The sequence below is a fragment of the Lissotriton helveticus genome, chromosome 12, assembly GCF_964261635.1.
Source record: "Lissotriton helveticus chromosome 12, aLisHel1.1, whole genome shotgun sequence".
In the NCBI taxonomy this organism is placed as follows: domain Eukaryota; kingdom Metazoa; phylum Chordata; class Amphibia; order Caudata; family Salamandridae; genus Lissotriton; species Lissotriton helveticus.
The window spans coordinates 435,582,971-435,727,149 of record NC_136073.1 but is presented as its reverse complement, the minus strand read 5'-3'; positions in this window follow the sequence as shown (position 1 = coordinate 435,727,149).

Genomic DNA, 144,179 nt, shown 5'->3' with positions numbered 1-144,179 from the left:
AAGCATGATATGGTTTCTAAGCCATAAGTCGCCTAAAACATATAAAATATATACAGTGATAAAATGATGACTAAAAGTACTCAACTGGTGCTTCTAAAATACGCCTATCCCGGTGTACCTAACCTAGGTCTAGTACAAGGGAAGAAGTAAGTGAGGAGTAGCTTAGGTTTAGTATTTCTCTGCCAAGTATCTATCCAAGAATTCTCTAAGGGTCTAATCAGCTCCGTACCTTGGTTTAGAATGAAGGAGGTCTTGTATCTCTCTCTCAAGACTCGATTTCCCAGCAACCCGCAAGGGTAGCCTGGAAACACTGGAGCTAGATTTCTCGGCAGGAGAAAATCCAGCGTCTCTCAGTGCATCAGCTGGAGGGTCGGCTTCCTTCGGCAGTTGCTGCTGCAGGGCATCAGGCAAGTAGTTAGTCGATCTGCTCTAAACCACCATGTGATTGTCTGGGCAAATCTAGGCATATTTATACTTTGAAAGTGCTGAGCTTGACGTGTGATTGGACTTAATAACGTCATCAAAGACTCAGTTCTTTGAAAAGTCCTTGATTTCCTAGATAAATTAGTATTCAGGCAAGGGGAAGTCCCTAGCTGCTGAAGGCGTGTTTCTCTAAGAAATCGTTGTTGATTCTTGAAATTTAGTGGAAGTAGCCATGCCGTATCTGGGCTGCATAGGCTCAGTCTAAATATGGTAATGATTTCTATGCCTATATAAGGATCAAACAATCTATACCTATATAAGGGCATGAATCGGGAAAAATTACACTAGAGTCCTAGATTCATTTACTACACCCACTCCACGATTTTAAGTTCAATAAAACTAAACGTAGAAGCACTGAACATATCTAAAGCTAGTGATAACAATCCCACCCAAAATACAACATACAAATTGCATTTAAAAAGGCTTGTTTAAATGTAACAAGTATATAACAAACAGTTCTCTATAGACATGAAGCATAGCATACATTCTATCATTTGTAAAATACAAAATTACATTCATGAAACGTCTCTGAAGTTTACAGAAAGGAAAAAAATAACAATATTTTCGAGACCATCCCAAAGCATAATATCTAAACCGTTTTTGTTCTGATAATTGGCCAAATATTGTTATTTAGGAGGTATAAAAAAAGAAATCTTGTTCTCTAAGAATAGTTCTACTTTAAGCAGATTGCTCTGTGCCAAAAGTTCCATTTTGGAAAAAGTTCAAATTGGTAGATGGTTTGTTTTGAAAAATGAAGGCAGAATTTCAGAGTTCAGGGAACACTGTGTGCATGAATCAAAAGTTATTCTCGGAGTCAGGAGAAAACATCAGATCGTCTAGGCTGGCAAAGAAACTGTCTACCGTAGTAGGTGAAAGTGGAACCACTTCAGTCAGCAGATCAAAAGTGCAGAAGTGTGGATCATCGCCATCAGCGTTTGATGCATTAGCAATGTCCGCAGTAGGTGGTACCTGTATGCCTGTAGTCTCTCGTATCTCACCCTCATTTAGACTTGCCGGTGAGACCTCAATGAATGCCGTCATCAGAATAGGCAGCGTCGGGGGCAACACGATGCATGAGTCGTTACTGGACCTAGCAAAGCGTCAACATCCGACCGCAGTACTGATGGAAGTGTAAGACAAATGTCCAACACCCATTCCTTTCCGCAAAGCAGGCATCGTAGAACAGGTAAGATGCAATCTTGCCAGATTGGTCTGAACGATAGAAACCAACTTGTGTTCAGATCGCTTAAACGAGCCAAGCCAAGAATCTGTGAAATTCTCTCACGATACCTCATGGCAAGGAGGCATTGTTCAATGGTAGTCTGGGTGTCGCTGGTGACCGGACTTGCCATATCGGAGCAGAAGAATAAAAACAGAATTCCTGCTACGAGTCCCAAGATGAGAGGCAGGCTGCCGAACACAGAGTGCTCGAAATTTGGAAAAATGCAGAGGACTGCTGTAAATAGTGTTAACAGTCCCGAAAAAATTGTCTTAAATACATGTTCGATGCCACTGGTATCAGACATATTTAAGATTTGACTTAACATTTCTGCGAAATGTACTTGGCAGTTTGTTGATAATAATGCATGTATCTCTGCAGAAGTCCTTGCAACTAGCAGATCAAACGTTTCTCTAGACGAGGTCAGTGGCACAGTTTTTTGTAAAAGAATGACTTTCATTCTGCTTAAAGTATCAATTCGTATAGAAGAGACATTCAGTGAAGGCCATAATGCCGTCCCCCAGTCTGTCTTGTGCATTAGATACAATACTTGCATACAGCAAGTGACCATGGACGAGACACTGACTAGATACGCTTTTCCTGGCAACATGCCACAACAGCTGTGGTCCTCGAGCATAACGTAACTGCCATTGGATAGCTGCCTGAAAGTTGGTTCTATCACTGCGGAGGGTTTACCGTGCAGGTGGCAAGAGAGGTTATTTGCAGAACCTTCGCAGGCTCCATGTGAATTAATACCTTGGCACAAAAGTGTACCACTTAGTGAGTTCTTACAATTTTTACCACTAAGGAATACCTCCTTTCCCCCATTCCAACATTTGTGTGTGTATGGTAAAGTCCAGGTCGACTTAATGTATTCTTTACCCAGCCTTTCATACAGGCCCGCTGGTATATGCTGTAGACAATACTGAAATTGGAAAATCGTCACTGGTATCGTGATGGTGCCATATTTTATCCATTCAATGACAGGCTTCTCAGAAACTTTCAATGGTAATCTTTCCACTTTTTCACTGCTCAGCACCGTATTGTCTGCTCCTTTTTGTGCCAAAGAGATTTGTTTATCTGTAAGGATAAATACAGAAAATAATGACGTGGTATTGATTAGACGCCATGGCACGTAGCCTGAACGGAGATTTTGTAACGTCCAGCCTAGCTGCATTAGAGAACGTAATTGAGACTGGCCATGTTGTAACATTAGCAAGTCCTGCTCTTTTATGTCAATTGCGGAGGATACAATGCTGTCCAAAGAATATATTCTGGAGGACAGAGTCGTTAACCCATAGTCCACTACAGAGAGTGCTTTCTCTAAATTAATACGATCAGTTTCTCGTATTCTTTCTGCAGTTTCTATTTGCGTTATTTTCCAAGATTCGTTGTACGCAGCATATATACCGGCGTATATAAAACGTTTTTGAGGTGGTTTGCGAGGCCCCATTAAGAAATCTCGCAAATCATTGCCTTCTTTGAGTAAAGATAAGTGTTTTTGATTTCTGGAAGTGTAGATTTCTGTAGCCACTCAAGGCATAGCTTTCCTACACTGTAAGTAGTTACTATCCCTGGATGTTGTCTCTGGGAATATCTTGGATCTGGCCTATTCACTGTGAACCCTTGTGTTTTGTTCAGGAATCTATCTTGACAGTTATGTGTGTCTGTGGGCCAGATTAACCATTTTTTCCAATCAGGATTAGTTTTGTTTTGAATTAAAATATAGGGTACGTCTACCTCCTTTTCTGTAGTATCATCACTGTCAGATGTGGACTTAGGTATAGACAGGTTGTTTAAATCTTTTATCTTACCAAGGCCAATACAAGAAGTTTGTTGAACAGTGTCATTTAAAAACATTAATTGTTCTGATATAATGCAAGCTCTGAACAGGGCTTCTAAACCTTGCACCTGCCATGCTTTTGTGCCCCAGACAGTTTGTTGTTGTCTATCAAAAAGTCAAAACCTAATGTAGACAGCTGAGCATAAAAGTCTGCAGAATAAATTTGTTTAGTATTGGTCAACATTGTTTTCATTACTGTCTTATTTATATTTTTGAAATAAAACGTTTCTGGATTGGCAACATTAAACCCTGTGAAGTACGGAAACTTTTCATAAAATGTTTTAGAGCTGCCTTTTGGCGGCGTTGGACAATGTTCCCATTGATTGTAAGTAAAAACATTCCTAGGGCTTGCAGATTTATGCAAATAATGGTGACCATAATGATTAAAACTATACATTTGTTCATAATCTGATGAAACTTCTAAGTATTCATGTTCTGTAAATTTAGCTGACATTTCTAAATCTGTCATCATGTTATTAATAGTTTCAAAATCCCAATCATCAGAAAATGTGCTGGGTGAGACAAAGTCACTCAAAGAAACCTTGAACTGGTGTGGGATTTTCAGTAGCTCCACCGGGCCATAGATGTCATAATCAGTTCTGTCCCATGCTATACCACCAGTTATAGGAATGTTGAAAAAAGGGTCAGGCAGATCAGGTCGATTACCCCTTTTCAAGGTTTGCCCGGCGCTAGCCGCCTCTTGCCCAACTCACGGTTACCAAATAAAGAGGCAGGCGCTGGAGACTGGAAGACAGGAAACAGGAGTTTATTCCGACGGAGCAGAACACATCAAATCAGACAACAGGGTATCTTCTTGAGGTGCTCCTCACGCATCCTTGAGGCCTGGCCTCTTATACACAGGTTTATTGCTTTATTACATGAAACACATTCTTGTCAATACTTTGATGTACGGAAAGGCATCCTCGGAGTCTCCGCTTCAAACCCGTTCCCACACACATTTACAGTAGGAATCCCCACCCCGATCTCAGTAGGTGATGACTATCGCGCAGCTGGGTATTCCGCTGATTCCCGGAATGTGTGTGGCTGATCGGATCTCATGGGGTGGGGGCTTTGATCAGTCATAGATTCTTTGAAGAGGGACAGCTTCCTACTGTAAGGGGCAATAAACTGCATCCGCAGGGCTAGGTGATGGCCTGGGATCGGGCCGGACAATCGGGCACAGAGGAAGGGGGTTCGTCAAAGGATGTGTGATCATCAAAGGGATGGAGGGAGGTGTTAGCCGGGTACGGGATGTGGCTCCGAGGCAGGGCCGCGCTGAAGGGGTGGTTTATGGCCCAAGCATGTGAGAGCGTGGGTTGTCAGCACGCGGGGGATGCTTGCGGGGTCAGAGAGAGAGAGAGAGAGAGAGGCGCTGGCTATCGGCAGTGGGCAGAGAGGCCATGGCATTCAAAATGGCTGCTACTTATGCGCACATATGAGCCTAAAAAGGGACAAGATGGCGCCGATAATGTTTACGTTGCAATCTAGATTTTAACAGGAATGGCTATGATGTTCACTGATGGCAGGTCTCTTTTTTCACGATGAGATGATTTGTGAGGTTTTAGGACCAAGTTGATTTTCTTACTTGCTGTGTCCATTGTACTGTATTTTATATATATCATTATTCCCAAACTTAACATCAGTATGAGCCAGTGCAGGAGGAAAAGTACACATAACACAATCCAAAATTCAACCCATTGTGAAACCAGATATGTTTTTTCAAGTTGATGAAAGAGTTCTGTTATTTGTTCTTTGAAAGTTTTATTTGTTGGCTTATCTTCAGGTTCACTGGGATCCTCAGAAAATGTATCAAAGTTGATGAAATAGCCAGAGGCAGTTCTGTCAATTGTTGGAATTGCATCAGGATTGTTATTAGTCTTTGGAGTTGCTTCTTCCTTTGTCATATTTGTATAGTTAGAGGCTACATCATTGTAGACAGGAGTTTCTTGATGAACTGTTATTTGGGTATCCAGAGGCACAAGTTCCATGGCTTTGTTGCATAGTCCTTCTTTTCTTAATGCAGGTTTATCAAAGGTGATAATTCTTTCAGTTTGAACCTCTTGGATTGTAGCAAGATTTGGTTGTCTGCTACTTCATGGGAGTCCACTGGGCCTACTTCTTATTATCGGCCACATGATGTGGTTTGACCAGGTCGATGGACACAACTCTATTCTCCCTTTTTCTAGCAAGGGGCGGTAGTACTACTGATCTTGTTCCTTGGATTTCCAAGACAGGTACTGCTTTTCTGTAAGAAGGCCCAAATTCCTTCTTTACCGCGATCTTTTCCCTGACTAGATCCCCGATCTTTGGAATCCAGACAGGTCTTGCTGGGACAGGTGGTTTTTCTTCAGTGGTCGTTGGCTTCTGTATCGTGTTACTCAGACTTCTTCTTGTTTCATTTAAGTCCTGTAAAACAGCCAAACGGTCTTTGACATCCAAGGGTTTTTGTTCCACTACTGAAGTTTGACAAGCGAGGCCTTCAATTATCATTCTAGTACCAAATAGTCATTCATATGGAGTGATTCCACCCAGAGAATTTCTTGGCAGATTGTTAAGACTACGTTGGACACTTATTAGATGTTTGACCCACCCATCACCCGAACCTAATACCTTAGCTGTTATGGATTGCTTTATGTCACAGTTTTTTTTCTTTCCACTACCGCATTACCCTCAGGATGGAAGGGACTAGAATACCGCAATGCAATGCCCAAGCTTGCCATGGCCTCTTTGTAAGCTCCAGAGCTAAACGCAGGACCCTGGTCAGAGTGTAGCGTGCCGATTGCGTATGTGCCGATAAAGACTCGCAAATCCTTTATAACAGTTCTGGCGTCAGCCGAACACTGGGGCCACATCCAAATAAATCTTGTGCAGGAATCCACTGCGACCATGATATATTTATAGTTACTATCCCTTTGTAAGGAACCACAGTGGTCCAGGTAAATACACGCTAGTGGTTTATCTGAAAGCAGAAGGGGCGTCTGTGCAGGTCGTTTCACTGTTGAAACTTTTATTTTTTTGGCAGATTTCACAATCTAGAACATAATTTCTAGTTTGTTTCCTCATGCGCGGCCACCAATATCTTTGTTTTAATAATGATACTCTGGATGAAATTCCTGAGTGTGCAGATGCAAGTCCTGAATGTGCTGCTAAGATCAGTCCTAACCTATGTTCCATGTTTGGAATTGCCCTATCCCCACTCCAGGGAATCGAGCAAAAGGAACAATATTTGCATCAGTTATATACGAGTACTTTACCGGATAGCCTTTCGGGAGTGTCTTACCACTGTCCTTTACTGAAGCAGTGACAGCTTGCATTATCTCGCTGTCTATTTTTGTTTTTGACCGAGTGATTGCAGCTACGGAAGCCGTTTGCACAGCTGCCTTCGCGGCTTCATCAGCCAATGAATTCCCTGCAACGTGAACGCCATCACGCTGATGACTCAGTGTATGAATCATGTGAGTCTTTTGTAGTTCTTTCTGTAAAAGAACTACTTATTCCCAAAGCGTTTTATGCTTAATTGTGCCACCTTTTGCATCTTTGAACCCGTTTTGAACCCAGTTCTGAAGATATTCTCTGTAAGACTGGACGCAGTAATACGAATCGCACACATCTAGTGTGGGGAATTCGCGATCGGTATTTTCAAGTGCCATCTTGAAAGCCTGTAGTTCAGCTCGCTGAGCTGTACAGTCTCCGAGTGATTGAGTTTTAGTGACTATAGTTCTAAATTTACCTTTGCGCCTGAGACCTTTAACAATCGCGCACGCAGCACTATAGGCTTGTTTACCCCCAATTGCGGGCTGTGCTGATCCGTCTGTATAGGTTATACATCCGTAATGTTCTAGAGGCAGAATCTCGGTCGGCAGAGGACATTCGTATTCGTATTGTAGGAATTTCTATTGTCTTCAAGCAGGGGCCAAAAACGTATTCAACGTCTGCTGCAGCAAGAGAATTAACCAATTGTATCCATCTCAGATGTAAAGCCTTAGCACTGGGAATGCTTGCTTTTGTCACTGCCTCCAAGGCAGGTACAGGTGTAACGATCATTATGCGTTTACCCAGTGCGAGGGCTCTCTCTTTTGCTACTGCATTTTGAGCCGCTGTCAGAATTTTTTCTGTAGAAGTGAATCTTATTTCCGCTTGTGTGCACAAGTGCGATTTGTATGCTATTGGTACCTTTTCACCTTCATTAAAGGTCAGGTATGTGAATCCGCATCTCCCTGGGATGATTCGGATCACAAGATTGCGCATATTATCGCGTGTTTCTAATTGTGTTTTTGCTAACATGACTGTTTGCACTGAACGCAAAATTTCTGTGTGTGTTGGAGTCCAATTTGTTGGTTTAAAATCCGGTTTGATTAGTTCGTAGAGAGGTTGAACCCTTTCTGCGGAGTTTAGAACATAAGTTCTTCCAAAATTCAGGAAACCTAGAATTGATTGTAAGTTTTTCAGTGTTTTTGGAGGTTGGAGTAGCGCACATTTCTCTAGGAAGTTGGCTGCCAGGCTTTTGCCTTCACTTGATAATTCGTATTCTAAGAATAGGACGTTGAGGTGGGCAATTCGTGATTTCTTAAAATTGAATTTGTACCCTTCAGATGCGAACCCGAGTATTATGGTGTTCACTCTTTGCAAGTGCACGTCCAAATCATCGTCTGTAAGATAGATGTCATCGACATAAGATAATGCCTCATCATCGTACATTTGTAGTAACTCTGTTACTCTGGCTGAAAATAACCCTGGACTATTCTTGAATCCTTGGGGGGACGGCAAAATTGTCACTGTGTCCCCATTATTGAGAAAGCGGTCAAATGCCTGCTTTCAGGTGCAATATTTTGACAGAAAAACCCATTAGAAATATCTAATGTGGTTTTATATTTTTTCCGCACAATGTTATTCATCAGTACTGCACTATGTGCATTTTGTATTGCAAATGTTTTGCAACAGGAGTTTAGATGTCTGTAATCCAAAACTAGACGAAATGAATTGTCTGGTTTGGAGACAGGAAGCAAAGGATTGTTCATTGACGAGGTGCATGTTTTAATCACCCCTTGGTAATCAAATTGATTTAAAATCTCCCTGACTTGTTTTTTAGCTTCTTGCTTAACTGGATACTGCCTTTGTGCAGTAGGATGCTTTTCTAACTGGATTTTATGGTGAGGAGAGTCCTCACCCCATCCCACATGATTTTTATATAATGCTGGAGCCTGAGCTACTGCTCATTTTCTGGCATATGTATATTTTTTATGAATTGGAATGTGATTTGAGAAGGCTGGCATAATTATCTCTTCACCATGTGGGCACTCACTGACAAATTCAGGTGGCCAGTCTCGTTCAACTAGAAAAATGTCATAACCTTTAGAAAGCTTCTCCCAAAAGAGTGCTTTTATTTTTCTAGGTATCTCCCCCTCCATCCAGAGTGTTACTTCATATAACTTGTTGGGTACACTAACCCTGGTGTCGGCAGTTTCAACTTGAATGCATTCATTCAAGTCCACCGTCTCCAAATGATCCATCAGGATCTTACGAGCTATGGCCACTTCTGCTGCACTGTCTAGCATTGTCTGGGCCCACTCCCCGTTCTTGAGTTGTGTCCTCAAGATCCTCGGCATGTCTGATCTTTACGCTTGCTACCTTCTTTTTGGTGAATTGAGTTTTCTTATTTTTTGGAACGTGCTGTTCTTCTTTGGACTTCACGCGTTCCTCTTTTTGTTCTGATCCTCCTCTCCTCTCGGATTTCTGCGAGGAAGTCTGAAAGGTACGAGAGGAACGTGTATCAGTATCTTGATATCTATCAGGTTTTCTTAAAGTATCCCTATTTCTAAGGTTATACCTTTTTTCAGAGGGGTCCCATTGGGGAGACCTTCCGCTGGACTGCGTATGCTTCTCTTTAGGAAGTGTTTACTTAGTGTTTTCCCACTTCTTTTTAGGAGTAGTGAGATTATTTTTAATAAAAACATTTTCAGGATTTTCAGTTAGTTGTGGTTTTAATGGTTTCCCACCCAAACTATCTCTACCTAGTTCTTCATATGATTTTTTCAATAATTCTTGCAAGTTCATATGGTTGGTCTGTTATATCTGTTTCTTTTAACTTCTGGCGGATTGCCACAGATGCTGCTTCACCTTTGATGTTGACTAGTAGTATAGCCTAGACCTGTTTGAAATCTTTCAGTAATTTCATACCTAGATTCAAGGCCGGTTCTGGACCGTATTCATTTTGAATCTGTCTAAAAACGTCTGGTATTACCGCCATAGACGGAACGCCATGTGTTTTTGTGTATATTGAAGCAAAGACTGTACCCCAAGTGTCACAGTCCTCCACATGTGGTGCTATCCCCATTGGTGAACAGATTGTCAGAATTCTGTGTTTCTCATGAGGTGTACTATCAGGGAATACTGCCTCAATTTGAGTAATTTTTTGTGCTAACCATTACGGAATTTGTTCCCTTTTGGCAGGCATTTTACCAATGACTGATTGCATAGTCTGTGGTGTGATTTCGTTTGTGTTCCCCTGGTGAGGGGTGTGCTGTTGCATCCTTACAGTAGGTTGGACTGTTAAGGTCCGCATGACATATTGAACCAATTATCTATGTATTTCTCGACCCGTCATGTTGTCTATGTCAGGATGTGGTGTATAGCTGGCTAGTACCGGCCATGTAGCTCCTGGTCTACCTAGTGTACTGAGCCTGGTAATATGATTTTGATGTTGTAGGGCGCCTTTAAACCAGAGCTGATGCTCTTGGTAAGTTAATGGAATTTCAACGTCCTCGTAAGGAGCGTATTCCGTTGGAGGTTCTTCTACTTTGTAGTAGTGAAACTCGTGTGTTTCTCCATCTGCTGGAGGAAAGTGAATCCATGATAGAATACCTCTGTCTGCTGGTATTCATGTGCCTCTATAACAAAGATTACTTTACCACCTCTCGATGATACTCCATTATTTATCAGTTTGTAAGTTATAGTTTTCCTTACATTTACCGGGATGATTATAGCATCCGGGTCATTCTCTAGGAGATTTCTGTCATCTAAGGCTGCTTGAGCTGCTGCTGCAGCTCTTTCTAATTCTTCGTCAGTGACCATTATTTTTACTGATTGAAGAGTTTGCAGAACAAGTTTCAAGGAAACAAAGATTAGGTGCAACAATATTTTGGAACACTGTATCCTTCAACGTTGAACAAACCAAAAACTAATACATAGGATTTTCCGTCCTACTCAGTTTTGGCGGATATTAGCCTTTCAACCACTCCAGACGTCTATTGGAGTTTTTACGGGAGAAAGGGGTCTGTGTGAAAAGAACAACTGAGTTACTCTAGTATCTAGCGTTAAATTATCGCCTTACCAAACGTTGTGCGCCTTGTAGTGTAGTTCCTATATTCCCAATAGGCTCTGCGCATTGAAATAACATATACTATAGTTTAGACGTAGGACTGAGGTCGACTAGGTCTCTATCATATATATTAGACTTAATTGTGAGTGCCAGCTAGCTCAGAGGTCACTAGAAACTTTCTCGAATTCACAAGAAGGGATTCGTTTCTGACAACCACATAAACATGACAACTTTGTTTCCCAAGAATAAGAAATCAATCTCTAGAGTCACGGAAATAATAGATAGCTATTTTACTCATTCAATCGTGCATGCTTCGTTTCACCAGAGTTGCTGAGAAAATAGAGAGACGGGCGTTTTCAATAAAAAGTATTTATTGAACAGTCTTCTTTCTCAAGCATAAGAAGTGTACTGCTACAATTGTAATGCTGGTTATAAAGTACAGGGCATTTAATATGAAAAGTATTATAAAGTAGTACTGTAAAAGCATGATATGGTTTCTAAGCCATAAGTCGCCTAAAACATATAAAATATATACAGTGATAAAATGATGACTAAAAGTACTCAACTGGTGCTTCTAAAATACGCCTATCCCGGTGTACCTAACCTAGGTCTAGTACAAGGGAAGAAGTAAGTGAGGAGTAGCTTAGGTTTAGTATTTCTCTGCCAAGAAACTATCCAAGAATTCTCTGAGGGTCTAATCAGCTCCGTACCTTGGTTTAGAATGAAGGAGGTCTTGTATCTCTCTCTCAGGACTCGATTTCCCAGCAACCCACAAGGGTAGCCTGGAAACACTGGAGCTGGATTTCTCGGCAGGATAAAATACATCGTCTCTCAGTGCGTCAGCTGGAGGGTTGGCTTCCTTCGGCACTTGCTGCTGCGGGGCGTCAGGCAAGTAGTTAGCCGATCTGCTCCAAACCACTGCGTGTTTGTCTGGGCAAATCTAGGCATATTCATACTTTGAAGGTGCCAAGTTTGACGTGTGATTGGACTTAATAATGTCATCAAATACTCAGCTCTTCGAAAAGTCCATGATTTCCTAGATAAATTAGTATTCAGGCAAGGGGAAGTCCCTAGCTGCTGAAGGCGGGTTTCTCTAAGAAATCGTTGTTGATTCTTGGAATTTAGTGGAAGTAGCCATGCCGTATTTGGCTGCAAAGGATCAGGCTAAATATGGTAATGATTTCTATGCCTATATAAGGATCGAACAATCTATACCTATATAAGGGCATGAATAGTGAAAAATTACACTATAGTCCTAGATTCATTTACAACAACCCCTGTCCACCTAGGTTCTATAAACTTCTTGCTACCTGGTTGAACTCACTCCTTAATTCTATCTGGAACACCTCTCTGAAAGAAGGTATCTATCCTATAAGGTGGAAAACAGCTTTTGTGCAACCAATCCTGAAGAAAGAAGATGCAGACCCAGCAGATCTAAAGAATTTTAGACCTATCTCACTCCTCTCGGTACCGGCGAAGATACTCAAGAAAGAAGTGCAAAAACAATTGGCCGAATTCTTAGAGTCTCACAATCTTCTGCATGACTCTCAGTCAGGCTTCAGGTCAGGCTACAGCACCGAGATGGCCTTACTGGAAGTCACGGAAACCATAAGAGAAACGGTAGATCAGGGTAGCTGTGCAATGTTGGTGCTGCTGGACTTGTCCGCTGCATTCAATACTGTGGCACACCAGATTCTCCTACAAAGATTGGGGCACATGGGAGTGTCGGGGACTACCTTGAGCTGGTTTCGTTCCTTTCTGGAGACACGATCCTAAAAAGTATTTCTATGACCACATGTGTCCTCTTCCAGCCCCTTAGTGTGTGGAGATCCGCAGGGCTCAGCATTGAGCCCTACACTCTTTAATGTCTATCTGGCTCCGCTAGCCTCAATCATTGAACAACTAGGGGTGAAGGTCATCTCATATGCTGATGACAACCAGCTGGTGTTCTCTTTTAGGGAACACTCAGAGGTGGCATTCACAAACTTTAAGAAATGTCTGCTGACAGTGGCGACTTGGATGACTGACAGCTGCATTAAGCTGAATGCAGATAAGACAGAGGTCCTCTTTTTTAATCAAACTTCTCCTCTCAAGCCTGACCTCTGGTGACCCTCAGAGCTAAATCCACCACCCTTCCTGGTCACATCGGTTAGGAATCTTGGGTTTAGGTTTGACTCTGAGCTAACTGGCAAATCGCAAAAAGCCAGGTATCCTCCACATGTTTCTGGAAGTTAAAAGCCTTGAGAAAATTCCTACATCTTCTGACGATGGAATGTAGAAAGTCAGTGATCCATGCATTAGTCATTTCACAGCTAGACTATGCAAATAGTTTGTATTTGGGCATGCCAGATTGTTTAATTAGGAAACTGAAGACTATACAAAACGTGGCAGCAAGACTACTTAGGAATGTGCCATTCCGCCACCATATATCACCACATCTCAGAAGCCTACATTGGCTGCCGGTCAAAAGATGAATTGAGTTTAAGGCACTGACTGTGGCATACTGAGCAATCAGAGGCTCTGGTCCACAATACCTTAAGCAAAGACTTACCATTTATTTGTTGTGTTCTGTGTTGAAGGTAGGAGGTGAACCATTTAAGGACCATTCCATTTAAGCCACAGCACGCTTTCAGCAATTCCAGTTAGGAAGAATGATTGACTGTATCGATTGCTGCAGAGAGGTCAAGGAGGATGAGAAGGCAGGCCTCTCCATTGTCTAGGGAACAGTGAATGTCATCAACAATGTTCATCATGGTGGTTTCAGTGCTACAGCCTTTCCTGAAGCAAGATTGGAAGGAATCGTGTAAGCTGAATTTGCCTATGTGGTTTTCCAATTGGAGTAAAGCACATTTCTCCAAGGTTTTAGCTAGAAGAGGGAGGTTGGAGATGGGATGGAGGTTGTTAAGATCGTTAGGGTCCACATGAAGGTTTTTAAGAATGGGAGTCATTTGCCCGAGTTGGACTAAGTCTAGGACATATCCAGTGGCAAAGGAAGTGTTCATGATTTTTGTCCAACATGGGGCAATGATGTGGTTACAGGTATGTACTAGGTTAGAAGGGCTTGGGTCTTTGGTGTGCGAGGTCGGCTTTAATTTCGCAATGATATTAAAGACTTCGAGCTCAGTCAAAGGATAGAAATTAGACCAGGAGGCATTATTTTCCGTTGTAAGGTGGAGAGCATGTCACCAGAGATAGTTGGAATGGGTAGGTGGGTGGGAGGATTAGGCGGGATATTGGATATTACTTCTTTGCAAGAAATGTGCAAAACGTTCTCTCATTCCATGATTTTTATTTTATGAAGGACTGGAGACAGCGGGATTGTTCTGGTCCTCTTCCTATTGTGGGAGGAGATTATGGCAAATACTTGTGCAAAATTCTTCCTGTTCTTAACTGAGTTTCTTTGTAATTATGAGCTTGATAAATTATAGTCCTAAGAGACTAAGGCCACATGCACAATTGTCGTTTAAGGTTGCAAGTTCTCTGCTTCAGTACAAACTGAGTTTGGGACCACAAAAACTCTTTTACATATGTAAAAACTTCATTTTGAAATTCAGAAAATACATCAAATGATTGTTTCAAATTCATAAGCATACTTTGACAATTAGACTCTGCTCATCATTAAGGGATGAGTTACTATCTTATACTGGAAATGTTTTATGCTTTGTGCTTCTTGGCAAGTTATGAAGTAAAATACATTATGATAACTTTATATTGACTGTGCAAATAAAATAATACTTAGGGGGGCGTGGCCAGCAGCCAACGATGGCGGCGGTGTAAAAGGCGAGCTCCGTAGCTGAAGCGGCCTCCTTCACTATCCGACCACTTATCCGCCAAACAATTGACATTCCCGGGAAGGTGCCGACACCCAGGACCGGGCGGCGCAAGCGGAGCCAGCTACTTCCAAATCCGACGGTGTGGCAGTCGGTTCAAGGTGCGACCAGGTTGGGCCGCTGGTGCCTGTTGAAGCCGGGGAGTCGTCCGCGGTGCAGCGCGGACCGGAAGTCCACCGCAGGAAGGGAAATGCCGCCGGAAGTGCCCGCTTGGTGACGGGAACACGGACTTGAAGGAGACCGGGAGGCGGCTGCAGCGCCGGTGTGGTCTCCTCAGGAGTAGCGGACGTGTAGCTACGGGACCCGGCGCTGGATGATCCTGTGCCGCGGGTAGCTCCCCTGATTGCGTAGTCCCGGCGCTTGCGCCCGAGAGAGCGAGGGGGCCGGAGACGCTCCCCTGGGTGCCCGCCCCGCTGTGGCCAAGACTTGTAGACTCATCGGGCGGAGCGGGCCGCTGTGATCCTCCGCCGGCCACTGAAGCGAGTAGCCACAGCCGGCGAGACAGACGTCCCTGTGGGGGAGGGGTGTGCTGCCGGACGACGAGGCCTTCTACGCCGCCATATTCACCGGCGCCTGGCACGCCGCAATCACCACGTACTGTCCCCTGGGGGCATACTCAGGTCCGGGAGGCCCCGTGTCCAGTTGGGTGCGGAGGGGCACGGTGGTGGAGCGGGTCGCACGGCGCAACGCAATAACATGTTAATGGCCGGGCAGGGACAGCTCCGTTAGGGCTGGGCAACACACATAGCTCGTGCCTCTGATAGCGCCTGCCACCGAGACATTGAGAGGTCGATATCGGCTTTGACTACCTATACCGGGAGACCCGAGGCTGGGGTGGAACAAAGGGCCCCGGGACGAGCGCACTCGGCTGCCCGCGACCTACCCCCGTAATACTAGTAGGCGATCAAGGGGACTACAAATAACACTGCAGGCCCAGCTGGTACAGTATAGCAGCGCGGACACGACACGTCCCCAGGGGCTAACGTGGGAGTGACATATCACTGGATCCCACACTGCCGGAGGCCCTGCACGGGAAGAAGATCGGCACACCCGTTGACACTGAGTCAGAGTCACAATCCGAATGGCTGGTAAGGGCACCAAGGGCGGAGCAGCGCAAGCCAGGCTGGAAAAATACGCCTACGACCGGGCCCCCTCCTCATCACAGGAGCCCAAGACACCACCGGGCAAGATGGTGGAGACGGCGGGCACCAGGAAGGCGACCATTGATGATGTCATGAAGGCCCTTGCCCAAGTTCAGATGACGGTGGGTTCAATATCGTCCGAAATCACACTCATAAGGGCGGACTTCCATAAGATGTCGGAGAAAGTGCAGTCAATGGAGGTGGTGACCAAATCGCTAGTGGAGGATGTCGCGGAACTACAAACAAGCATGGAGAGGGTCACGAGGGAGAACAAGGCCCTACGCGACAAGCTGGATGATCAAGAAGGGCGCTCAAGACGGAACAACATTCGCATCGTCGGGGTTCCGGAGTCGGAGGGTACGAGAGCTATGGATTTGTATGTGGAGGAACTCATCCAAAAACACCTGCGACCGAAAGGACTCTCGACCTTTTTCACGGTAGAAAGAGCGCACCGGGTTCCCGGAGGCCGACCCAAACAGGGAGCTACCCCAAGACCGATAATAGCTCGCCTCTTCAACTTCAGAGACAGGGATGCGATCCTGCAGGCGGCCAGGAATTCCCCACCGGTCCGAATCCATAACACTACGGTTGCATTCTTCCCGGATTATACTGCGGAGGTCGCACGAAGACGTAGGACCTTTTTTGAGGTAAAGAAAGAACTCAGAGCCTGAGAAATTCCCTATTCAATGCTTTTTCCTGCTAAACTCAGGATTGTGGCGAATAATAAGACATGGTTCTTGGACTCACCCGAAACTGCGCTGGAATGGCTAGAGGGATGGAGGCCGGTGACCCGCCCGCGACGATCCAACAGGACGGCCATGCACAGCGACGACGATTCCCATCTGAATTCCCAGGCGTCTGGGGGAGAAACTGAACGCCGTTCACCTCTGCACGATATTCCGGAAACAGACAACACGGAAGAATAAAAATGCCACACGAACGCTTTTTACAGTTCAACTGCTTTGCTGGCCGGGCGTGCCTCCATGGACACTGGACGAGGGACCTCCGGAACTGAAAAAGGGGGTCGCTGACTACGGAGGGTCCTTCACCCCAGCGTGCAAGTACTATGTTTGGGGAAGGGTCCAAGCACTCTGCTGAGTTGGGGGGGCGGGCAGTTTTGAGTCCGTTGAGCAGGGGGGCAGGGTGGGGGGAGTTGGGGGGGGGAGGTTTTTCGTTTTCAGATTGGTCACACGTATAAAGATTGGAACTACATGGCATATGTGTGTCGCTTAGCAGGTTTTCGGCAACACGATCGGGCTCCATAAGAGCATAGCGATTGTGAATACAGGACCGTACTCTATGGCGGAACTGTCTCAGGTTGATACTGGGAGGGGGGACACGGAAGTGAGGCGGGTGCCACAATTGGGTGTCATGTCATGGAACGTACGGGGTTTGGGGGACAAAGTCAAGAGGGGGCTAGTACTGCAATGTATACGACGCTTTAATCCAGCCTTGGTCCTACTGCAGGAGACACATCTATCGGGCACAGCCACGAGGGCCCTAGACAGGAAGGGTTACAGGATGGTTGCCCATGCAGAGTTCACTAGGGGTTCCCGGGGTGCGGGTATCCTCATGCACCGCTCCTTGGGATTCATCGTTCAATCCACGAAAACGGACTCGCAGGGCCGGTTTGCGGCTGTGCATGGTCAGTGGGAGGGGAGGCCATTGAATGCAGTCTCAGTCTATATTCCGCCGGCACTGCACGCGATTGCCCTCCTCGATTTAGGTAAATTTCTGCTAGAACTGCCTGAGGGTGATCTGATCTTGGGAGGGGACTTTAATGCTGTGGCACATAACACACGTGATAGATTTCCGGTGCGTGCACAGGACCCTGGGCCTTCCCGCCTGCATGGCTTCCTGGAAGCAGTAGGTTTGGTGGACCTCTGGAGGCACTTTCATCCGGAGGCTCAACAATATACATTTCACTCGGCGGTCCATGACAGTCTGTCGCGGATTGACTATCTCCTAACACTGGGACACAGCCTCCTCACTATTACTGATGTACATATTAGACCCAGGGGAGTTTCAGACCACTCACCATTGACTCTAATCGTCTCCAACCCCGAGCGGACCAGAACACGCATATTCCCGATATACCCTGGGTACCTTAAAGTGCCTCTGATAACCAAAAAACTGAGGGAGGGTACTACATCGTACTTTACCGAGAACGAGGGATCAGTGGAATCTCCCACCACCCTATGGGAGGCCTATAAAACGGTCCTCAGGGGACAGGCCATTTCCATTATAGCTAGTCATAAACGTACACAAAAGCAGGAACTTGTAGTCCTAGAGAACGACCTGGACAGAGCTAACACCAACCATGCAACTAATCCGACCACTGACACGCGACATGCACTACACTTGTGTCAACAGCGTCACACTGATTATCTACGTAGTAAGGTGTTAGACAACTTAGCGGCCACAAAACAGAGAATATACGAAGTGGGCGACAAGGCCGGCAGGCTCCTTGCCTGGCTGGACAGGAAGAGAGACGGACAAAAGACCATATTGCATCTGAAAGATCGCGAGGGTCTGTTGCAAACACACCCTTCTGTAATAGTTGAACTAATGGCTGACCATTTCCAGACGGTCTACACACCTGAGGTGGAGGTTACCCCGGAGATGGCAGAGACATCTCTCGTGGGGATACCTACCCGCACTCTGTCACAGGCCGACGTGGATGAACTGGAGATGGACTTGACCTCTGGTGAGCTCCAAGCGGCTATAACGTCCCTGCATTCGGGGAAGGCTGTGGGTCCCAATGGGATACCAATAGAGTGGTACAAGATAATGTCAGACACGCTCTCTACGCCCCTCCTCAATATGTTTCAGGACAGTTTGGAACGAGGTCAACTACCGCCCGACCAGCGAGCGGCGACCATAGTAACAATTCCAAAACCTGACAAGCCGCCTGAGAATTGCGGCTCATACCGCCCGATTTCTCTCTTGAACGCCGAGACTAAAATATTGGCAAAATTACTGGCCAATCGGCTGCTGCCGCATCTCGAGCATTTGATCCATCCTGACCAATCAGGATTCATGCCACATAGAAGCACGGCGATGAACTTGAGGCGACTGCATGGGGTAATGGCGCGGGTGCCGATGTTGACAGAACCGGCGGCGATCCTCTCGCTCGACGCCAAGATGGCATTTGATCTGGTAGAATGGAGTTACCTGTTTGCGGTCTTAGGACATATGGGATTTGGCCCGAAATTTATAGCGTGGATCAAATTACTATACCGGGACCCAGTAGCGCGAGTATTGGCTAATGGCCGTCTCTCCAGAGAAATATCGCTGAAGAGGGGTACGAGGCAGGGCTGCCCGCTCTCACCGCTACTTTTTGCCTTGGTCCTGGAACCTCTGGCCACGGTCATTAGGACAACCCGACTGCTGAGAGGCGTGCAATGGGGGGATGGTTGGGAAGACAGGGTGTCATTGTATGCGGATGACATGCTGGTCTATGTGATGGACTTGCCGGTAAGTATACCGGCACTACTGGCGCTGTGCGAAAAACATGGGAAGGCTTCGGGTTATACAATAAACTGGACGAAATCGATACTCTACATGCTCCATGGCGCGGCGCCTGACATGGGTGACAGCTGTCCATTGTTACTGGCGGATGTATCCTTCCGCTATCTGGGGATCCATGTTACGCGGGACCATGATACTTTCCGAAACCTGAACCTTCGACCGCTGCTCGAACGATTGAAATCAGATGTGCGCCATTGGAGCACCCTCCCCTTGACGCTCTTAGGAAGAGCAGCGCTGTTCAAGATGATGGCGCTGCCCCGTTTCCTTTATGTCCTAGAGAATACACCAGCGATAGTCCCGGTGCAGTTCTTCAGGCAGGTCTCTAATCAAATATCGAGCCTACTGTGGGGGACCAAACCAGCAAGAGTGGCACAATTGAAGTTGATCAGGGATTGGTACAGTGGGGGGATAGCACTCCCAAGCTTGGAGCTCTACTACTGGGCGGCTCATCTTAAGGTAATTAACCGGTGGTTACATAGCCCGCAGGATGACCCGGCACTTTTAGCGGATAGGAAACAACTTGGAGCTGCCACCCTGCTGGCCCCGCTCTATGATAAAGGGCTGCTTAGGAAACTGGTAGGACCCACTAGACACACGGTGACACTGTGGCATAAAGCCCAAGCACGACTGAAATGGGATGGGGTGCTCACACGCATGACGCCGTTGTGGGACTCCAAAGCCCTGGGTAGCCTACGACACAGCAAGGGATTCGACCAATGGGACACCATCGGGATCTCAGCGGTTGGAGACCTGTGGGTGGGAGGGGAAGTGGTACCATTCGCGACGCTCAGGGAACAGTATGACATGGGGGCAACTGAGACTTACCGTTACATACAAATCCGGCACGCATTGCTGGCAGCACTAGAACCCGGTGTCACGATCCCGGAGTCGGCTCCCTTAGAGGACCGACTGTTGACAGATTACATGGAAAACAAGGCTACTTCACTCACCTATCGTAAATTACTGAACAACCTACCAGACCCATTACAGAAATTAAAGGAGGCATGGGAGGAGGAAATTGGGGAATTAGATGAGAATAGTTGGAATGCCGCACTGGCATCCCCCAGGGAGGCCGGAATATCAGCAAGGTTTAGGCTAGTGCAATTTAAGATACTACATCGAGTCTACTACACACGCACCCTGCTTCACAAAATACACAGAGCCGACCATCCGCACTGCCTGCGCAAATGCGGAGCACTAGGGACCCTTTTCCACACACTTTGGGAATGCCCTCCTATAATGACATACTGGAGGAGAATCACACGCACTATGGCTCAAACTCTACAGATAACCATTGCACCTGAACCCAGGCTCTGTTTACTTAATGTGTGGGGCCCTACTGATTTGTCGACACACGGGAGGCAGTGGGTAGGGACGGGTATGATGTTGGCAAAACGCGATATAGCGCAAAAGTGGGGGGCAGAGGCAACACCCACCCTGGCCCAATGGTGTAAAAGTATGGACATGACCATGGTGACGGAGAGGGCGGTGTATAAACAAAGATCTAACCCACGCAAGTGGAATAAATTATGGCTGCCCTGGAATACCTATAGAGGGGATATATGCGAGCCTCTGCCAGAGGAAGACGACATGGATAGCTCGGGGGAGGATGACGAGGAAAGTTAGAGCTGAAAGGAGATGTTGGGCACAGGTAGTGGGTGGGCTATGACATTTGTGTGCATGCCTGTTGGAGATACCTTTCTTAATGATCATATGACGTACAGCTTGTACTACTGCTTAGCTATTACACATTGTGATGTTGACTGTCAGAAATGTTGCCAGATATTTCATAGGTGACCTTTTTCTTAGTTCTTAGTTATTGAAACAGAAAATGTAAAGTGCATTCACGGTTAATTACGGCTGAATGTTGAAGCCACACTGATAACTGTCGATACATCTCTTCATGGATACTGCACTACAACAATAAAAATATTTAAAAAAAATAAATAAAATAATACTTCTCTAAGTACAATAATACAAATGGAAGTTGCCTTGGCAGGAAGACAAACTCAATTCAACAGGGCTTCAACCTATGCTATTGAGTTCTACCCTGGGGCAAAAATGCATCATCCACAATATACATTGATCTACCATCCACAACATAAGATGCAGCATGTGAGAGCTTGCAGAGGTGTTCAAGCCCCTTCTGTAATCTGAAGTAAATTTGTGCAGGGAGAAAGCACAATCAAAAAGTGTGCAGTCATAATATCGAGTTGTTTATTTCGACTGGACAGAATATCGAGTAAAAAATATAGAATGGACATAATATCGACTAGACATAATATAGACAACAAAAATATCGACTAAAATGGACATAATATCGAATCAAAAATATAGAATGGACATAATATCGACTAGACATAATATAGACAACAGAAATATCGAATTTAAGGTAAGTTAATAATATTTTTAATTTTTTGTGTAATATTATTCTGTAGCGGGTTGTGGGTTTATAGGGGAATAGGGTGGGAAGTAATTTAAATATAATTAATTAAATCTGTAATATAATAGTAATTGTTAATTAATTATTAATTGTTAATTAATTAAAATATAATTGGTAATTAATAATAATTGATTAATTGATCAATAATTATATTTTCGTAAAATATTTTCTGTAGCGGGTTGTGGGTTTATAGGGAATAGGGTGGGAAGTAATTTAAATATAATTAATTAAATCTGTAATATAATAGTAATTGTTAATTATTTATTAATTGTTAATTAATTAAAATATAATTGGTAATTAATAATAATTGATTAATTGATCAATAATTATATGTTCGTAAAATATTTTCTGTAGCGGGTTGTGGGTTTATAGGGGAATAGGGTGGGAAGTAATTTAAATTTAATTAATTAAATATGTAAATTAATAATAATTGTTAATTAATTATTATTTGGTAAATAATTAAAATATAATTGGTAAATATTAATATTTTAAGAATAAATAAATAATAATTAGTAGATTAATTTCTGTAGTGGGTTGTGAGTTTATAGGGGGATAGGGTGGGGAGTAATTTAATAATAACTAATTAAATATGTTAATTAATTAAATTTGTTAATTAATTAATAATTGACCATTAAATAAAATTTACTTCGTAAATAAAAGTAATTGGTTTTGGAAATTAAATTTCAGTTTGGGGTTTTTGGGTAAAGGGGTATTTTTAGGGTTCAGGGTCAGTTTTGGGTTTTTGGGTAAAGGGGTATTTTTAGGGTTCAGGGTCAGTTTGGGGTTTTTGGGTAAAGGGGTATTTTTAGGGTTCAGCGTCAGTTTTTAGTTTTTGGGTAAAGGGGTATTTTTAGTGTTCAGGGTCAGTTTTTAATTTTTGGGTAAAGGGGTATTTTTAGGGTTAGGGTCAGTTTTTAGTTTTTGGGTAAAGGGGTATTTTTAGGGTTCAGGGTCAGTTTTTAGTTTTTAGGTAAAGGGGTATTTTTAGGGTTCAGGGTCAGTTTTCAGTTTTTGGGTAAAGGGGTATTTCTAGGGTTCAGGGTCAGTTTTTAGTTTTTGGGTAAAGGGGTATTTTTAGGTTTCAGGGTCAGTTTTTAGTTTTTGGGTAAAGGGGTATTTTTAGGGTTCAGGGTCACTTTTTAGTTTTTGGGTAAAGGGGTATTTTTAGGGTTCAGGGTCAGTTTTCAGTTTATGGGTAAAGGGGTATTTTTAAGGGTTCAGGGTCAGTTTTTAGTTTTTGGGTAAAGGGGTATTTTTAGGGTTCAGGGTCAGTTTTTAGTTTTTGGATAAAGGGGTATTTTTAGGGTTCAGGGTCAGTTTTTAGTTTTTGGGTAAAGGGGCATTTTTAGGGTTCAGGGTCAGTTTTGGGTTTTTGGGGTACAGGGGTACAGTGTAAAAATAAAGTAAAATTAAATTTAAATTAAATTAATTTAATGAAATTAAATTAAATTAAATTATATTATATTAATATGTTTATTTAATAATATGTTTTTATATATATATATATATATATATATATATGCAGTATTTTTGGTGATATAATTTTTTAATTTATATTAATTATTTATTAATATTACATTTATTTAATAATTATTTCTAAGTTTATATTAAATATATTTATATATATATTATTTTTAACTTAATTTTAAGACATTGAAAAAAATCGATATTTTGACAGTCTATATTTTTGTAAGTCGATATTTTGGAGTCGATATTTTAGTACTTACCTGTTTGAAGATAGGCAGTCGATATTTTGTCCCTCGATATTTTATCCTCGATATTTTGGTATCTCGATATTTTTGACGTCGATATTATGTCAGTGATCCAAAAAATATATTTTACTTAACTAATGGATACATTTTCATTTTCAAAACCAGAAATAAGAATAAATATAATGTATTGTAAAATGCTTTCTGAAGGACTCTTTTACCTTAAAGTTATGTGGGTGCTGGAAAACTACTAATAAAAAGCAAGGTATGAGCCTGCCCTAGCCTAAACATGACACAGCCTAGTTTCTGGTTTCAAACTTGCAAATGCGCAGACAGCCCTGACAGAGAATGCCCAACCACAGATTCTTTACCAAACAAATTGGGACACTGCCAGAAGGGTTCTTTTTTGCAGTTTTATATAGCACAAATATGACCCGAAGGTATTGGAGTGCTTTACGTGGTCACAAGTTCACATTGCACAAGGACACATTAATTTCTTGTTGGCATGGGGGGATTTAGAGCCTGATTACAAGTTTGGTGGTCTTGGATTGGGCCACCACTTCAGTGCCCCTCTCCAAGACCACAAAACATGTAGTCAGACCGACAGCCGGATTACGAGTTGTAATCTTGGCAGACAGTCCTGCTGCAGTGGGCCCCTTTCTAAGGCTCATAGGAGAGCCTTATTAAGGCACCACCATAGGAGCACCGCAGCCCTTCCTGCACGGACAGAAATGCACATGAACAAGGGGTTCAAAAATACATAGGGGCACATTCACCCATGTGCACAAAGACAACAGGGAGCCCCATTAGTATCTTCACCACCACCCTTTTCATGGCAGGATCCCCCATGAAAAAGGTCGCAGTGAGGAAGCTTGTAATATGCTTGGCACCACCAGCATATTACATATTCACACCGCTGTGCCACTGGTGCAGGATCAGGGATCCCCAGTGGTTGCAGCAGTCTGTGGCGGTCCCACCACTGTAGTTGTAAGACAACGGGTGGACCGCCAGTCTGGCAGCCTAGGGACCACCACCATGGGTACCGCAGAACTCATATTTAGGCCCTTAGTGGTTTGCCCAAAATCATAGGATGTTGAGACGTGGCTGATACCCAAACGTGGGTCCCCAGCTCCAAAGTCCACAGCTCTGGCCTTTACACAACATCCTTTACCCTTTGGACAGGTAGTTGGCAGAAGATTACCTAAACCGATGCGTGGGATAATATTTCGTGAAATTCTGCTGCAAGTAAGGAGGACCATATTGGTAAAAGGCCTGAAATACGTGACAGAGTGATTTAAGCATAATTTCCTTTGACACTGCCTGCCAGTGCAGGGCATCCAGAGCTACTGTAGCTGAAGTTTTATGTGACTTTTGAAGGAAAAGCGTTGCTGCCACGTTCTGAATATGTTGCAGATGAGACATTTGTCTGGCACCTGAGCCTGAGAAAAGAGAGATTAAGATTAGGGCCTGTACAACCAAGGGAGTAGGAACTGTTAGAAAAATAATTTTTCACAAAACATTTATCTGGTAAAAACTCACCGCTGACAGGTGGTTCACTTGACTATTTAGGAAAAGATCTTTATTGAAATAAAACCAAAAATTACAAACCTTGGCCATGGGAGCAGGAGAAGTGTGAGGTTTGTGGTGCCAAAAGTTGATAAGGAGCATATCTATATCCTGCTGAGCTATCACATTGTTTTGTAAATTACTACAGGAGTATGACCCATAAACCACGTTGGATCAGGGAAGGTAATCAGAATAAACAGACAATATCCCAACTGATATTACTGTAGAGACAATTAGACATGTATGCGAAAAGCATTACGTGAACAGAAACAAGGAGACTCGATACATTTTGGAACGTGCTCATGGCATCGTATAATTAGAGAAAGAATAATAAGAAACACAGTTGTAGCAGCACTGTACATACATGAATAACAAAACAACCCGAATTGGTGGTTTATGGGTCATACTCCTGTAGTAATTTACAAGATTGTGAGCAACTGCTGAGCTGCGAGAGTTGGTACCCTCCCTGTACTTACTTTCTGACCTACTCAGAGGTGTTATTCCCTACGTATCACTCTAAGGTCACTTAGGATGTCTCAGGAGACTCTGTCTTACTCTGAAGAATACATTCAAAACTTAATGGGCGGCCCCTCTCTCCTCTCTGGGCCCTCCATTATTCCCACCTCTATCCCTATCCCCAACACTTCTCGCGTACTGTTGGATAGACTCGAGAAATTCAAAAAGAAGCAGATAAGAACTGAACTTCACGCACGCATGCTCACGGATTACTTGAAATCTGGCGTTATCCCTGTGGGCCTTCAAATCCACAATACTCCCGCCATCTTCACACAGGACCCGAAATTTCGAACTGGCTTTAGTCACCTAGCTATAACCTGCTCCCGTCATTGGACGGTCCTCGGTATCCACACAGCAAGCGAACACAGCCGCAAGGAACTTGAAGAAATAGCTGAGCTGGAAAAAATTGATTCTGACTGACCCTTCTATCACAGATGCAAAAAACCTCCTGGATAAGATCAATACAACAATCTCAACCTTCAATACTTTTGAATTGAATAAAAAGATCACTAAAATCCAAAAAGACATTACATTTTACAAAGTTGAACAAACTTACCCATATCTCTGCGACCAATTTTATAATACCGCAACAATCAAAGAATTACCTTTTCAGACTCTTCCAATACCTCAATTGAGGACACTGACCTAGGGGAGGCTCCAAGTACATCAGGAGGCATGAACAGAACACAACCATTACTACCACCTGTTTTTTTAGGTCGAGGCTGCGGACACGGCCAACCACAAACAAGACCAGCAAGAAATCGACAATACCAACCTCAGTTTGCAGGCGAACGACAAACCCGCAACCGATTTTACCAATGGGGCCCACAACAATAAACACCGTGGACAACCTAGCAGCCTCCCCCATACTCCAACCAATACCTCCCTTGGAGGACCAATCTATAACAATATTCAACCTCTATGATCACACTTTCACCCACAATGAGACCATACTTCTCTCCCACGGATTGAGCTTCGTTCCTACTGGACGCACACACTTCCTTGAACTCCAATCCAGTCTCCTCAGGTTCTTTAGATGGATACCACACAAACAATTCTTCTCTGACAAACCAGAGTCCGCCCAACCCTCAGGACCTCGATTCAATCCGGCCTCCACCTTAAACCCCCCCTCTTGCACCATGCCACCTGAAATCTTGGCCTTTGAACGTCTGGTCATGCAGGACGTTGCAGACCTCAAATCCAAGTTCCAATACATTCCCTACAACCTACCTCTTGTGGAAAAACAAGCATTACCTACAATGAAGAATAATCCTGAAATTATAATCAAACCCGCAGACAAAGGCGGAGGAATAGTAGTCATGGGAATCAAGAAATACGACCAAGAGATTAAACAACAACTTGCCAATCCCATTCACTACCGCCCTCTCTCCAAAGACCCACTTCTGGACATCAGAACTAAAATACAGCAAGTCACTGGACAAGCCAGAGCCTCGAACATCATTTCCCAAAAAGAGTATGACTTACTTAACAACCATTACCCACGGACACCCGTACTATATATACTACCTAAGATCCACAAAGACAACACCAACCCACCAGGCCACCCAATCGTTTCTGGATGCGGTTCTATTCTAGAACCTCTATGCAAATATATAGATGCCATTATCAAAGAGTTCGTCCCCATCACTGACACGTTCATCCGTGATACCATGGATCTGATGAACACCATCGAAGATAGACCATTCAACACCGACACACCGGATGGTAGGCTTGAACATAGAATCATTATACACTAACATTCCATACGGCGAAGGTCTTGCAGTCATGAAATAACTCTTAGAAATAAGAACCCAACCTGCTCTGATCCCGGCTGAATTCATAATGGACCTCCTACGAATTGCACTTGAGAACGGCTATTTTCTGTACCGGGACACCTTCTATTTACAAGTTAAGGGAGTCTCCATGGGTGCCTGTTTCGCCCCAAATTTCGCTATTCTCTTTGTCCACCACATGAAAAAAACACACATCCTTACCATAAACAATCCCTTTCTTGACAATATTAATCTTTGGCGTCGCTACATCGACGACTTTCTACTCCTCTGGAATGGGACAACAGAAACTGTGAATCCTTTTATAGACTGGCTCAATCACTCACAGAACCACCTCAAATTCACAAGCGACTGTAAAAACAATGATCTACTATTCTTGGATATTACCATACATGCCGAAGTGGGGAAACTTGGCCCATGCCTATATCGCAAGCCAACAGAAAGAAACACTTTGCTACAATACTCCAGCCACCATCCACGAGGATTGAGAGATGGAATTCCCTACGGTCAGTTCTTACGCATTAGAAGGAATTGTAAATGGCGTAAAGACTATTTTCGTGAATCTAACATTCTCACCAATATACTAATCAGCAGAGGATATCCTAAGTGCCTCGTGACAAGAGCACGGAAGAGGGCATGGTATTGCCACCGGGGTCATCTCCTCACACCCAAGCCTAAAAAGTCCATGACAAGAATACCTTTTGTCTCCAAATTCAACCCATACAGCAACCAAATCTCAAAGATTATAAAAAAAAGAACTGGACACTGCTGCGCCCCTTCAAACCCTTCCAAGAGCCACCCCTCTTCTCCTACCAACGTGGCGATAATCTAGCATCGCATCTAGTGCATGCAATCACATGGCCAGACAAACCAGCGGACAGACATACCATCACCGCAACATGGGGATTTGCACCCATCATAGGACATTACAAATGCCAGAACTGCAGTGTGTGCGACCTAACTGTAAACACCAAGGACTTCAAATGTAACGACAGAACGTACAAACTGAAAAACCACACTAACTGCAGGTCACAGAACGTGATCTATGCTATCCGCTGCCCATGTGACTTGATCTATGTGGGACAGACCTCGCAGATGGTCAAGCAACGAATAATTCAACATAAAAGCTGTATCAACTGCAAAGTCCTCACTGCTCCATTGATTACTCACTACCTAGAAAAGAATCACTGCGACACTGACATCCTCTGGCAGGTGATAGACAAACCCACTCTACCAATCAGGGGAGGAGACATCAAAACCCTCCTCAACAGGTGCGAATGTAACACAATTGATGAATGGAACAGTAACAGCTCTGTCTAAACCGTTCTTCTTAATGTTCCACAGTTACTGACTACTGACTATCAATTGTGCCACCGCTACCCCTCCTCTGCGATCCGCTACCCCTTAACCCCCCCTTCCTTTACTGCTCCAGCCCCCTCTAGGGCGATCATCGTGTCTACCTCCACACTATTTTAAAACTGTACTTATCTACACCTATGTACTACATGCTTGATACTCCCTCTAAATATATACATGCCTGACACTCTCTCTATTTCAGGATGTCCAGTCGTTCTAAAATGTATTGTCTATTACTCTTAAATGTAACTATGCCATACCAATAGAGTTGTCTCCCAGTTGACATACCCCTTTCATGTCCCCCCGGTTAAATTGCACCTGTCTATTGTTATACTCCCCACTCGAAGTGCATTCCGGACTGTTTATGTAATTGGATGCCATTCTCTATCTCACGATAGCTTTAATGTTTCTCAGTTCTTCACCATGGACTGTGTTCACCATTCTCTGCCTTCAATTTATTGTCCCATTCGTGTATTTCTAGTGAATTCAAAAGATTTATTGTTTCACAAACCTTCCCCTCCTACGCCTTTGTCTCCTTCCCTTTCCTCGCCTCCCTCTCCTCCCCCCTTGCCTATGCCTGCGCTTTCCTTGGCTCAGGGCTTGACACGCCCCCTGGCCAGCATCACACCCCCTTCCCGATCAGACTACGGGTTCAACTGACCACGTAGCTACCAACCACCGGCACTCTGCACACGATCGTGGCGAGGCAACGCCGTTACCCGCTGCTCAACTCAGCTCTAGGTAAGCCTCTCATCCTCCGGGCTCCCTTGATTGCCCCTTCTTAACTTCCCCTTCTTACGTCTGCCTTCGCCCTTCAGTTTTGGTCTAACCCAGGCACAGTACTCCGACCACCTCCGGGACACGCAGCCTCCCAGCAACTCTTGACGCACCCCCCGAGGTGGAGTCACTTCCTCATCAGGTAATTGGCCCTCGCCCCCCATCCTCCGACTGCGCCGGATGGTATTAGAACTCCTTTTCACTCGCTTCCTCCTTGCCACAGGTCGCCACCGGACATTGACCGCCGGACCCGCTCTTTGGGCAACTTCCTTCCCCCTGCTGCCCCAAGTATTTTCCTGCATGCCATGCCCCTCACGCACCCCCGCCCAGCTTCCCTCCGTGATCACTCTGATCCCGGCTTCCTGTCTGCCTCCTGCAGCACCTCCGTGTATCGCGATCCCTCTGATCCCGGCACCCAGCCCACCACCCGCAGCACCCCCTTGAATCACTTGTTCACGGCCCCCTCCCAGCCCACCCCTCGAGCACACCCCTCTCGGGTTCACACTCCGTCCCTGTTAGTTTCCATAGCAGGATACTTTTCAGCTCTTCACTACCTTCTCTAGCCTATGACCCTTGCACCCCTTCCCTACGGCATCATCCCACTTATGTAACACCACGGTCTCGTCCCCTCTGCACTGCCAATTATCGTTTCTTGCAACAAGTGAGCGTTTGACTATACTTTACAGCTCACTGCTTATGTACCAGCACCTGACCGCCACTCTGTCACCTTCCACTGCCCCCACTAGTCCCTATTATTGTATCGGCCTACCTGTCCCTCACTTATAATTCATTTCACCCCGGCATTTCTCTCTCTCTTGCCATCCACCACGTGATTCTTTCTCCTTAGCTCTGCCTCCCCTCCCCGCCCTCTAGATCTTATCACCCTTATCCTTTAATTAATTCCTTCTTCACACTCCGCCCTCTGTACACCTCCTAGCATCACTGCTCTTTACTTGTCTCACACACCATTTCACCCACAACCACCCTTTCCTGCCCTTCCCTACGCCCTCCCATGCGCCCCGGAACGCCACTGCGCCCTTCACTTCCAGACTGCTCCAGCCAGTCCCCCTCCCTCTTCATAAGCGCTTGCCTTTACCCCGCCCTTCCTCCCTTGCCCCGCCTTCCCAGCCTTACCTTCTTCCATCCTTCCCTGTACAGCACAGTTTTCTAAAGCCAACTTGCTCCTGAAGATTATCCTGACTAACGAGGATTGAAACGTCATCGACCCCTCAGCTCATTAAATGGCGCATCCCCCAGTGTGGCTCATCGGAATCATACTTTCAAACCAGACAAACTTTCGCATTGTAAATTAACTTGAGCCACATTGACCTTTAGTTTCACTGTATATATTCAAACACTTTCACACCATGCGCCGTCCATGCTGATCACAATTGTCACTTGCATCGCCACCCTTTTGTCACTTGCACATACCTAGCACCAAGTCCAATTCGGGTTGTTTTGTTATTCATTTATGTACAGTGCTGCTACAACTGTGTTTCTTATTATTTTTTCTCTAATAATACGATGCCATGAGCACGTTCCAAATTGTATAGAGTCTCCTTGTTTCTGTTCACGTAATGCTTTTTGCATACATGTCTAATTGTCTCTACAGTAATACCAGTTGGGATATTGTCTGTTTCTTCTGAGCTGTCACATAGAGCACCTCAGTGTTGTCCAAGTTAAATTTCAAAAAGTTGAAGTAAAACCCTTATTGGGGTTACGGATCATATAGAAATGGCATTGGATGCTAATAAAGCAGTGATACTGGTCTTATTGGACTTGACAGCAGCCTTTAACAGGATCTCTCATTAGAAACTGATTTTTCAACTGAGAGAGGCTGGGCTGCAGGGACAGGCTCTCAACTGGCTCATCAGTTTCCTCGACCAGCACACTCAGACCATCAACTTGGGTCCATTCCATTCCCAAACCTTGAAACTTACTAAGGGGGTGCCCCAGGGCTCTTGTCTATGCCCCTTTGCCAAGGTTATCAGGGAGCACAGTCTTACCCCTTTCTCTTACGTCGACGATACCCAGCTGCTGCTGGCCTTTGATAAGAACTCTGAGGATATTGAGCAGCGTTTTGCTAAGGGTATGTTAGCTATATCTGAATGGATGACGGACCATTGTCTTCAGTTAAATGTGTCTAATACGGAAATTCTTTTCTTTGGCACAGCTCAGACCGTCTGGTCGCTTAGGTGGTGACCAGCTACATTCGGTCCAGCCCCCTCCCCAACCTCTGTGACAAAAAATGTGGGAGTCCGCATAGATGTTCTGCTATCCATGAAGGACCAAGTTATGAATATGACAGGGACCTGTTACCACACCTTAAGCCTCACCTGTTTCACTGGTTGCCATTCTCTGTGGGAAGAATCTTGATTCAGGCAATGATTAATGCTCTCCTGGCATCTGCTAACGAGTCCATTCTCAGCAGACTGCAGATTGTTCAAAATGTGGCCACTCGCCTGGCACTAAAAAAAGCTCCTCGTACTTCTGTAGGACCTTTATCAAAACAGCTGTGCCGGCTCCCTATCTGCCAGAGAATTAATTTTAAGCTTGGGTGTCTTTCCCATAAAGCTCTATATGGCACGAGCCCCAGCTACCTGGCGGATCAATTCAGAGTCTACTGTCTGATTTGCCATCTTAAATCGGAAGGGGAAAGGCTGTTAGTAATTCCTGGTTTAAGAAACTTAGGACAGGCGGCAAAACTGTTGTCCATCTGGCCTCAAAAATTTGGAACACCCTACCTGTGGACCTGCGTAATTGCTCCAATCTTGAAAATGGCACTATTCAGAGTATAATTTCTATCTGCACTTGTTCGTCTGACTTTCCCATTAAGATAGCGTGGAGATACCTCTTCGGGGGTGATTTCTGTGCTTTATAAATCCTATACACACTTACATACATACAAGCCACATACAACTGCTGTCATGCATCCATGTTTGCGGTGCAGGATGATCAAATGAAAATGTGTGTATCATTAGCATAATTTTTAAAGTTGAACCCAAAAGAATGGCTTCAAAAAACACCGGATGAACTTTAAGAATAAAAAGTGTCAGGATTAAAGATCAGCTCTGGGGGACATCCCACTCCAATGATTTGAAATTAGAACAGAAGGTTGTCAAATACTGCATGATTCCACTTTTGCAAGTATGAAGTAACCCAGCCCAGATCCTGGCCTACAGAACCTTCTTCAGTCAGCCCTAGAATTAATTTATAAATAAATAATAAATAATAATGAATGAGTTGTACAACAGAAAAACAACCACTAAAATGTTGGGATACAAAAATGTTAAATATTTATAGAGGTCCAAAATATAAAGTTTACACATGTAAAATATAAAGTAACAGAATATCAACTTCAAACACATTGGTGACCAAAATATCAATATTGGGTAGGAACGTGTACATATTTAAATGTAATCAACAATATTGTATCTTAAAAACTGATAAACAATTGTTTTTAAACCATGAAACTCTCAAAAATGTAAACATTAATAAATAACCTTTTTTATATTTTACTCAGATAGATGTACATTTGAAACAACTTCATCAAATTATATTTAAAAATCTAATATTAAGTTAGGTATTAAAATACAATACTGAAATAAAAATACAATATTATTTATTGAAAAGAAATAAAACACTATCAAAGAAATTTTTTAAAACTATAATAGTAAACCTAATATTTACCAAACTCTGAAACACCTAATAAAACTAACAAAGACAATAAAAAGTTAAAAGAAGTTTACTAATTTGAAAATTATATAATTTAGTATAAAATATCCTCAAATTATTTTATGGCAAATACTAAATTAAACAGAAAATAATCACGGGCTCCAATATAAAAACACTAAAACTATATGAAGCTGTTTAAATGCACAATCACACAACAGTCCTCCATACTTTAGGAAAAATACATTCAGTATGGGGGAGGGAAACAGTTACTATTCATCGTCAAGTCTAACAAACATTGGGTAAAGTGTGAATAATGGGAGAAGGGCAATCTCCAATCTTACAAAGGCTGATGAAAGGCCATACACTGGGTAAGGGTAAGATTTACTATTCTAACTCTAGTCCAACAATCATTGGAAAAAGTGTAATAATGTGGTGGTGGGGGACTAAATTTACTATTCTAACTCCAATAGAAGTTAGGGAAAGTATACACTATAGAGGCCTGATTTACCATAACAATTCTAGTCTAACAAACTCTGAGAAAAGTGCAGTGCGGGTGGGAGGGATTTGGTGCACCCAATTTAATAATCTAACTATAGTTCAACAAACATTGAGGAAAATGCACACCCATACATTGGGGAAGAATTATTATTCTAGCTCCAGACTTACAAATACTGGGGAAAGTGCATGCTAGGTAAGGTGAATTTTGCAATTCAATTTCTAACTTACTTCTAATTTACTAACTTCACTCCAAAAAACATTGAGGCAAATGCATACTTTAATGGAGTAAAATGTACTATTCCAATACCAATCAAAAATACACAGAGGAAAGTGTATACATTTGTTGGGGGGGCACATTCACCACACCCACATAAAGTCATTACCCATCAAGTTTGCCAAAATATTGCAAAAAGATCATAAAAAGAAAAAGATGTTGTAATAATGTTGTTTCCAACTGAAAAGTTGTTTTAAAAAACAATTGAAAAAATATGTATAATAAACACCTTGCAATGCTAACTGAAACTAGATTAAACAACTCATCTGCACCTATCATTGACATACTAGTGACTCCTAACTATGACATCATTAGGTTAGATAGATTTAGTGGACAAGGTGGAAGCATCACCTCTATACATTGTGCCCGTCTATCAGTCAAACAATAGCAATCTTCTGTCTTGTCATCATGTACATTGAGGTTGCTTATAGCAACAGGCATTTATGCAAAATGCATGCACTCTACCACCCTCCACAAGACAACCTTCCCTTCCTAGAACACATCATGGAAATCATCCCAACTAACGCAGAACTTCACTGCACTCAAATCTTCCTCGGAGATTTCAGCCTCAACTGGAATGGCATGAATAAATTAGCAGTCAATAGCCTTACATCCTTCTTTGTAGACCGTAATGTAATCCAAATATGCAACAGTCCTGCTCACATTGTAGGAGCTACCTTAGATCTAGTCATCGGCAAGGTCAACTCCATTCATCCTGAATTTATCATCCAGTGCATCACCTTCCTCATCTCAGATTCTGTGAGAGTTAATAAAGTCCAGCAAAATAAACCCAGACACTGGAAAAGATACCTGTGATACATCAACTTGTGTGATCTGTTTGCCCTTAGTGATAAAAATCCCTCCTGTGGATATGTTGGATACCATAACCTTACATATCATTGTAACCCCTCCAGGACAAGCAATCTAGACTTGATGGCACCTCTACAACTAAAAAGATTGTCCTCCAAAATCTCCAGACCTTGGTACAATGGTAGTCTAAATACAGAAAGATAAAATCTGAGACTAGCAGAAAGATTGTGGAGATCCTCTCCCTCCCTCGAACATCTCTACCAGCTGAGATCATTAAGAAATATTTACAACAAACGCTCTAAAGCTAGCTATTTCAGAAACCAACTAAAGCAAGCAAAAAAACAACCAAAACATTGTTTGAACTCATCAAGCTTCAGTCAAACAGACAACCTAACTTTTCCTCAGTGGGTCTCTGTACGCAGCCTGCACAGAATTCGCTGACTTCTTCCTTGAAAAGATAACTAGGATCGAACCTGAACTACGGTCAGCCTTGGAGCACCTACCAATCACATCTCCTATCACACTCCTTCCTCGGTCTGGTGTGACCTGCCCATTCGGGTTCCCCCCCCAAAACAAAACAATGCTTCCTGGAGAATATTCAAAACTTTGGATGAAAGCACTATATCCAGAAATCCTGCTACTCTGAAACCATCTAACCACTGATACTACAGCACATGTTTTCCCTTCGCTGGCAACACTGAATTCAGGCTGAACTGATAACGACAGCTCTTGCTGGCAACAAGGTATGCAGTGCATTGCTTCTCCATAAGAAACTCTAGACTGCAAGTTGTTGTACTCTCCCTGCTCTTCCAGCGTAGTGCATAGAAGTAGGTTTTAGGGTCATAGGGTTTATATGACATTTTAACCATGATAGAAATGTTCCTTTTATTTTCATTGTTCATGAATCTTCTTGCTGCTTTTATGATATCCTGTGTAGTTATTTTAGATGTGCTGAGAAACATGTCTACCCTGTTGTAACAAATGCTTTTAGTTGAAGGTATCTATTCTTTTAGTGCAATGTGTGTGTGATACTGTCAATAATGAAATATGGTTGGTTCTGTTGCCACAGTACCCCTGATCCTGTTGCAGGGATTGTTAATAACCCAAATGTAATAACTCTACCTCAGCTATGTATTGGGTGGGGCTCTGTAGGGCTACAATAACTTATCCTCCATATTCAGTGCTGGTGCATTGAACCAAATTCAAGTTTGTCTCCTGTGAAATGGAAAGCAAACGTTGTAGAACCATACCAACGTTGTAGTTTAGGTAACAGCTGGCAGCCAATGTGGGCTTGTATCTTACAGTTATGCCTTTTGTAGCTCTTTCCCTATCTTCTACATGAACCATTATTACATAATTACGGAGATGTCTGTTGTAATCATGGTTGCCTCCTAATGGGGACGAGGGAGCACCAATTTCAGTGTGTTGGTAAAGCTTGACTTTTAAAAGGTTGTTCCCTATTCTGTGGGTTTTCTAATTCTTTGATTCCAATTTCAGTTGAATCCATTCACCTTGGTGGTAAAGTGATAGAGACCAATTACAGGGAAGCAGTCACTCAGCATCTCAAAGCTCAAGTTGACCCAGATAAAGGGTGGAGGCAGCTACTTTTATAACAGCTGTACATACTGTATATGCCTTTGATGCATTTTACTCATGGGTGGAGATCGAGCCTATCGATGCTGCCTCAGGGCAGTTTTGTGCCTATATAGCGGTAGACCCACCAGCACACTATAGGGCTCACCAAAATTTTAAAATCCCTTTGACCTACCAGGAACACCCAAACTGGTTTGCTGGTCAATTGCCATATACGCGCAGACATGTTCATTTGGGCCCCTTGAGCAATGAAGGTGCTATGTGGCCAGTCTTGGCTGGCTACCTGCCTGTTCTTCACCTTGACAACCTAGCACCCTCTGAGGTGAATCAGGTTTTACACTATACAGTCACCTTATGCAGGAGACTGATATAATTTGTACAGTGTACTTTAAGCTCCAGACCTGCTCTCACAGACAGTGGGACCACTCCTACACAAGTATAGACCATAAGTCCACAGGCTATCAATGCTATCATGGGAAAAGTGCCCATAAACCATGACAAAATGGCCTTCTGTATTGCTCGCAAAGCCAACCAGTTAGAAGCAGTGTATCCTCTCACTATACCTCAAGACAAACATAGAATACTGATTGCGTGTCTTGCTTTTAGGATGGTGCCACCTATAGAGGATTGTGATACCTGGGTAAGCATATTTGCATGCATTTACACCAGCGTGCATGGCACAGCTTCATTGGCAATTCTCCGTGATGCACTTTAGCACATACAGAATGAGTATGGAACTGCACCAGCTCTGGACTTATGAATTAAGTTAATGGGAATCTTTTCTACAGTTTCCTCTATCATCCTAAGCAACATTAAGGGAGAGGCTTTGGTTCTGGCTATCTATCAGAGACTGGAAGTGGTTCCAGTTCAAGATCATGAATTGGAACTACCAAAAATAATTGTGGCAGTTCATACCTCTGTGGGTCCGGATATCTTGGGTACATGACACAGTAAGGCACAGTTAAAACCTAAACACGGTACTCTGGGGTTCCGTTAAAGAGAAATCTGCAATGGAAGGGAAGAAGTAACAGAGGGACAAAAAGAAAAGATGGACCAGATCACACAGATTCCGGAAATCTAGTAAGGGTTGTTACAACTTAATGGTATCAATATTTTGATAGCTGTTCTTTCTGTTCTTTTTAGGTCACTGACATTAAATCAAAAAGAAAGGTATTCAATCCGGGTATGGAAGAAAGGAGGAGTACAGTAGGAAAAGTAAAGTAGGACATGAGACTGACTTCAGTGGAAAGAGGGAGGAGAAAGGATTATACTCTAAAATGCCATTGAAGGAGCAGAAAGTAGCAGGACTTCCAACGAAACATGCCGTTACAACTATGAGCCACCCTGCTCAACAGGAAATGGGTAAGAGCACTTCTTGACAGTGCAGAGAAAATCACAATAGTGCATCCAATGCTTCGGAGTTTTCTGGATAAAAATCAAACTCATGACTTTATACAAATTCAGACTCCACATAAACATTTAAATCCTGCTTGAGGGGATATACCAAGTACAAGTAAATCAGTCTCTGGTCACAATTATCCAATGATTATGATATCATCCTGGCTGAAGAGAACTGGTCTTCTTGTTAATAACCCAAATGTAATAACTCTACCTCAGCTATGTATTGGGTGGGGCTCTGTAGGGCTACAATAACTTATCTTCCATATTCAGTGCTGGTGCATTGAACCAAATTCAAGTTTGTCTCCTGTGAAATGGAAAGCAAACGTTGTAGAACCATACCAACGTTGTAGTTTAGATAACAGTTGGCAGCCAATGTGGGCCTGTATCTTACAGTTATGCCTTTTGTAGCTCTTTCACTATCTTCCACATGAACCATTATTACATAATTACGGAGATGTCTGTTGTAATCATGGTTGCCTCCTAATGGGGACGAGGGAGCACCAATTTCAGTGTGTTGGTAAAGCTTGACTTTTAAAAGGTTGTTCCCTATTCTGTGGGTTTATTAGTGATGCACCCCAGGAGGAGGAAATTATAAGGGTAGCTTTTTTTCCCACATCAGGGAAATTTACACCAGTGAAAGGGCTGTAAGAGAAGTTTCTGGTATTTTACAGAAACCAATTGTGGTGGGATAAACAGTCTATTCCCCAAGTCATACCCTTACGCAGTGAACCTCAAGCACAAGCACACTGTTCTTTAAAGCTAGAAGCAAAACATGATATAAAAGCAAATTTACATCAGTTGCAAAAACAGGGAATAATAGCGCCTTGTTTGTCATCAATGAACACACCCCTTTTTTTTACATCTCCAAACCAGATGGCTCCTATAGGATAGTTTTGGACTATAGGAATCCAAACTCGCATACGTGAACCTACTCGGTGCATAACATAGGTTTAACAAACAATAGGGTGTAAAAAAAAGCAAAATGCCCCTGGACATCGCCAATGGGGTTTTCAGTCAAAATATAGCACCTAAAAATCAGTGTCTAACCACCTTTAGTTATGATGGGGTTCAGTTCTCATTTCAATGCTTATCTATGGGCTATAAGAACTGTCCTGGCTTATTCTCAAAACGTATCATGGAGAGTCATTGTCATACATCGATGACTACATCTTACTGATAATGATTGAGATCTACACATAACGAGCGTGGACCGAGCCATGGCCAAATTAACATCACATGGTTACAAAATTCATTTAAAGAAATCGAAGATTGCCTACCTGACAGTGGCCTTCGTTAACCAGCCAGGGCAAGTGTCTAGCTTTTGACTTCCTTCAGAAGTGTACTACCTTGCAGCCTCCCAATACACTGAAAAATGTGCAATCCCTGTTGGTATTTCTTACATTTAAATGTACTTACCTCCCTCATTATGCTGAGCAAGTGAAGCCCTGGTATGACATGTGTTCTCCATTATTTTCTAACCAATTAGTGGACGCATGCACACACTGATATCTTGTGTGGTCTATAAGCAGACATGTTTGAGATTAAATATCTACAGACTAAGGGCAATAAGAACAATTGAGTTATCTCCATACCCAGTCATTATGGTTATACCCATGGCACCAACAATGAAGGACATACCATTCCTAGTGCCTGCAAGTCTTACTTGTATTCCTTAGCCGAAGCACGCTTTGCTTCCGTTGAAAAAATCCCTGCTGCTGTGCAAGCAGCTATCATGAAGCAGTGCCCTATGGTGCAGGGAAACCATATCATTGTTGTTTCCCCCGTAACTGCACTAGACGCAGCCACCAAGGCACACATTCCCAATGCTCGTTCCATACACCTGAGATGGGTGTAGTGGGCCTCTTCTATAAGTGCAGTGGATGTGAAGTTTCACTATGACCCCACTGTTCATTCACAATGTGAACAACATATTGCCACAGTAACAACCACTTTGCCCATTGAGTCTTCCTAGAGCATATTCTATATGGATGGATCTGCCCAACCAGTGGTAGGAGCAAAATACAAGTACTTCACAGCCTGCATGGCAGTGCAAGGTGTAGTGAAGTATTGTAAATTCCATCCTCAGCAAACCCACACTAAAATCTTAGTTGACTTGCAGCATTGAGCTTTGAATGGATTCAAGTATTCAAAGGGAAAACCTATGAAGACTAAATAACTTTGAAGACAGGTAGTTGTCTTCCAAGATACGCTTTAACTGGTATACTTTGGGCCATCGGCTTGATGTTGTTCACACTAAAGGGAACTGTGTGACTGACTTAGCTGCTACAGCTGCAATTCAGACTGTTAGAGTAGCAGTTCTAACCAGATCTCAAACCAAGATCAACACAGATATCTTAACAGCCATATATACAACCAAGCAAGGTGGGAAATATCCTGCAGGCTTTCCTCCCAATCACTCCTACAGCCATAAATTAGACAACACTCCGGTAGTCACACTACCAGGAGACAGGTAATACCTCATAATCTGTCCAGATCAAGTTTAATCAAAGAAACCCATGAGGGGCTGATATTTGCTTATGCAGGGTTCAATGCAACCGTAACAATTCTACAGCAGTGCTACTGGTGGCCTGGTTTATGTAAACAGACTAGGTTTTGTGTTAGGCAGTGTGACATTTGTCATCAGATACAACACTCCACTGTCAAAACACCCTTGCCAACTTCCCTCACAGTCTCTAATATCATCTTCTGGTTAATTTATTTGGATCACATCGGACCACTTCAATAAGTAAACTGATAAAATTACATAGTTGTGGCAATCAATTCATGTTCCTAACTCCTATGGGTTTGGCCACAGAGAAATGCAAGTGCTTCAGCAGTGGTAAATGTTTTATGTGTCTGATAGCAATTGGGGAATTTCATTAATACCATTCAGATAACGGTCTTTCGGGTGCCTCAAAGGCTTTTAGGGATTGAATGGCTGCGCTGGGAGTTTGTAATTCAGCAACTCATTTAAAGCTGGTATTGTTGAACAAGCTAACAGCATGACTAAACAAGCCTTGACTGATCGGGTACTAAGTCAGGTCTTAGTTGGTGCCATAATCTGTATGGAGTCCAGAGAGCAATAAGTAACTTCCCAAGATGAGTATTGTGAGGACACACTCCATTCAAAGTTCTTAGCAGTGTTCCTACATATGTGCCACACTTAGAAAATGCTAGGAAGATGGTGATGAATTAATATTTACCTCGGAGAAACATTTGAATGTTTTGCAGAGTATCCAAGAAGTCAGAGACAAGCTGTCTAACATCAACCACTCTGATGCAGCCACCTGGGAAGAGAAGGTTATCACTGCTTCTGATGGGTGAGTTCCTACAGTTTGGGACATAAGCAAGCTTTAGAACCATCCTACAGACCACCCATCATTGTTCTTGGGGTAAAAGGCAACAGAACGTCCATTCTGCCTACTTTGCCTGGCTCAAGGAGAATCAGACAGGTGTCCAACAACCACATTAAGAAGCACTATGAATTCTGAGCACCAACTAACTTGGACAGTGAATCTGGATACTGTTCAGAGGACTTTTCAACACAATCTGCTGTCACTCACCATCAGAGGTTGCTTGGAGCTTATCAATGGTTTCATAACAAGGACCAAATTCCACTCAGGTCCTATGCTTGAATAGCTTTGGAAATTTCCTTTTCATCCCCTGGCAATCAACAATACTTGTCGTTCTACTGATAGCAGGAATGGACATTTCATCCCTGCAAGAACAATCGCATCACCTGCGGTTCGTGAACTACAGAGTCACTCTTCATCCTACAGAGCCTGGAGAGGTCTCTATGCTGCAAACATCACACCTTATCCTGTGCCTGAGGGCATAATATGGGAGAACGTTCCATACCAGATTATTGGACCTACTGAGATATTGCAATTACCATATGAAAGAAAAGTTTCAATGAATAATATTGTCATACCTAGTTCTAATTCAGATGGCTGGGACAAATAGACTGTTAAAAGCATGATGTGTGATTTACAGGCATAAGATGCCTTGAATAATGAAGATCCTTATTTGAATTCAGCTAATTACAAATAAATGTATTAGGGAAATTTACATTTGCATATAGCTCCACCCCCTGATAGTCATCCTAATTTCTTGAAAAAAAATTCTCTTATTTTTAGAGTACTGACAGATCACATCCTTCAGTTTTTTATTTTGTACAGCAGGCACAACAGTTTCTAAAGAATCTAGTCACTGCCAACAAACAGATTTCCTCTACTTAGTTTAGTAAAAAATCTAGCTATCCAGGGTCATGAGAATTGGAAATAAAGTTTTGATGAGGAAAGTCTTAGTGTAACCAAACCTTGGCAGATTCAAGGCAAAGAAGCCATAAATCAGGTATGTATAATACTGAAAGGATTTTTTTATCAAAGATATTTTTATTACATTTTTACAGCAATTAATCTGAACAACACCAACACAACCTCCCTCGCAGGGGAGCTGCATATTTTGGCAGAAAAAACAGATGATTTGACAGGGTGCATTGCCCAGGCTGAGTCCAACTCCTTTATCAGGCAGCGGCTTAACTGGAGGGTACAGCTTCTGATAATAATGGAGCTAGAAGCTCAGCCTTTCGAGCATAGAGTCCGTACAACAACTCTGAATGAGTCCATCTTCTTCCTGCCATATCGTCTTTCCTAAGCCTCCCAGTTGGAAGGCGCAGCATTTAGTGAACATATAGTCATAACCTAACCTTCCCCCCCTCAAGAGTGAACATAATAGGAAACTAAAAAGAAACATGCATGCAATTGAATTAAGATTTTTTTAAAACAAATCTATCCAACAGTCTACATTCTCGGATTTGGAAAAATGAAGGACCTAAAGAAACCTTCTATACCAAAAGTCAATTTAAATCTGTTCAGTAATTGACAATTCCAAATAAATATGTCAGGACCAGACATAAATTATATAATACAAAATGGAACCAATAATTCAACTTAATTCTCTGCAGAAGGTTTTGCCTTATGTCATATTATTCTGGCACCTGTATGCATCATTTTCTTTCTAACTCTCCTGGACTTAAAGCTAATAGTCCTGAACAACGTTATAACACACAGACATCTATAGTAGTTACCAAATATATTGCTGGTAAGCTATGCCAACCATGGCTGGAACATTCTAATAGTTCAGCCATAAACGAACATTTTTCTTAAGTAATGAAAACATGGACTTTTCTGACTTTCTTCTTGGATCACGTCCTGAAAGAAATAAAAGATTCCTGGCCACAGGAATATATGCCATTTCTAATACATTGAACAAATATTCGGAGAAAAAAGCTGCAGAAAGAATTTAGGCAAATAGAGCAAGGAAACCTGCAAGCAGATTTTAAATGTATTGGCAATGGAATGCAAACTCTTTCTTAGCACCAATCTGGGGCAAAATCATACACAGCTCCCTAAAAAGAGGAACGGTCCCCGATTGTCTAAAAATGGGGCAAGTCACCCATCTGCTGAAAAAACCCAGTCTTGACTCAACTGACTTGAACAATTTCAGACCGATATCTAACCTCCCTTTGCTCTCTAAAACACTTAAACGCTGCGTACTCCTGCAATTGACACAACATTTGGACAACTCTAATCTCCTGGACCCCCTCCAATCTGGCTTTAGACAAGGCCGCAGCACAGAAACCGCGATGCTTAACATCATTGATGATATTCATGGATCTCTCGAGGCAGACAAATGCTGCCTCCTCATTCTCCTCGATCTCTCCGCAGCTTTCGACACGGTGGATCATAAGCTCCTCATCAGGGCTCTTCAAGAAAGAGCTGGCCTCGATGAGGTAGTTCTCAAGTGGTTTTCCTCCTTTCTACACAACCGCACGCAAATAATAAAAATCAAGAACTTCACCTCCGAAACCCAGCCAGTCAACAAGGGTGTCCCCCAAGGCTCAGTACTGTCTCCGCAGCTCTTTAACATCTATATGGAACCGCTCGCCAAGCTACTCAGGAAAGCCAACATATGCTTCCACTTCTACGCGGATGACACGCAGATTTATCTGGAAACCTCCTCTCTTAATGACATCCACAGACTAAATGACGTCCTTAATGATGTCCAAGAATGGCTGACAAATAACCACTTGAAACTCAATCCCGACAAGACCGAGACACTCCTAATCTCGAACAAAGAAGATAACCCTCAAATCACCGAGTGGCTAAAGTCAATCGATGCGCTTAAAGGGACTCTCACGCTAGCTTACTCCGTAAAATCTCTCGGCTTCACCCTAGACCCCAAACTTACCCTGACAAATCACATAAAGAACTCAGCAAAAAGTGCATTCTTTAACCTCAGACTTTTGAACAAAATCAAACCCTACATTCCCAACAAGGACCTCAAATTAGCCACGCAATCTCTAGTACTATCAAGATTGGATTATGGGAACTCAATCCTAACAGGCATCCCTAAAGCGCACCTGGCACCACTAAAAACAACACTACATGCGGCAGCAAGAATGATCACCGGCTTCAAAAAATCTGATCACATCTCCCCGGCATTCAAAGAACTCAAGTGGCTCCCAATTGAAATGCGTAGCACCTTCAGAACGGCTTGCCTAGCCCACAAAGCCCTCCACACCGGCAAACCGGAATACCTGGCAAACAAGCTCAAAAAAGCAGGTCAAGTCAGAAATCTGAGAAGCTCTAACTCCCTGCTGCTCATCCTACCCAAAACCAGAAAGAAGAAAACTGCGGTCTGCTCTTTCACAGGAAACGCCCCCAAAATATGGAACTCCATCCCCCCGCACATCAGAACCACACCGTCCTATGTGGAATTCAAGAACCAACTCAAATCCTTGTTCCTTATCCGTTCCCTTGGCTGCGGTTAATTCGGATGAGCAAGCATCCCCAGAACTATGTGGCAACACTGAATCCTGTTACCAACTCCTTCTATATTGTCACTCGCTGACTGCTATTACTTTTTATATGTCATGTTGTTCACTTGTCAGTCTCTAACTGTAAAGCGCTCTGTTACCTTCGGGTCTTGCTAGCGCTATAGAAAACTTCTAAATAAAAATAATAAAAAATAAAAAATGAAAGAGTGAACTCATTAAATCACATTCTGTTCTCAGTCTTAGACCTCATAAAAGGAGACCATAGTTCGTTACAACACAGCATACTCAATTACAAACACTCAGTTCAGGTTTTGTGCCTTGGCAATTTCTTAATGAAATAGCCATGTTCGAACCATATCATTTGACTCTTACCCAGAAAACAATGGCAAAGAAAGATTACACACATACACTATTGAGTATAGAATAAATGGAAGATGCATCATTTACAGTTAGTGACATTCCAGCTATTACCTGGTAAATACAGGGTGCTAAAATAGGGTTCCTGGTTGATTGAGGTGTGGACCCTGGTCAAGGAGCAACAAAAATCCTAGTCAGGGTAAAGCAAAAGCAAACACTGAATTAACCTGTGCTCAACCCCTTAGTAGCTTGGCATAGCACATTCAGGCTTAACTTGGAGGCAATGTGTAAAATACTTGTGCAACACTTTAAACAAGAAAACAGTCAAAACACCCCACAAAAAGATCCCACAGCAGGTTAGAAAAATGTAGCTTGATTTAATGAAGAACATGAGACCAAAATGACAAAAAACCCATTAGTAGAACCATAATTATGAATTTTTAAAGAATACACTGCAATATAGCTTCTAAAACATAAAGCCCCAACTGGGGATATCTTGGCCCGCTGGACAGTTCAAAGTCAGGCTGACCACAATGGATCACGGGCTGGATACGGTCCCAGATTAGTCCCCATGAAGTTTTACGTTCAGAGTTTTTAGGCCATGAGTCCCATTCGCATGAAAAAGGACTGCCAAGAGCATCATAGGAAGTGGCTGGCATGGTGCGAAGAGCAGGCCAGGCATCTCTGATGGGTGGGCTGGAGATTTACGGTGGTTGTCCTCCGTGGCCCAGGAGCTAGCTGTGGAGGAGACAGGCTGGTGGCAGTTCATGCTGAATTTTGGCATGAGGGGCACAGTTCTGGTAGGAACTGCCACATTTGCGGTTGTGAAGTAACCCAAAAGCTTGAATTTAGAACCCGCTGATACCATGGGTCCAGGACATAAGTGGCATCACTTGGGGATCAGGAACTTATTGAAGATGGGTCCTGGAGCTGTTGAGGAGCCTTTTATGTCCCTGAGGCTCAGATCAGCAGACTGGCCGTTTAAATCACTCTGTGGTCCTGGGCCAGATGGTTTGCAGGTCCAATTATTTCTCCCCAGGCAAGAGGGCAGCAGGCAGCAGGTCAGTAGCTTCTTTGTAGTAGCAGCTCAGCAGAGTGGCAGTCCTTATAGCAGCACAGTAGTCCTTCTTCCTGGTAGAGTATCTACAGGTCCTGAAGTCTACTGAAATGGTGATGTCTGAGGTCCTTCTTTTATAAACAGATGTGCCTTTGAAGTGAGCAGAAGCTCCCGGAGGCATGCCATTGAACGTGCCCTAATGACCTGCTTTCCCTGTCCTGGTCCCAGACTAACTACAGGGGGTATGCAGCCATTTGTGCGGAGACAGGACATAGCGTATTCAGGTGTAAGTGTGGTTGGGCCCAGCTCCTCCCTCCTATCTAGTGAGACCTAAGCTCCCTTGTGTGTGGTTGTCTAGGAGAAATACAAAAAGCACAACTGCCAACTACACCCAGTCATGTGATCAGAGACAGATTGCAGGCACCAAATGACCAAGGCAAGGAAATTACAACTTTTTAAGAGTGGCATTTTCAGTATTATAATTTAAAATCCGACTTCACCGTCAGTTAGGAATCAAAATTACAATTCCAGAAACACCAAACATAAACTGGTAATCTCTTTCAATACTTATAAAATGTAATAAGGCAACTCCAATGTTATCCTATAGGAGAGGTAGGCCTTGTAGTAGTGATTAAAGAATTTAGGAGTTTTTCACTACCAAGACACGTAAAACCTAAAAACACATGTCCTAATTTTAAATACACTGCACCCTGCCCTTCCGGCTGTCCAGGGTCTATCCTAGCAGTGACTTACATGTATTAAACAGCAAGGTTTGAGTCTGGCAAAAGCTTCATTTTGCCAGGTCGAAATGGCAGTATAAACTGTACACACAAGCTCTGCAATGGCAATCCTGAGATGTGCTTAAAGGGCTACTTAATTGGGTTCGCACAATCAGTGCTGCAAGCCCACTAGTAGCATTTAATTTGCAGCACTTGGATTCATTTAGTACCACTTTACTAGGACTTATAAGTAAATGAAATATGCCAATTGGGTATAAGCCAATTCTACCATGTTTTAATCAGAGAACACAGGTACTTTAGCACTGGTTAGCAGTGGTAAAGTGTGCAGAGTCCTACAGTCATCAAAAACAAATTCAGTAAAAATAGGAGAAAGACAAAAGGTTTGGTGGTGACCCTGTAATAAGGGTCAGGGGCAGCACAACCCTCCTCCAGCCTAAAGCCCGGGGAGACTTATCAATACCTTAATGGACTTCCCTGCTTAGGCAATGGAACGTGGACAATGGCCCTCTACTGCAGGGGCACTTGTCAGTTCGACGCATCTCTGCACTCAGTTGGATTCCTCTGTCTAGTCTCAAGCCACTGACCTGACCCTTGGGAACCCTTATCCTCATCTTTGGACTATATGTGTACAGCACCTACCCTTAACTTGCTCACAGATGCATCCCAGTAGGCAGCTAGTACCACCACAGCTAATAAAGTGATGCGGCCCACTCCACCCCTTGGATCAGACTTCTGTCTCCCAACCCAAGGAAAACTCTATCCAGCAACAAACAGAGGCCACTGATAGCTGTCAGTGTCAAGACCCAATGCCCCAGGCCACCCAACCTTCTCTGCCGTCTGAGGTTTCTCAGAGTGAGGGGCAGTAGCCTTGGGTGCTTCACAACCCACTTCCACTCTCCTTCCCACCAGCTACGGGGTAGTATCCTGAGACTGGTCATCCAGACTAGTTTCTGTACCCTGAGGCTCCCTTCCCCCTAGGCTCCTGTACCCTCTGCTTGGGAGTGGAGACCACAGAAAGCGGAACTGTCAGGGCACCTGAGGCAGCCGACCCTTCCAGTTCTCCAGACACTGGGGGCACCTCTTTCCCCAGAATTCAGTCTATGGGCATCAGGGGATTACCTATGGCCCTCCTCTGGATCACCACCCCCCTAATTTCAGAGATGCCAGGGCCATAGGGTGAAGAATGTCCTGCTCATATGCCTGGAACACCCTACACACCTGGCCGGCATACTGCTCTATAACACTAGCCTTTCCACTATCATGGTCTGGCTAGACCCAGTGTCCCTCAGAGCAGTGACTGAGACACCATTCACTTTCACCTTGTGGAACTCCCTCACTCAGGGATCACCAACTCACCCTCTGAGTCTACCTCCCAGCTAATGGAGATCATGGTATGGTCTATGACCAGTCCCTGGGGCCTACTTACCCCTAAGGCCACATTGGCCACCCCTGTGAAGGTCCCACCAGTGTATGATATCCTAGGGCAGACAGTTTCCCCCTGCTTGTGTCCTAGCTAGGAACAATTAAAGCAATGGGGTTGTAAATAGGGTGCCCTGGGCCACCACCCACCAGAACCTCCTCCCTGTTTCTCAGAAGAGGCAGGGGAACCCTTTCCTCCTTCCCCCCCTTACTCTGCGACCTGTCTGTGTCTCCCTTGACCTCCCTTCACTCTGCTAGGGGGGAACCTCAACCACCCTCTTGGGGTCCCTCCCAGGTACATGCTTTAGGACCCTGATGCTGAGCCAGTGGTCCACTTTCTTGGCAAGTTCCCTGGGGCCAGTGAGGTTACTATCAATCAAGTGTTGGTGCAGCATGAAAAACAATTACTGAACATGTGCTCTCTTGCAAACAGATCATACAGTCATTTGTAATCTTTTACCTAACTGTTGTTCACCCAACCTTGCCTTTCAAAAGGAATCCACGAAATCCACCCAGGACTGTTGAGGCAGCTTCTGGCTGTCCCTGAACTTTTGCCTGTACTTCTCTGGGGTAGGGCCATATTTCCTTGGCTTCCTTCATGAGTGGATACCTCATTCTGTCCTCTTGTTCTAGAGCCAGGTTGGTATCCCTCCCCTCGCTAGGCTGTACCTCAGCAGACTAGCCCCCCAAGCTCCATCAGGGATATTGTGGTTCTGAAAAGAAATCTCATTAGCCTCAAATCACTTGCAATATCACCACCGGTATATGGTCAAAATATCGATTCCAAAATATAGACTAACACAAATATCGATTCCAAAATAAAGAATTGACAAAATATCGAATGGACAGAATATAGACATCAAAAATATCGTTTTTAAGGTAAGTAATGTAATATCAATTTTAAAAATATAGAAAGTCAAAATATCGAAGTACATAATATAGGTTATTAAAAATATCGAATTTTTAATAATATCGATTTTTTTAAGTGTTTTGTATGTTAGCATATGTGTGAATAGTGTATATTTTTTGTAATTTATTTGAAGTAATTAATTTTATGTTATTTAATTTTTTCGTAACTTAATTCTGTAGCGGGTTGTGGGTTTATAGGGAAATAGGGTGGGAAGTAATTTAATTATAATTAATTAAATGTGTAAATGTATTTATTGGTATTTATTTTGAATAAATTGTTAATTAATTTTTAATTGGTAATTAATTAATTCTTAATTGATAATTAATTTTTATGAATTGATTAATTGATAATTATGTGAATAATATTAATTTATTTTCTGTAGAGTGGGAATAGTAAAATGTACCCCTATGCTATCCAACGCTTTCCTTACTGTTGCACTCACTGGAGTGGGAATAGTAATTTTTACCCCTACGCTATCCAACGCTTTCCCTACTGTTGCACTCTCTGGAGTGGGAATAGTAATTTTTACCCCTACGCTATCCAACGTTTTCTCTACTGTTGCACTCTCTGGAGTGGGAATAGTAATTTTTACCCCTACGCTATCCAACGCTTTCCCTACTGTTGCACTCTCTGGAGTGGGAATAGTAATTTTTACCCCTACGCTATCCAATGCTTTCCCTACTGTTGCACTCTCTGGAGTGGGAATAGTAATTTTTACCCCTATGCTATCCAACGCTTTCTTTACAGTTGCACTCACTGGAGTGGGAATAGTAATTTTTACCCTTACGCTATCCAACGCTTTCCCTACCGTTTCACTCTCTGGAGTGGGAATAGTAATTTTTACCCCTACGCTATCCAACGCATTCCATACTGTCACACTCTCATGGAGTGGGAATAGTAATTTTTACCCCTACGCTATCCAACACTTTCCCTACTGTTGCACTCTCTGGAATGGGAATAGTAATTTTTACCCCTATGCTATCCAACGTTTTCCCTACTCTTGCACTCTCTGGATTTTGAATAAATTGTTAATTAATGTTTAATTGGTGATTAATTCATTCTTAATTGGTAATTAATGTTTATTAATTGATTAATTGATAATTATGTGAATTATATTAATTTATTTTCAGTAGAGTGGGAATAGTAAAATGTACCCCTATGCTATCCAACGCTTTCCTTACTGTTGCACTCACTGGAGTGGGATTAGTAATTTTTACCCCTACGCTATCCAACGCTTTCCCTACTGTTGCACTCTCTGGAGTGGGAATAGTAAATTTTACCCCTACGCTATCCAACGTTTTCTCTACTGTTGCACTCTCAGAAGTGGGAATAGTAATTTTTACCTCTACGCTATCCAACGCTTTCCCTACTGTTGCACTCTCTGGAGTGGGAATAGTAATTTTTACCCCTACGCTATCCAATGCTTTCCCTACTGTTGCACTCTCTGGAGTGGGAATAGTAATTTTTACCCCTACGCTATCCAACGCTTTCCTTACAGTTGCACTCACTGGAGTGGGAATAGTAATTTTTACCCTTACGCTATCCAACGCTTTCCCTACCGTTTCACTCTCTGGAGTGGGAATAGTAATTGTTACCCCTACGCTATCCAACGCATTCCATACTGTTACACTCTCATGGAGTGGGAATAGTAATTTTTACCCCTACACTATCCAACGCTTTCCCTACTGTTGCACTCTCTGGAGTGGGAATAGTAATTTTTACCCCTACGCTATCCAATGTTTTCCCTACTCTTGCACTCTCTGGAGTGGGATTAGTAATTTTTACCCCTACGCTATCCAACGCTTTCCCTACTGTTGCACTCTTTGGAGTGGGAATAGTAATTTTTACCCCTACGCTATCCAACGCTTTCCTTACTGTTGCACTTCCAGGAGTAGGAATAGTAATTTTTATTCTCCCGCTATCCTACGGTAATAATATTGTGTATTTTTTATTAATATTATGTTAATATATATATATGTTTTAACATATATGATTGTATGTTTGTTATGTTAAATTAATTATTTAATAATTTTAAGGTAATTTAAGTATATTTTAATTATTTATTTTTAATATTTTTTTAATTTTACATTATTTTTAAGAAATTAGATATTTTTACAAAGTATATATTTTTAAACTATATTTTGGGTTCGATATTTTGGTTCTTACCTGTTTGTAGATAGGAATTCGATATTTTGTCTGTCGATATTTTGGACTCTATATTTTGGGTAGTCTATATTTTGTCCCTCGATATTTAGTCAGTGATCCATCACCACCCACAACAAAGTCAGGCACCAGACCTTTAGTAATATAGACCCTCTAAGACGCTAAAGGGCCCTGAAGAAATGTTGCCACCATCACTGCTAGACTCTGCCTGTCTGTCCTCGATGTCTAGCTTCCTTAATACTTATGTCATTAGCCAAGCACTCAAAGGTAATTATCTCCTCGATGGCCAGTTTCGTTGTTCTGCCTTCATGGCTTGTTTCTTTTGGTCTGCTTCTATGGTCAGTCTCTTTTCCCCCATGGTCAGTTCCTTTGTTCTGTTTCCATTACCAGTCTCTTTTCCTCCATCTTGAGCCTACTCATCTCCAGTCTGTACTCCCTCTCTGCCTTCCTTTCCACCAGCTCCTCTGGGGACAGGAGGCAAGAGGACCCATTGCTCCCTGAATGTGAAGGGATCTCCAGGCCTGGGAGTAGGTGACCCCTAAACTCAACAGGTCGCAGTCAAAGACCCTCCTGTAGGTCCTGCTCTGACCATCCTCATCCTTCCATTCCTCCTGGTCATCTGTGGTGACTGGCAATTAGGCCTCTGCCCATGCCCTCAAAGCCTTTTCGTTGTCCACCTTCTTGATGCTTTTTTTTACGGGTAGCCCCCTATCCTTGTAGAACTTCTTGAGTTCATCCACAGTGTAGCTCTCCAGGCTAGTAAGCTCAAACCCCATCCTTGCGGGTTGGGGCCACAGACACAAACAGGCAGGTACTATAGGAATGAATTTAGGACAACAGAAGGCTAATCAGGCTGAATTTAGAACTTGAATGGGTCTTGGTATATGGGACTGTAATTTACACCAAGTCACTGTAAGGAACTGCACGAAAGCAAGTCCAATCCTCACCACCAATTTTAGAAATTAGGTTAAAGGTTGACTGTATGTGATATTTTACATGTATCATATTTTTGGTTTAAAATGTCTTGGAATATTGGGAGCATGGTTTTCTCTACACGTTAGCCAAATTTTACAGGTTAAATCACATTAAATTGCATTAGTGATAGGTTGTACTCCCTCCTTGCAATTTTGACTTAGCTGGAATTTTTCCCCTTTACCGCTGACATTAGAACTTGCCTCTTCTCCCTGCAAGACTTAGTGTACCATGTATTGGAGCTTTTAGTTTGTCTCCTAGTGTGGCCGCTGCGTCGTCTGTCAAGGAAGTGGGCACCAATCTGAGCAATTGTCTCATGATGTATTCTGGGGATCGTCTCCCACCCCTGCACATTGTGTGAGGCTGCCTCAAGTTCAGCTGTCCTTGACACTAGTATTGAGGAAATATTCATTAATGTATGATCCTCCCCTACAACCTTGGACCATCTTAGACGCCTACCACAATTGGAGGGGTTAACTCCTTTGTGGAAACGAGGGGATTCCCAGTAGTATTCATATTTTTGTTGGGAAGGACCCATTGATTCTTTAATTTTAGCAGTAGGGGGTTATGATCACTATTGATAGTTTGGCTCACTTTAATATCGATGACATCTACCCAAAGGCATAAGTCCACCAATATATAGTCAATGCGGGAGGGGCATGCAAGCTTGTTGTAAGTATTTTGCCCCCTGATGTCAGAGGGGGTTCTGCCATTTTTAGCTCTGAGGTCGTATTCAAGTGTTATAGCATTGACTTGGGTTACAATCTCAGACCATCTTTTTACTGGTGGCAAGGCTAGGGGGGGCACTGCCCATTTACTATCCTCTTCAACTGTACCTAGGAGATCCTCACTGCTTAGTGGCTCGAAAGTGCAGTTGAAGTCGCCAGCCACAATAATTTTGGCAGAGCGGGGGCACTTGTTTAGTTGGATTTATAGCTGTGTTAAGATGGTCGAGGACTTGCCATTTACTGTCCCTATTATGTAAACATTGAAAAGCGGGGCACTAGATCAAATGCGGTTTTAAAATCAATAAACGCAAGGTAAAGACTACCCTTGCCAATTATAACTACTTTCCAATAGAGAAGCAGTAGTCTAAACACTTGGTCTATTGTGCTGGTAGCTTTTCTAAAACCTGCTTGGTAGATGGAAAGAACATCTTCCTTATCCATCCAATTTTGGATTCTATTTCGAATGACTCTGCCAACCACTTTCTGCATGGTATCTATTAGGCTAATAGGCCTATAGTTGGCAGGGTCCTGGCAATCTCCCTTTTTGTATATTGGTATGACCTCTGCTCCTTTCCAGCATTAAGGGACTTCTGCTCCTTTCATTATATTGGTAATTAAAAACAAGATATATTGGGCCCACTTGTGTGGTTCTAATAAGAGCAAATCACCCGGGATACCATCAGGGCCTGCCGCCTTTGCAGGGGTAATACATTTAATTGCGTTCTCAATCTCTTCCATTTGGAAGAGATAGGTATCTACAAGTGTAAATGGAGCCTGAATTCTCTGCAGCTGAGAGGTGGGTAGGACCTCAGGTTCCTCCATGTATAGTTGGGCAAAGTGGTCCCACCAAGCCTGATTACCAATATGGTTCGGGATTGGGATGTTATCCCTCCTATCTCTCATCTTGATTAGACCCCAAAAAGTGGCGGAATCCCTCTTGTTACAAGAATTTTTCAAGTCCTCCCAATGTGCCTCTTCCCAATCACATTAAATTGCATTAGTGATAGTTTGTACTCCCTCCTTGCAATTTTGACTTAGCTGGAATTTTTCCCCTTTACCGCTGACATTAGAACTTGCCTCTTCTCCCTGCAAGACTTAGTGTACCATGTATTGGAGCTTTTCGTTTGTCTCCTAGTGTGGCCGCTGCGTCATCTGTCAAGGAAGTGGGCACCAATCTGAGCAATTGTCTCATGATGTATTCTGGGGATCGTCTCCCACCCCTGCACATTGTGTGAGGCTGCCTCAAGTTCAGCTGTCCTTGACACTAGTATTGAGGAAATATTCATTAATGTATGATCCTCCCCTACAACCTTGGACCATCTTAGACGCCTACCACAATTGGAGAGGGTTAACTCCTTTGTGGAAACGAGGGGATTCCCAGTAGTATTCATATTTTTGTTGGGAAGGGCCCATTGATTCTTTAATTTTAGCAGTAGGGGGTTATGATCACTATTGATAGTTTGGCTCACTTCCATATCGATGACATCTACCCAAAGGCGTAAGTCCACCAATATATAGTCAATGCGGGAGGGGCATGCAAGCTTGTTGTAAGTATTTTGCCCCCTGATGTCAGAGGGGGTTCTGCCATTTTTAGCTCTGAGGTCGTATTCAAGTGTTATAGCATTGACTTGGGTTACAATCTCAGACCATCTTTTTACTGGTGGCAAGGCTAGGGGGGGCACTGCCCATTTACTATCCTCTTCAACTGTACCTAGGAGATCCTCACTGCTTAGTGGCTCGAAAGTGCAGTTGAAGTCGCCAGCCACAATAATTTTGGCAGAGCGGGGGCACTTGTTTAGTTGGATTTATAGCTGTGTTAAGATGGTCGAGGACTTGCCATTTACTGTCCCTATTATGTAAACATTGAAAAGCTCAAGTAGAACTCCTCCCTTCTGGCCCTTTATGGTTAGCCACATGTTATCAGGACTCCCTGTGTCGGGCTTGTGAATTTACTGAAGACCTCTGTATTAATGTCATGTATGGTAAACTGAATTTAGTGCTAGCAGTCAGCACCTGACTTTATTTGGGTGTTTGTCAGTCACCAAGATTTTAACCTGCACCCAGATTCCAGGTTGCTAGGAGCCATTTGTGGTTATAGGGTCCTAAGCATTGGCTACCACATAACCTCAATCAAGTTGGGTTTAGAGCTATAAATGTATGTCTACTTTGCCTGTGTTGCTATAATGAGTATACATTATTTGAAAGAGCTTTTTCAATGAGTTGATAGAATTTAGGTGGTTCGATTGTGCTACCACTACGGGATTCGAAGTTATGCAAAGATCAGGCCCTTTGTGTGAATAGCTCTTATGTTATGTTTTTCCATTTTCTGATAATATTGTTTTGCTGAGGTGTGATTGATTGTACTGTAGAGCAATCAGGCAGTGCCTGATGGGCTAGTCTGACAGATCACTGGGTGGGCTGTTTTTTAGCAGTTTGTTGGCTTGTTTGATGATCAGGTGAGCCGGTTGTTACTGTTGATTTCCTGACATTACTACAAACATTGCCTGCAGAAAATACGCATGCATTCAGTCTCCCATACCTTGAATAATACCCATGCAGCATCTTCAAAAGTTGACAACTGGCCTGTTTTGCAAATGTATGTCGCGTTTTTGCTATCTGGTTCTCTAACGGGGCAATTTATATTTTGATGCACACGCCTATTTTTTTTATCCAGTCCAATCACGTTTGCGACTACGGTATTTTGGTGGAGACAACATTTAGATTCTTCATTTAGTTTCACCCATTCTCACGCAGGCCTTCCGCATATTTAAGTTTCTACACTATTTAATTATTTTCACACTTCTCATTCACTTACCTTCTGCAATAAAATGTTCTCTTTCGCTCTTCACCTCCCATAAGTTTGACCAACACCTCAGCTTTTAGACTTCGGATCACCTCCAGACCTCTAAGATTATTCTCGTCAATAGTTTTGCAAATTCAGGTCAATTAAAGATTGCTACCACTAGCTACATTTTTCTAATGATGTTTGGTTCTCTTACTTTAATTGATATTCGAATATATGAATGAAACATTTTCTTTAAATCATTGTTGGTGTGTTTCTTATTAATGCTGTAATGGAGAGCCCTTTTGCAGGTCAGTGAAAAATGTCCCCCACAATAGAAGCTTTTACGTTATTAACTGAAAAACATCTGGCACTTTGAAATGAAGTTCTGCAAATGTACAAATATTAGCTAAAATGATCATTAACATTGACAACCTATTTGAATTATAGTACCACTACACATAGATCCGTTTTGTTATCCATTTATTTCAGAAGTTTTAATTCCATTTGCATTCCCTTTTGGGAGCAGGCTGTCACCTGAGAATCCTGTATGGAGGCATTGATTGGCTTGGCACTGCATTTTCCAGAGCACCACGTTTCCTCCAAATAAACAAGGCCGTACTGTAGCCTGGAGGCTCCATGTTCACTGATTACTTCCCTTCACAAGAAAGGGATGACGAGGCTACTGCATGTCAACTCAGCACCACTTTTGCTGGGGATAAAAAAGGCAGAGAACGCACACGGCTGTTGCTTCCTGAATTGCAGGCGAAAATGTTACAGTAGAAGCAAAACATTGTACATAAATGTAGATAAAATAGGAACCAACATAAACATGCACACACACAAAGATGTATTACATAAAAACAAAGGTCTTCAAACTGTGAAACTTTCAAACCCTCCCAGTCAACGTTTTTAGACGAGAGAACTTGGTACTCCTCATCTGCATGCCCCCCTCCTGGGTTGGCTACCTTTGGGAGGTTGGACACAAGGCCATTAGCCATATGCTGCAGGGGGTTGTCTGCAGTGGGGGGGGGGGGGGTTGTCTGCATGCTGGGGGCTGGCCGAAGGCCCTGACAGCAGGCCAGGTTAAGAGGCCAACCCCCACCACCAAGCACAGCTGAAGGTCGTCCACTGCAGGGGTTTGATTAACATATGGTAATTAAATATTATTATATTTGGGAAATAGAATTAAAAATACCGTAGACAGTCACCCAATCCCCTGGGGCCCGGCCACAAATCCCCGAGCCAATATCAACCCTGGGGACCCAGAGGCCCAGCCATATCTTCCTGGGTGGCTTTGTCTCACTAAGGGCACCCAGTGTGCATGTTGGGGATCATGGGGAGCCTCATGGCTCGCGTGGTCCCAGCTGGCACTCCACCTCCAGGGGGGAGCCGCCATTGCTCTCGCACACAGGTAGCTGCTGGAAATGCAGCTCCCTGTGTGCAAGAGCAATACTTTAATCTATATCTGTGCCTGTATGTCTGTGGGCAGGGAAAGAGATGAAAACTCCACTTCCAGCAAGCAGGAGAGGTTTAACACCTGTGCTGCCCCCTCCTCAGTAGAAAATGCACACCCCTGTGGGATGGGGTCCCCAAGCCCCCCCCTTTGTTAGATATATATACAGCCCTGGGGGATGGGATCCACAGGACCTATAGAGGCTCAAGGACAGGGACTACGTTGCCCCACTTTATTATAAGAAATGGCCGTGGGGGATCGGGTCCGCAGGGCCTGACAGGGCACTCTCCCCTTTACATAAAAAACAAACGTCCCAGTAGGATGGGGTCCCCATCTCTTTTAACATGTATGTACGGCCCTGGGGGATGGGATCCTCAGGGCCTAAAGAGGCTCATGGAGGGTAGCAGCACAGCCCCCCCTCACCCGTTTTAACTTTCATGTACATCCCTGGATAATGAAGTACCCATGGTCTAAAGTGGCCCCTTTCACCTTTAAAAAAAAATTGCCCTGGGTGATGTAGTCACCAGGACCTATGGCGAACCACCCACCACTCATGGCCAAAGGTCATGTAAGCGTGTGGAGATGGCTGCCTTTGGGTGGGTTGGATGGCATTTTATCAATTGTACTTGTAGTGGTAAAAGGCTTTGTCGTCATTTTACAGCTCAGTGTGGATGGCACTGTGCTACTTCTATGCTTAAAGACTTTACTGTAGAAAAGGCAAAATACTTAGTCACTTTTTATCTTGGCATGGATGGCATTGTGCTAATCCTATGCTTAAAAATGTTGCTTATAACATTTGAGGTGAGGAGATTCAGATTTCTCTGGTGTTGTAGGGTGCTCTATGCAGGAGCTGCTGTCCACCTAAACGTGGGAACTACCCAGAGCTCCCAGCTTCATATATTGTTGCGGCAATGACAGTCGGACGCTTCTCTGACAGCCATTGTAATCAGGCCCTTGGTATGAAATTAAGAATTGTTAATCCGCATCAGACCAAAATCATAGTGATGTTGTACAATCTTCAAAGCTCTTGTGTTATGTTTAAAAGAGGTTTGGAGATTGTATGTCATCAGTATTCCCAAACTATAACAGAATAGATGATACATTGCTTCCTAATCGTAATTTGGAGAAAGACATTCTTCATTATGATTATAGTCTCAGGCAGAATGACTGCCACCTTCTAATGGAATACTAAAATAATAATATATACTATGATGTGTTAGTCAACTATAATTTGAACATTGAAATCAAGTACAACATATAGGATTAATATATCTACCCTCAATATTCTATGGTACAATATTTTTACACAGGTGTTCAAACAATATTCTGGAGTTGATAATCAGGTACCACACTTGTTGAATATTCCGAGTCACATGTGAAAGAATCTCAGAATCTCAGAATCCGTTTTCCAAATCTCGATGGCACCATGATTATCATATAAATCAAGCCCTCTAATTCCTGTTCAAAGTCAAATATCTGGTAGGTCTTGGCACACCATTTATTATGGTCTCTCTTGTAGCTTTTGTCCCATAGACCCTGAAGTCATCATACCTCTTGTACAGTTTACATATAGAATGTTTCAAAGTTCCAGGATTGGAGCCAATTGAGATCCTGTGATCCCATGGATTATTCAAAGTTGGGCTGACAGTTTGGAGTTGTTCTCTGGCTTTTGTGGCATGCACTGAAGTGTTCCTTCTACTTTATCCTGCTAATATCCCACCCACTTGCTGCCATAGCCAACAACCTGAGGCCATGACCCTCTTTGTCAGTAAGACACTGACACAAACTAGGTGGTCAATCCTCCAGTAGGTGCACCAAATGAACCAGTGCATAAAAAAGGTCACACACTTATTCCTATTCACACAAGTTATTATTGGTAGAGTACATCTATGACTTTGCGTCATGGTCTCTTTGAACCATTTTATATGGTCCACTTTCACCCTCTCATGTTTCTATATCTCAGCCACATCCAACTTAATCATCACTGCTGAACTCTAAAAGTATCCTGTTGCTCCATATACCTGAGCTGTAGAATCAGCTTACATGGGACTAATGATGAAGGAGGGTACAGAACATATGTTTGCCAATGGGTTGCTATCAATAATGTCAGTGGTCTGAAACGTTATGCCCTGGGGTTCAAAGTGGCATGATATATTTCTCAATCTTTGCTGTTGTCTGTTTTTATCAAATACATCGCATAGAACCCCAGGGTGAAAACCAACTTTACTATAAAAAGATAGCCATCAATAATTGTATCAGTTCAAAAATTATCTAAATATTCAATTAAAGCCAATAAAGCAAGTAAATAGGAGAAGAAAGTAAGCAAAATAGGCTACAAAATAAAAAAAAACAGTCCCGTGATAAAGAGTGGTAAAAAAAAGCCTCAAAAGAACAATATGAATTTGGTCATGAAATGTTGCAAATACTGAAGTAAAAACATGAGAATATTTTCAGAAATGAAGCACATAAAACACACGGATAAGCAAAAACGTTCTAAAAGCTACCCTTCTACCCCAAAGAAAAATAAACCAAAGAGGATTTTGGCACGCAAAATGTGCACATATGTTTGCAAAACAGCCTGTTTGCCGGTAATGGGGATTTTACAATGGGTTTAAGAAGACCTTAAGACTATATACCAAGGTCTGCTTCATTGACTAAAATGTCTTTAATGGCCTCTAGTGGTCAGCCAGGGACCCCAATGCGCCTCATCATTGCTTGAGTCTAGAGGATAGGTTTACAATTTTAGCAGGTTTACCATTTGGTGCACGTTTGTTTAGGATTTATTTCACATTGACTGCTTAGCGTTTAACATTGACCACACAGCTTTAAAGCAGTGTTCAATTATAGGCAAGAACAGGGTGAAAAACATTCATTCCTTTAATGCATTTTAAGTAGTTACAGTGATGCAAAACCACCAGCTCACAACTGCCTCCAACTTTACTCAATTGAATACTAAAATATGAAATGAATGTGTAAATAGTATGCAATTGTCTAGACAGTTTAGGTCAACGGCAAAGAGAGGGGGCCAGAAAAAAATTGTCCATCAGCCAGACAACCATAACTGATTCTGATGCTAAAGAATGGTTTATATATTCAGTATTCTGTATATGCGAAAGGCTTCAGTGAGCAGTGGATCTAAGCAAGCAGACCAGCTATCTACTTATGCATTTCTTTATGGAGTCTTAGAAAAATGTGCACACCATTTAAACACAAAATGAATGCCAGAAGAATATCTGTCTCGCAAGGGACTGAAACCAACCTGTGTAATTGGCTTTCGGTATAGCAAAACCAACAATTTCTCTGGTCCCCAGGAAAGCAAACCAATGTCAGAGTATTGAGTGGCTACTGAAAATACCTTAGCTCTTAAAACGTAATTCTGGTCAAGAAAAACTTCCACAATGAAAATTTAAAAACAAGGAAAATGGGTGTGAATAAACGGAGTCTTAGGAAAGTAACAAAGAAGAATACATGTGAAATCCCACAGCTTATATTCCTATGAGCAGCATAAGTGCTGCCAGAAATAAAGAATTACAGTAAAAAGGAGAGGAAAGCAGAGCTCTAAATATTTATTTCACATGTTGACATTTTTTGAAAATAGCATAAAAATATCATGTGCACCGAGATATATTTACTTTTTTCTCCTGAAATATCTTTAATATTTATTTGAATGTAATCATTAACACACCTAGTGTACCAATCTAAACGTGACATTGATATACACATGTCCTTGTAAAGTAATGTCTAAATGATAAGAAGCCTGTATGCAAACTTTAAAAGAGAAATAATTCCTAATCGAAAAGGTGTGCCTGTGCACTGCATTATTTTCCCTAACACTGTTAAATTAGAGCTTTTGAGAACCAAGATTAAGTTTCATGTAAAATTGTTTCTTACTTGTGATTAAGTGTTTGATCAGAACAGGGTCAAGCTCAACAAGCGCGAGAGTCCGTTTTCTATAAATGACTGAGTCTTTTTAACTTAATTACGACCTTTTCTCTTTTTTCCACCGCTGTATCCATCCTATTACTCCGAGTTGATAATGCGTGAAACCTAAGTATATATACTCAAGCAAGAAATTATTTCATTTTCTGCAATTGATGAAAGCAATTACTGACCACTGTCCGTATCTGGGGAAAAGAAGCGTATTTTCAGTGTCAAAGAGTGCTCATAGGTTTTTCACCTTACCAGTATACTGAAAAACTTTACTAAAATGTATCGCGAAAATTACAGGGCAAGGGTTGAAATTTTCTCCCAAAATTGATTGATCAGGGGTTTGTGGGTCGCGCTTGTTGCCTAGCAGGAGACTCACAGCATACAATAAGGCAGTAGTAAATCCATTCACTACATCCAGGTATCCTTTTGTGCATACGTGACAGGACAATTGCATACATCAAGCCATTTTCGGCTATCAAAATAGGTTTGTCGCAAAAAATACCCATATGATTCAGACCTATATACTCCCTGTAGGTAATGCACACATGGGAGACTGCAGCCTACCTCAATGGTGGTCTGAATTATCATAAGAGGTGACAGCATTAATTTTGGTCGGCTATCTAGAACATATGCATGATTTATGAATTGTTTAAGTGCTATCTACGAGAGCCATAGTTGTAATCTAGTAATTGTATGCCATGACTGCGTACGATTACAGGGTGGGAGTGGGCAGATCAATGCTTGGTTTGCTTTGAGAGCCGTTGAGTGCACACACATTGTATTTAAAAACCCGTTTGACTTAAAATCTTATTTGCATTCAAGTTCTTAGGTTGCATCAGTTGAATGGTACAGCAGTCCAATGGACTTGTGTGCTGGCTTATATCATCTGAATTTATCTACAGTTCTAGGCTTTCAATAGTGGTAGATATTTTCAAATTACGAATTACAAAATGTTATTGTTTGATTCATGTTATTTTGAAAGTTTAAAATACAATGTGTCAATCATATCCTTTACACCTTATGACTCAATTCGCCCATTAAACTTTATTCGATCTATATAAAGTAGACCTTAAACGTGCAATAAAAAGATACATAAAAATACAATTGAGATCTCACAAACATGAACAATACATTTTGAAATAATTTCGTATAGATAATCATTAGACCCTGATATCCTTCATTCATAACATCCATACATTGTTTTTCCATGGTTGCTTTAACACAGAGGTAAGGTAGGGAGGAACAAATGCAAAAACCTCCACTAAGGGTCCGCTATGCATTACTGCCTAACTGTTTTCAGATAATGCTCTTTTCTGGTTCATAAATTCATAATATTTATTCGGCTATATATTTAAAATCATAAAAGACAGGTCATTTAAAAACAACATACACAATTTTAGTACCACAATCATCCATGTTTTAAGACAAATAGAAGGGGAATTTAGCAACTGTAATAAAAGAAAGGCTGGTCTAACTTGATTAAAATTCAGCTGTAATAAAATGGGGCGTATGAACTTGAATCGCAGGTTACTGTATGTTGGACAAAGCATAACCACATGTAATGTATCATTAGTCGATATGTTATCACAATTGCAACAAGCATTTACAATGCAATGGTTTCGCCTTTGGAAAAGTTGGAGCTGTTGGCATTGCTCATGACATTTCTTTTTTTTTTTTTACTTATAAATAAATGGCATTGTTATTTACATTGCCAACAGCTCTGAGAGAGAAACATTGAACATAGGGGGGTGGAAATGTTGTGGGGATCACACTGGGGACAGAAGAAAAGAGCTGATAAACCTATGCACTCTCACGGAGTACAATCCGAGACAAAAAAAGTCATCGAATAAGAAGCAAATAAATGAGATTGACAATAAACACAACCAATGGTAAGCAATGGACAGGTTGTAGGCACACAGTAGGCTGTTTGCAATCAGACAAGTTAAACTACGTGGGCTGGACCACAAAAAGTAATGTGTTCACACTGCGTCAAAATGTCAGGAAGTTAAGAAACAAGCATGGCCAGTACAAATAAGTATGACCTTAATGGGCTGCACTATCAAAGACACACTCATCACTCTGAACTCACACTAGCACTGTTCATCCCCTGCACTTGTAATTGTGGTTTGGCTGTATGTATGTAGTAGTGTATGGATGGATGGATGGATGGAGTTTATGGGATGGATAGATAGTATGGATGTCTGGATGTAGTGTTACATGTTTGGAATGTAATGTATGGATGGAGTGGCTAAAGGATGTATGCTTTGGGATGTATTGTTGGATGTAGTGGGATAGATGGATGGATGTATGGTGTGGTGTTATGAATGAATGTAGTGTGGTGATGGATATATGGATGGATTAGGGGATGGCTGGCAGAATGGAGTGGATGTTTTGTATGGATGGAATGGAGGGAGGCTATGGATGGATGGAGTGGTGGATGTAAATAGGGATTTAGTGGGATGGATTGTGATGGATGGAGTGTGATGGTTGGATGCAGTGGGGGGATGTATGGATGGAGTGGTGGGATGGATGGATGGAGTGGGATGGATGGATGTCTGTTGTGGGGGTATGAATGAATGTAGTGGACTTTGAAGCTGCGTATCCAGGTTCGAGTCTGGTTAGAGGCTCAACATCAGTGTGATTCTGGGCAAACCACTTATTCTACCCGTGCCTAAAAAACACATGAATGTGTCCCTCCATAATGCAACTGGCGCTCATGTAAAGCGCTCCGATATCTTGGGGTCGAGTTCAAGCAGTATAAAAACTGCAACAACAAAAAAAGATAATAAGTGGCTGAGGTGGGATTCGAACCCATGCAGCTAGAGTAAAAGGCTCATACAGGTCACTGGCGTGCAAAAATACAAGGGCTGAATATACGGTGCTCAACTACTAGGAGTGGCCCGGCTATGCCTCAAGAGGGTGTGGCTTAACGGCCAGATCGGCCGACTTTGAAGCTGCGGATCCAGGTTCGAGTCTGGCTAGAGGCTCAACATCAGTGTGATTCTGGGCAAACCACTTAATCTACCCGTGCCTAAAAAACACATGAATGTGTCTTTCCATAATGCAACTGGCGCTCATGTAAAGCGCTCCGATATCTTGGGGTCGAGTTCAAGCAGTATAAAAACTGCAACAACAAAAAAGATAATAAGTGGCTGAGGTGGGATTCGAACCCATGCAGCTAAAGTAAAAAGGTCACTGGCGTGCAAAAATACAAGGGCTGAATATACGGTGCTCAACTACTAGGAGTGGCCCGGCTATGCCTCAAGAGGGTGTGGCTTAACGGCCAGATCGGCCGACTTTGAAGCTGCGGATCCAGGTTCGAGTCTGGCTAGAGGCTCAACATCAGTGTGATTCTGGGCAAACCATTTAATCTACCCGTGCCTAAAAAACACATGAATGTGTCTTTTCATAATGAAACTGGCGCTCATGTACAGCGCTCCGATATCTTGGGGTCGAGTTCAAGCAGTATAAAAACTGCAACAACAAAAAAAGATAATAGGTGGCTGAGGTGGGATTCGAACCCATGCAGCTAGAGTAAAAAGGTCACTGGCGTGCAAAAATACAAGGGCTGAATATACGGTGCTCAACTACTAGGAGTGGCCCAGCTATGCCTCAAGAGGGTGTGGCTTATTGGCCAGATCGTCCGACTTTGAAGCTGCGGATCCAGGTTCGAGTCTGGCTAGAGGCTCAACATCAGTGTGATTCTGGGCAAACCACTTATTCTACCCGTGCCTAAAAAACACATGAATGTGTCCCTCCATAATGCAACTGGCGCTCATGTTAAGCGCTCCGATATCTTGGGGTCGAGTTCAAGCAGTATAAAAACTGCAACAACAGAACAAGTCAGGTCCCGGGCCGGCAGCCAAGCACAGCGCAGCCCGGGGAATGACGTCACAGGGGTGTCCCGGCCGGCAGATTCGGGGGCGTGTTTTTCGCGCTCTCCCCTTCCCATTGGCTGGAAGGTAAAATTCCAGTCAATGGGAAGAGGAGAGGGCGGGACTTAAAAAAAGACACAGAAACGCCCCCGAATCGCGTTTTCACGGGGAAAGCGTGATTGACAGCCAATCTCTTCCAATGGCTAGCCTCCATTTATGGAGCTAGCCAATGGAAGACAGAGGCGGGACGAAGCCCCATAGTGTAGGATCATAAGATTTCGCCCTGGGCAGAGCACCTGCTTCGCAGGTGCTACGGCCAGGTCGAAACCTAAAAAGGCAACTCTGAGTTCTTAAAAGAGCCATGATTAAAAAGAACAAATCGGGGACATAAATCTAATCTAAAGTAAGTCAGCAGTTGGAGTTGGTGGCAAGACATGTTCCAAGTCAGCTATGGCTCGATATTACCGACTGTTTTCACCAATATTGCATGTTGCATGCAGTGTTTTGCTAAGGCGACATCCTCATGCTCTGACATCAACTTATCCCTAAGAGTGGCTTCAACCCATTATCCATCAGCTCAAGTTATGTTTAAGGTGTTGCTAATCATATCCGGCCGCCCGATGGCCTGCAAACTACGGGCCACATACACCAGCCAAGGAATCTGTAAGGACCTTTCAAGTTGTAAACAATCTTGCAAAACCAATCTACTAAAACTCAGTTCCTCCTTTGTGCAAATTGAGTTCCAGGGTTTTAGTGGATTAAGACGAAGTAGACCAATAAAAAAATCCATACCTAATTCTTCATGGACAATTTCATGAGTTGTACTTTTGCAAATTCCCAGGAGACTCCTTAAAAACTTGTTTTCAGTGAGTTGGAGTCATGCAACCTGGGCGTATGCCCTAATTCCACTACCATAACACACTAAGGGGATACATTTGGCTCTGTAGATCTTCAAGATCGATTGGATATGAGTGCGCCCCAATCGGCAGGAAAAATCCCTGATGCCAAATATCACCCTGCTAAAAAAACAGACATTCTGGTTTATGAGTGAATGCCAATTATACTTGAGATCCAGTTGCAACCCCAGGTATTTTAACTTATCCACCATTCTCATATGTGGGCCATCTATCACATCTTTCATGGTTTGCAAATTTGATGGGCCAAACGTTATGATGTGTGTCTTTAAAACGTTTGTAGAGAAGTTGAGGCTATTCATAAAACTAATAAAAAGAATAAGAAGCTTATTCAGACTTTTGGCGGTGTGTCTGCATATAACACGGAAGGAATAGGACGGACTCCTACTCTGGGGGCGTCGACACTCACGACTGTCAAGGCCTGCTCTATGTTGTTATTATAAAAGATAGATAAAGAAAGAGCTAAAATACAGCCCTGCTGCATCTCACGCTGAAGCTCAAAGTGCTCAGTGCATGCCCCATTGGGACCAAACCTAACGCTAGCGGAAAGACCATTATGCAAATCATGCAAGAGGTTAATTAAGACTACATCCACACCCATTTGTTCCATCGTGGACCAAAGCTTAGAACGATTAACTCTATCAAAAACCAAGCTAAGGTCCATGAAGGCCAGATGGATTGTCCCCTTCTAGGCCTTAATAAATTTACAAGTTAAATGATAGAGGTTCGCGGTCTGCTCTACAGTTCCCCGACCTGGGTGAAACCTGTGGGGAAGTTCAGACAAGAAGCCTCGCTCCTCTGCCCACTCTGTGAGGCGATTTGAAAAAATCCTTCCAATAATTCTCACCTCCGAGTCGATGCGGGAAATGGGTCTAAAACAGGTCGGGTCAGATCTATTTCCCTTTTTTTAAAACAGGGACTATTATAGACCAAGTCGGGGGAAAGTGATCCAATACAGCAGAGTTTAAATGCAATGTCAATATTGGGGCACACAAGTCTATGCAGGCCTTGTATAGGTCCCCCGGTACCCCATCAGGCCCTGGTGCCTTCTTGAAAGGCAGCTGTAAAATAGCGGCTCTAACCTCAGACATACTAAAAATTAAGTTGCACTCCGACCAGAGAACTTTTGTAGGCTTCGACTCCCCTTCATGGCTTTAGATGGCCTCGAAATGGTCCACCCAGGCCCGGAATGAAATGGTACAGTCCTAATTGGGAAGATGCTATTTATGAAAGAGAGACGAATTGATAACAGTCTAAAAAGCAGGGCTGTTATGTTGCAGAATAGCCATTTCTAGCTCATCCCAGGCCTCTTCTTTGATTTGAACCTTATGTTCCTTACAGGCCTTTTTGAACGCTGCCCTGGCATTTTTGACTTTTTCTTGGCAGCAGGGTTTCGCATGCAAAAGGGTTCTGGAGCATTGCCTATCAAACCATCTTTCCACACAGGTGATCGATAAGGCTGCCGTTATGAGGAGTGCAGACTTAATAAACCTACAGATATTGGTAAATGACGTAAAAAGTTTCTGTGGTGGTTCTACTTCTGACAGACAGGTATGGAAATCAACATAACATGAAATAATCAGATTTTGGGAGAAAGCCAATGGAGCAATACTGGCCCACTTTACCCTTCAGCCCTGATCAGTCAATGTAAAGGGTTCCTTGTAGAGTGGGTTTTGACTTGGTGCTTTATTATCCTAGTGAAATGATGCAGTAAACAGGTTGTGATCGCTCATGTTGTGTCTTAAAACCACAAAATCTATGAGTGTGGCCAGGAGGCAACCTGAAACAAAAATATAATCAATCCCGCTACAATGCCCCCCCCTTTTGGCGATTGTTTTTAAAGTGTGCCCCGATTTTCAAATGGCCCCTCAAAATCTGGATCCTTATTGTTAATGCAGGAGCAACATGGATTCACGTTAAAATCTCACACCAATATTATCAAAGTAAAAGGGGGTACTGACAGAAAAAAAAGTCATCCATAAATATATTAAGATTGGCAATAGCATCTGTCTTGTTATTCGATCGGACTGCATTATAAACATTAATAAGGAGCAGTCTACATTTACTAGGAAATGTTAAAAGGGTGCCCAGTATTGTTTTAATTTGGAATGTATAACCTCAACTTTACAGTTACACTTAAGATTGATTAAGGTTGTGAGATTGCCACTAGCCCGACCACTTAACTTAATTCACAAATGCATTTAAGAGTATTTGAAGTACTACTACAATTCACAAACATATGGATGTGTATCTTCACCTATGATTGTCCTTTCTCTTATATACAGAGTTCTCCCGTAATAGTACATGGAAGTTTTAGGTGAAATATGGGAGTGGCAAAGGAGATTAACTAAACATTGTGTAATATCTCCTACAAAGTGGGAGGAAAAAGGGAGTTTTAAGGAGGGGTAGAGGGAGGGCTATGCAAATACAAAACATACCTGCAAAATGGTAAGTCAGTTGCAATTCACTCAAGTCACACCTACATCTAATTCAATTTTACTCCAACCTAAACAGGCACAAATCAACTCCAACAAGTGACTAAGAAAGTCACACCCCACACATGGACACTCACATGTACTGTAAGGAAATCATATAAAAATCAATGTAGGCAGGTAAACAAATACCAGCACAAAGCTTAACACCTAAAAAAATAAAAACAAGAAACAAATGGGCAAATAACTTTAGACATTTCATGTATCAATATATATTTCATATTGTACAAATGTTAGAAACTATTTTAAAAACCCAAGTTATAAAATAAAATGAATAAGTTAGTGTTCTTAACGCAACAAGACATGAAGCTTTTCCCAGTGAGGAGTTTACAACCTAATAGAAACCTGTAGCGCGTCCTGGTTTCCAGTATTTAAAACTGTTGTGAACCTTTGGAATACTTTACTACACAACCTATTTTCTAAATTGTCATATACAAGCCAGGTGCTACAATCATGAATAGGGTCACTTGTTAACCGTATCCATAAAAAGGGGACCAAGAATGATCCTAAAAAGTGCCATCTCACATTGCTCTTTGTAGCTGAGGGTAAACTAATTGCAAATGTATTTTTACAGAAACTAACTACAAGAGTGATGGACCAACACCTCCTACCAATGAAAGGGCAGATGGACAGTGACATTGTGATCCCAATGTCAGAGCCAAGGCTGTCTCCATCGTCATTATGTGATTACTATTATGCCCCCTCCCCGACTGGCTCACAGAGCCTTTCGGAAGCGGAGCGAAATCCCCCTGCGGGGTTTCCTCCGACCACCAGTTTACAATAATGTTCATACTGAGAGTTGCATATTTGTTCTAAATTAATAGGGTTATACTAATATTAAATGTCTTTGTAGTGAAGAACTTTCCATGTTGTTGCTTATATTGGGGTGGGAATAGTAAATGTAACCCCTCTGAAGTCCAATGCTTTCAGGACTGCTGTACAGACTGGATAGGGAATAGTAAATTGTACTCCTTCGAAGTCCCATGCTTCCCCTACAATTGAACTGCCCAGAGTGGGAACAGTACATTTTACTTCTCCGAAGTGCAACGCTTTCCCTACTGTTGCACAGTCTGGAGTGAGAATAGTATATCTTACTTCACTGATGTCCAACGCATTCCCTACTGTTGTACAGAAAACAGTATGAATAGTAAATCTTAGCCCTCAGAAGTCCAATGCTTTACCTACTGTAGCACAGACTGGAGCGGGAATAGTAAATGTAATCCCTCCGAAGTCCAACGTTTTCCTAACTGTTGCATTGAAAACAGTTGGTAATTGTAAATCTTATCCCTCTGAAGTCAAACACTTTCCCTATTGTTATATAGACTGGAGTGGGAACATTAAATCTTACCTTTGTGAGGTTTAAGGCTTTCCCTACTGTTATACAGACTGGAGTGGGAATAATACATCTTACCCCTCTGAAGTCCAAGGCTTTCCCTAATGTTGTACAGACTGGGGTCGGAATAGAAAAGCTTACCCCTCAGAACGGAAGACCAAACCTTTCCTACTGTGGCATAGACAGGGGTGGGAATATTACATGTAACATCTCAATAGTCCAGTGCTTTACCTACTGTTGCACTGACTTGAGTGAGAATAGAGAATCTTACCACTAAGAATATCAAGGCTGTCCCTTGTGTTGTACATGCCGGAGTCAGAATAGAAAATCTTACTCCTGTGAAGCCTAACGCTTTCCCTACTGTTGTATAGACTGGAGTGGGAATTTTAAATGTAACTTCTCTGAAGCACAATGGTTTTATTTATTATTTATAGGTTTTATATCGTGCTAGCTAGACCCAAAGGTATCAGAGCGCTTTACATATCGATCCGTGTTGTTACATAAAAGAACATACCAAATAGAATGATCAACAACAGAAAGGTAATCATCAAAATAAACATGTCATGGAAATAGATTATGCAATCAAGTACTTTACAGGACATAAAAACACGATTAAGGTGAAGGACAAAGCAAAATCTAAAAAAACATAAGAATCATACGCCTGCCTACAAGGACTGAAAGGAATGTGTGACTTAATTGGGAGCAAAGTTTAGTTAGAATGAGTATTAAAGTATTTGTTGCGTAGGAGTTTAGGTCCTGTTTGAAGCATGGGAAGGATTGGTTACAGCGGAGGCCATTGGTGAGTGTATTCCGGAAACTAGGAGCATTACCAGAGAATGAACGAGTCTGTGAAGATTTCTTTTTCAGTTTGGGAGGGATGAGAAGAAGTGAGGTGGAGCTTCTCAGCACCCTGGCTCTACCTGCTTTGGAGAGTTTGGAATCAAGGTAGTTTGGGTTGTGGGTGTGTGGGTTTTGTAGGTGAGATAAGCAGTCTTGAAGATGCATCTCCCTTCGATGGGAAGCTAGTTGAGGTTAATTAAAGCCGGAGTAACGTACTCAAATCATTTAACACCTGTTAGTAGCCGCACAGCCATGCTGAGAACTGTTGTTAGGGGTGCAAGGTGGGTTTTTGGAGTTCCTGTGAGATTGGGGTTGCCATAATCCAGTTTTGAAAGGACAAGAGACTGCACTACAATCTTAAAATATTTTTAAGTGTGCACAGCGCTCCTTTGGCTGAGTTGTTGATATGGTCTTTCATTGCCAGATTTTTTGTCTAGAGTGATGCCCAGGGACTTTACAGAGTTGGATAGTGTAAGAGAGCAGTTGAGGGCGTCCAGGTTAGTGAGCTAATTTTGGATTGAAAGAGGGTTGTTTTTCGAGGGAGAAAAGTATTATTTCCTTTTTGTTGAGGTTCAAATTTAAGTGGTTGGTGTTAAGCCAAGATTGAACCTTGATTAATGTATCATTCAGATGAATGACGTCACACAGTGAATTAATGCTGTAGTAAAGTTGGGTGTCATTGGCATATAGGTGATATTTTACACCTGCTTGGTTCAGGATAAGAGTAAGGGGTTCCAGGAAGAGATTTAAAAAAGAAGGGGAGAGAATTGAGCCTTGAGGGACAACATGGGGAATTTGTGTTGGTTTCGAGAAACAGTTGTTGATTTTTATTTGTTGTGAGCGATGTTGCAGGTATGAAGTGAACCTGTTAAGGACTGTGCCATTGATACCGTTACAGTTCTTGAGGGTCTCAATTAATGCAGGGTGGTTAACAGTATCAAAAGCTGTGGATAAGTCAAGTAGGATAAAGAGGCACGTGCAGCTTTATGCAAGGATCTGCAAATGTCATCCCCAATATTTATCATAGCAGTTTCTGTGCTGCATCCTTTCCTGAATCCTGAATGGAAGGTGATAAGGGAATGCAATTGCTCAATATGGTGGTTGAGTTGTAGAGGATGCATTTCTCCATTGTTTTTGCTAGGAACTGGTGCTTACTGACAGGTTTGAGGTAATTGAAGTCATTGGGGTCAGCCCCATGGTTTTTTCAGTATGGATGAGATGTGGCCAAGTTGGAGGGAGTTAGAAACAAGACCTGAGGAGAAAGAGGAGTTGATGATTTTAGTCCAGAATGGGGTGAAGATATGGTTGAGGTTTTGTACCAATGTGGATGGGAGGGGATGATTAGAGTGGGAAGTGGGCTTCAAATTTGCAATTATATTGTAGAATTCACTCTCTGTTATGGGTTTGAAGTCAGACCAATACGCATTATTTTTCAATTGACGGAGGTCAGAGTTGACAATAGTTTTTCTAGGTTCCATTGGTTAAGTATTAAAGTCTAGGGTGGGAGCGACTATTGGGGAAAGAGAGTCAAAGGGGTGGGTTTGTACAGGAGACAGATTTTCAACTAGATTAATGCATTGCAATATTTTTGCTACTTTGTCAGTAAAGAAGTTGGCAATTTCTTCACAACGTTTGGAAGTAGCTGTTTTTTTTGGGGGGGAGGTAAGAGTAGTTTGTCGTTTGATCATGTTGAAGAGCTCCCTGGGTCTGTTCTTGGCTTGGTCAAGTTGGATATGAAAAAAGGATGCTTTTTCTCTACAGATGTGTTTCTTTTAAGAAAGTCCTGCAGATCTTAAGAGTGCGATGTGAGTTGTAGAGGGGTACTGTCTCCAGATTCTTTCTAATAGTCTTAGCTGTCTCCTTTCATTGTTGAAGTCAATGTTTAACCAGGATTTCGATCATAATTTTCCAGATTGTTTTAGTTGAAGCAGTGTCATTTGGTACAGGACATCACTCATCGCTGTATTGTAGGGGCTGGTGAGGTCCTCCGCGGTGGATTGAGCGGTTGATGCTGTAGTTGTGTCCGGACCCTGGCTTCCAATTCAGTTATAGAGATTTTTTTGATATTAATAGCCCATTGCATAGGTTTGATGGAAGGGGATGTGTGAGATCTAATGTGGGTCTTGATCTTAAACAGTATGAGGTGGTGGTCTGACTAATCGATATGTGTGATGGATTGAAGTGAGATCTGCTCCTTTTTGCTAATTATAGCATCAAGGGTGGCGCCTTTGCAAAGTGTTGGTTCATTGCAGAATTGTTTGAGGTCATTAGTTTCAAGAAGGTTCGTAAGGGAGTTGAGTGTGGTGTCTTCTGGGTTGTTCCATTGAGTATTGAAGTTGCCCAAGAAAACGTTGTTCTAGTCAGTAATGGAGAACTGAGTTAAAAGATCAGATAAGAGAGTGCGATCACCAGGAGGGTGGTAGATGTTATGAAGTTTGATGGGGAGGGTGCCTTTAGCTGCAAGTTTGGCTCCAAGGTATTCAAAACCAGAGTATTTTTCGGTCGTTAAGGTAGTGAGAGAGATATCTTCTTTGTTGATGATTGCCAGCCCACCACCTATTCGATGTGGTATGTCTTGTCTCAAAATGGAGTAGCCGTAGGAATGAGCAGATCAAGCATGGGAGTTGAGGGTTCATTTAGCCATGTTTTGGGGGAGGACTGCAATATCTATTTCATTGTCCAAAATGGTTTCAATGATATCAATGGTGTGTTTTACTGCTGAGATTCAGTTTAGGAGCATGCAAGTTAGCTGGTAAGGACTATTGTTTGTGATATGGAGTGTCTGAATAGTTGTGTATTGTGCAGGTGGTCTGGGTAAGGTGAGGATTCAAGGGTTTCTATTATACTACTGTTGTACTGACTAAAGTGGGAATAGTAAATTTTATTCCACTGAAGTCCAATGCTTTTCTTACTGTTGCTTGGACTGGATGGGGAATAGTAAATCTTAACCCTCTGAAGTCCAACACTTTCCTCACTGTTGTACAGACTGGCTTGGGAATAGTAAATCTTACCCCTCCAAGCATCAACGCTTTCCCTATTGTTGCACAGACTGGAGTGGGAATAGTAAATACCACACATCTAAAGTCCAACCCTTTACCTTCCCTACTGTTGCACAGAGTGGAGTGTGAACCAAAATTTCACCACTCTGAAGTGCAATGCTTTCACTACTGTTGCAGAGACTGTGGTAGGGTTAGTAAATTTAACCACTTAGATACCCAACACATTCTCTACTGTTGCACAAAGTGGAGTAGGAATTGTAAATGTAATCCCTATGAAGTCCAACACTTTCCCTACTATTGCACAGACTGGAGTAAGAATAGTAAACTTTACCCTGCCAAAGTCCAATGCTTTCCCTACTGTTAGACAGACTGGAGCGGGAATAGTAAATCTCACCCCTCTAAATATCAAGTCTTTCCCTACTGTTGTACGGACTGGAGTGGGAATAGAAATCTGACCCATCTGAGGTTCAAGGCGAGAGGAGTTGGCCTAACGGCTAGGGCGCTCGACCTCGGACCTGGGGATCTGGGTTCGAGTCTCGGTAACGACGCCAAAACTTCCTGTGATTCTGAGCAAATCACTTAATCTCCCCGTGCCTAAAATGAATGTGTGTCCATCCTCATGTAACGTAACTGGTGCTATGTAAAGCGCTCTGATACCTGATTCGGTACGGGTCTAGTTCGCACCATATAAAACTCTGCAAAAAAAAAAAAGGCTTTCCCTACTGTTGTATAGACTGGCGTGGGAATATTAAATATAACGTCTTCGAAGCCCAATTCTTTTACTACTGTTGTACTGACTGAAGTGGGAATCGTAAATTGAATTCGACTGAAGTCCAATGTTTTCCTTACTATTCCCTTGACTGGACTGGGAATAGTACATTTTACCTCTCTGAAGTCCAACACTTTCCCTACTGTGGTACAAACTGGACTGGGAATAGTAAATCTTACCCCTCAAATGTTCAATGTTTTCCCTATTGTTTCACAGACTGGAGTGTCAATAGCATATTTCACACCTTCGAAGTCCAATGTTTTGAATGCTCTTGCACAGACTGGAGTAGAAATAGTAAATGTAATTCCTCCTAAGTTCAATGCTTTCCTTTCTGTTACCGACCTGGAGTGGGAACACTAAATCTTACCCCTCCGAAGTCCAACGCTTTCCCTACTGTTGCACAGACGGAGTGGAAACAGTAAATATTAACCATCTGAAGTCCAATGCTTTCCCTACTGTTGCACCGATTGGAGTGGGAACTGCAAATCCTACCCCTCCAAAGTTCAACTCTTTCCCTACTGCTGCTTAGACTGTAGTGTGGGTAGTATATTTAACTCCTTCCAAGTCTGAAGCTTTTTCTACTGTTGCCCAGACTGGAGTAGGAATTGTCAATTTAATCCCTCAGAAGTCCAACATTGTCCCTACTATTGCACAGACTGGAGTGAGAATAGTAAATATTACCCCTCCTAAGTCCAATGCTTTCCCTACTGTTTGACAAACTAGAGTGCGAATAGAAAATCTTACCCATCGGACTTTCAAGGCTTTCCCTACTGCTGTATAGACTGGAGTGGGAACAGTAAATCTTACCCCTACAAAGTTCAATGCTTTCCCTACTGCTGCACAGACTGGAGTGGGAATATTAAATGTAATTCCTCAGAAGTCCAATGCTTTTCCTACTCTTGCACAGATTGATGTAAGAATAGTAAATCTTACCTCTCTGAAGTCCAACACTTTCCTTACTGTTGTACAGACTGGAGTGGGAATAGTAAAACTTACCCCTTCGAAGTCCATGTCTTACCCTACTGTTGTAAATTTTGCAGTGGGAATAGTAAACCTTGCGCCTCTGAAGTCCAGCATTTTCCCTACTGTTGCATAGAGTGGAGAGTGAATAATAAATGTAATCCCTTGAAAGTCCAACATTTTCCCAAATGTTGCATAGACTGGAGTGGGAAAACTAAATCTTACCCCTTTGAAGTCCAACACTTTCCATACTGTTGTACAGCTTGGAGTGGGAACTCTAAATCTTACCCATCCAAAGTTCAACGCTTTCCCTACTGTTGCATGGACTGTGGTGGGGATAGTAAATTTACCTCCTTCCAAGTCTAACGCTTTCTCTACTGTTGCAAGACTGGAGCAAGAATTATACATTTAATCCCTCCGAAGTCCAACACTTTCCCTATTATTGCGCAGGTTGTAGTAGAATAGTAAATATTACCCCTCCGAAGTCCAATGCTTTCCCTACTGTTGTGCAGACTGGAGTGGGAATAGTAAATCTTACCTCTCTGAAGTACGAGACTTTCCCTATTGTTATACAGACTGGAGTGAGAATATTAAATGTAACGCCTCCGAAGCCCAAAGCTTTCACTACTGTTATACAGACTAACTTGGGAATAGTAAATGTAATTCCTCCAAAGTCCAATGTTTTCCCTACTGTTGACTGCACTCAACTGGCAGTAGTTAATCTTACTCCTCCAAAGTTGAATACTTTCCCTACTGTTGCACAGACTGGACTGGGATTAGTAAATCTTACCCCTAAAATGTTCAATGCTTTCCCTACTATTTCACAGACTGGAGTGTCAATAGCATATTTCACACTTTCGAAGTCCAATGTTTTGACTACACTTACGCAGACTGAAGTAGAAATAGTAAATGTAATCCCTCCTAAATCCAACGCTTTCCCGACCCTTACACAGCCTGGAGTGAGAATACTTAATCTTACCCCTCCGACATCCAACGCTTTCCCTACTGTTGCACAGACTGGAGTGGAAATAGTCAATATTACCCATCTGAAGTCCAATGCTTTCCCTACTGTTGCACAGATTAGAGTGGGAACCGTAAATCCTACCCCTCCAAAGTTCAACTCTTTCCCTACTGCTGCAGAGACTGTGGTAGGGGTAGTACATTTAAGTCCTTCTAATTCCAAAGCTTTCTCTACTGTTGCACAGACTGTAGTAGGAATTGTAAATGTAATCCTTCAGAAGGTCAACACCGTCCCTACTATTGCACAGAGTGGAGTGGGAATAGTAAATATTACCCCTCCGAAGTCCAATGCTTTCCCAACTGTTCGACAGACTGGAGTGGGAATAGTAAATCTTACCCATCGGACTTTCAAGGTTTTCCCTACTGCTGTATAGACCGGAGTGGGAACAGTAAATCTTACCCCTACAAAGTTTAATGATTTCTCTACTGTTGCACAGACTGGAGTGGGAATATTAAATGTAATTCCACAAATGTCCAACGCTTTACCTACGCTTGCACAGAGTGATGTAAGAATAGTTAATCCTACCTCTCTGAAGTCCAACACTTTCCCTACTGTTTCACAGTCGGGAGTGTCAATATGATATTTCACACTTTCGAAGTCCAATATTTTGACTACTCTTACACAGACTGGAGTAGAAATAGTAAATGTAATCCCTCCTAAATCCAGCGCTTTCCCTACCCTTACACAGCCTGGAGTGGGAATACTAAATCTTACCCTCTGAAGTCCAACGCTTTCCCTACTGTTGCACAGACTGGAGTGGAAATAGTAAATATTACCCATCTGAAGTCCAATGCTTTCCCTACTGTTGCACAGATTAGAGTGGGAACAATACATCCTACTCCTCCAAAGTTCAACTCTTTCCCTACTGCTGCATAGACTGTGGTGGGGGTAGTCAATTTAACTCCTTCCAAGTCCAAAGCTTTCTCTACTGTTGCACAGACTGGAGTATGAATTGTAAATGTAATCCTTCAGAAGTCCAAGACTGTCCCTACTATTACACAGAGTGGAGGGGAATAGTAAATATTACCCCTCCGAAGTCCAATGCTTTCCCTACTGTTCGTCAGACTGGAGTGGGAATACTAAATCTTACCCATCGGACTTTCAAGGCTTTCCCTACTGCTGTATAGACGGGAGTGGGAACAGTAAATCTTACTCCTGCAAAGTTCAATGATTTCACTACTGTTGCACAGACTGGAGACGGAATATTAAATGTAATCCCTCAGAAGCCCATCGCTTTCCCTACTCTTGCACAGAGTGATGTAAGGATAGTAAATCGTACCTCTCTGAAGTCCAACACTTTTTTTTACTGTTGTACAGACTGGAGTGGGAATAGTAAAACTCACCCCTTTGAAGTCCAAGTCTTTCCCTACTGTTGTAAATTTTGCAGTGGGAATAGTAAACCTTATGCCTCTGAAGTCCAGCATTATCCCTACTGTTGTATAGAGTGGAGAGTGAATAGTAAATGTAATCCCTTGAAAGACCTAGATTTTCCCAACTGTTGCATAGACTGGAGTGGGAATACTAAATCTTACCCCTTTGAAGTGCAACACTTTTCATATTGTTGTACAGACTGGAGTGGGAATAGTAAATATTGCCCATCTGAAGTCAAACGCTTTCACTACTGTTCCACAGATTGGAGTGGGAACTGTAAATCTGACCCATCCAAAGTTCAACCCTTTCCCTACTGTTGCATGGACTGTGGTGGTGATACTAAATGTATCTCCTTCCAAGTCCAACGCTTTCTCTACTGTTGCAAGCCTGGAGTAGGAATCTTACATTTAATCCCTCCGAAGGCCAACGCTTTCCCTATTATTGCACAGGCTGTAGTGAGAATAGTAAATATTACCACTTAGAAGTCCAATGCTTTCCCTACTATTGTGCAGACTGGAGTGGGAATAGTAAATCTTACCCCTCTGAAGAACAAGACTTTCCCTATTGTTTTACAGACTGGAGTGGGAATGTTAAATGTAACGCCTACGAAGCCTAATGCTTTCACTACTGTTATACAGACTAGTGTGGGAATAGTAAACGTAATTCCTCCAATGTCCAATGCTTTCCCTACTGTTGCCTGGACTCAACTGGCAGTAGTTAATCTTACTCCTCCAAAGGTCCACACTTTCCCTACTGTTGCACAGACAGGAGCAGCAATAGTAAAGGTAAACCCTTCGAAATCTATTATTCCCAGACTCCAATGCTCTTCCAAATATTGCTCAAATACATCTACTTTTATATATATATTTTCAAAAAATGTTATAATCTTTTTTTTAGTAAATGTATTTTTGTTTTTTTTATGTTTTGTATCATTTGTGCAATTTATTTAATGTTATGCAGTTGGTTTGTTAATATATATATACATATACAGCCAAAACAAACTGGAGCCCATTTGCAGTGAGGCCACACGAGTTTAGTAAAGCTCACTTTTCTTTATTGAATGCCATTCAGCAGGCACCCTTTCAGGAAACAAGACACCATAAAATCTTCCGCCAGCCGCGTTTATGGGATAACCTTTCTTCAGTGGCGTGATCACGATGTAAGCGCTGCCGTGCACAGTCAATTTACACACCTGCCACAGTGTGCTTGGTCCAATGGCCTTCAGGGTGTTGTAGTGCGCAGAGTATTCCCCAAGTAGGTGCGTGTCAACGTTTAATAAAATAATTTTACTGGCCAAAATCTACTCACTTTTTGTAAAGGACCTTGGGTGGGGTATTGTTAGCATTTTTAAATTTCCTTTTTTTAGAGGCTCTTTTCACTAGTAATAGTGGGGTTTTAGTGTCTTTTCCACCAGCTTAGATAATTGATTCTATAGAAGACCGGCTGGCGCGCTACGAATGCCACTTGGAATTTACCTACCATCAGTTAGTGCTGCCACTAGGCAGACTACTGGATAACAGTGGAACACTAGAAGCGCTTTCTAGTTTTCGGGCATTTGCCTTCCTAATGTATAGAAAGTCTTCCCTGCCTCCTCCTGCTGTTGTTTACGGCAGTTTGGAAGCAGCCACAGTGCTTTTGAAATCCCTTAAACGCAGAAGCAGCATGTGTTTGAGATTGCAGCAGGTAACGGCGCTAGTACTTACTTGAGTGTGCTTGGGTTGATAGCACAATGCCGGCTCTCACCTTGGTTGCTGTGTTTTTTAAACAAATCCCCGCATATAACAATAAGCTTTAATATTGTTGTCTCACATTTTATTTTATTTTGTAGTACATTTATTGTATCATTATATTGCACCTTTAAGATAATTGTAATGTGCTTATGATATGTTGAAAATGTGAGGAGAGTCTGTTTTCACACATATTCAGACTCCAACATGCTTGTTTGTTTTCTATGTCTACACATTGACATTGAATGCACTTAAATACAGCCACTTCCGGGTCACGGAGTGACGTTGACAAAGACCGTGAGGTTGAAACGTGTCAGTCAAATAAATCTTTATTTTTCTTGAAAGCCTGAGTGTGACTCTACCTTATACATGGAAGACGTGAGGAAATAGCATATATATATATACATAATATTATATATATAAATAAATATATATATATATATATATATGCTTTTTATAGTAGTACATTTTAAAAAGTAACCCCAAAAATGTATCATAATGTTAAATATATATTTTCAATAATAGTGATAAATTATATATGTATATATAATACATACAGACACATATGTTTGTTTATGTAACTAAATATTTAAATCTAGCATTAAATGTTTCAATTTATTTAATTTACATTACATTAATGTTATATTTTAGTATATTTAAGATTTACTATTTTAAACTGTATAGAGTAGGCAATTCGCCGAAATGCGCCAGTCCGATCTTGTAGACGGAATTGACCTGGAAAGCACGGAAGTCGCAGTTTGTTAACCTGGTGCCGCCGGATTCGGTGTTCGGGTGGAGGACGCCAAAGTGGGACACACACACACACACGCATATATATATTTATATATGTATATACACATATATATATATATATATATATATATATATATATATATATATATATATATATATATATATATATATATATATATATATATATTGATAGATAGATAGATAGATAGATAGATAGATAGATAGATAGATAGATAGATAGATATAGATATATAAATTAATTATATTATTGCATTTTTTTGTGATATTGGTGTGAAACTATGTTTTTGTTTGCTATTCTTGTACATACCAATATAGGGATAGGGACACCGTATTTTTGTAAACAATATATTTTACACAATATTTTTGTAAACAATATTTTTGTTTTTGATATTGTGTCAGTGATCCTATAGCGATACATCGCTGCAAGAGCTATCAACTAAGATTAACTTATTAGCAAGGATCTCCACCTACACAGGAGTAAAACATAGATATGTTTTAGTACCAATGCTGTGCTCACTATATATATCTCAGATTTATCTTGTTACCTTCACTCCCGCAAGTTTTGGCTCCTAAACGCAGGGCCTGTATACAATGTTAGTGGTCTCACTGCGGTCCCATTGTAGCGGCGGGACCGAGTATTCCGCTAAGCAGGCATCCTACACACCTGTCGCATTACGACCTTCCCACGGGGCTGGCAGTTTCAGTGCGGCAGAGTGATGATGGTGGTACGTGTCACCATGAGCCAGAATGCAATGCTGTCCAGACGGCTGACTGCTAAACACCCACAAAGTGATTCCAGAGGGTCGTCCTTATGTGTACATTGTTGCAGGAGCTCTGGAATGCATGGCAACCATATGCAAAAGGTATTGGAGCATTTGCCATGTACCTGAGCCAGTGCACATGGGCACGTTCACCCTCAGCACAATTTCTGGGCGCATTTACTGCATTTCTGCTGACTCATGCATGGCAATATTCCTGCCAGGGAAGTAAGTCCGCGGAAAGGCAGTGCGTAATATGGCCGGTGGTAAAGTGCCCGGCACCACCTCCATGGGCTGCCTCTTCATCTTCCGCTGCCAAGGCAGTAGCAGAAATGTCCGCGGCATTCTTGAGATGGTCTCCCCATTGTGTTCCTAATTGGTCAGTCGGTCTACTAGGGAAGCAGGTTGTCGGACCGCCGAAAAGCACCGCAAAGGGAATGTGAAAGGCAATATCTGCACAACATGGACTGTTGCAGTCTATGCTATGCAGGTACTGGTGTGCATGAACACAGGGGGGACATATTGTGCCCCCTTTTGTGCATCCACATTGTGTGAGGCATGTTTCCTCACTGCCACACTTTTCATGGAAAACGACCCGACATGAAAAGTGTGGCAGTAAGGAAACTCATCATATGGTTGGCAGGAACGCAACGGTCCCACTAAGCATATTGCGCCCTCAGGACCGTGGCACAACTGCCAGGGAATAGTGGCTCCCTTGCGGTTGCAATGGTTGCATCTTAATAGGGAGGTCGGAAGACTGCCACCATGAGTCTGGCAGTCCACTGGGTCCGCCAGACTTATAATAAGGGCCTATGTCTCATGTTACTACTCTTATGCATGAAATACTCAGCGATACTTTTAAAGACTGTCAGGTCTACAAAATGGGCAACCAAAATCTGCTTTATATTACAATCTGTTTTTGTCATATTGAAGTTTATTACAGTTTTGGACCTGACATACAACTTGTTGAAAAAACACATGCACAAACTTTTTCTTTGGGTATCTTAATCACTGTGTTCTCATTCGTAACTGCATTATTTATTGTAATTGATTTATTTCTATACAATATAATGTATTTTTTTCAGTAAAATTAATGTGAAATATAGGCAAAACTGTATACATTGCAAACGCCTAAATAATCACACTATATACAGGGAAACATAACAGAGGCACATATATAAAACATCACAAGTATGTTACTTGTTAATGAAATAAAAAGACAGCAGTCATCTCACATCTAAAACAATACTCTACTTTAACTTGTGTTTGGCTTCCTAACATATCAAGGTGCAAAGTAAGAGATCGGAGCCTATATTGTTTTGCCTTTACTTATTTATATGCCCTCAGTAGTAATGCTTGACAGGTGTGTATTATTTATCTCATGTGATGTCTGGTCTCCTATACCTTTCGACTTCTAGTTCTAAATAGCAGAGATTTCCACCTATGCTTTGTGGCTTTATGCCTTTCAAACCTTTGCATTTTAGAATGTACATGTCCCACATACCAATGTAAGGGAGTTAAGACATCTACTCCTATGTTCTTCTACTATTCAGCATCAGCCTCCTTCCGGAGTTGGTTAATTACATTTAGGAAGAAATCTGTGTTTAAGTGTGAGTATAGATCTTCATGTGCAGCAATGTCTGTCCACATATTTACCTGTTTAAATTAGACCCTCAATTATTTAATATTCTGTTAAAAACAAGAACTGTTCAACCCTTTTGCTCTGCATCATTGCAGCCCCAGCAGCACGGAATAAAAGGCAGAAGAGATTAATACATTATGGTCGCCAGGTGGGGTCCCAAAAATTCTTTATTACCTCCCTCTCTGGCTTCCTCTTGCTTGACATTAAACCTCACCAAACATTATTGTATGTGTAACAGCAGATCATGTCTACAGGTAAAGAGGGCTCCACTCTCCTCTTTAGTATTGAACATGTGTTAGCACAATCATAGTTACATTAACTTAAACATAATAGCTAGATCAAATGCTATGCACCTATATTCAGTGCAGCAAGTCATCCAATGAATTTTCAGTGGGGCTTGGTACTCATCCATTCAATGCCGTATTAGAAGTTGCGATAGAGAAGAGAATGAGCCTCCAACCTCACCCAGCTTCTGGTGGGACAGACATTCATTGACCTGGCCAAGGCAAGTGCAACTTACAGTTTAGACAACTTCTGTTTGTTATTTATTCACAACCGAGCAATGCAGCAGCAGGACACTGACTGAGACAGGCTTGCACCATGTGTTGGATGTGCTGCTTTAAGCAGTGTATTAGCATTCGACCAAGACACTTTTGTCATGCTATAGATGTGCTTTTTATGGCCCTATGCGCCTCTCCAAAAGTCTTATGTGTACAAAGAATAAACCATATTGATACATTCACACCCAGTCCGTTGTAGGAAGCTATGGGTTGCCAATAGGGCAATTTTAAACCTGTACTCTTTTCCAAATAAGCTGATATAGCGTCTCCTCAAGTGGGGTTTGGGTTCAAATGAGTCTTAAATTTGGCACACCACAGCATACAACATCTTAAAATACCAGACCGTATAACACATCACTACAATGCTTCACAGCATTACTTTTAGAGTTGAAACAGACTAGAAATGTTAGAGATGTTTTGGTTTGATTTAATTTTTAGTCATGAGAAAGTTCTCAGTGTAACTCACCACTGGCAAGACAATTGTTGGCTATACATGGCATTTATGTATGAGAAAGGGAAAAACAATGCACAGATGAAACGTAAAGGATTATCACTTATATGCAAAATAGGATGATTTATTTCATAACAATATCATATCATCATACTTATATGGGAAATGGACTGCAGATGCAGCCTTACAACATAAGTAACTTATTTACTGTATATGCAGGTTTATCCAGGAAGGGCAGCACAAGCATTGTGTGTATTAAAACACCAATATTTTGGGCATTGAGAAACTCTAATGTCAATCGATTACCTGCAACTAGCAGACAGACTTAAAATGTGAGTCAGTAACTTGTTTGCATTATGAAATCCACGAGTCAGCTGTTCACTTTTTGTAACCTCAGTTGGAGTAAATCATGAGGAGTGTAATGGAACAATGAGTGCAGTGGTTTCACTAGATGGTGAATGTTCAGATATGTGAATGCTAAAATGTGTCCATGGTCTCTTGGTCCTACTCATGGATTATTGAAACTCACTGTTTTAATGAGTATAGTTCTATATTTGGCACTGGGATGCATGATAACATATCTAATTGAAACTAGTGGTGAATAAAATAGTTAGGAGCCTTGTCCTCTGTACTTCAATGGTTGTGTCACATTTGTTCCTCCAACCGGATAAGGACGTGCAAGCAGTGCTATGCACCATTATAGGGCATTGATTAAGTATAATTTTGTCAAATGAGTGTGTTGTTGAGTATGCGCCCTAAGAGATGTGGCCCCAACTGGTGACTTTAATAATTAGTAGTCACATTTGAGGTGGTTTCTAAAGGGTTTACCTCTTAAAGCTTGTCAGCATTGTGAGGGTACTCAGTTCCAGTAGAAGAACAGGGATACATTGTTAATTCTATGGAATTATATTTAATATATCTTTTTGTAATCTAGGTATTGCACGGCAAACAGGCTTGTTGTGGTGTTGGATGTGGCAATATTGGTATTTCGGCCATCGATCTCATTGTATTGGTTGGTCTATCTGGTTGCATTGTTTGTAATATGAACTCCCAAACTGAAGTCCTAGGTGACTGGGGATATATGATGGTTCAACCACGTCTTGATGCTTGTTTGTTCCTAAGAAATGGTCTGCATTGATTGATTCTCTTATCGTGGGAAAGGGAAATATCATTGTCATCTTTATGCTTGATGGGTCATTCGCCTATTTAAATTATTGGAGCTAGGTGGCTACATCATGATCCATTTTGGAGAATTCAATTAGGTGACCATTAAATGATGTGGAAAGAAAGTGAGTAGAATGGGGGCAGGTATCTAGGATTGTCTGATTGGCTTTTGCTGAATCAAACAGGGAATTCAGCTCATGTATTGTCCTTGATAAATCAGTCCTAGTGTCATAACTGTTTGTGATTTAGGGCCTGATTTATGGTGTGTTGGTTGACCGTCCTCTGACAGGTTGATGTTTTATTATCAATCTTGTATACTCCATGAAGTATAGCATGAGAAAAATTGCGCAGTCAGATTTTAGGTGCCTATTTTATCCTTAAAGTCACGAGATTTGAAAAGTGTGTGCCTGAGCCAACAAAAGTCAATTAATGTGGTATTCACATGTGTGAGATGGAGATAACCATCCTGTTAATTATTCTATCTGATTAGCAGCTAGCACAGAGCTTTAGGGGGATCACACACAACACATATGGGTGGATGGAGGTCACATGAGCATGTTGTCCTCTGGCCGCATCTTGAACATGCTCTGCACCTGCAAATATGCATAGAAGGGAACTAAAGACCCATTTATTTTAAGAATATCAGGCTATTTACAGTGCAATTAGTAACTTGGTAACATTGCAAGTTAGAAGGAGTTGAAGACAGCATCTATTAAAACCCAGAGAGGCAACTACAGCTCAACTTTTCAGAGCTGGGTTGTCTGCAGCTTATGTTCTATCTTACAGGGTTAGTGGATCACTGACATAATATCCAGGGACAAAATATAGAGTACTAAAAATATCGATGCCAAAATATCGACAGACAAAATATCGAAGTCCTATCTACAAACAGGTAAGTAAAAAAATATCGACTCCAAAATATCGTTTAAAAATATGTACTTTGTAAAAATATTGAATGTATTATAATTAATGTAAAATTAAACAAATATTAAGAAATAAATAACTAAAATATACTTAAAGTACTTAAATAACCTTAAAATTATTAAATAATTAATTTAAGTAATAAAAAAACCATTGTATTTGTTAAAACATATATATATATTAACATAATATTATTAAAAATATATACAATATTATTCCCGTAGGACAGCGGGAGTGTTAAAATTACTATTCCCACTCCAAGGAGTGCAACGGTAGGGAAAGCGTTGGATAGTGTAGCAGTAAAAATTACTATTCCCACTCCAGAGAGTACAATAGTAGGGAAAGCGTTAGATAGCATAGGGGTAAAAATTACTATTCCCACTCCAAAGAGTGCAACAGTAGGGAAAGCGTTGGATAGCGTAGGGGTACAAATTACTATTCCCACTCCAAAGAGTGCCACAGTAGGAAAAGTGTTGGATAGCGTAGGGGTAAATATTACTATTCCCGCTCCAGTGAGTGCAACAGTAGGGAAAGCGTTGGATAGCGTAGCAGTAAAAATTACTATTCCCACTCCAGAGAGTGCAACAGTAGGGAAAGTGTTGGATAGTGTAGGGGTAAAGATTACTATTCCCACTCCAAAGAGTGCAACAGTAGGGAAAGCGTTGGATAGCGTAGGGGTAAAAATTACTATTCCCACTCCAATGGGTGCAACAGTAGGGAAAGCGTTGGATAGCGTAGGGGTAAAAATTTATTTTTCCCACTCCAGTGAGTGCAACAGTAGGAAAAGCGCTGGATAGCGTAGGGGTACAAATTACTATTCCCACTCCAAAGAGTGCAACAGTAGGAAAAGCGTTGGATAGCGTAGGGGTAAAAATTACTATTCCCACTCCAGTGAGTGCAACAGTATGGAAAGTGCGATATGGGCGTAGGGGTAAAAATTACTATTCCCACTCCAGAGAGTGCAACAGTAGGGAAAGCGGTGGATAGCGTAGGGATAAAAATTACTATTCCCACTCCAGAGTGTGCAACAGTAGGGAAAGCGTTGGATAGTGTAGGGGTAAAAATTACTATTCCCACTCCAGAGAGTGCAACAGTAGGGAAAGCGTTGGATAGCGTAGGGGTAAAAATTACTATTCCCACTCCAGTGAGTGCAACAGTAGGGAAAGCGCTGGATAGAGTAGGGGTAAAAAATACTATTCCCACTCCAGAGAGTGCAACAGTAGGGAAAGCGTTGGTTAGCGTAGGGGTAAAAATGACTATTCCCACTCCAGAGAGTGCAACAGTAGGGAAAGCGTTGGATAGCGTAAGGAGTAAAAATTACTATTCCCACTCCAGAGAGTACAACAGTAGGGAAAGTAAATACTTCATATATTATTTTTAAATATATATATATTAATATCTATAAAAAACGTATTAAAAGTAATTACCAATCTAATATAATATAATAATTAATCAATTAAAATTACAAATTAAAATTAATTATTACAATTAGTTACCTATTAATACAAACTCATTACAAATTAACAAATAATAAATTAACAATTAAAAATTAATAAACAGTTATTTCAAATTAAATACAAATAAATAAATTAAATTATTTAATTAATTATAATTAAATTACTTTCCACCCTATTCCCCTATAAACCCACTACCCACTACAGAAAATAAATTAGTAAAATTAACATAATTAGCAATTAATCAATTAAATAAAATTAATTGGCAATTAAAATGTAATTAATTACCCCCAAACAATTAATTAGCAATTAATTCAAAATAAATACCAATAAATAAAATTACATATTTAATTAATTATAAATAATTTACTTCCCACCCAATTCCCCTACAAACCCACAACAGCTACAGAAAATAAATTAGTCAAATTAACATAATTATCAATTAATCAATTAATTAAAATTAATTGCCAATTAAAATTTAATGAATTGCCAAATAGAAATTAATTAACAATTAATTAAAAATAAATACCAATAAATACATTTACATATTTAATTAATTATAATTAAATTACATCCCACCCTATTCCCCTGTAAACCCACAACCTGCTACAGAATTAAATTACGAAAAATTAAAAAACATAAAATTCATTAATTAAAATTAATTATAACATAAATACACACTTTTCACACATATAATAACATAAAAAAACACTATAAAAAATTAGATATAAAAAATTCGATAATTTTAATAACCTATATTATATACTTCGATATTTTGACTTTCTATATTTTTAAAATTCGATATTACATTACTTACCTTAAAAGCAATATTTTTGATGACTATATTCTGTCCATTCGATATTTTGTCCGTTCTATATTTTGAACTCGATATTATGTCCATTTGATACTTTTTACTCGATATTTTGACTGTTTACCAGGGTTAGTATGAGTGGCACAATCATCACAGTGCTGTGAAACGGTTTACTGCTTCCTATGTATTTTGGAGAAGGTCTCCACACTACACTCAAAGGCTACTCTGCACTGTAGAATTGTCTTGTGGTTATCTTTTAAGGCTGAGTTGAACTGGATGCCAGAGGCTTGAGATGGAAGGTAGGAAAACCTATGCTTCAATTATTTACAATTTCTACCTTGTTGGGTTTAAAAAAAAAAGTGTCTGCACCTTACAAATTTAGGAATACTATTAATAAAGTGAGTTTTTTTAGGAACTTGACTAGTGACACCAACAAATGGAAATCTAGATATGCCTGTAAAAATCCCTGTCTCTGATTAATAGAAGAAATACAAAGCAATTCTGGAAATAAGGAAAAAAAATAATCTGCACCTGTTGTGTTTTGTTTTTTTACAGAGTTTTATATAGCACGAACTTGACCCGAATCGGGTATCAGAGCGCTTTACATAGCATCAGTTGCATTACATGCGAACACATTCATTTTCGGTGGGCAGGGGGAGATTAAGTGATTTGCCCAGAATCACAGGATGTTCAGCATCATTGCCGAGACTTGAACCCAGTTCCCCAGATTCGCAGTCGACCACCCTAGCCGATAGGACAACTCAGTCAATAGAGGGGCATATTATCAAGGGATTTATCTCCGCTTTTTTGTCTTTAAAAGCCAAGAAAGCGGAGATAAAATGATCTCCCTATTACCTAGCTGTCTCTTACACCAGTTAGCGACAGCTAGTAGGAGTTAGCGACCATCTTGGGCCCCGCTTTGCATGTCAGAGATATTTATCACTAATGACATGCAAAGTGGGCGTGCCAAGATGTTAGCGACTGGAAACAGTCGCTAACATCGCTATCTCCTATTACCAACTTTTGGAGATATTCGCGCTAAGCGTGAATATCTCCATAAGCTAACACCTGCCCTGAGCAGTTCTTAGCCATGTTATCCAATGGGAGGTGGATAACATGGCTAAGAGCATTAGCTCGGTAATGCATGAATATCGCTGACTTTACAGCGATATTCATGCATTTCGGCCGATTTTTATCGCTTAGGAGATAAACCTTGATAATAGCAAGGTCCCTAAGCGATAAAAATCCCCGCAACACGGCGATAAAATTATTGCCGCTAAGCCAACATAGCGATAATTATCGCTAGTTGTTGGTAATATGCCCCAGAGTTCCTTAGGCCTATTTGAGGCATATTGAAAGAGCTGTTTCTACCTTTGGCTTAAATCCATATGTATCCAGGACTTGCTACAAAGAGCTTGTAAGCCCAGTTTCCTGTCCAGATACACCGAGCACTCTAGATCATTCACTGCGGGTGCTTCAGAGATCTGCTGGGACACTTACCTCATGAGAACCTAAAGTGGTGGAAGCTGATGGTCCCTGCCAAGATAAAAATACAGCAGTAGGTCAGAAATATGATTTCATTGGTGTATTTGCAGAGAAAGCCTGTACCACTTGCCAAGGATCTCCTGCTATCGATTTCAAGAACTGTGGTCCCTGGAACCAACCTCCCAACCCTAAAAAACACATCTTACACTGATTAAAGGGACTACTTTGTCTTAAAACTCTTGTGTAGAACATCTGTCCCTTTTTTAACATATGCTTCATATTTACAGGTTCTGGGAAATCCAGAGGAAACAACAATATCTATCCAACCAGTTAACCACCAACCTAGTCCTAATAGGAGCTTGTTATTTCCCACAGGAGGCATTCATTGATGTCTTCTGGAAAGCTGAGCTTACTTGGAGGAACTCTGATTGGAAACAGCCTTCTACAGCATCCCACGGCATTGGTGTTATTTATTGCCCCCAATAAGTACAAAAAACCCAGGGGGTCTTTTTTAGGGGATCTGAGGCAAAATATCAATTATAATTTTCTCGATGAGAATGGGGCACAGCATATGGCTGTTGGTGCTTACCACAACTAAATCTGCACATCCCATTATTAACCAGGCCTTTTTCATCTGTTAGATTTCACCAGATTAGATCTGTCATAATGTATCAAGGACCAAAACCAACTGTTTGATGTTTTTGACTAACGTATAATTCCAACACCCATTCACACCTAGGTTTTCACAAGTATCAGAATTTAATGAGGCACTCGTAATGGAGACCCATCTGAATAGTGGAGAAGTGTGGCTCACTGGTTAGAGCAGGCAGACCCTGAAGCAGAGGTCAGACCCGGGACCAGGGTTCAATTCCCGACGCGGCAGGGTCTTGAGCTCAAATGTCCATGGACTCGATAATTCTCGCTTCGGTGCTTGACCTAATCATGGGTTCACACTCTGCAACTCTGGGCATTAAGCTTGCTTAATCTCCACAACGGCCCCCCTGCGGCGGGATGCCTGGCTTTCACCTTGGGGATGCCCTGTAGGGGCTATCTCACAGGGAAAAGCCAGGACGGGTTCCCAAGGCAAGCGCGGAGATACCCCTTCGGGGGTCGATTCAGGCGCTATATAAGAAACATAATAATAATAATAATAATACAAGAAAATCTTCATTAGGACTCACTGCCATGCCCAGTCTTTTTAGTAATGCTCATCTGAAGACACATTTTTCCTCATGGTCTTCTTGGAAGCACTAGATCCAAATATTCAGCATCTATTGACGTCCTCTGCCTAAAAAACCCATTACTTTTCAAATCCTGCTCTCATATAGCCTTCAGGACTGACCTTATTGAGTTTTCTTTCTGACTCTACAACTATTTCTATGTGAAAGTTAGAAGCCTTCAGTCTGACCCTGTGTTAAGTAGTCAGCCACTTAAGGTGCTTACGTCCTAGTCGAATCAACAGAGGATGTACATCTTTCAAAATCAATATCTTTTTGCACAGGTTGTCAAAGTAAAATGTTTCCTAGATTCGGAACCATTTCATGTTTTCTTAATTTTTGTCTTGTTTTTGCTATTATGTTTTTTTTTCCATTTTACTTAAACCTGATATGCGTTTTCCTATATTGCTTTATGGTTTTGAAGGCATGCAATATCTCACACAACATCTTTGATGATAGTCTTGGTTCTCTGCCAGACTACTTAAATTGACCCAAGTTTATCATTGTTGAAATATATTTGATTTGGAATTTTCTATTCTGAGAGTGTGGGTACTGAATCACAGGTCACATCAGGACCTTGGTATATTCCACCCATGGTATGCCAGTCAACTTTCCTAAAGTCTGAAAGAGATTCAACTATTACCTCACTTTAAATCATCTGTACATTGCTCTACAACCCTATTTGGTGTTTTATGATCAAAACGTTCACTGCTTCCCAAAGTGTAGTGAATGTCATCAAAAGCTCATCTCGTTCTCTTGCCTCTTTCTACAAAACGCAACCTCAGTTTATGAAATCAGCTCAATTTTTTCGATGGTCATGCCATTGCTTCACTGATAACAACTTAATCCATATCTTGTGCCACCTTCCATTTCACCTCACTCCAGGTCTGTTATGCCGTTGGTATATCAAAGACCCAGCAATGGGAAATACTACACTGCCTGGTGCTGTACCCATGCAAAAATGGAGATTATTCTCTACCTGTCAGCTATGACACCCTATCCGATTGTAGACCGGAATATTGAAGCAGAAATACCTAGTGGTCAGAATATTATAATCTAAATATCATAACCCAAATATCGAGGAGTTGAAATGCAAAGAGGGAGGTATAAATGTGCTCTTCCTAACTCAACATCTACATACCTTGAAGATATATATATATATCAGGAAAGGGGGAGGCAGAGTTAGAGGGTTACGCAGAATGGAATCAAGGTATATTATAGAGCTTAATACCATGACACCTATAGGTCTGAACACAACGGAAGAGCTCCGGTTACACCTAGAATGAATTCTGATGAATACACGCTGCAACATTTCACCTTCTTTATAAGAACCATCACATAAGCAGAAAATTATGTGATTGGGGTACGTTGCATATAGAGGGAATGGTTTTTACAGTATTTTTATAATATTTTTACAGTCTTTTCAATTTGTGAGTCAGCAAGGTCCGACAGCCTGTGAACAAATAGGGGCTAGAATGATGAAACTGTGTATGTAGTAGGGTACAATGAAGAATTGTCGTTCTGTGAGTGCCCATTCAGGGCTCAATTGTGGTATGGCAATTACCTATTGCTTTCTTACAAAATATTACAATCCAATAATATACATTGCCCGTATATTGTTTGTAAATATGTGGAACCGCTTTTTGACGATTCATTGTTTTTATAAATGTATTTAACAAAGCATTTATAGGTTTGCACAAAAAAGAACGTTATAAGATGTCTGCCATGAAAAATTTAAAATTGAAAGGCAATGTGGCCATTTTTGCTGTTCATGAACTTTTTCAATTGCACTGTGCACTTTAAAAATGGTGGACTGTTTAAATGTAGCTGACACCGAGGAAGGCGGTAACGCCGAAACGCGTCTGTCGGCAGGGGAGAGGTTTCCTGCACCTGAAATAAACACCTTTGAGAAAGAATTCCTGTGAGAGCCGCTGATGTGTTTGGGCTAGAATTGCCCTGACAGTATATACATATATATAAGTAAACATTATTATATATATATATAAATGTATATGTATGTATATATATATATATATATATATATTGTTGAACAAAAGAGGCGGCACAGCCAGGGTACTCTTTAAAGCCTTATTTAATTACTGCTTCACCCCACCAACGCGTTTCAGCCACAACTGGCCTTGCTCACGGTCGGTTAGTCCTTCCACAGTGTTACTTTTTATACTATCCCAGTTTAGCCATTAGGAGGCATTCTGGGAATTGTAGTTACAAGCATTGGAAATATTAAAGAAAAAGGAAAGAAAGACATTTGTGTGTGTTTCAATCACATCATTTGTATGTTGCGACTTCTAGTTCACTGTGGCATGCACATTAATGTTCATCAATGTTATAGTATTGGGTATAGTACCCATATCATCACTATTACAGTCTTTTAAACATTTATTCCAGATGAATGTGGAGATCTTCCCCAAAGTTCTGAGTCTGATTATCATGCGAGACTCCATTTGACGGAGTTTTCGGATTGCGTCACCACCTCTTTCCATTTTCCCCAGCATTTTTACTCCATAGAAATGCATTTGTCTCCAGTCGCCATTCTGGCATATGCTTAAATGTTTGGCGGTGGCATATTGCATGTTCGAATTTTTTACTGCTCGAATATGTTCCAAGATCCTCTTTTTCAACATGCACGTGGTGCATCCAATGTATTTCATGCCACATTTGCATTCCACGATGTATACCACATTTTTGGAAGTACATGTGATATATTGATCAATTTTCATCAGTTTCCCATCTGGTTCTTGGATTACCTTCATGTTTTTTCCAATCTTGCAAGCTTTACATGTACTGCATGGTTGAAAACCTTTCCGCTGGTCTTGCAACCAGTCTGATTTTGGTTTTACTTGAAAGTAACTTTTGACCAGTAGATCTTTCAAAGAGGTGTTTTTCTTGTATGTTATTAATGGTGCTTCACCAATTGTTGCTCCAATGTCAGGATCCCCTGACAGGAGATGCCAGTATTTCTTCATTATTCGGGCAATATTCCCACTTTCCTTACTGAAAGTTGTCACAAATCTGGGTGGTGCGTTTTTTGCCGTTTTTGTCTCTGATCGTTCAATCAACGTTTGTGTCCTGGTTTTTTGATCTATTTTATTCTTACATTTTTTCAGAACACGTTCCTCATATCCTCTTGCTGTGAATCTCCTTTTGCTTTCTTGAATTACTCTTTCCGCGTCCTCTGGTTTGGAACAGTTTCTCTTTAGGCGTGTGAATTCCCCATATGGTATGCTGTTTAAAAGGGATTTTGGATGGAAACTCGTTCCATGCAGCACACTATTTGTTGCAGTTTTCTTCCGAAATAGGGTGGACTCTAATTTTCCTTCAGACACGTATATTTTAGTGTCTAGGAAATCTATCTCCTTTTTGTTTGTCGTGCACGTGAACTGTAAACCCAGATCATTGTCATTCAGTTTCCTAAAATAATTCTGAAACTGAGAGTTTGTACCATTCCAAATAATAAAAAGGTCGTCGATATAACGCACCCAAAGTATTATTCGATCCAGATCTGATTGGTTGTCTTGGTTCCATGCTGTGGTCTTCTCCCACCAGCCCATGGTGATGTTTGCATAGTTGGGAGATAGAGAAATGCCCATGGCTGTACCACACTCTTGCTTATACATTTGTTTGTTGAAAAGAAACAAATTGTTCTTTAAACATAGATCCACCATCTTTATCAACATTCTTGTGTGATCTAGTTGCGTGTTGCTGCGTTGCTTCAAATAATATTCACATGCTTCCATTCCTACCTCATGACGAATTGACGTGTAAAGTGAAATTACATCAATTGTGGCTAAGAGATAGTTGGCCAGTTGTGGCTGAAACGCGTTGGTGGGGTGAAGCAGTAATTAAATAAGGAAAAAAACGCACCACCCAGATTTGTGACAACTTTCAGTAAGGAAAGTGGGAATATTGCCCGAATAATGAAGAAATACTGGCATCTCCTGTCAGGGGATCCTGACATTGGAGCAACAATTGGTGAAGCACCATTAATAACATACAAGAAAAACACCTCTTTGAAAGATCTACTGGTCAAAAGTTACTTTCAAGTAAAACCAAAATCAGACTGGTTGCAAGACCAGTGGAAAGGTTTTCAACCATGCAGTACATGTAAAGCTTGCAAGATTGGAAAAAACATGAAGGTAATCCAAGAACCAGATGGGAAACTGATGAAAATTGATCAATATATCACATGTACTTCCAAAAATGTGGTATACATCGTGGAATGCAAATGTGGCATGAAATACATTGGATGCACCACGTGCATGTTGAAAAAGAGGATCTTGGAACATATTCGAGCAGTAAAAAATTCGAACATGCAATATGCCACTGCCAAACATTTAAGCATATGCCAGAATGGCGACTGGAGACAAATGCATTTCTATGGAGTAAAAATGCTGGGGAAAATGGAAAGAGGTGGTGACGCAATCCGAAAACTCCGTCAAATGGAGTCTCGCATGATAATCAGACTCAGAACAAAACACCCCAGAGGAATGAACTTTGGGGAAGATCTCTACATTCATCTGGAATAAATGTTTAAAAGACTGTAATAGTGATGATATGGGTACTATACCCAATACTATAACATTGATGAACATTAATGTGCATGCCACAGTGAACTAGAAGTCGCAACATACAAATGATGTGATTGAAACAAACACAAATGTCTTTCTTTCCTTTTTCTTTAATATTTCCAATGCTTGTAACTACAATTCCCAGAATGCCTCCTAATGGCTAAACTGGGATAGTATAAAAAGTAACACTGTGGAAGGACTAACCGACCGTGAGCAAGGCCAGTTGTGGCTGAAATGCATTGGTGGGGTGAAGCAGTAATTAAATAAGGCTTAAAGAGTACCCTGGCTGTGCCGCCTCTTTTCTTCAACAAAATTTCTTCTGGGTCAGGATCCGACCCCTGGGCAGAGCACTCACTGCGGAGCGCTCTCGTGTGGCTTGAGGATCACATTGTGCAGTGATATATATATATATATATATATATATATATATATATATATTTTTATATATATACATATGTATATGTATGTATAGTCAAGGTACATATATATGGAATTCGGTATAAAAAAGCAATAAATACTTTCTAGTAACTATATTGTAACCACTCTATATTCAGTTTCGGAATTCAGAACCCACATCACCCTACCCATATCTAACTACATATTTGGCAATTAAATACAGTCAGGCTTCTTATCTTGCTATTTATACATTTTTAATTTTTGTGGCTAATTATACTTCTTTATTGAGAGAACCAATCACTATGCAAATATAGTGTTTCATGTTTTCTGATATATGTTTTTAATAATGTGTTTTATGTGCGCATCTGTATTAACTGGAACAAAGTATCCTTGACACATTGGTCTATTTTTTTTTTTTAACTATTTATTTATTAAATTAAGTAAATCGTGATTTGTAGATGCACTTGCCCATAGGACAGTGGCACATACCCACAGCTTGCTACGCAAATCAATAATTAGAGCTATAACCGAGTCAGTTACACATGCCACACTCGTACACACATATTTGGGACTGACCAGAGAGTTAGTACTTGAAATTGCATTTCAGATGCTAATACAAGCAGCTAATCCGATTTACATTCATATTAACTCTGGGTATCTTCCTCCATAAGATTCACCATTTTTACGCTTGCGTGACTTGAACTGCCTTTTGCATGATATCAGTACTTTTGTAATTTAAATCTGAAAAAAGGCAATCTCTTTTAAATATATTTCCTAACAGTGGGTGAAGGATGCACTAAACTTATTTGAGAGCTGTACACATCAGTAGACATGGCCACTGAACTCCAAGCATTGCACAGTGCCCTGAATTAATCCTACCTATATTTGCTTAACTGGAAAAAACACGTGGGTGTGGGGTTTGAATATGGAATCCGGGAAAATGTATGCTTTTAGACTATCCTGTGGAAAAGTTAACCTTATATTTATTTTGCATGTATTGGTCATGTCGTCTATTAATTTATCTTCATTTATGAGGATGAATGAAATTAGCCATTAGGGCCCTGGCCCTAATGTTTGATGATATGCCTGTAATTTCCAAGGGTCTTGTAACGTATGATACACTGTGGTACCTGGACCTGGCTCACCGTTTTACCTGGCATTGGAAATACTGGGTGTGCTAATAGCAGCCATTAAACCAAGCCACTAGTGCCTGGGGCTTTTGGAATTCAAAAAACGTGTGTACATTTTAAGTATGTTTTTCATTTCAATGTTACGATTTTATACATTTTTTGGATTCCCTTTACTTTCTGCAAGCTGGTGGGAACTGGTGACCCTGCTCCACAGTGCTGCAGATCACCACATAAACAACAGCAATCAGCATGGGTTTACCAGTAAGGGGGGGGGATGCCAGGCATTGCTGAGGATTATCAATATCAGTAAGCGTGTTCTTTAAAAGGCTGCGTTCCAGTACCATATATAATAGAAGCAAATAGCCCCTGACAGAGGGTAGCCATGGTTGACTTTGGTTTGACCTTTTACAAAATTATATTTAGACTAGGATGTGATCGTTTTTCCTACTCGTTTTCAACCAGGATTGTACTTTAATTTTTTCGTTTTGTTTTCTACAAGTGAAATTAGGACATGTTATTATAATCTCTTACACGGAGAGTCAGTGAAATCCACAGAGTACCAGGGGTGCTCTGCTCCCAGGGCCAGAGTGAATACAGCAAAGGTGGGTGCTTTCCCAGTGGTCTGCTACAGCATGCTCCGTGTTTGATGCTACAGATAAATAACTCTCCAGGATAGTGAGAAAGATCCTGAAGTACAAATTAAGCAATTGGTCCAGTTTTTTACAAAGATTTCTCATTATAGAAATTGCATGCAACGCATAGCACTGTATAGGATCTGACTTTCTTTTTATCCATTCCAGGTACAACATATAGCTGGTATTACAGCATTTTCCTCCCAAACCATCTCTAAATGATCAACATCAGGTACGTGAGACCAGTCTGTCTGCTTTTTTGGCATATTTCGCAACTGCTACGCTTGTCTTTTCAGGATTGCAGACTATGACAATGACATCACGCCAAACCTAGCTGCATCATGACATGGACCTCTGCTTGAAGGGAGGTGGACAAAGGGGTGGAGTTATTTCATTGCTCTCAGATGGATGGGGCAGCCACTATGACCAAGCTGCCCTCCTGAGTCAGGGATGCAAAAACAACAATTGATGAACGGAATGTTGCACAATGGCAAAACATTCACCCCCAGTCACAGATCTGGGTTTAATACATCGTTATTTTGCTCACCACACTACCCCAGTTCAGACATGGCCATATGCAAATCAGTCTTGACCCTGTGCCTCATGGGAACAGTCCAGCCCGAACTTCCAAGCCATGTCTTTCCTGGACCAGAATCAAGCATCCTAGGACCGGCTTCTGGCTATCAGCCGTCATCAGCCAGGATAGCTTGATTCCAGTGGCATGGAGAGCACGGGACTCACATTTGAGCATACCCGTCGCACTTGGGGTGACAAATGCAAAAACAACAATTGATGGACGGAATGTTGCACAATGGCAAAACATTCACCCCCAGTCACAGGTCTGGGTTTGTTCCATCGTTATTTTGCTCACCACACCACCCCAGTTCAGACATGGCCATATGCAAATCAGTCTTGACCCTGTGCCTCATGGGAACAGTCCAGCCCGAACTGCCAAGCCATGTCTTTCCTGGACCAGAATCAAGCATCCTAGGACCGGCTTCTGGCTATCAGCCGTCATCAGCCAGGATAGCTTGATTCCAGTGGCTTGGAGAGCACGGGACTCACATCTGAGCATACCCTTCCCACTTGGGGTGACAAATGCAAAAACAACAATTGATGGACGGAATGTTGCACAATGGCAAAACATTCACCCCAGTCACAGGTCTGGATTTAATCCATTGTTATTTTGCTCACCACAGCACCCCAGTTCAGAAATAGCCATATGCATATCAGTCTATACCCTGTGCCTCATGGGAACAGTCCAGCACCTGGGTCAGGGATAACACTATAAAAAGATGGATCTCTTTTTTGAATTGTTCATATTCTCAATTACAAATTACGCATTGAAAGTACCACACAAAAGCAAAGGCACTGGACAGTTTTGAGAAGGGGTTGGCCAGTGAAACCACTTCCCTAAAGACGGAGGGTTGTGAACAATCCAATAGCTTCTTGAAGACCAAGGGCCTCATTTATGGGGAATTGGCATAGGGCAGTGCAGGAAGTCACCTTGTTGCCCTACGTCAAAGTCAAAGGTGCATGTGTTTCCTTTCCCCTAGCGCTGATGCCATTTTCATCAGCCTAGCACCAACACAAGGTGAAAGGATGCCTGTGTTAGTGGCAGGATTGTTTTTGTGCAGGGTTCCCTTCCTGCACAAAAATAATCCTGGGAGGCTTTTTCATGTTCAATGTGTGCTGTGAAATACAGCACATATGGGAAGAGGAACAAATTAATAGAAATAAGTTATTGTTTACCATTGGGCCTGTCCTGGAGTGGTTTATGGTCTTGACCCATCCCGGTGTACATGTTTATGTAAATCTGAGGAAACGTGTAAATCCATGGGTGTTGCGTGGGAACACCCATGCAACGCCTATAGAATGCCTCCCTAACAGAGAGTAGGGAAACTCATTGATTTGCGCTGCCTTGCCTTACTCCATCTTTATGAGACCATTTAAAGTTACGCAAATTGGCTTTGTATGACCTCATAAACATGATTTTGTGATTTGCACCCCTGAAGTGTCCCAAAAAGTGACACTGCATCAGAGGAAGGGGCTCATAAATATGCCTCCAAGTGTGTTTAGTGAGGGATTACTGTTTAGCGCAAAGGATTGTGTATTGTGGGATCTAATAGTGCATTTTGTAGCATGTTAACAAAGATATATCTAAAATGTGGAGTATATGTTAATCTCATGAAATATGTGTTTTGATCCGACTTGTGTGAATATACCACACTTTTTCCCAGCAAAAATGATGTCAGGTAAATCCAGCAACATTTGGAAACCCCACAACATTTTGAGTTTTGCACCATGAAACAGGGGAAACCCTGTTATCACAAAAAGGAAGAGGGGAGACTAGAGGCTAATAAAAGTCCAGTACCCATGCTCCAAAAGACACTATATGTTTCCAAAATGGGGTAACTGTTCCTGAGAAGGCACACAAATGTGTCAAGAGAAGAGAGACAGTACTGCTCGGTGCTAAACCAGTTAATACAGAATGTTCAACAAGACAATTTCTTGTTGCCCTCACACATCCCTGGGAATGTCATGTTTCATCATCGGGCGGGTGCTCCTCGTTGGGCCGCTGCTGCAATGCCCTACAGGTCCGCCGAAGGGTCACTTTATCGGAGATTTTTTGTTTTTTTCATTGTTTCATGAGTGTGAAAGTGCCCTAGTGAGGTGGTAAAGAGTGAGTGTAAAACTGAATAAAACTGGCTAGGGGATATCACATTAAGTTTAATAGAAGGACTCCCCTGTCAGATAAAAAAACAGTGGGTTGGTGTCACTATGGGGGTAATAATGTCCCCTTGTAGCTGAGAAAAAAGGTAAACATGTTTCGCACCTTAAATGGTCAAATTGATCCTTGGCACTTAGTCAGGACCAAAAAACTGTGGGCAGGTGATGAGCCAGCCCCACATATGATTTCAAGGGGAATGCCCCCCCCTATTATAGGTTGGTGCCCACTTGTGATTAAACGCCATATTCCGATTCCTACTCCACAGGCATAGGAAAACCCACACTGTCCAGGACATGAGAAAGGAGTCTTGAGAGCTCAGCTCCCTGTACAAAACGACCCCGCCTTCCCTCCTTCTCATCAGGCTTTTCAATTTCCTCAAGGAGATTTGGCTGTGGCATCTTTGCTAGAGGCCCCGCTGATTTCCTGGGCTAAAAAGCAGACTCAACCTCTTCATTTCTCAACTAGCATAGTGCTGCCAAAGTATGTACCCCCGCACTACTATCAGAAGCAGACTCCATTGTTAGCAAGGAAAAACCACAATACGGGCCCTTCCTGCATCACTCCCATTCCTAGGCAACCAACTCTTGCAACCCCTGAAGCCTTGTGGGAGCCGGGAAAAGCAAGAACCACCCACGAGCATACTGTGCCAGGGAAGAAACCAGAAGCCACAAGGGGTTGCTCCACGCCACAGAAAAGCTTTTCCTCAATCGTGGGACACCGAGGTAAGAGTGCTTTATCATGCAAAATGCTGAATCTATTGGCGGCCCAGCAGGGCAGACACCAATGGGAGAAGGACGCTCTGCACCGCAACCCATCACCGGACCAGCGCCTGCTAAGCAGGGCGATGTAATCCCCTACAAGGAAACCCAACTACTCAAGCAAGTTTGGTAAGAAAGGCATAATATTTTATTTATTTCTTTATTTAACTTATAAGGCGCACAGCCAGAAGCAGTGGGTTTCCCGGCGCCAAGGGACAGATTAAAAGAAGAAAAAGAGAACAACCATAGATCATTGCCGAAAGAGCCATGTCTTGAGTCCTTTGCGGAAGCGGAGATAGGTAGTTTCAGTTTTCAATGCAGCGGGCAAGGTATTCCAAAACTTAGGGCCTAAGTGGGAAAATGAGCGGCCGCCCATTTTCACCAGCCTAAATCTAGGAAGTACAAAATCACCTTTACAAGAGGATCTGAGAGAACGATTAGGGTGATAAGCGTGTATAAGTTCCTGTAGGTATGTAGGGGCCGTGCCTTGTTTGATCTTAAATATATAGCAGAGAGCCTTAAACTTAATTCTGCTGGCAATCCTGAGCCAGTGAACGTCATGAAGTGATGGGGAGATAGAGGCTCTCCGCGTAACATGGCATAGGAGTCGTGCAGCCACATTCTCCACAACCTAAAGTTTTCTAAAAGTTTCTTGATCAGCTCCTAAATAAAGAACGTTGCCGTAATCCAAGCGTGAAAAAACTAAGGCCTGGACCACCATCCTTTGTGTGGAGACAGGTAGCATCCAAAGAATTTTGTGGAGCCATCTTAAAATAGTAAAACAGGTGGAGGACACTTATACTGCTTGCTGCCGCATAGAGAGATTCTTGTCAATGAGAAATTTGTGGTTGTGAACCTGGGCAACAGGTTGAGGAAGAGAACCCATTTCTTTAGACGAATGTTGAGGGCCCCATGAGTTCCTCCCCTTTGCCCAGGATGACAACCTCGGTCTTGTCCCCATTAAGCTTTAAGAAGTTGTTACGCATCAATTCTGAGACCTTAATCAGTCCCTGTTTAAGAAATGAAATGCTGCCATCTTCCACAGTAGAAAGATAAAAAATAATTTGCGTATCATCAGCTTACGAAAATAAAGTGAGGCCAGCCTTCTCCACAATTATGGCCAGGGGTCTAACGTAGACATTAAAAAGTAGAGGACTCAAGATAGACCCCTGAGGTACTCCGTATGCTGAAGAACACATTTTGGAAGAGGCTTTCGCAGAAAAGACCTGGAAGGTGCGGCCGTTTAGGAAGGAGGCCAGCCAAGCCAAGGCAAGACCCTCAACTCCAAGAGACCGTAGAGATGTGAGAAGGATGGAATGCAACACAGTATCAAAAGCCGCACTCAGATCGAGTAATATGAGTGCGGATGTCTCTCCGCGATCAATACAGTGACGTAGTCTCTCGGTGACTGCCAAAAGCGTGGTTTCGGTGGAGTGATTGGCCCTGAAACCTGATTGAGAAGGATGTAAGAAGCCCGAACTTTCCACAAAATCGGTAAGCTGTTTATTAATGTCTTTCCAAAATCTTGGAGAGAATAGGTAACAGAGAGAAAGGCCTGTAATTTGATAGTTTAGAAGGGTCAGCTCCAACCTTTTTTAAGAGTGGAATAATCATTGCATGTTTCCACTCAGGTGGGACAAGAGCATCTCTCAATGAGGAGTTAAGAAGCTCCTTCAAAACATTAAGGGAGTCCGGGCCAAGTTGCTTCAGAATTTTAATCGGCAAAAAGTCGCACGGGGAGCCCGATCTAATACTTTACAGACAAAGAGAAAAAGTTGTATCATCAAAAGGTAGCCAGTCAGCAAGTTTAGTTGCAGAATCAGGCACGCTTCTATACATGGGGTCGGGGAGCAGAGTAGAATCCCCCGTTTGGGGGGGGGAAACCAGAGAATCATAGATAAGCACAACCTTTGGTATGAAGAACTCCGCAATTGAAACAAATTGCGCCTCATCTAGAATCGGTGGAGTAGGGACAGTGTCAGAGCCTGTCCACTTCTTTACCACCAAGAAGAGCGTACAGGAGCAATTTTGGACCTGTGTAACGGTGTTAGCGATATAAGTGGCTCTTGCCAATTTGCACAATTTATGATATTCTTTGAGGGCACCTTTATAATCAGCTTTATGGGCAGGAGAGTAGGAATGCCTCCATTTCCTCTCAAGGACCTTACATTTAGTTTTCATGGCCTTTAAGTTTTCTGAAAACCACGGGGCAGGAGGACGGTGAGGCATGGAGTGTTTGGGCACCAGGGGAAGAGAAGCATTACCAGCAACAGTAAGCCAGTTTGAAACAGCCGAATGGAACAAAGGCAATGGCAAACTGGTGTCCGGCAAGTTCTTGGATAGAAGTGCATTAAAAGCCTCAATGTTAAGTTTGCCCCAACGTCTAAAACTCTAGTGCGTATCTGCACAGAACTTGTTCTCAACCCCCGGGAGTGACAGAAGCAATTGAACCGCAAAATGGTCAGCCCACTCCAGGGGGAGAGCAGAAGGACTACAATTAAACGGGAGATTGGAGAGAATAGGGTCCAGTAAATGCCCTGCCGCATGTGTAGGTCCCGAATTACATAAGAAAATATTGAGGGCTTCTAAGTAGGACAGAAAAGTTTTGCTAATAAAACGTTAAAACATGCCAAAAGCTACCTCAAACTCGCTAGGCATTGTTTTGCAGCACAGAATGAAAAGAACAGGATGCCCTAGTGACGTGCTTCCCCCTTCACGCATGCTGGGTGGGCAGCGCCATATTGGGGAAAGTATTTTGACCTCAGCTAGGTAATGTGTTCTATGTAGAAGGCAAACTGCTCAACTGTAAGTAATGGGGCAGGAAGACGCACAATGAGGAAATGCCATGGTCATGCTTATGGACAGCCCCTTGACCCACCTGAACTTCAAAAGCCACTGGCTAAAAGGGGCTTTCCAAAAGCCCCTTTCTGCATGCTTGAATATTTGTATGTGTAAGAGCATGCTTTGTGATATATGATGTGTGACAAAAGAAGATGGGTGTTGGGACAAAATGTCAATTTAACAATATCTGGAAACAGAAATATCGGAAATTAAATATTGTGACACACAAATATCGTGATGCACAAATATTTTTGGCAATCATATCTTTTTTGAGGTAAGAAATGTAATTTTCAATAATTTTGATATTTGTAACATCATTTTCACTAATAAAGTGGTTAAAAATATTGTTTTTTAATTATTTGGATGTATTTTGTTGTTTATTGTTTATATAAATGTTCTTGAAATATAGTGTGTAATTTTAAGTGCCTTAGAATTTTTTATTAATTTTTCATAGTAAGATATAGGGCCAGATGTATCAAGCTATTTTTTTCGCAAACGCTGCGGTTCGCAAAAATGCAGCGTTTGTGGAAAAAAATAGAAGTTTCTGATGTATGTAATTTTTCGCATCGCAAAATAAGAAATCGCAATGTTTGCGAGTTCTTGTTTGCGATTGCGTTTAATCTGCAAATTTTTTGTTTGCGATTTCTAATTTTGCATGCGTCGCATATGTAGAATTTGCAAAATTAGAAATCGTTAATAGATGTAAGAAAAAATCACTAATTGCGAAAACAAGGAAATCGCAATTTAAGAAATCGCAATTAACACTAACATCAATCAGGTGGTAACCAAGTTGAAAGTATATAAAGAACTCCATGATGCAGTTTCAACTGTCACAATGGCTGGACTGTACCTGATTGCCCAGAGGATGCACATTCAAGCCCTTGCACAGAGGAGACAGAGGCAGGAGAGAATATTCAGACTGCGTATTACGCTGTTTCGGCAAACTGAAGAGGAAATTTATGAGAAATACAGACTGCATCCACACACAATTTTAGACCTAATTGATTAATTGAAGACATATTTGGTACATGCAACAGCCAGGACACAATCAATTCCAACACATGCACAGGTATTGTGCTGCCTGCACCTTTTGGCATCTGGTTCATTTTAAAGGGTCATTGCTGAGGTTGGAGGTGTCTCTCAGAGTGCCTTTTCTCGATTTTTTAAGGTTTTCCTGGAAGCAATGATGAGTAAGCTTCAACATCATATCTACCTCACTAGCAATCAGCAAGACATTCAAGAATCAAAATTGGAATTCTATCAAATTGCACATTTTCCACATGTTATAGGTTGTATAGATGGTACCTATGTTTCCATCATTCCACCTGCTGCCACAGAGTATGTGTTTAGAAACAGAAAATGCTACCATTCAATCAACATCTAAATGGTGTGCAGTGCTAAGCATTTATTCACTGATATAGTGGCTAAGTACCCAGGGAGCACACATGACTCATATATATTTAGGCACAGTGGACTTCACAGACACCTGAGTGCTGGTGAATTTGGTGAGGGTTTCCTACTAGGTAAATATATTAAAATTTTAAATACTTTTTAGCATATAATTCACTAATGCTATGTTCTAAGCAGGCCTTCATTGATTCTCATTATGCAGGTGACAGTGCCTATGCTGTTCGTGATTTCATCATGACCCTATATCTTAATCCATCAAATGTGCATGAAAGAAGATACACCAAGGCACACTGTTCAACACATGGGGTAATAGAAAGGACTTTTGGAATTTCAAAAAGCCGGTTTAGAGGGATTCACAAGAGTGGAGGTGCATTACAATACAATCCTGCAATGTGCTGCAAAATTGTGACCTGCTGTGCCATGTTACACAACATGGCAATGAGAAAAGGAACTACTTTGGATGTGAGTGCTTCAGAAACATCAGATGATGAAGAAATACCCCCCCCCCCCAGAAGAGTTGCTGCTGGTGTTGGTGCTGCAGCTGGACGGCAAAGACGTACTGACATAACATATAATTACTTTTAGGTAAGAACTAAAAAGCACAAAAAATGATGCATTGCTAAATATTATTTGTTTATTCAGTCTAACCTAAGGCATAATGAACGTTTGAGACATGACATGTTACTTCACTGGTCATTGTACTTAAAAACACAAATAATGCAATAGAGATTTTAAATGTTTAATTCTTGTGTGATACAAAGCATTACTTTCTGCACTGCCTGCGTTTAGAGTGCTGTGCTGATTCCCTGCTAGTGCTAGCAGCAGTATGGCCTGCATGCCTTTCACTTCTGCGCTGACTACTGTCTGAAGTAGGAGTTGGATTACTGCTACTTCTACTGGTTAAGTCATCTGGGTCAGTAGCAGTTTCAAAAAATTCCCTTGCTCCAGAATTTGCAGTTTGCTGCAATTCAACTGCACCTGTGATTTTGTCCCGTCCTTTTGCAACATTTCTTGTGCAGTCAGAGATCTTGCGCTGCATTGTTACACTTCGCCTGTTTAAATTTGTAGTGACACCACATAGCCTGTTAATGGCCTTACAGTACACAAGCATCCTTGCATGCATGCGGCGTCCATCCCGGTTTCGTGCATCCTCAGAGCGCCCTATGGCCACTGCAAGTCTATCAACAGATGCTGCAATTTCTCTCATACCTTCAGCCATGCCTGCGTTGTTCTATTCATTTTAACTAGCTGACTGTTAATGGGCCTTAGGGACTTGTGCTGCAGGCGCTGCACGCTTAACATGTCCTTCTCCAAACCAGCAAACATAGTTGTTTGTTCAATTACTCCATCCCTGCTGCCCCTTGCTCTTTCCAATGTGTATGCTCTTCTTCTCTGTGCCTGTGTTTGCCCAGTATGTGATGGTCTAACGTTTTCATCATGTGTACTAGCTCTAGAACCTTCAGGCTCTACTTCATCTTCATCACATAAAGGCAGAGGGGCCACACGTCTTCTTTTTTCCCTGACAATGGATTCAACTTCCTCAGAGGCACTGTCTTCAGCTGGTGAAACAAGTGGAATCTGTGCCTCAATAACTTCAGTATCCTCCTGGGAATGACCTGCATGTGCTGTGGATGTAGATTGAAACATATGAGTTTGTGATGTGCAGTACTGTTTTTTTAAATAAATTTTACAAATTGAAAAAATTTGAAAAAATTTGGTGTCTGCATCTGTAATCAATAACATTGAATGTCAATATATCTTACGGTTAAATTGGGCTTGGGAACCAAAATGAAGTGCACATGAAAGTACTGAAAAAAAATCCCCATTGACTGAGACTCAGGGTTCCTCTCTTGCTTGGATTTACAACGTGCACAGCCACTACATTCTACAACATGAATAACCCAAAACAGCACTAATATAAAACATTCTTCTTACCTTCTGCTCCTTGTCCATGGTCAGAGCTGTCAATTTGAGCCACACCACTGACACTCTCTGGCAAGATAGTTGACTCCACAAGTTCCTCATGAGGAGTGGGCTGCTCCACTGTGGAAATTCCCCGGCCTGCCTTGTTTGAGTCCTTTATCCTGGCTGCAAGCTTCTCTTTTGACCGGAGGCGCATATCGTACCACCTTTTCTTTAATTCATCAATGGTGCATGGCACAACTCCCACTGAATTTACTTTCTACTGGATTTCCAACCAGATTTTTCTTTCCTTGCCTCAGGAACTTTAAGGGCTGCCTTTCCATAAAGCAACTCATGGTTGCTAGCCATCAATTCAATAAGGGTTTCTTGTTCCTTGTCTGAAAATGTTTGTTTTCTTTTCCTTTTTTCTCCAGAGGAACCTCCTGGAACATTTTCTGCCTCCATGCTGCAGCAAAGCAGGTCTTCACAGCTGCAAAACAAGCTTCCAACTGCCACTGGGTGTGGCTCAGGCAAGCAGGTGCAGGTAATCAGCAAGACTTCCTCACTGTGATGTCATCAGCTGGTTCCAGCATCAGCAGATTCACGTTTTTTTGCGATTTCTTATTTTGCGAAATTCGCAAAATAAGAAATCGCAAAAAAATCGCAGAATATTCTGCGAAAATTAAGGAATCGCAGAATATTCGCAAAAAAGTACATACATCGCCTTTTGCGATTCCTTATTTGCGAAACGCAAAATATCGCAAATAAGAAATCACAAAAGGGAACAATGATACATCTGCCCCATAGTGTTGTAGTGGTCTGTTGGGTGTGTAAGGTGCTAATCGGGTGTGAACTTTATTAGGTAATAATTATTTAAGAATTATTTAATACATGGCATTTAATTATATGATTGATAGATATTTTGTTATGTATTTAATACTGATTAATTTCTGTTATATGTTATTTGCAGGCTGCTAGGTTTGATGGGGATTGAAGTTGTATAAGTAATAATGAATTACCAATCTGGGCTCCTATTTTATTAGACTGAAAGGAATAAACCAATGACAGTTTTGGACATCTCAAACACAACAAGATGATGGACGAAATTCTGAAACTTTCCAAACGCCCATCCCCCCTTCAAGAGAACTGGCTGAATCCATCGTTCTTTTGCTCACCATGCCTCCCCAGTTTGGGCCCAGCCCTATGGAAATCAGTCTTGACCCTGCTCCCCATGGAGCAGTCCAGCCCGAACTGCCAGGCCAAGTCCTCCCTGGACTGTAAATAAACCTCCTGGGACTAGTATTGGGATATCACCGCCCATTAGCCAAGCTAGCTTGAATCCTGGGGCGCAGTAAGCAAGGGACCCATGCCTGGGCATACGCTTGGCCACTTAGGGCGAACAAAGCTAACACAACAAGATGATGGACGGAATGCTGAAACTTTTTAATCACTCACTCCTAGTCAATAGTTCTGGGTTAAATCCTTTGTTCTTTTGCTAACCATGCCACCCCAGTTTGGACCCAGCCATATGGAAATCAGTCTTGACCCTGCTCCCGATGGGAGTATTTCAGCCCGAAATGCCCGCACAGGTCACTTGTCTGGGTATACCCTTGGACACTTAGGGATCTATTATGATGTCGGGTGGATCGCCACCACCCGACCGGCGTTGGCGATCCCCCGACATCATTCCCCACCTGCCCTCCATTTACCCCCACCATATTACAATGGCAGGGGTTACAGCGGTGGATGGAAAGACCGTCCGCCGCATTTCCGCTGGCAGGCAATTGTTCCGATTGCCTTCCGGAAGGAACTTGGGCCTTATCAGGATGCCTGGCGGAGAAGCCTTTCCATGGCGGCGATGCCGCCATGGAAAGGAATGCAGGAATTGTTTGTGGGCCCGTTGCGGGCCCTCGGGGGGGTCGGTGGAGTGGGGGGCTGCACTTGGGGGGTACCTATGGTACCCCCTAGATTGGCATGCACAAGGTTTACAGCACAGCCCACCACAATGTAAATGTGCGGGATGCGACCGTCAGGGTGGCGGCCGCATCCTAATGGCCACAGCGGGACTGTCGCACCTCTGGTGGTAGGTCCCGTTCACCGTTACGGTGGCGGGCGGACTTTGTCCACCCGCCATCGCAATGGGCCCCTTAGGGTGAACATAGCTAACAAAACAAGATGAAGGATGGAGTGCTGAAAATTTTCAAACATTCACCCTGGTCGGAGCCTCGCCACGACATTATTAGAAGAGACGCGCTATTCCTTGCGCTCTGAGAAGTCTCTCTATCTCCCCCCTGGGGTACTTCGTTAAGTACCTAAAATATCGATTTGACAAAGTGTGTACCGTGTGTAGGCCACCGGCCTCCATCTGGCAGACTCTGAGGCTCGGCTTTATTTGAGAGTGTTGTGGGACACCTGAACTTTTGTTGGGAACTTCGCCCTGGATTTAGATCTACCATCCCCTGGAGCGGATACTGTGCCTCTCCGTGAAGCATCTTCTTGCCATCTTACATCACCCATGTCTCTCTCTCCTCTGAGGATATGGATATGACTACATAATGTGATGTGAAGCTGCAGCCTGGAATTCATCTATCAACGAGAAAATTGATAATAAGCACTAGGGATAATTGTAGCTCTTGTATATGGCTGTGAAAAATTATTGAAGAACTCTTCTGTAATTATCTGCGCCCTGACGAAGGATTGGATAATATCGGTCCTGTTCCGAAACGCCCGTCGGCGCTTATTGTTTCTTTGTTCTGTTCTTCCTTTCTGGTTATATGCCTTTTTTTTAAAAAAACGATGTATATATAGGAACGTTATTTCTTTCTTCTTTTGTATTGTGTGATTTTGTATATATTGTGGATTGGTATGATTGATGATGGTTTGAGTGAGTGTGATTGGTGATGATATTGAAGTGGTGAGTGGGCAGGCTGCATGTTTTTTCAGTTCGAAATGTAAATAGAGCTTGTATATTCATCTATGTTTTCAGTGTTATTAGATTGGTCTTATAAATGAAAAATATTTTTTCTAAAAAATAAATGAACGTATGACTTTCAAATAAACAAGTCTTGTGTGGGACAATGATTATGTTCTGAATCTTGGATTAGAGCGTTTGCCTTTGTTTATATTTGGACCTAGGGGAGGTTTTCCTGTTCTTGATTTCAAAGTTTTTCCCTGCTTCCCTCCCCTAGCATTCGGATTCAGGGACCCTCTTGTGTTTTTGATTGTGTGCTAGCCCCAACCCTGTTTTCACTTTATATCAACGATGTGGCCAAAGTACTGATTGAAGATAATGTTGATGCTCCGATCCTAGCAGATGCGAAAGTACCTATTTTAATGTTTGCTGACGATTGTCTAATTATTTCCAAGACCCCAAGTGGATTGCAAAAAGCACTAGGCATTTTTGAAGATTTTTGCACTAACCGAGGGCTGGAAGGAAATGTCTTAAAATCCAAATTCATATCTTTTAATCAGCATAAATCATATAAGGGCAATATACCCCAAATTACCCCTCGAGCAAGTTAAGGCATTTAGCTACCTGGGTATCATTATCCAGCACCATTTGCGATGAAACCAACAATCAGATCTGGCTACGCTCAAGCATCACCAACTGGCTGGGGCATTGAGCAAAGAGCATGGTAAGTCACTAACAAAACCAGTGGCCCCTGCTATGCGCGTTTATAACGCAAAGGTGGCTAGCTCAGACCTTTACGGCGTAGAGATCTGGGGATTTGAGAAATTGAGTAAGATGACTGTGTCTGAAAACAGGTTACTACGCAATCTTGTTAATTTACCCCAGAGTACCCCTATGTGTCCTGTTTTTTATGATTTGGGTATGAGACCAATTGAACTTATTGCTAATTTGCGTCCAGTATTATACTGGAGACGCTTATGGTCAACTCCTGAATTAGGAATATTTGCCACAGGACTTTTGGACATAATTAAAAACGATACCTTTCACATAATTAAATGGCTATCTGGTATTGGTAGGATTCTTACTGAGTTAGGATTGCAGGAATTATGGGAAGATCCACTCAATGCTAGGTTCCCATCGAAAAAGGTTCTAAAGGGTATATACTGGGGGATGGTAGCTGCGAAGGCTTTTAGAACTGCCTCACTCACAGGGGTCACAGGGGTCTTCCTGAATTTTAAAGATTTTAAAGATGAGATTACTTTAGAAACTTTCTGGGATGACATAGCAAAGCCACTAGATAGAAAGCTCTATTTCCAACTTAGAATTGGTAGTTTACCTGTTAGAGCATTCACATCTAGGTGGTCAAACGGTGGAAATGCTTCATGCCCCTGTTGCCTGGCCAATTTGGAATCATTTAGCCACATGCTATTTGAGTGTCCTGCGTACTCTGCTCCACGCAGAGCTTGGCTGCGCCCAATGTGTAAATTATTGGGGACCAGGAGTGGCCCGGTAGCTACTAGAATTATTTGCACAAGCGCTAATCCTGGTCTTGGGCTATTAGGAGCATTAGGCCACACGTGCTTTTATGGTAATCTTTTGTGTATAGTGTATTATAATTATTTTGACCATGAATTTTATGCCCTTTTTAAATAATTGAGATGAATTGTATTTTACATATCATGAATTTCATGTTTTTAACTTCTGAGATGAATGTTACGTATTTTATGCTTTTATGACAATTGTCGAATAAAGCTTGCTTGAATTGAATTGAATGAAGCACATGGCGCAGCTGACGGGATCAAAGGTATTTCTCCCTCCCCATTTGGAGCCCCTCCCGCAAGATGTCAGAGTCTATAATTTTTCCTCCCTTCCAGACATCCCCCAAAAGGTCATTCCCAATAAGGCTCCATTTCCAAAAGCTGTTTAATCATTTCAGTTCTCCCAGATAAACTCTCTCCCATAGAGGGGTCTGCTCTGTGAGTTTAGCCTCCCATCCTTTCATTTCGTTTGCCTGATGCCACACTTCAAATGACTGATTGAGTATGTACCGGGAGGAGTGAATTGCCTCTCACTCTCCGATCCAGCTCTGTCAAGTAGTTCCACTCTATACGCCGGCTCCTCGAGTGGTGAGAAAACCCATCTGTTAATGTTGACGAGTTCGGAGGCCCAATAGTATTTTCAAAGATCAAGAATGTCCAGTCCCCCATCATATACACCTCTCTGGAGTTTCCTAAGCACAATCCTGGGGCTGCCAACCCCCCGCCCCCACAGTAGTGTAGACTGCTCGGACTCAAAAGAAAGGAAGAATGCCTACTGTATCCGATATGGGGTATTCTGAACCACATACAGCAAATGTGGGAGGGCCATCATCTTAAAAAGAACTGCGCTGCCAGCAAGGAAGACAGGTAGCCATTTCCTGTGGGTAATGTCATCTCTCAGGCGATCTAATTGTGCCTGCACATTTAGCCGCAGGAACTTATCCCCCGATTTTGTTATCCATATGCCCAGATATGTAAACGTCTCTTTTCGCATCAGCTCCGAGCATACCGACATCAGGGGTGGGAGCTCTCCCGCCAATAAGAACACTAGGGATCCATCCCAATTGACACAGTATCTCGAATATGTGCCGATCAACTGTATTATATGAATAATCCGGCGGAACATTTGTCGTGGTCTGTAGGCATACAACAGAATATCGTCCGCATATAAAGATATGTGCTCTTCCCAGCCTCCCCCGAAATCAATGCCTCTTACCAGTGGTTCCCCCCTGTATCCAGACCCCTAATGGTTCCAATGCTAACGCAAATACCATCGGTGACAACGGGCAGCCTTGTTGTGTGCCCCGATGACGCATGAAAGCTCGGGATATATTCCTGTTGACACTAACTCATGCCATTGGGGTGGTATATAGTAGGCGTATCCACTGTTGTAGATTTGGGCCCAACCCGACTTTATATAGGACAGCGAACAGGTATGCCCATTCAATGCTGTCAAAAGCCATCTTCAACAGGAGAGCGGCAGGCACATCCATTTGATTTTGGGTCATCTGTATTACGCCAGAAAGAGGTCGCAGATTAAGCCTGGAGCTCCTATGTGGCATGAAGCCGGATTGATCTGGATGGATTAAGGATTGAATACCAGACGTAAGCGATTTGCGATAACTTTGGCCAATACTTTGACTTCAAAGTTCAAGAGGGAGATAGGCCTATAGGAGCTACAGAGATCGTGAGGTATTCCTTTTTTGAGGATGACCACTATGGTCACCTTTCTCACATCCTCCGGGAGTTGACCTTCATTTCTTGCACCGAGGAACATATTAATCATGTGCGGTGCGAGTTTGCCCACCACACATTTATACATTTTTGTGGGGAGCCCATTTGGGCCCGCCGCTTTCCCTGACTGGAGGTCCTGTATGGCATGTTCTACTTCCTCCACAGTGAAGTCCGAATCCAGCGCGATGCTATCCTCTTTCCCAAGCACCTGTAACATCATATCTTTTAGTAGTCTCTTCCTCCCCCCGCATAGTCTGTGATTGGTATATGTTCCCATAGTACTCAGCAAAGACATCCGCTAATTCTGCACCTGTACCTCCCGAACACTGTTTTCTGTTCTAATTTCAGAGACCCAGTTATGACTCCTATCCTTCTTTTCAAGCCAAGCAATCAGTTTGTTGGCCTTATCCCCAACTCGTAAATCTTTGTCTGTGTGGCTAATGCGGGTGTGCAAGCAGCGTTTTCTTCTAAGTCTCTGAGTTCTTTTTGCTTTAGCCTGAGTATGTGTTTGTGTCCGGTGTCTCCCACTGGGTTGGGCCCAATGCCAGTTTGAGGATCAGTATCTCTTGTTCAAGATCCTCACATTGAGTATATTTTTCTTTACGCTTAGCGCTACTTGTCGCCTAGATGAAATCCCCGGCCACCACCTTATTTGCCTCCCAGAGTATGCAGTTGGACCGAACCCGCTTTTTCTGCAAAGTACTGTTCAGTGCGTTCCTCAAACTGATCCCTAAATTCCTGGTCTCTGAACAGAAAGGGGTCCAGTCACAGCGGGAGATACCAATCCCACCTTGGTCTATACATCTGCACCTCTACTGGCGAATGGCCCCATATTCCGCATGCCTTATGGCCCCCTGAAAGAGTCTCACGAGACTGTCTGTGTGAAAATATAGTCTAGCCGCGTCCACTTCCATGGGCTGCAGACATATGTGTGAATTGTCTCAAATTGGGGTTGTGTCAACTCCAAAGGTCCATCAGTCCAAATGGTCTCACAAATGTGTGCAAAGGTTGGGGTTCCCGAACTCCGGGGGAATTTACATCCCTATCCATGTCTGGAGACATTGTATCCCAGAATTCGTCCCCAGCAGCGGTTTGAGTAATAGCTTCCTAAGGTCAGGGAGTGTAGTCCCATGCAATTGTGAGGGTATGTAAACCGAACAAGTGTTCACCACCTGTCCCTCCCACTTCCCGTACAGGGCCACAAACTGTCCCAAGTGGTCGCACCAGGTACGATGCACTACGAAGGGTACCACATTTTTTATAAGTCTGGCGGTGTCCCTAGAGCTCATGGTGAAGCCGGCGTGTGCCCGGAATATATAGCCAAAGTGATTAAGGGCCAAATACTTAGTACCTTGTAGATATGTCTCTTGTAGGAGCACTATGTCTGGGGAGTGCCTTCTCAAGTATTGTAAAACCATAGTGTGTTTTTTCTTGTCTCCCAGACCATTCACATTCCAAGAGAGAATTGTCAGTTTTCTAGCTTGTTGTGCTGCCATTTGAGAACCCTATGTGTCCCTCCCTACTACCACCCCCAACCCCAATCTTGACCCCTCCCCCTCGAGTGACATGTGAAGCAGAAGGCGTTGGGTCTCAACCCACATGTGACTAAGCAATGTTTCTGAAGCAAAAACAACCCAACAAACAACAGAAAAGCCCTTAACAGAACCTCCCACCCTGCAACACTGCCTTGTAGGTCGGAAACTACCCACATCCCCAATAGCAGAGCACCTGTCACCCTAATGAACAAGGAACTAGTGTAGGGTTGCTTGGCACCATCGCCCGATAGCGCCCACCCCCAGGGACGCAATTCCACCCACCCGGGCTTCAGTGTCAGTTAAGCATGAGTATTACCCCCTGACTATGATGGAAAATCTATACCTTGAGTCCTGCACAGACCACTGAGATGAGTCCAGCCCTTCACTTTCCGGGGTATCTCGCTTCACTCATGGGGCTCCCAGACTGGGAGCTCGTGGATCTGGACTCTGACCTCCCCCCTCTTTGCGTCGACTCTGAGACTGGAGATTACCGTAGCGACTCCCATGCCAGTCCCTCTCCTCTCACTGTCTGTGTGTCTGGGGGGGGACCCCCATCCAGCCATTGTTCGACCGCTGCAGGGGATGTGAAGAGCCATGACTTGTCGCCCTCTATGACCTTGAGCTTGGCTGGGAAAAACATCAGGTATTTGATTACCTTTTCCCTAAGGGCATGTATCACCCCATCGAATGGGTGCCTCTACTGCTGCACTTTCAGGGTAAAATCCGGGAAAAACCGAACTGTTGCATTCTCATAGGGGAGATCCCCTCTCACTCTGGCCGTCTGCAAAATTGTATCCAGGAAGTTTAAGATACACACTATAATTGTCCGAGGGGGGTGCCCAGGTTTCGGCTTAGGGATCGGAGCTCTGTGTGTCCACTCCGCAGAAAACAGAGGGGACAGTCTCTTGGGCTTGAGGTGATTTATGATAAGATCTTCAATGAAGAGGTCCATACTGAGGCCCTCCGCTCCTTCAGGCACTCCCACCACCCGGATGTTATTACGGCGGGCCCTCCCTTCCTGATCATCCAGCTGCAACGCCATCAGCTTATGTTGGTGTGCCAGTTTCTGCACATGTTCTTCCAGTTTCCACACCGCCATTTGGAGCCCCCCATGTTCTCCTCGGTCGCTGTAACACTCTCCGAGGTTTTCCGCATGTCCTCCCTCATTAAGTTAATCTCAATTGTAACCTTGTTAATTTTTATTTCCAGGTTTGTACCCACCGATTGAACTGCTGCCATGATTGAACTAAGGGATGGCTCATCTCCGGCCAGCTTCTCACCATGCACCCCCTCCTCAGAGTTCAGCTGCCGCGGGACAGTGTATTTATCCAGTTTGTTAGATTGGACTGCGGCAGGGGCCCCTTTTGGTTTAGTCATAGTGGGGTTCACTCTGGTTGGGGACAGAGAGTCACTTTCCCACCACACCAGGCCACTTCATGCCACCACCCTGGATTGTCACTATCCTCCGGGCACACAGTCCAATGACGATATCTCTCCCCCTTCTTGTGTCACCACGTGATCTGCCTGCTGCTCTCACGAACCCAAGGAAGGAAAGGGCACAATAGAGGTATGCAGCCACCCCAGGATGTCGCTCTGGCAGACTATTGCGGCTGTCAATACCCCCACTGGATCCTCATTGCTCCCAGCGTTGGATGCACCGACCTTTCTCAGCCGTGGCAGCGGTAAAATAGGGGGCCCGTAGGTATATCCATGCCTCTCCTCAGTTCGGCCTTGGAAGGCCCCCCCTATCCACCACACTGTGTCGAGCCTCACCTCTCTAGTCTGCCTCGACGCAGTTCACGGCCCAAGAACTAATACTGGAATTAGCTTCCTCTAGTCCAGATATTTCCTATAATAATTGTGGGGGGGGGGGGGCAATTAACTGCACTGAGGACTATAAAAACAAAGCATTGAATGCCTCAGTTAGAGGTGATCAATGCGTCTTGAAGGTTGGAGGGGGCAATGTTTGCTGATTGCTTGGATGAATGAAGAAATGTCTGCCAGGCAGCAGCCATGCACCCTGCTCTGTGCTAGAATCTCCGATGGGGATTGAGAGTTATAGGGTTTGATATTCAATAGAAGTCTTAAGCAGCATCTTCAGCACTGCTTTAATGCACCATGAAATGTTAAAATCACCAATAAAGTTGTGATATGCCATACACTAGATCCTACATGGCAGATATTGATTGTGATAAATTGTACAGAAACTTCCTTGTCAAAATAAAGTTGGATGGAGCACAGTTTTGGGTTCTGGCATGATCATTGAAAATTAGGCATGATGCAGTGAGATTTAGAAAATTATAATACACATGCAATGACACATTTATACATGAGAACACAAAAATGTTACATTTTTACATTACACACGATTAATAGGGATACATGAAATAGACTAGTGTAGTAGAAGGATCGTAAAAGAGTGCTTTTAAAATGTGCGATGAAGAAAATATATGTAGAATAATATTAATACATATAAATGAAGTTTTACTAATGAAACTTATTCTTATTATTGCAAATTTGCACTAAAATGGAGTGGCTTAGTAATATGGTGTCTATTGCTAGTATCCATCATTTTGAAAAATCATTGCTAAAATAGGTTAGAAATGAAATATAAAATTGATATATTACAGGCTGTTATTTGAGATGATATAGAATATGAAAACATTGAAACGAGATTAGAATTTAGTATTTTGAAAAACGTGCATTTACAAGAATAATGTGAAAAATATGTGTAAGTAGGATTTTTTACCATTAGACATTTACTATAATAATACTTGTGAAATTGTATCCATTTTTGTGTGAATTGATTTAAATTCATTTCAAGTAAAGTAGAGTTGAAGCTTATTTCATCTAACCATGCAATGCTAACTTAAAAGCCTATCTTTCTTCTTTCAAGATGCTTTCTCACTGGTATTGACCTTCCTCCTGATTTGCTACAGTGGGACATTCTTTACAAGAGTAATGTAACTTGGTTCTTCTGCACCCTACTGTTCCTTGACATATTTTTATTATTCTTCAAATGTTCACAGTAAAATGTTCTTGTGGGAGTAGAATTCTAACTTTGGCAGTAAACTGCAACTTTGTATTTCTTTTTGGCAACTTTAGGCCTATGTGGGCTTTTAAAGTTTTGTTCCTCATGACAGGCATGGGAAACCAGCTTGATGTTTCAATCATTTTAGGTGACTTGATGTGACCATAGCCATGTGATGGTCTTCCGATGGTGGTGTGATGCTACGCCACAAGTACTTTACCATAGAACTTATGAAAAAAGAAACCCCAAAGGAGGGGCACCTGCAGGTGCTGATTTCAATTGCTTTATGCAGAATTCTTTCGTTTTTACAGACTTTCCTTTTGAGATGCTTTTTGGAGCATGTTATATTGCATTACGGACTTAAAGAGATTTGGATGCTCTACAACAGCATTTAGACATAACTTATCTCAAACTTTCCTTAAGCTTAATGCTAATGGACTTAAACTTAATGGACTCTAATTAAATCCTTTCATTCCTTAGAATCAAACTATCCTTCTGCCTATTTGGTAGTTGGATTTTGTAAATCTGTGGCTAATTTTGATTTAAACGAATGCTTAAATGATTGCCATTGTTATTACAGCTGTTATATTTCTAACTAAACTGCTGAAGCAAAAGCTTATTTTGATGAACTTTGCATCTCTAATACAACAATCCATATTGTAACAATGTGTGAGTCTGTTATTGAGTCTTATTGATTTGTAATTTCACTGTTATTGATGATTTAAATGTATTGTAGAAAGAATCAGCAATCCCTGACAAAACAACAGGTGTTGCTTCTCTTATTCTGTGTCGCGAATGCAGAGTTACTAGTATGTATAATTATTACTCGAATCACTGATGGAATATCGAGGAGAAGAATATCACGCTGCCTCAATATTGAGGTAAAAATATCGAGTGACAGAATATCGACTTCCTATCTACAAACAGGTAAGCACAAAAAGATTGAATCCTAAATATCGTTGTTAATAATATAGGTTGGACTGTAAACCTTTGATGGCGGTCCGTAAGCCTCCAACTAAGCCTCCAATGATTGGTCGTAGGCTTTCAGACCGATATCATAGTGGGGCCCTAAGTGTAGATTTCCTTATTGATGAAATTCACAATGTCATTGTAGATCTATACCTCGTTGAAATTGTATGGGTCTCCGTCCCACTCAAAGGATGGTGTGAAGTCTCTTACAACTGAAGTTCCCACCACAGAGTTAGTTATTACTCATAATTCAACGATTCTATTTGTTCTCTCAGACTGCTTGTGGAGACCTCTGCCACTGAATGAAAGTGAGTAAGATAATAGTCTACACCTGAAGTAAATCACATGCACCTGACAGACATTCACTCTGCAAGCAAATAAATACATCCCACAACCTAGGAAAATCATTCACTAGGAGACAGACATTATATTTAATTTTTTGGTGAATCACTACAGGCAACTAACTACATGTTATGGCACCATATAACCTCAGTCGAGCAGAGAAGGCAGCCTTTTGGCACAAAGTTACAGACTCAGGAAATGTAGTGCAAGAGCAGGACACCACAGACACAATAAAATAAGATGGAAGGGTGAGATGAGGTTAGTGAAGGAAACGTTCTCCAGGATTTAGATAGCAAGGGCTTTGCTTGGAGTCAGATGTGGATCTCCCCTCTGTTTCACCATCCTCAGGGAGCACAGCAACTCCTGCAAGCATCCAGACCTGCTAGATTGTCTGCCTTACTAGGGAGAACACCAATATCAGGCCAGGTAGGAAATCCACATCTCATTATCTCAGCTAGCTCTTATTAAGCCACTCATACTACTTTGCCCTACACCCTCCACCAATTGGTGCACATTGCACACATTTGCCTCATACTCATGCACTAAATCCTCCCACTCTTTATAGAGTAAACTGTTTTTATTAATCTTCAAACGTTATTTCGTTGTTTTATATTTTCCCCATTACAAATTATTTGGTTGCTACTGATGGGGCAGGAATAGTTGAAGATGGGACCACCAGTCTTTTAAGGGGATGTTTTGGGATGTCCACCATGTGGTTCTTTGAGGCACACTATGTCAGTGCCATCACGGGGAATGGTTCTGCTTTTGCACCCACATTTCTGTGCCCTGCTTCCAGGTGATTTAGGGTGCACAGTGTTGTAAATATAATCCTTGGTTATTCACAATTCTAATTAGCCCTTTCTTTATGTTCATCTCCAGCTGTTCTATGTAGAACCCACTAATATTCTTACTTATGTCATCAAGGTTGTGGGATTCCAGATTTGACAGTTGAAGTCTGGTCAGCTGGAGAGATGTAGCATTGACTTCTACTCTTATGATTAAATATATCTACTTATCTATAAGAAGATTATCAAGAGTATTATTTGCTTACAACACACATACATACAGATCAATGTGTTTAAGAGTCTGTGCTGGGTTCCCATCGCCATCCTGATGCTGTGAACCCTGTTCAGTTTACAGTTCTTCTTCAAGGTGCCAAGGAGGGCACACGAAGCAGAACTGTGCTTGGGAGACCAAGCTTAGAGACATATGGGGCATAGCTCATGTAGTACTGTAGACTGCAGGCAGAGATGAATGTGTATGTGTTAGCCACTCAAGATGAGCTCTTCCAACCAGTTTAATCATCAAACATTTGAAAATTGGTGATAGTGGACCAGCTCCACAGCAGTCCCTGTTGATCTCTGTGATGATATTCAGTGTTAAATATCATGCCAGCTCTTTATGATAACCTCGTCAATGATAGCACCCCAGCCGAGCTGTCTCAGTTATAGTATTTTGTTTTCGAACTAAAAAGGATTTCATTGATTCACTGCCTCACTGATCCCAATAGCAGAATGTTCAGACACCACAAAAATAAGTGCTTGTGGCAGCAACTGGTAAGCACTACAGAAATTAAGCACTTTACTCGTCCACTACATATTATCAATGCCAAATTATTATGAGACTTCAAAGATGTATTTACTCTATTTAGGTTCATGCGGCTAATTTATTTGTATAAGTGGAAAGAATAATTTCACTGTTCTTTATGCACAATCCCACCACCGTCATTTAGATTAAGTTGGGATTGTTATTTATTTGTTAGTCCTTAGATGCAACAGCCGAATAGGTAAAATATTTTAAAGGCACACTATTCATTTATGTTAGCAGGGAAAATCCACACTTGATTTGTGTAGGAAGGTGGCTACCTGACTATGGTTACCCCAGTTTTTTTGCCTTGTGTTTAGCTGGTTTTCGACTTAGTTGGCCTGGTTCCCTGCTAATCAGGGCCCCAGACCATCTGCTCTCTCTGTAAAATGGATTCCATGTACCCTAGGTACATACCACAATTGGAAATGGACTCCTTGTCAGCCCCTGTAAAATGCACTATAGGTGCCCAGGGCATAGGTGCCACCAAGGCCTACCAGGGGCTGCAGCATATCTTTTGCCACCCCTGGCTGGTTCTTAAATTGACACAACTGGCTGATCACTCAGCTGAGGTAAGGTGGTGTAATCACCCCTTGCTTAGATATAGTATGCCTATATCTAAACCTATATCTGGACACATATAAACCTGTGAGCCACTCCTATGGAAGGCCTTATCAATCCTGGAGGCAGAGTGCGTGGTTTAATGTGAGATGGAGCTCTAGCATGAGCTGAGCCTGTCTGCAGCTGTCGGGAACAACTCCCTAAGCTGTTTCAGGATAATGCCATACCATATACTATTAAGTGCATTATAATCCTCGCGGTTATATAGCAACTTTGGTTTGGCTTTATCAAAACATGTTGTGTAAGGTGTCATACGATTTGGAATACTATCCCCTCGCCAGTCCTGGCGATGGGGATAGCATTCCACCCCTCTAGAGGGTGAAGACATGTTACTTTACTGAAATGCGGTTAATTTCTAAAAGAGCCTCAGATCCACAAAATGGATGCTTCTGCCACAGACACAAGTCTGACCCCCTGAAGCTGACCGAAACTCAGCCAAGGGGGCCTGGACAAAGGGTTTCCTGTCGCAGGGAGGTGTCACACCCCCCCAGACAGGAGATAGTGGATTGTAGCAGGGAGGTTTGAAAGAAACCAGACAGTGCTGGGGGCGCACAAGGCTGCCCCTTGCATAATCCGGCCAAACCGGTTCTGGGGCCCTCCAGCCCCCGTCCCAGCGCGGCCAGGATCCAAGGAAGGGGGTGTATCCACCCACTTCCTGGGTCCCACCCATAGGAGGGGACCTAGCAGGTAATCCAGCCCCCTAGATTCGAATAAGAGTGGGAGCAGTGCCAATGCACTTCAGATTATCCTGATGAAACATAAGAAACGAAACTCTGGACCCTTCGACATCCTACTCAACGTAGAAGACTGAAGAATCTCCCTTGTGGTCAAGGAGTGACCACCCTGTGCAAACAGGCACCATCCAGCCATCGACGTCTGCTTTGTTGCAGTTCCCGCCGGAACTCGAGCGACAGAGATCAACGAGATGAAGCTTGCCTGCCTTCCAATAGCCCGATCCACAGTCCCTGCAGAGCTGAGACCCGTGGAGGCGACCGGAAGCGTGGGGCACGCCATCTTGAAAAGACCACAAGACGTTGACCGTGCAGCCCACGAGTGACCCTCGAAGCTGTACACCGGGGTTTGAGAAGCTCCAGCCCTGAGCCACTCTTGCACTGAAGTTCAGCCCTCCACACTTGACGAGTGCTGCGTGGGGCCCTTCTGCTTCTTTTGGCTCAACGCGTTGGCCCAGTCACTTGCCAGCTGGCTTGTGGCCCCTGTGCCGACGAAACTTGAAATAGGACTTGCGATTCTGGTTGCTCCAGATGTGCACCAGCTCCCCTAAAAAGGAGCCCCCACTCTGACCCTCCTGGTTTGAGTGAGAAGCAATCTCCCAGTTTCCCGTGGATTGATTTTGCCAAGTGTTGTTTGCTCCAATCTTGAAGCCGACAGCGCCGACGGCGAGAGCCTGCATGGGACAGATGGTGACCCGCTCCTGGACGTCGTAGATGCCCCAGAGCCCACGGGACAGCGGAGAGAAGCTCCTCAACAACCACCTGATTGCGCCCAACATTGCCTGGTTCCGTCCTGGTTCCACCCTGGTCACTGCTGAGTGACCCAGACTCTGCCCCCTCTGCTTTCAGGTACTTTTTGACTTGAGTACACCCTTGGACTCCACCGGACACTTCTCCTTCACCTCGCCTGCAGCCCTTTCAGCTCCAAGCACCAAGAACCTGCGTGACGAAACCCGACTCAACTTCGACCCTATGCACCCCCTTCCTGTGGGTGAGGTAACATTGCAACGCCGGTGTTCCCACACTGGTACACACCTCTAGGGTCTTTGTCTAAAGTTTTGTCTTCCTAGGTTCAGCGGAAGTGTCCTTAAACTCTATTTGTGTAACTTTTACGCACCATTGGTTAACATTGGTACATGCTTGTGCTTTTAGCACTGCACCCGAATCCCGCGGGCTTTTCCCCGACTTCAGCATTGCTTGTCCCGACTGCTCCCAGTGATTCCCTAGGCCCTAGGCGTAACCACTGATCGATTGGTATCTCTTATACCAATTTTTTTAGTATATGGTTTGAGTGGCCCCTAGGCCTCATCCAAAATTGTGCAACTTTGTATGTTATACTGTGCTTTTGATTTAACGCTTGTGCCCCTTTGTTCATAAAGAATACTGGGGATTGTTTTTAGTAATAAATACATATATTTTTATAATATATACTTGTGTGGTGTCCTTTCATTTGATATTACAGGATTGTATTTGGTAAAACAGCTCGCTTAACACGACCTCTTAAGTTAAGCCTTTAGGCTGCTTAGTCCATGCTATCCCTAGGATAGCTTGTCTAATAAGGTTGACTTACAACCAGACACCATAAGGGTTGTTTGGACTGATACAAGGTGGTTCCAGAATTGGAAACATCATATATCAGGCCAACTTCTCACATTGGTGCGCAGCGGTGGGATTTGAGCTTGCTGTTGTTTTACCATTGCAATCTTTTTATCAAATTGAAAGATCACATCAAGTACCTTAGGTACATATACATCAAAAGCTTAGCATATTAAGTTCTACTGAACTTAGTAGTTGTAGATTAAAGGGATTAGCACACCCTGACTACAACTCACTAGCAAGGTACAGTAGGAAAACACTTAGTGTAGGTAAGTGCACCACTTACACCTCACTAGCAGTCATGTCTGCCACAGGTGAAGCTCCAAGCTCTCTGCCTGTGACAGTTTACCTTACCAAGGCAACTTCCAGCTATGACAAACTTAGCCACAAAGACTTGTGTGCCTTGTGCATATCAAGAGGGCTAAAAAGGGGCAGAGGTCCCGCCATTCCTACCCTGATAGCCATTCTAGAACAGGATGACTTAGCTAAGGCGAGTGCAGCTCCCCTAGAGTCAGGAGATGGAGTGAACCCCCCTCTAACTGATACCACTCCAGAGGAGGAAGAAGAAGAGGAAGAAGAGGAGGAGGATGGTTCAGACTTAGAAGAACCTGAAGATCAGGATCAGAGAGGTAACCAGGTTATAATTGCCAGGCTTAACCAGGCCAACTTAGACCTACTTGGGAATGGAGAGGGCCAGCACCTTCACAGATCCCAAAACATCATTCTCCCAGGCAACAGAAGAGTGAGATCTCCAGCAGGGGACTCTCATATTTCTAGTGCCTCAAGAGAATCTCAGAGAGGAATGACTCCCTCTCAGAAAAAAGAGCATGAGGCAAGAATGAGGGCTGTCAAACTCCAGATAGAGAGGGAGGAGGTAGCCCTGGCTCAAGCTAGACTTGCCTTGGCAAGAGAACAGAAAATGTGTGGCTTAGATGCCACTGGTGGCAGCAATATTCCTAGAGAGAAACCCAGGTCCTATGATAGTAGAAACCTGACAAAGATTGTGCCCCCCTACAAGGAAGGGGATGACATCCACAAATGGATAACTGCTCTGGAAAGAGCCTGCATGGTACAGCAGGTTCCTGAAGAACAGTGGGCTGCAATCTTATGGTACTCCTTTTCTGAGAAAGGGAGAGATAAGCTCCTCACTGTCAGACATGAGGATGCAAACAATTACAAAGTCCTGAAGAGTGTCCTAATAGATGGGTTTGGCTTAACCACTGAACAGTACAGGTTGAAGTTCAGAGACACCCAGAAGACACAGACACAGGACTGGACTGATTTTGTAGATTGTGCTACTATGGCTCTGGAGGGTTGGCTACATGGCAGCAAGGTACATGACTTCACAGGATTGTATAATTTGATCATGAGGGAGCAGATCCTAAGTAATTGTCAGAACCAGCTCTTACACCAGCACCTGGTGGACTCAGATTTGACCTCTCCCCAAGAATTGGGAAAGAGGGCAGATAAATGGGTCAGAACCAGGATTAGGCCTAAGAATCAGGACAGTAACCAGAAGAAGGAGTCTACCAAGCCTCAAGAAAAGGGTGAGGATAAAAGTAAGGAAAAGACTTCCCCAGGGCCCCAAAACTCCAAGAATGGGGGTGGGTCCCAAGACACTTCTTCAACTCAGAAAAAGCCTTATTGTCATGTCTGTAAACAGGTTGGGCATTACAAAACAGACAACTGTTGTCCCAATAATGGCAATAAAGAGAATATACCTCCAAAGCCAGTTCCAACACCTCCTGTTACTGTCAGCAGTAATCCCCCAGGAAGTGGGAGGACACCCAGGAATCTGGGTGGGTTTACTTTTGGAGCACAGGTGGACCCTGGCCTATCCAGGTCCCCATCACCCAATAATCTTGTTTATGAGACTGGCATGGGGTTTGCCAACTTCTCTGATTGCCCAAATACTTTGAGCAAATATAGACAAGAACCCATCATCAATGGTTTGAAAGTTGAAGCCTTTAGAGACACAGGGGCTAGCATCACCATGGTGGCTGACTGTATAGTCCCCTCTAAGCAACTTTTACCAGGTGCCACATACCAGGTAACAAACATTGATGGAATCCAAACAAATCATCCCATGGCAGTAGTAAGTCTCAGCTGGGGAGGTGTCACTGGCCCCAAGAGAGTGGCAGTGTCACCAAACTTGCCTGTAGACTGCTTACTTGGTAATGATTTAGAAATCTCAGCCTGGGCTGAGGTTGAACAGGAAACCCATTCTAGAATGGTAAATTCCAATGGAAAGGTTAGTGGGGCTGTAATGGCTACAGCCCCAATTCAAGATGTCCTTCCTGAAAAGGTTGGTAGGGCTGAGCAACTCTCTGCCCCATCTTTAACAGAAGCTCTTCCTGAACAGAATAGCAAAGCTGTTATGATAACAGCAGAAACCCAAACTGAGTCCCCTCCTGAAAAGGTTGGTGGGGCTGTGATGGCCACAGCCCAAACTCAAACTGATATGTGTGTTGTGAAACCTGACATGATGGATAACTCCACACAAACTGAGAGCACAGAGAAGGACAAGAAATCTCCCCCTCACCAGACTTTAGGAATGGATCAGCCTCCTCAGGGAACTGATCTTACCCCTGATGAAGAAACTGCCCCAGAGGTAGTTGGGCCTAGCCTGACAGAGCCTCTGATGTCAGTGGACCCTTCTCAGGTGGGACCCAGTCTGGAGCAGGTAACCTGCCCCTCTCTACCTTGCCTTAGTCAGCCCAGGGCTGCAGAGGACAAGAAGGACAGTGAGACCCAGAGGGCCCCCTGTCAAATAAAGCACCCCCATCAACAGATTAGGGGCACCAAAACTAGTAGCCCTACTTAGGTGAAAACTTTAAAAACTCCTGAGGGAGCCCCCTTAAAAGTAGTTAGGGACCTCCCACAGATGGATTCTGTTGGGCACAGCCAAACCTGGGACCCAAAGGGCCCAAACCTGAACTGTCCCTCCAGCAAACCAAACAGAGGGACCCAGCCTCCAGCTTTAGGTAGCCAGAGGTTGACCCTGAGAGCACAGTGCAACTCAGTTGAAGAAAAAAAGGCACACATGGTGGAAGATACTTGGAGGAAGCTGAGCCCTAAATTAGTGGAGCCTCACTTCAATACTCCATATCCAAACCAGCCTTTGACTTTGCATAAACACACCCAAGGTAGTGATTCCCTATGGTGGAGACCCTCTAATACCCCAAGGGTGAGGGACTGCTTAGTGGACCATGAGACAGGGGGTACCCATGCTAGTGCAGGTACTTCCTTATATGGCCACTCAGGCAATATAGGCTTACCTGGCCAAGGATAGCCTTATCTCCTTTCGTTTGGGGGGGGGGGGTTATGTAGGAAGGTGGCTACCTGACTATGGTTTCCCCAGTTTTTTTGCCTTGTGTTTAGCTGGTTTTCGACTTAGTTGGCCTGGTTCCCTGCTAATCAGGGCCCCAGACCATCTGCTCTCTCTGTAAAATGGATTCCATGTACCCTAGGTACATACCACAATTGGAAATGGACTCCTTGTCAGCCCCTGTAAAATGCACTATAGGTGCCCAGCCCCCTAGATTCGAATAAGAGTGGGAGCAGTGCCAATGCACTTCAGATTATCCTGATGAAACATAAGAAATGAAACTCTGAACCCTTCGACATCCTACTCGACGTAGAAGACTGAAGAATCTCCCTTGTGGTCAAGGAGTGACCACCCTGTGCAAACAGGCACCATCCAGCCATCGACGTCTGCTTTGTTGCAGTTCCCGCCGGAACTCGAGCAACAGAGATCAACGAGATCAAGCTTGCCTGCCTTCCAACAGCCCGATCCACAGTCCCTACAGAGCTGAGACCCGTGGAGGCGACCGGAAGCGTCGGGCACGCCATCTTGAAAAGACCACGAGACGCTGACCCTGCAGCCCACGAGTGACCCTCTAAGCTGTACACCGGGGTTTGAGAAGCCCCAGCCCTGAGCCACTCTTGCACCGAAGTTCAGCCCTCCACACTCGACGAGTGCTGCGTGGGGCCCTTCTGCTTCTTTTGGCTCAACCCGTTGGCCTGGTCACTTGCCAGCTGGCTTGTGGCCCCTGTGCCAACAAAACTTGAAATACGACTTACGATTCTGGTTGCTCCAGATTTGCACCAGCTCCCCTAAAAAGGAGCCCCCACTCTAACCCTCCTGGTTTGAGTGAGAAGCAATCTCCCGGTTTCGCGTGGATTGCTTTTGCCAAGTGTTGTTTGTTCCAATCTTGAAGCCGACAGCGCCGACGGCGAGAACCTGCGTGGGACAGATCGTGACCCGCTCTTGGACGTCGTAGATGCCCCAGAGCCCACAGGACAGTGGAGAGAAGCTCCTCGACAACCACCTGATTCCGCCCGACATTGCCTGATTCCGTCCTGGTTCCACCCTGGTCACTGCTGAGTGACCCAGACTCTGTCCCCTCTGCTTTCAGGTACTTTTCAACTTGAGTCCACCCTTGGACTCCACCGGACACTTCTCCTTCACCTCGCCTGCAGCCCTTTCAGCTCCAAACACCAAGAACCTGCGTGACGAAACTCGACTCAACTTCGACCCTATGCACCCGCTTCCTGTGGGTGAGGTAACATTGCAACGCCGGTGTTCCCACACTGGTACACACCTCTAGGGTCTGTGTCTAGAGTTTTGTCTTCCTAGGTTCAGCGGAAGTGTCCTTAAACTCTATTTGTGTAACTTTTACGCACCATTGGTTAACATTGGTACATGCTTGTGCTTTTAGCACTGCACCCGAATCCCGCTGGCTTTTCCCGACTTCAGCATTGCTTGTCCCGACTGCTCCCAGCGATTCCCTAGGCCCTAGGCCTAACCACTGATCGATTGGTATCTCTTATACCATTTTTTTAGTATATGGTTTGAGTGGCCCCTAGGCCTCATCCAAAATTGTGCAACTTTGTATGTTATACTGTGCTTTTGATTTAACGCTTGTGCCCCTTTGTTCATAAAGAATACTGGGGATTGTTTTTAGTAATAAATACATATATTTTTATAATATATACTTGTGTGGTGTCCTTTCATTTGATATTACAGGATTGTATTTGGTAAAACAGCTCGCTTAACACGACCTCTTAAGTTAAGCCTTTAGGCTGCTTAGTCCATGCTACCCCTAGGATAGCTTGTTTAATAAGGTTGACTTACAACCAGACACCATAAGGGTTGTTTGGACTGATACAAGGTGGTTCCAGAATTGGAAACATCATATATCAGGCCAACTTCTCACATTGGTGCGCAGCGGTGGGATTTGAGCTTGCTGTTGTTTTACCATTGCAATCTTTTTATCAAATTGAAAGATCACATCAAGTACCTTAGGTGCATATAAATCAAAAGCTTAGCATATTAAGTTCTACTGAACTTAGTAGTTGTAGATTAAAGGGATTAGCACACCCTGACTACAACTCACTAGCAAGGTACAGTAGGAAAACACTTAGTGTAGGTAAGTGCACCACTTACACCTCACTAGCAGTCATGTCTGCCACAGGTGAAGCTCCAAGCTCTCTGCCTGTGACAGTTTACCTTACCAAGGCAACTTCCAGCTATGACAAACTTAGCCACAAAGACTTGTGTGCCTTGTGCATATCAAGAGGGCTAAAAAGGGGCAGAGGTCCCGCCATTCCTACCCTGATAGCCATTCTAGAACAGGATGACTTAGCTAAGGCGAGTGCAGCTCCCCTAGAGTCAGGAGATGGAGTGAACCCCCCTCTAACTGATACCACTCCAGAGGAGGAAGAAGAAGAGGAAGAAGAGGAGGAGGATGGTTCAGACTTAGAAGAACCTGAAGATCAGGATCAGAGAGGTAACCAGGTTATAATTGCCAGGCTTAACCAGGCCAACTTAGACCTACTTGGGAATGGAGAGGGCCAGCACCTTCACAGATCCCAAAACATCATTCTCCCAGGCAACAGAAGAGTGAGATCTCCAGCAGGGGACTCTCATATTTGTAGTGCCTCAAGAGAATCTCAGAGAGGAATGACTCCCTCTCAGAAAAAAGAGCATGAGGCAAGAATGAGGGCTGTCAAACTCCAGATAGAGAGGGAGGAGGTAGCCCTGGCTCAAGCTAGACTTGCCTTGGCAAGAGAACAGAAAAATGTGTGGCTTAGATGCCACTGGTGGCAGCAATATTCCTAGAGAGAAACCCAGGTCCTATGATAGTAGAAACCTGACAAAGATTATGCCACCCCTAGGATAGCTTGTCTAATAAGGTTGACTTACAACCAGACACCATAAGGGTTGTTTGGACTGATACAAGGTGGTTCCAGAATTGGAAACATATATCAGGCCAACTTCTCACAATTTGTGTTTATTGATTGCCTGTTCAAAGTTAAATATAATTCTATTTTAGTTGATTTCGGCTATAAGACATGAGCTATTTTAATACATGGCCAAAGTGGGCAATTGCCCAGGGCCCTCACCTTCCAAGTGGAACAGAGAGCCTCTACAGATACAGCATGAGTTCTGGAAGAAGACAATCACACAATCACAGTCACCCATGAAGACAGCACCCTATCCCGAGAGACCCGAAAAAACATCAAGAATTTCAAAGAGATGAAAACATACATCTGATTCTCAAAGAGGGACAGTCAATGTACCCCAAAGAGCTCACACTCAACCTAGTGACAACCACCCCAAGCTAAATATCACAAAAGAGTCAGTGTCTATAACCAAGAAAACATGCATTCTACAAAGAGGCTGCCAAGAGGCACTTGGCAGCCTCTGACCCTCTGGGCCGGTCACACCACGCACCGCGCACACTCCCCGTGAGTGAGCCCAGGCTGCCCCGATCCCGCCGCTGCACGCAGCTGTGCTCCTGACCACTGGTGTGGTATCCGCCTCTGTAGCGCAGCGCTGCTTTTCACCTGCTGACTGTTGTTTCCTCCCCTGTTGGCCGTATCGTGACCAGCCACTGTCTCCTGTGATTTCCAGTTTGTTTCCCCGCTGACTGTTGTTTTATCCTCTGTTGCCCGTATCGTGCCCAGCCACTGTCTCCTGTTATATTTAGTTTGTTCCCTTGTTGCCCTCACTGTGCCCAGCCATTGTCCTCTGGTTATTTGTTGTTTGCTGTTTTTCCCACTTGCTGTGCCCCCGCCGCGTTTCCCTCCACCTCCCCGCTCCCCGCCGCTGCTCCCCTGTGGCCCCGCCCCCTTCCACCTGGGACCCTTCCCATTCGCCGCCCCGATCCCACCTCCCAGCTGCTCCTCCCTCGCTCCGCCCACCCCCACTCTCCAAATATGGCAGAGTGGCAAACGCACAGCGTTGACGCGCAGCGGGCGCGCCCTAAGCGCGCCAAAGGTAAGCCCGTCTGCGCCCGTCCGCGCCTGGACCGCGCCCAGTGCCAGGACCCCTGGACCCCGCAGACACCAGCCCACCCGCCGGATCTACGACGCCACCGAACTCAACGCACTCAACACCGGCCGATCCCCGGGATGCTACCGAGCCACTCCGAGACGCACCCACGGACCCTTCAGCTGCCACTCCTGCAAGTTCACCTGCCACCGGACCTGCACTACACCAGCACCCAACAAACCGAACTCCAGCAGCAACCACCTGAAGTGCATCCTACTCAACACCCGCTCGGTCCACAGACACACCATCGAACTCTGGAACATCCTCGACACCACATCGCCAGACGTTGCCTTCCTCACGGAAACCTGGATGAACGCCTCTTCAGGTCCCGACATCGCCATTGCCATCCCGGACGGATACAAGATCTCCCGGAGGGACCGCACCAACCAGACGGGAGGAGGCATCGCCATCATCCACAGGAACACCATCCGCATCACGACCAACACCGACGACACCCTCACAACCGCCGAACACCTGCACTTCCAGATCCACACCGACCCCAAGACCACCCTCAGAGGCACCCTCATCTACAGACCCCCGGGACCTCGCACACAATTCAGCGAAGACATCGCCAACTTCATCAGCCCGCACGCCCTCCCCTCCGCCGACTACATCCTCCTCGGGGACCTCAACTTCCACCTGGAGAACAACAACGACCGCAACACCACCACCCTGCTGGACAACCTCGCCAACCTCGGCCTCAAGCAGCTGGTGACCACCCCCACCCACTACGCCGGACACACACTCGACGCCATCTTCTCATCCAGCAAGGACATCGTCTTCAGCCACGCCACCGGACTCCACTGGACGGACCACAGCTGCATCCACTTCAGCTTCAGAAGAACCACGATCCACCACCACCAGCAACAGGTTGCACGCAGAAGCTGGAACAAGATCACAGCCGACCAGCTCGCCGCATCCCTGAGCCAGCACCCACCCACCAGCTCAGCTAACCCCAGCCAAACCGCCAACAACCTCACGAAGTGGATCAGCAACTGCGCAGACGACCTCGCCCCACTGAGGACCCCTCCCAGCAGACCCGGCAGCAAGAAAGCACCCTGGTTCACCGACGAACTCAAGAGCTGCAAGAAGAACTGCCGACTCCTCGAGAAAGCATGGCGCAAAGACCCGACACCAGACAACATGACCACCCTCAAGCTCGCCACCCGAAAACACCACCAACTGATCCACGCCACCAAGAAAACCGCATTCAAGGCACGACTAGACAACAACGCACACAACAGCAAGGAACTCTTCAACATCGTCAAAGAGCTCTCCAACCCCAACGCCGGAAACAACGACATCACCCCATCTCAAGACCTCTGCAACTCCCTCGCCTCCTACTTCCACAACAAGATTGCAGACATACACAACAGCTTCAGCACACAACCGACGCACCCCACGACCGCACCAACGCCCTCCACCACCACCGTCTGCGCCTGGACCCCGATCAGCACCGAAGACACCATACGTACGATGAACTCCATCCACTCCGGATCTCCAACCGACCCCTGCCCGCACCACGTCTTCAACAAAGCCGACGCCATCATCGCACCCCATCTGCGGGACATCATCAACACCTCCTTTGACACCGCCACCTTCCCAGAAAGCTGGAAGCACGCCGAACTCAGCGCTCTACTGAAGAAACCATCAGCGGACCCCACAAACTCAAAAACTATCGCCCCATCTCGCTCCTCCCGTTTCCGGCCAAAGTCATCGAGAAGACCGTCAACAAGCAGCTGGCCGCCTTTCTCGAGACGAACGGATCCCTCGACCTCTCGCAGTCTGGCTTCTGGGCCAACCACAGCACCGAAACCGCCCTCATCGCAGCCACGGACGACATCCGAGCCCTGCTGGACAACGGGGAAACAGCGGCCCCCATCCTCCTGGACCTCTCCGCGGCGTTCGACACTGTCTGCCACCGCACCCTAGTGCAGCGCCTCAGCAACGTCGGAATCCAAGAGAAGGCACTAGAATGGATCATCTCCTTCCTCGCCGGAAGGACACAGAGAGTCCGCCTACCCCCGTTCAGATCTGAAGCCACCGAAGTCATCTGCGGCGTTCCTCAAGGCTCCTCGCTCAGCCCCACCCTCTTCAATGTCTACATGAGCCCCCTGGCGGCCATCGCACGCCAACGCAACCTCAACATCATCTCCTACGCAGACGACACCCAGCTGATCCTCTCCCTCACCAATGACCCCGCCACCGCCAGAACCAACCTACACGAAGGTATGAAAGACGTCGCTGAGTGGATGATGAACAGCCGCCTGAAACTGAACTCAGACAAGACGGAAGTTCTCATCCTGGGCTCCTCGCCCTCCGCCTGGGACGACTCCTGGTGGCCGCCCGCCCTGGGCAGCGCACCCAAACCAACAGACCACGCACGCAACCTGGGCTTCATCCTGGACTCCTCCCTCTCCATGACCAGACAAGTCAACGCCGTCTCCTCGTCTTGCTTCAACATCCTACGCATGCTACGCAAGATCTTCCGGTGGATCTCCACCGAGACCAGGAAGACGGTCACCCAGGCCCTCGTCACCAGCCGACTGGACTACGGCAACGCCCTCTACGCCGGAACCACTGCCAAGCTCCAGAAGAGACTCCAGCGGATCCAGAACGCCTCAGCAAGACTCATCCTCGACATCCCCCGACACAGCCACATCTCCGGACACCTAAGAGACCTGCACTGGCTCCCGGTCAACAAGAGAATCACCTTCCGTCTCCTCGCCCATGCACACAAAGCCCTACACAACCAAGGCCCAGGATACCTCAACAGCCGCCTCAACTTCTACACTCCCACTCGCCAGCTTCGATAGACCAGCCACGCCCTCGCCGCCGTCCCCCGCATCCGAAGAGCCACCACAGGAGGAAGGTCCTTCTCCTTCCTGGCCGCCAAGACCTGGAACTCCCTCCCGACCCACCTCCGCCAGACCCAAGACCACCTCGCCTTCAGGAAGCAGCTCAAGACCTGGCTGTTCAAGCAGTAGCGGACCCCCTCCCCCAAGCACCTTGAGACCCTCCGGGTGAGTAGTGCGCTATATAAATGTTTTTGATTGATTGATTGATTGAAAGAGACAGGTAAACAGTGCAGACAGAGAGATCCTCAGAAGATGCCACTGTCCCCTCCTGAATCAAGCCAGTTGCTGCAAAGACACAGGCAGCCATCCAAAAGAGACAAATGACACTGGCAAAAGAGACACAAAGGCACGGTAAGAGAGAGTGTCACAATTGACCAAAGAGACAGCAACTTCATCTAAAGAGTCAAAGGTCACCCAGTGAGATTGAAATATGCTCGGACAAGTACGCTTTCTATCCCTTACAAACCTGCAGAGAGCAGAGTGACATCAGATGTAGTCAAAAATAATAGTCAGTGTTTACAAAAGCCATGAAAGGGCTTCAGTAGATCCTTCCCTGTTCTCCTCACTGTCCCTCATCATGTTCCCTACTACCCCTTCCTCTGTTTTACAAATTACATGTCCCCTGTGCAGTAATTCTCCACTGCCACACTCATGTAACCACATTGTCCCTCTCTATATCCATCATGGCCTTTTCCCCTTGCTTGCCACTTCCCCAGTGCATATGTCTGACCCCCACCGTGTGCTCTCCACTGCTCCTCCTGCATGCTCTGAGTGCTGCTCCCCTGTGTTTCCTTTGGGAATTTTAATTGACACCCTTTTCCGTGCTCCTCTCTATTCCTATATTCCCTCCGTGCCCTCTTGTTGCTTGTGTCCCTCCCAAGTCGAATCTCCTCTGCTCCTTATTCCTATCTACACCTTGTGTCACTGTCATCAATTCCACCCCTCGGATCCTGTATGACCTAGGTGAAAATTCCCCATAACCCTTTCCCTCCCTAGGATCCATTACTGGATGGCCTATCTGAACACAGAAACTCTCAGTGAGAGGAAGATGCCAGAGCAAGGGTGCCACCTGACCTCCCTGGCAAGACAGTGGCAGGCTGGGCTCCAGGGAAAGGGATGGTAGTAGGCTACTTTTTGCCTCGTTGGGTTCTTGTAAGAAAAATACAGCAAATACGGTTGTTTGGGATTTGAAAGCCTCTTTATCACCCGGAGGCAATCTATTATCAGTCCAAGGCAGACCCTTGACAGTCATGAGTCTCCTACTGCCAGCCACAGTACCTCAAAAGAGGCTCGAAAAGTACTTGCCCGGCTCAGAATACTCTCAAAAGCATCCAATAGGTTACACCCTTCAAACCCATGATCATTAGCTGTCTAGCAATGACAACACACCAGCTATCCAACAAGAAGCACCCTCTGCCCAGCACCCTCCCCAGTTGTAAAACGGAGAGCACCACTTTCGCAGAATTTTCACTTGTTGCACAGAGGCAGAGGGAATGTCGCCCGCCCAGAGCCCTCACCAAGCACTCTGCCAACCTCAGACATTTCATTTTCTACAAAACAGGCAGAACCTGGGAATATTCCTGCCAGTCCTAGCAGCTGCCCACTTTCAACAGCGTGTGCCTCCTACTAGGTCCCTAACTTGCCACCAGTTCTCTCTGCCGAGCTCCCTCACTGGATGGTCTGCAGAAAGGTAGTATGTTTGCAGGAAAGACAGTGTTTGGGTGGGCCAGTGGTCAGGCTGGTAGGCTGGGCAGTTGGAAGAATACTATAAGGGTACAAGGCAGGGCAATGGATAGGCCAGTGGAATGAACATTGAAGTGAGCTTGTTATTGGGCAAACAGACTAGAGTGGAATCTGGAAAACCATTCCCATCAGTAACTTATATTCCATCTGGAGATGGTTCCCAAGCAAAAGTGGTTTTAACAAAATATTGGCATGCTAAGCATTGTCCGCACTTGTAAAGGGCCTTAATAAGAGGAAGATCCCACTGAGAATGCATTGTGGGGGCAACTGGGTCTGTCCAGTATATTTAGTTCCCTTTTAAAACAACATAGTGGTAAATCCTCATGTTGAACTGTGTCTCTGGTCACTGGTCAATTGCCAATGTTTGTAAATGACATTCCAAAAGGTCTTACTATCCGTGTGGAATGTACTCACAAATATAATATGATCCTCTGTGCTGGTGTGTGCCATGGGTGTTAACAAGCGTTCCCTGTGTGTATAGCAGGCCCTAGTCCTTGCTCTTTTGAGCAGTCTAATGGGATAAGCTCTATCCGCAAATCGTTTAATCAATAGATCTCATCCATAGAAAAAAATCTTTCTTTTTGGTGCAATTCCAGCATACCCACAGAAGTTGGCCATAAAGAAAGGTATCACGTAGGCTCCTAGGCTGGAAACACACAAGCTAGGAATTTCTCTTTGTTGGTTTCCTGAACAAGGAGACATATAATGATCCCCCTTCAATGTATGATTGACTGATTAATAGGGGAACACATTTTATTTGTAGCTTATTACCCTTGTTCTCTGGACTACTGGGTTTCCCATACTTTTTTTGCGGATTGCTGAAATTCGAGCCATGCAAAACTAATCAGTAATTCCATTTTCCATTCCTACATATCTGGGTACTTGATTAACACAAACTTAAATAGCCTAAACACACTTGCATGAAGCTCTTCTTTTGGATTGAAGTCAGTGGCAGGAACAACCAAATTCTGTCAAATTCTACTTTCATTCGTGATTAGAAAAAAATACAATATAATTCAAAAGACGCTCTCATTGGATATAGTTCTTTGATCTGCATTTGAGTCATATCATTAAAAGAAAGAAATCGGCACCGGTGTTTGCAAGCGGGGTGGGGGTAATATTCATGGGCTTTTTAAAGCAATATTTTCAAATATTCAGGTTTTAGTCATCTCAGAATCATGAATATTCATTTGGTGTCAATTCTTTTGGGTTTTGAAACACATAAAACCACATAATTAAATCATTGCCTTCAGAAATGCTGATAAAACCCATTGCCTTTCCAATACCCATACAAGACAACAGGGGCTGAGAGCTTGGGGCTTCAGAGATTACTTTGGCCACAAGCCAGTGTTTATCACAACATTTCCATCTGAGAACTTGCATTTAATTATTTTGTGCGAAATATGAATCAAAGTTAATGTTTAAGTTTAAACACAGTATAAATAATTTAACATACACCGTTAGGGATTTTGCTCTTTTCATATGTACACCGCATAATCCGATATTTTCGTTCGTGCCGTTCGGTGTCCCCAAATGTGGGCTTTGAGAGTTGTTAATGGATGCGCTGGGTGCCTAAGTTAGGTCTACATCTTTATTGCCTAGTGCTCCCAAAGCGAGTATTTTGTGTGTCTTTTATGTGCTACTCGATTGCTTAAATATACTACGAGTGCCATTCACCCAGGTGGACTATGTGTCAGATCAACTATGTTTAATTGATCATAATGGTACATAAGCAATTATGTCAGCCCACCTAGAACTGCACATCGCATATTCGCAGTACAGAAGGGTTACAATGTTTACTGAAAATCACACTTACAGCTTTCAATACCCAAATAAAATGAGTATAATGTCATAAGGAAGCCTCATCTCATAAGACTCTTTATGCACCTTCTGTGGAACAGCAACTTGGAAGGGCAACCTGGACAGACGTAGGTACAATGAAAGTGTAGTCAGAAACAATACTTTTAAAGATCAATGTGCATGACATACACTTATTTTTTACGGTCTATATGATTTGTACAGTAATATGCATGCATGTGATTTTTAGGTTTTGCCTGCACAGCGCTTGCACTGTGCTTGTGAAATCTTTTGTATTTCAAGTATCTTAAAAGAGGCCTCTTATCAGTTCCCATAGCCAAATTACTGGGTTCATTTGCGGAACTCTTTTTTTATGTTAACTTCCCCAGGCTGCATGCATAAGCGATACTGCTACTAAAGCTGGGCACACTGTTTAAGCCCCATTCACTATCAAGAAAGCAGTCCAACCGATTTGGTTTCGGAATGCATACCGAACGACTCGGGTTCAGGGAGTCCAACCGACCGATTATGATGCTTCCCAACATCGTTCGGTTGGATTCCCATTGACTTCAATGGTGGTCAGTGTTCCGAATGAAAACACAGGCTCCCATTGACAAAAGGGGTGGTTGGGGAACACCATGCCCCCTGTGGTGGGCACCCCATGGTGCCTGCCATACCATGCATGGTTGGGATGAGGGATTCCATAGGGACCCCCACGGGCCCGATTCGATGGCCCCTGGTGAAGGAGGGCCTGCGGTGGTCCCCCAAAGTCAGATTCCGCCAGGTGATCCATCTCGGTGCAACCGATTCGGAAAGGCTGTCCGAATCTGTCATCCTAATTGCGTGCCTGATAACGTGGTCCATAGACCGCTGCGATTCAGTTCCGACCAACTCAGTTCTTCCTAATGCCTTTCGGACAGTCTGAACGCTTTCCATTCACTGTACTCGCCCGTTGGGAAAGGTGTCCTAGTCGGTCGGAAAGATAGGTTACGAATCAGATTCGGACAAATCGAATGCCGTTCGGAGCCTTTCCGGACGACATTGTAATCAACCCCTTAGTTGTGTAAAGCAGATGCTTTAGCCTTAAAATGTTTGTGGCATTTCCTATTCATACCTCAGTACCTTTCTCTGCACTTTGTTCGCATTATCATATTGATTTCTTTCAATTTAATGCATTTGGTCATTATGATCAATTCTAAAAGTTGTAATAAACATTGCACGTTAAAAATAAAGTTAAAATATAAGACCTATGGTATATTTTACTACTAAATAGGCAGCCACTAGTGAAGTTACTTTGCAGACAACAAGGTCATGATTTGAATGGTGCAGCAGGTGCAGCAGCACAGGGCCCAACATTTGTCAGAATTCCTCTAAACACATAATATTGCCATTTTTTACTACTAAACAGGCAGTCACAATTGCAGTTACCTTGCAGGTAAAAGCGACTTGATTTGAATGGTGCAGCAGGTGCAGTGGCACTGGGGCCAAAAGCTTTAGGAACCCCACCAAACCTAGATTATTGCAAATCTTTACTACTAAACAAGACAGCCACAAGTGCATTTATCTAGCAGTCAATAGGGTCATGATTTGAATAGTGCAACAGCACTAGGACCAAAAGCTCTAGGCACCCCACTAAACACCTAGGACCTCATTTATGAGGCCGTGCATCACTTTTACGCCGCCGGTGCGTCACTTTTTGTGACGCACCAACAGCGTAAAATATGTGCCTTGTTACACCATATTTACAAAGTGACGTATCTAGGTAGATGCGTCACTTTGTAAACCCCAGCGCTACATTATACCTGCGCCAGGTATAATGTATGCAAGAAAGGGTCATAGAAGTGACGCAGTGAAATCTATAAGATTTCACTGCGCCACTTTTAGGACGCAAATGCGTCAATTTCTTACGCCTGCCTCACAGCAGTCGTAAGACTTACGCAGGCCCTTTCACATGGGGCTTTCCCCATGTGAAAGGACACATTGCTGGGAGTTGCGTCACTTTTATGACACACTCCAGCAATGCGTCACTTTTGCGCCATACAAATACATCAGAAATACTGACGTATCTGTAACTCCTTGCGCAATGATGCGTCATACTGTAAATATGACGCATCATTGGTGTCGCAAGGAGGGCGCAATGAAAAGTGACACATCGCTGTTTTCACTCAGCGATGCGTCACTTTTCATAAATGAGGCCCCTAATATTTCTATATTTTACTACTAAAAAGGCAGTCACAAGTGCAGTTACCTTGTAGACAACAGGTCATCATGTGCAGCAGGATCAGTGGCACTGGGCCCAAAAGTTGTCAGAACTCCTCTAAACACCTAATACTGCTATATTTTACTACTTTACAGGCAGACACAATTGCAGTTATCTTTTAGTTAAAAGGGGCTTGATTTGAATGGCGCTGCAGGTGCAAAGAAACCAGGCCAAAAGCTCCAGGGACCCTGCTAAACAAAGATTATTACAAGATTTTACTCCTAAACAGGCAGTCAAATTAAATCAAATCAAGCTTTATTCAACTATTTGTAAAATAATCATAAAAGCACGGTAAAAACATGTTAAAACAAAACATGTACAAGTACATTCGCTGAGAAAACTTGGTGAGCAAACACAAACTTTAGCTTATCGTTAAATTCTCAAAATTAAAATCACAGTTTACATAGACATAGTTTTTCTACATGTGAAGACCGACATTAGAAATGCAGTTACAGATAAAATTATAAGTTCTTCCCCAAGAGATTGCATAACCAAAAATGCAGGTCGACATTGATGCAATCCTAATGATCTAAGGACAGGGAGTATCCATCTCTTCCTTTGAACTTGATAGTATTTACAGAAAAATACAACATGCATCGTAGTCTGAACTGATACCTCATAACAAGGGCATCTGTTTAGCACTCTAGACCAGTCATTTCTGAATGGGAAGCTAGGTGATCTGTGAATAATGCCCAACCTAAAACGAGTGAGCAAAAATCTATCTTAGTCAAGGGTAACCAGTTTTAAATAGGGTTGCATCTTGGGGGAGATCAGAATGTGTTGATGAGCAAGAACTGTAATTTTGGTAACTTCTAAATTAAATCAAATTTTTTTTTTTTTTTTGTCCTCATTCGCCTCCCCTCACCCCCTTTTTTCGCGGTACCGTCCTCGGGCAATTTCATCTCATATGGTGGAGTTTTATGCTCTTAGGAGGAAGTACGCCACCTTAACCGGTCTTCCTTGAAGCATGTTTCCGCCGAGATTTTGGAGGGGCTTAATCATAGGACTTGTTTACACCTTTACCTTAACCACACTTCCCATCACCCAAAACATCGTAAGAACAACGTCCAGAATCTATATCTCTTCTTATGCCGATCCACCATATCAAGCTTAGCAATAGCTCTCATTGCTCTTAACCATTTCAGATCTGACGGAGGGTCTACAGATACCCACATCTTACAAATCTCTCTCCGGGCCACCAATATAGCATAAAACACCAGTTTTGCTTTATCATCCAAGCCCTTACCTTGTAGATCCGCTCTTCCCGTCATAACAAGTTCAGGGCTTACCTCAATGCGCTGGCCCAGTACAGTTGACAAGCATTTACTCACAGCAGCCCAGAAGTCCTTTATCGCCGGGCAGGTGACAAACATGTGGAGATCGTCATCATTCGGGCTACTGCATTTAGGACACATCACTATTCCGCCGGGTTTGAATTTCGTTTTTTGGGAGACCAGTAAGCCCTGTGGAGAGTGAACAAGTGATTTCTCCTTAAATTCGCAGTTTTTACCACCTTGTAGAGAATCAACATAGTTACTTGCCATTGATCTTCTGTAGCAATCCTAGGCAAGCACACTCCCCACAGGGTCTCCGGCAATGTAAAGGGTCCGTCTTCCATTTCCACTATTGACCAGTACCACATCGCCACTTCTTTTTTAATCCAGGTCTCCAAAGCCAGCTTCTCTTCAAACACATTATATTGCCCGATTAACTTTTCTTTCCCGGCAGCCCCGCTTTTTATCTGAAGATATTTAAACTTAGAGAACTTATGTCCCCACTTTTGTTCACAATAACTCCATGGTGCTAAGCTGCCTTCTATAAACATATCCCCCCATCTCTGCGGACCCTCTATTTTTAGTGAAATTGCCAACGCGTCCTCGGACCAACTCGGAGCTCCTGGTGTATCCCAGATCGGTGCCATCGCACTAAAATATGGTATTCTTGTTGCCCTCCTGATTTTATACCAAACCATCGCAAGATCTTTCAGCACTTTTTATCTTATTTTTTTTAAAGTACTTCGGATCGGCAAATTTGTACATGAATCCATTCTGCTTTATCTTCTCCATTTTAAGCAGTGCTGACAGCAATTTACCATTAACCGAACTCCCTGGAGTGCCCAGAGCATTCTACAATTCTTCAACAGAAAAGACCAAGAATAAATCTGGAGGTCTGGAGCTGCCAATCCTCCTTTCAGAAGCTTCCTCCTAATCTTTTTCCATGATAGGCGCGATCCCTTAGACGCCCAGATGAATGACCTAATCTCGCTCTGCAACTTTATGAGCCCCTCTTTCTCAAAAAGAAGAGGCAGGGAATCAAATAAGAAAGTTATCTTAGGTAAAACCATCATCTTTACCAAGTTAACTCAACCATATATTGTTAGCGGCAGGTGTGCCCAACCTCTGATAGCCAAAGAGATTTCCTTCCTGACTTTGGCAAAATTGAATTTAGCAAGTTCCCTTATGTCCTGTGTTATTCCCACCCCTAGATATCTTATCTCTGCTTTGCAAGTTATGTCATCTGCTGTTAAATTCCAAGACATAACCTCGGTTTTGTCAACATTTATACGATATCCGGAGACCTCCCCGAATTCCTTCGTTATAGTATCTATACAGCCCATTGATTGCTGAAGGTTGGGGGTTAAAATAACTATATCGTCCGCATATAGCCCGATCTTCCTGGCCCATCACTGAAACTCAAAAGGCGGAATCATATCTGCCTCTCTTATTCTGCAAGCTAGCGGTTCTATGTAAAGATCAAACAAGAGAGGGGATAAGGGACACCCCTGTCTTGTACCCCTCATTACTTTTACTGACTGGGTTAGTGTCCAGTTTACTAATACCTTCGAGGTAGGTGAGTGATACAACCGTGCCAAGACCGTGCCGAAATTTGCCCCCATCTGTAGATGCTTTATTAAGGCCTTTAAGTACACCCAATTAACACGGTCAAACGCCTTGGCGGCATCCAGAGCAACTACCGCCAGGGGAAGATTGTGTGTAACAGCCACATCTATACCCCCTATAAGGGAAAAAGTTAACTCCTTTAAGTACCTGCCTTTAATAAACCCCTTCTGATCTTCGTGTATAAGATGGGGAGCAACTCTGCCAAGCCTATCAGCCAAGATCTTCACAAAGAGCTTATAATCACAGTTTAAAAGCGAGATCGGCCTATACGAGTCCATATATTTTGGTGATTTCCCAGGTTTAGGAATTACTATGATATTCGCTTCATTCCATGATACTGGAAGGGCCGCATTCCCCAGAAAAACATCATTAAACACTTTCGTTAATATCGGTGCCACGCTCCCGACCAAAACCTTATATACCTCAACAGGGAGCCCATCCGGGCCAGGTGCCTTCCCTTTCTTAACCTGCTTAATGGCCGCCTCAACTTCTCCCTGCAAAATCTCCTGATTTTGAATTTCCTGGAGCTCTTCTGTCAATGGTTTCAGTACCTTCACCCACTTATCTATTTCCTGTTTGTCTGGAACGAGATCCTCCCTATACACCTCTTCAAAATACCTATAAAAGGCATCAACAATATCTTTCGTATCAGTAACAAATCGCCCTGGCTCACCATCTTTCACTTCTTTAATCATGTTTCGTATCCGGTCTTTCCTTGCCTTCCAGGCTAGTAATATACTCAAAATGCGCCAGTTGGCTAGCCTCCCATTTCTCCTTAACCCTATTGGTAACAACCATAACCATTTCTTCTTTCAACTCAGCCAAATCTTGAGCAATCCTTTCCTTTACCTCACAACTCCCAACTTTCACTATCTCTGCCTCCTTCTGGTGGATTTCCTTTTCCAAAAGCTCTACTCTGTTATAATAAGCTCTCCTTTTACTTGCACCCATAGCTCCAAGCCTCCCTCGAAGAAAAGCCTTACATGTCTCCCAGACAATATCAATTTTCGCTGACCCCACATTCTGCTCGACAAATCCATCCACTTCCTGCCTTAGACTCTCCATCGCTTCACAGTCATACAACACTGTGCGGTCCAACCTCCAGACTGAACCCAAATCGCAGGCCCCTGTCTTTAAAACCAAAGTGACTGCTGAGTGATCTGATATATGAACCCCTACGTGCGTTGTCTGTTTCACTCTATCCATCAATCTCAAATCTATTAAAATGTAGTCGATCCGTGATCTATGACTGTATTTTTTATTATAGTAAGTATAACCTAATACTTGACCAAACCTCTGTCTCCAGACATCGCACAATCCAAACTGGTCTATCAAACCCTTCACTCTACTTGACATTTTACTATTTACCTGCGCCCTACTATTAGATGATCTATCTAATTTATTGTCCAACACCGTAATAAAATCGCCCGCGAGGATGATATTGCCTGAAAGGCCCATCATCTCCTTGGCTCGTTTATCTAGAGGCCCCACATCATCTTGGTTTGGACCATAATGACCTATAATATTATATACATGACCACTTAATTTGAGGTTGACGATCAGCCATCTACCTTTAACATCCGCCACCTCGCCCTCAATGGAGCAGTCTACCCCTTGCCTAACCAACAGTGCAATAC